Source organism: Candoia aspera, chromosome 4 (assembly GCF_035149785.1).
Source record: "Candoia aspera isolate rCanAsp1 chromosome 4, rCanAsp1.hap2, whole genome shotgun sequence".
NCBI lineage: Eukaryota > Metazoa > Chordata > Lepidosauria > Squamata > Boidae > Candoia > Candoia aspera.
The window spans coordinates 87,704,062-87,848,240 of record NC_086156.1 but is presented as its reverse complement, the minus strand read 5'-3'; the positions used below and the strand labels follow the sequence as shown (position 1 = coordinate 87,848,240).

The 144,179-nt window shown below is 42.1% G+C and overlaps 6 protein-coding genes and 1 long non-coding RNA gene across 8 annotated transcripts; 4 read left to right on the top strand and 3 right to left on the bottom strand.

The window, feature by feature from the left end:
- Positions 1-1,767: 1,767 nt before the first annotated feature.
- Positions 1,768-2,969, top strand: LOC134497278 (natterin-3-like; the record flags this gene model as incomplete). Its single annotated transcript, XM_063302944.1, has 1 exon — positions 1,768-2,969. A coding segment is annotated over one exon (1,053 nt), but the record flags the coding sequence as incomplete, so codon positions are not given.
- A 14,963-nt stretch (positions 2,970-17,932) lies between these two features.
- LOC134497277 (natterin-4-like) lies at positions 17,933-19,376 on the top strand. The gene has a single exon (XM_063302943.1). It carries the CDS (start codon positions 17,976-17,978, stop codon positions 18,945-18,947), a length of 972 nt encoding a protein of 323 aa, XP_063159013.1. The 5' UTR covers positions 17,933-17,975; the 3' UTR covers positions 18,948-19,376.
- An 18,552-nt stretch (positions 19,377-37,928) lies between these two features.
- On the bottom strand, positions 37,929-47,097 carry CHMP2A (charged multivesicular body protein 2A). The gene is made up of 6 exons (XM_063300979.1): positions 47,004-47,097; positions 44,351-44,547; positions 44,080-44,259; positions 42,303-42,433; positions 41,984-42,045; positions 37,929-38,632 (listed from the first exon to the last, which is right to left on the bottom strand). Exons 2-6 carry the CDS (start codon positions 44,516-44,518, stop codon positions 38,511-38,513), a joined length of 663 nt encoding a protein of 220 aa, XP_063157049.1. The 5' UTR covers positions 44,519-44,547; positions 47,004-47,097; the 3' UTR covers positions 37,929-38,510.
- A 4,502-nt stretch (positions 47,098-51,599) lies between these two features.
- UBE2M (ubiquitin conjugating enzyme E2 M) lies at positions 51,600-64,576 on the bottom strand. The gene is made up of 6 exons (XM_063300975.1): positions 63,898-64,576; positions 62,615-62,709; positions 59,046-59,084; positions 56,623-56,726; positions 55,402-55,465; positions 51,600-52,666 (listed from the first exon to the last, which is right to left on the bottom strand). Exons 1-6 carry the CDS (start codon positions 64,004-64,006, stop codon positions 52,526-52,528), a joined length of 552 nt encoding a protein of 183 aa, XP_063157045.1. The 5' UTR covers positions 64,007-64,576; the 3' UTR covers positions 51,600-52,525.
- Positions 64,577-67,572: 2,996 nt separating this feature from the next.
- Positions 67,573-97,706, bottom strand: TRIM28 (tripartite motif containing 28). 2 transcript variants are annotated; one of them, XM_063300973.1, is made up of 18 exons: positions 97,451-97,706; positions 86,148-86,260; positions 85,908-86,040; positions 85,531-85,666; positions 84,728-84,844; positions 83,422-83,536; positions 76,911-77,057; positions 76,583-76,697; positions 76,200-76,327; positions 75,920-76,057; positions 75,628-75,658; positions 75,385-75,421; positions 74,041-74,260; positions 73,077-73,387; positions 71,580-71,700; positions 70,503-70,577; positions 69,834-69,968; positions 67,573-69,051 (listed from the first exon to the last, which is right to left on the bottom strand). In XM_063300973.1, exons 1-18 carry the CDS (start codon positions 97,704-97,706, stop codon positions 68,824-68,826), a joined length of 2,556 nt encoding a protein of 851 aa, XP_063157043.1. In that variant the 3' UTR covers positions 67,573-68,823. The 2 variants fall into 2 exon arrangements, with proteins under 2 accessions (XP_063157043.1, XP_063157044.1); XM_063300974.1 differs by lacking the exon at positions 75,920-76,057.
- Positions 97,707-111,010: 13,304 nt separating this feature from the next.
- Positions 111,011-123,039, top strand: LOC134495480 (uncharacterized). The gene is made up of 2 exons (XR_010067817.1): positions 111,011-111,123; positions 113,183-123,039. It is a non-coding gene; the product is annotated as an uncharacterized LOC134495480 (long non-coding RNA).
- A 2,070-nt stretch (positions 123,040-125,109) lies between these two features.
- On the top strand, positions 125,110-139,319 carry LOC134496087 (zinc finger protein 420-like). The gene is made up of 4 exons (XM_063301844.1): positions 125,110-125,632; positions 126,401-126,528; positions 127,290-128,122; positions 137,444-139,319. The coding sequence occupies exons 2-4, from the start codon at positions 126,429-126,431 to the stop codon at positions 138,278-138,280; spliced, it is 1,770 nt and encodes a 589-aa protein (XP_063157914.1). The 5' UTR covers positions 125,110-125,632; positions 126,401-126,428; the 3' UTR covers positions 138,281-139,319.
- The last annotated feature ends 4,860 nt before the right edge of the window (positions 139,320-144,179 follow it).

Here is a 144,179-nt window from a genome sequence, read left to right as displayed (position 1 = left end):
GCCAAAGTCTCCAAGGCCCAGCTGTGGCCTTCCACGAAGCATCACCTTAGCTACTGGGGGAAGCCAAATTACAGTAACACCTGCGAAATCTGTTCAAATATTTGCTTTAGAAACCGGAAGCAATTACATGATAGCATTGTCATAAATCATTTAAGTGGAGTCATCATATTTTAAGGGGAATATTCTAAACACCTCTGCAACTTCCCACCCCACCTTTAAAAGGTAAACAAGACACCCACTGCTTTAATATACAAATTGCACTCCCTCTCTTCTCCTGTGACAGATATAAACAGAGGGACAGGGTGAAGCAGCAGGTCAGTTCCAGGGCTGCACTGCAAGAAGCTGCAATGGATTCTAAGGTAAGGTGGAAATCACTGCACATGGTTAGGGAAGAATGAAGCAAGGACAAGTGATCTTTTCAGGAGAAAATTCTTGCAAATTTCATGCAAATAGGTGAACTCAGATGAAGCTGATCCATCCCAGAATTCAGATTCTTCCAGTGCAGAGGGGTAATAAGAGGAGAAAATGAATGCATGCTTTACATTAAGAAGGTCTTGGATGCATGAATTAAATATAAAGATATCTTCCTCTTTGTTTCTACTGTATGTCATGCAATTGTTAAAAATCTAAACTCCTGGATAAGATGAATACTGTAATGGGGCATATCATTTCCATTTCACCTTTTGAAAGTATGAAACGCTCTTCTGATCTTTGTTTCAGATGCATCTTCTACTCACTGCTCTCCTCCTCCCCCTGATCATCAACGAGTCACTGGCCAATGATGTGAATATTAGCTTTAAAGTCCTAAAGAGAACAGTGGAGAAAAGCCCTCTACAACCAATACAAGGTACATAAGGAGGGACACATCCATGGAAAGATCCTCCTGTTCACAAGCTTGACATCTGAGCCAGTAATAGGTTAAAAACTCCAGCAAAGGAGTCTATCACCTCCAAAGCCCATCTGTCCCATCACTGAAAAACCGTTACTAGTAGGACTTTTTTTCTCATGTCAAAATGAAGTCTACTTCCATACAATATAAAACCTGTTGTCTCTCTTCAATATGTTCTACATAACAGGCCTTCAGATACTTGAAGATAGCTATTGTGTCCCTGCAGTCATCTTCTCCAGGCTAAACATACCCAATGCTTCCTACCTTTGCTGACAGATTTCTCCTTTCAGGCTGCTTAGCACTTTGGTTACTGTCCTCCAGACACAATCCACCTTCTCAAACATCTTCCTAAACTGTGGTATCCAGGCCTGGGCAAAGGAACTCCATCTACCTATATTTCAGTCTTTAAAACAGGGGCAGGAACACCAACCTCTTTTGTGGCGAGAGAAATGGAGATGGAGCTTTTCACGTGACTTTGGGAAGAGAAATACATGTTGCAGTTATTGGAGGGGACTAATTTAATTTAATTTAATTATTTAATTTATTAGATTTGCAAGGCCTCCCAATTCAAAGCAAATCTAGGCAGCATGCAGTATTGTTACTCCTCATTTTAAAAATATAGGTTGATGGATGAAAAAAGTGCATTTGATACTGACAGATATTAATAAATATTTGCAAATATGTACGGCCTGAGTAGTCCACTATTCCCAGAAAACATAATCAAAAAATAATCTCATTGTAATATTTTCCTGCCACAGTTCAGCAGCATAAACCTGGAAGGTACTAATTTTGAAGGGACTTGTATTGGGAAGAGAAATAGAGAAAATAACCACATTTCTTCATGAAACATCAGCTGATTTCCTTTGTTTTTCTTTCATTTCCTTCTGCCAGGCAATGCAAAAGGCAGCAGTGTAGCAGTGAAGGAGGGAGCAGGTGAACAGCCTTCAAGTAGAAGCCTTGATGTTTTCTATGGAACAACCATGAGCTGGACTTGGTTCCCAGGATATCTCCCCAGCGGAGCTGTGTCTCATTGGAACAGCTATGCTAATCGGTGGGAATATCCTTGCATGGTTTCAGACTGTTCTGCTGGCTTCTACAGCCCCAACCACGGTTCTTACTGCTATTACCCATATGGAAACAAAGAATACTCCACCTCTCAGTTCTGGATTTTGGTGAATGGACATGACTTCGAATCACTGAGCTGGAAGGGGGGTTCATGGGGTAGTGTCCCATCCAACTCCATCAACACCTGCGCAGGTGTGAGATTATATGTGGGTAAAAATAAGTATGGATTGGGGAAGGTGGACAGTAAAAATGAAGCCTTCTTCCTCGGTTACAAAGGCAAGGAGTACTGGTATAAAAACTATGATGTCCTGACCATTAATAAAGACTATCGCTCTCAGAGCATCTCCAATGTCAGGTACATGCTAAACCAGGGATCCTACAGTGAGTCAGGCATGGTATTAGCCTCCAGCAAACTCACCAACAAAGATTGTAGGGCAGTGAAGAAGACCACCACCTTATCGGGAACAGTGACTTCTGAACATAGCTGGAATGTGGGCATGTCCATCTCTCAGAGCATCAGCTTTAGCATGACGGCAGGGATACTTGACATCTTCGGAGGATCATGGGGCATTTCTTCAGAGAAAACCTTCAGCTGGAATAAGGGTTATACGTACAGCGAATCGGTCACATATTCCGAGGGCGTTGAAGTTGAAATCCCCCCCAACCACACCTGTGAGTTGGTAATGAATGGCGTGAGAATGAGGGGACAGGTTCCCTTCACTGCCACAGCCACCCGTTATTACCGCAACGGCAGCAGCCGAAGTGCCACCGTCCAAGGTGTCAGCTACAATGTAATTGGGATAAAGGGAGATTCACAGGTTGAGCGCTGTGTCCCCATCCCAAATGCTCCCCCATGTAATACATAGATTGGGCTCCCTAAAACGATTTTCTAGCTCTATTAGGTTGCAGCAAGAATCCAGAAGAAGTTAATTACTCTTGGGCCATTAGAAGGATACACTGTCGACTGAGTTTTTTGTCAGCCCTACTTGGTAGACCGGACGTGGAAATGAACCCCACAGGAAGGCTAAAATTATGTTGACTGAACTGAGAGGCTGTAATGACAGCATCCTGCAAGTCTGATTGTGTTCTTCCTCCTCCTCCTGATGCTCCAGTGAATTTGTGAGGCATCTGCCCGAGCTGCTTCTGACTGTTATCTTGCTGCTCTGGACTTAAAAAATGTTTTGGCCCCTTTTGCCTAGAATATACTCATCACCTTCTCAGTACAGTTCATGCCATTTTGTGAAACTGACTTTTTCCCTTAAGCTAACTGCACTATCGAATCATTATTGTCCAGGGTTGTATTAGAAAGAAGCTCCACTGGAGTTAATGTTGTCTAATTCCTTAAAACTAAATATGGATCAGACTCCAACAACCCAAGTCCATTTCTATCTTTATTCCCAGTTGGTTTTTCCTCTTAGATTTCTCCTCTCTTCCTAATTCTGCTGTAAATTTTCCTATTCTTAAATTATAATAATATACGAATCTTATACAGAAAAGAGAGAAGCTATTGTATTGTGGTTTGGAAATTAATATTAAAGATGAAACATGCTTTTAAAAAATAAATGGATGCTATTCTTCTATTATTTTTATTGTACACTGATTTTGGTATCTTTAAAAAACCTACCAGAGTTTCTGCCTTAATTCTTGTGGTTCTTTATGATATTTTGAAAAATCTAAATATCAGACTGATTTACTTTACAGCTTTGGCTTTGGCCACATGATAAAAAGGAAAATGAGAAAGCAGAGGCTTCTCGCAAGAGCACTGGGCATCACATTGAAAGCATTTTTTTTCAATAGGAACAGGTAGAACCTTCCAGTATTCTGTGTGGACCATTTTCATGGGTCTTGCCTATTAACGTTATGAGATTTGTAGCCACAGGGAAGAGGGATTACCATTTCCATCAACTGCTTCAATCCATTTTACATCCCTGGTGGTGTTATTTATTTATTTGTTTGTTTGTCATATTTTTATTACCACCTATCTCCCCCACTCAGGGGACCCTGGGCAGTTCATCATAAAACAGTATAAAATACAATAAAATCAGAATAATATCAATAAATATACATATAAAATATAATAAAATCCAAGTGATGGAAGTTCTAATTCCACCCAAAGGGGACCAGAACCAGTTCCACCAGGACTAGGGAAGCAACCAGCCCCAAGAGTGGCTTTTCCTCTCCCTACTCCAGGCATGGTGACAAAACCAGGTCTTCAGCCATTTCCTGAAGTCCAGAAGAGAGGAGGCCAACCTCACTTCCGGGGGAAGGGTGTTCCAAAGGTTGGGAGCTGCTGCAGAGAAGGCCCACCTCCTGGACCCTGCCAGATGGAATTCTCTTGCAGACGGGGTCCGTAGCATGCCCTCTCTGCATGACCAGGTGGGATGGGATGATGTAACGGGGATGAGACGGTCCCTTAGGTAACCGTCTTTATTGATTTCAACCTGCATGCTGGTTATACTGTATGTAAACATCTTCCCACTCATGGTCTTGTTTTATCCATGCTGATTGTTTTAATGGGTTTGCACAATATTTGAATTCTTGGTTTTATTGTACGCCACTCAGAGTCACTTTGGGTGAGATGGATGGCCATATAAATTTGACAGACAGACAGACAAACAAACAAACAAACGATTTCAACCAATGATAAGTTCTCCACGCTTTCTGGATGCTATAGGAAAAGACAATGCTGCAATTCCTATTGCTATGTGGTGGGCATGTCACTGGCTTGGCTATTATGGCAAGTTACCACTTACCATATAATAGTTTTCCTGGGTGGCCTGTATTCCATCCATCTGTCTGACTTTGTTTCTGAAAGAAAGGACAGCTTCTCACATGGTGCTTGAGCTCAGTTGGTGAGCTTGAAGATGAGCCTCTTGCCTGATGAGCCTCTTGCCTGAAGAGATGCATTTTTTTTCGTCTTTAATCCTTTTCTAGTCAAAGGCTGTAATGTTACCAGCAGGCCACATTATGCTAAATCCAAAAGAATCTCTGCGTGCCTGGAACATTCTTATTATGTGCTCTGGTTACTGTATTGCAAGCCCTTGGGTGAAATTGATCTTGGGCAACAAAAGGTGTGAAATTGACTCTTGGCAAGACAACTGATGCCAGCTCATCTATCAGCTCATTCTTGTCCAGAGTTGTTTATTATATTGTTCTACTTTTTAAAGCACCTGTTACGGGGTTTTTTTTTATAATGAATGTATCTGTGTATTTTCTTCTTTTTCTGTTATTATCTGAAAAAAGTACTTAAAATTAATTTTAAAAAATCAACGATGGCAGCTGCCAAAGTATTCTTTTCCAGTTTTATATCCCTTTGGCTTTTTTTCTGGAGGGTTTGCCTTTTTTCTAATTTAGCTTGAGGTTTCTGCCTGTTCTTGATATGGGATTGGTGGAGTTACGTTGTAACAGGGACAGTGACTTTCAGAGAGGAACGCTGCTTGTGAGAAATAAGTGGCTGGTTTCCCTTCATTGTTTTTCTTTGAGACTGCACATCCAGGCAGCAAGACGTTTCCAGGGGGGCGTAGTCACCCAGCATCTATTTTTCTGGTGAATGCAATGCCAACAAGCAGAACCTCTCCTGATTCTGTAGCCAGCCAAATAGCTCTGTCTACAAATACCTGGAGAAACTGACGAAAAGACAGCAGACGGGAAGTAGCATAACCCTTCCCAGTTTCAGGCAATGAGCTCGGGGATGAGTTGTGGAAGCCTGAGTCACCCACTGCTGGATCTGCCTCACTTCCAAATTCCTGTAGACCTGGAGATTCCGGGACGAGTGAATAAATTCCATACTTGAGTCTGTGGGCTCCAGCAACCTCATTACTGCAGCTTTTGCTACCCAGGACAAAATCCCTGTGTGCTGAACTGCAAATCTCATGCTGGTGCAAACCATTGTTGGGTCAGTTGCCAACTAAGTACTCAGCAATCCAAGACATATTTGACAAGAAGGAGGCTGATCACCTTCTCTCTCTTTGCCCCAACAATTGTGCAATCGCTTAGTTCTGGAAGTAGCAATCCCAAGGGGTCACCTATATGCCCTTTCCGAGTTGATGTCAGCCTTCCCAGGTAGACCAGACAGGAAATACAACCAGCTGGGCTAATTCTACTTTATTGTAAGGCTATTATCAGAATCTTGCAAGTCTGAAAGTACAAACCTCCCACTGTCTTGTTTACAGCCTGAAAAGCTAGGGAGGGTCGCTTTTCTATCTTTATTCCCAGTTGGTTTTTCCTCTTAGATTTCTCCTCTCTTCCTAATTCTGCTGTAAATTTTCCTATTCTTAAATTATAATAATATAAGAATCTTATACAGAAAAGTTAGAAGCTATTGTATTGTGGTTTGGAAATTAATATTAAAGATGAACCATGCTTTTAAAAAATAAATGGATGTTGTTCTTCTATTATTTTTATCGTACACTTATTTTGGTATCTTTAAAAAAACTACCAAGGTTTCTATATTAATTCTTGTTGTTCTTTATGACAGTTTGAAAAACTGTTCCTTCATTTAACACCCACCTTGAAGAACCTGCTCTGTTTAATTTTTAAAAAATGAATCAACTCAATTGGAAAAATCTAAACATCAGACTGATTTACTTCACAGCTTTAGGTTCAGCCACATGATAAAAAGGAAAATGGGAAAGCAGAGACTTCTTGCAAGAGCATTGGGCAGCACACTGGAAGCATTTATTTCAATAAGAACAGATAGAAAAGCCTCTAAGCAAGAACCTTCCAGTATTCTGTGTGGACCATTTTCATGGGTCTTGCCTAGTAACTGTAGGAGACATGTAGCCACAGGGGAGAGAGATTATCATTTCCACCAAGTGCTTTGATCCATTTTACATCCCTGGTGGCTAATGATTTCCACCCATGATAAATTGTCCACACTTTCTCACTGCAATAGGAAAAGACAATGCTGCGATTCTTTTTGCTATGTGATGGGTGTGTCACTGGCTTGGGTATTACGGCAAGTTACCACTTAAAGTCAGCATTACAGGCAGTGTTACGCTCTAGTTCTGGTGTTCATAACAAGTTGTGTTCCACTTACCCCCACCCCCAGCAAGGAATTCATGTTATGGTTTAAACTGGGTGCTCATTTACCAGAACCTGCTGAGGAAATAACTGAATTATCTGACATCAATTCATATGTAACTCTTGAACAGTTCTGTTGGGTGGAATCCCTCCTGAAAACAAAAAGTTCTGGCTTCCACAGAAGCATTTGTGTGCATGTACATGAAAATCCTCTGCTGCAGACACCATGTCCCAGCACAGCTCACAGAGGGGAAGGCTACCTGTGGCCCCTCACATATTGAGGAGACAACATTGAAGTAATATCTGAATAGGACTCACTGCTGCCTTGCAAACTATTTAATGCCATTTTAGTCTGGCTTTTCATGAAACCAGTGAGTGCTATAATCCAATGCATTATTTCTGCGGCCAAGTTATCTTGAAGTTAGCTCTGTGAAATCCCAGCTGCTTTTTCAGATCAAGAGATGACTCTCTACTCCTAGGAATTGTACTCCCTTCTCTGGATTCCCAGTTTTTGTGTCCTCTGTGCCCTCTGCTGTAGACTATATTTTTAGTCAAGCATTTCCATAGGAATTTGAAGATGTAGCAATGAAGATGTAGCAACTCCTGCAGTGCAAACTGTAGCACTATGCTAATGAAAAATATCCCACCAACATTTCTTTGATTGTCCTTTGTGAAGTTTGTATTGTAAATGTTAGGCCAGCCCCCGTGGAGTAGGAGCAGAGTCCTCATACTTGAGGTGTCCATGTGGAATTCAACAGCTGCAAAGCCTTGTCGGTTGGCAGCCCCACATTCCATTCCTGCAGTCTCCTGGAGGGCTGAGAAAATCTCCAATTTCAAATTCTGGAAAGCTGAAGCAGCATAGTGCAGCCAACCTTTTGATACAGCTAGACAAATGTGCAAACTTTTTTTTCTCAAGAGATTCTGCATGGAAATCTTGAGCAATCCCATGCAGAGAGGTGGGGAGAGAAGGAGGAAAAGTGTACAAGTGTCACCAGGCCCATTTGGTTAGGAAGCTCTTTGATGCATGCCCATGGCTGATCTTGATCTTTCTGATATGCTGAAGAAGACCCTGGACCTTAACATGTACTGTATGTACAACATGTGGCCATCCAGATGTTTACTAACTTCAGGGCCCAGGATCATTCTCCTTATTGCCCATGCTGTATTGGGCTGTTGCCAATCATATGTAAGCCCAGTTATAACACTGGAGCCAGTCCTGAATTGAAGAGCTGAATCCCACCCTGCCCCCAACTTTCCAGGCAGAATCTCTTCCAGCTCCTGTAGACTGTTCTTATGAAGCCTGCTATTAAACCTTCCAACCACCCTCTTTCTACCCAAGAGCCATTAAGTCCCAAGACATTCCCAGTTATGAACTGACAACACAGCTTTACCTTCTTAGCTGAACTCAGAACAGTTCTATTTACTTCTTTTAACAATAGCGATCTAGCTCTAAATTAGATTTACACAAATACAAGAACATTCAGCTTTTTAACCTAGAAAAAGAATAAGCAAGTGAGACATAATAGAAAAGTACAGTAATAATCAGCATGGTATGGATAAAGTCATTAGAGAGTGAATTCTCTCTCTGAATGATAGAACCTGGGGTCATTCAATAAAGCTAAATTGACATATTTATTAGAGTTATATCCCACCTTTCGTTCAGGAGCTCAAGGCAGCCTATATAATTTTTTCCCCACAACAACCCCTGTGAGGCAGGAGGGGCTAAGAGAGTGACAGGCTGAAAGTCACCCAGTAAGAATCTCTAGCTAAGAGAGTACTAGAGTCTTTCCAGGTAGAAATATTGAGTTTTTTATATAAGGAGTTTTATATTTCTCCTTTAGAATACTTATATATTTCTCTGGATTGTTGTTTATCTTTGCTTTTTCTTTCTCATCTGCATCTTAACTTTTCAAATGGTATAGGTCAGTGTTTTTCAAACTTGGCAACTTTAAGATGTGTGGACCTCTCCTCCCAGAATTCCCTAGCCAGTGTTCCCCAGTCATAAACACTAGTGTAGGTTTTTGTGATGATGGGCGGGTGTATGTATCCTTCCCTCTCCTGTCTCAGTATCTCCCTAAAGAGCCCAGCCAGCTAAGTTCTCAGTCATGGGAGCAACATGGCAGAGTCCTGTATGCAGACTCCGACATGGAGTTGACTGGAGATGACCTAGATCAGGCATGTCCAACCCACAGCCAGCAGACTGCATGTGGCCCTGAACAGCCAGTAATGCGGCCCCCCAAAATTGTAAACTTTTAACATTATTTTGCGATTTTTTTTTGGTGACTCGATCCCACGGTGCTTGAGTGAGGACTGCATAGGTAGAAACAATGGAACGCTGTGTAGGGGAGGGGGCAGTGCAGTGCTAACACCACTGCCACCCGCTACACAAGTCAGCTTGTGGCAACTTGTTGTATATTTCAACCTACCTACACATGTTCTGTGACAACAGGCATTTATTATTATTATTATTATTATTATTATTATTATTATTAAGTAGACATGTAAGTTTTCTTATTTGATTATTAAACTTTGCTTTGTTTATTTGCCTACCTAACAATTTACGATGGGCTTGTTGTGTTATTTCTTAAAAATATATATTTATTCCTAAATAAATTTATCCCAGCATGGCTTCAACATCAACAGAAAACAGAACCCAAAAAAGAATGTAAAAAGAAGAAAAATTGCAGATGAAGGAAGCAATGAAAAATGGACAGATGAGTACTTTTTTGTTGAGACAAATACTAAGGCACTATGCTTAATTTGTAGCAAAAATGTGTCAGTTTTCAAAAACTACAATTTGAAAAGGCATTATACGGAAAAACATGCTGCCAAATTCGAAACGTATCAAGGAATTTGTCGCAAAGACAAATTAGCGGAACTGAAAAAAACCTGTTGTCTCAACTTTTTTTTTAAAAAAGTCACAACTCAAAAGGACCCTATTATAAAAGCTAGTTAATTGGTAGCAAATCTGATTGCAAAAAAATCAAAACCATTTACCGATGGTGAGTTTATTAAGCAATGTATGGAAAGCGTGGCAGATATAATTTGTCCTGATAAAAAAAAGCAATTTTTCTAAACTCAAGTTTGTCTCACCAGACTACAGCCAGGTGAATTGAAGAAATAGGAAAATCTATCATAAGAGGTTTGAAGAGTAAAGCTGCTAATTTCAAATTTTATGCTTTGGCGATGGATGAAAGTACCGATGCTACGGATACGGCTCAACTTGCCATTTTTATCAGAGGTATTGATAACTAATATGATGTCACTGAAGAAATGGCTTCTTTGGTGCCATTAAAAGACGCAACTAAATCTCTTGATTTATATGAAGCAGTAAAAATGACATTACAGCTATTTTCTTTAACCATCGTCAACGTATCTGATGGTGCCCCAGCGACGGTTGGCAAAAGTGAGGAACTTACAAAATTGACAGAAGACGATGCAAGTGCTGCTGGCAGCTCGTTTTTGATGAAGTATCACTGCATTCTACATCAAGAAAATGTATGCGCAAAAGCTTTAAAAATGGATAATGTCATGCAGATTGTCATCAAAGCAGTGGATTTCAAAAGGGCCAAGGGATAGAATCATCGCCAATTCCAGGAGTCCCTTAGAAGTATGGATGCTGATTATGGGGACATCATTTATTTTTCTGAAGTACGGCGGCTAAGTTGGGGTAAAATACTGGAAAGATTTTATGATTTGCAAAATGAAATCAAGTCGTTTATGGAATCAAAAAAAAAAAATTGTGCCAGAACTTGAAGATGAAAAATGGCTCACAGATTTAGCATTTTTGGTGGATTTGACCACTCATTTAAATGAGTTAAACGTGCATCTTCAAGGTGAAAACCAACTTATCACTGCAATGTTTCAAACCATAACAGCGTTTGAAATGAAACTTAAAGTATGGCAAGCTCAAGTTCTGGAAAATAATTTTATACATTTTAATGCGTTGGCTAAACAGAGTTCTGGGAACAGCAAGAAATACACAGCCTTGCTTTTCGGTTTGATACAGGAATCTGAGAACAGGTTTCAAGATTTCCGGAAAAGTCATCAATATTTTGGTATATTTTCAACTCCATTTCAGTCGACATAACTACATTACCTCCGAATTTTCAAATGGAATGCATAGAGTTGCAGTAAGACATTCAACTCAAAGAAAAATTTGATCATGTCTCTAGTGGACTTTTATAAGACCTAGCTTCCCAGAGAAAAATATCCCTCACTTCACAATCACCCCTTATTCATCACATTGCTTTTTGGCAGCACGTACATTTGTGAGCAACTATTTTCAAGGACAAAGCACACGAAGAATAAAATTAGAATTAAAATTTCTGACGAGCACCTTGAGAACTTACTGAGAATTGAAACCACTGTGATCGAACCAGACATTGATGCATTAGTTTCACAAAAACAAGGTCAAATGTCTCACTAATTTTATGTTGCCCTCTTTTTAAAAAATTTATAATAAAAATATTTTAAAAATAAATGAAGTTTTATTTCTTATATACATTAACTATATTATATATTTTAAGTGTGGCCCAAGACAATTCCTCTTCACTCAGTGTAGCCCAGGGAAGCCAAAAGGTTGGACACCCATGACCTAAATGCTAGGGAATTCCTGGAAGCTTGGCATTTAAAGCAGCCATCAATAGATACTTAGTGATAAACCCCATTTAGATACCATTTAAAAGAAAACCGAACAGATCCACAATCCATGTCTTTAAATATTTGGGAGTAGTATTAGTCTATGGGCATCTGGAAAGCCCCAAGTGTGCCTCCCAGATAGCATCAAAATCCTTGGTGGCTATCAGGAGGTTCATTTTCATCAGTAGAAGGAGAATTAAAAACACCAGCTTTAAAACTTTTTAAGGCCAAACCCTTTGGCCCAAATTATGCATAGTGTCCAAGTGGGAACTTATGCAAAGAATACAATGGAGATCATACAAACACAATTCCTGAGGGGTATCCTTGTTGCCCCTTGGTGTGTATATATTGTATCACTCAGACTAGAGACCAGGATGCCTAAAATTGACATGGGAGTATGGAGGCATATGATTGGTTACTGGCCAGAAGACCACCCATCAAGTTGGAAATCAACAGTTGAACATGAATTGATGTTATATGAGCTCTCCATAGTATTTCTTATATCTGCTGGGTATGAACAAGCTAAAAGGTTTTTTCTCTAAAGACTAAATGATGTAAAATATCAGAATGCAAGATTCTGTTAACCTCATTCTGATAATTCTACATCATTTAGGAGAATGTGGGCTGCAAAATTTACCTGAAAACAGTCACCTTTCCCAGACTGAGAAAATAAATTTTGCAGGGGAGTTAAGCCCTTTTAGATGATTTCAAAAAGCCATGTGAATTTGGGGAAACAAAAGCAACCCAGCATATTCTACTACTGTACTTTCTGTAAGGATCTCCATAAGGGTTAGATTTTACCCCTTCGGTGACAATATCCAGGCAGAATGGTTGAGTTCTACGTTAAGCTTCTTTCTTCTAAGATGAAAAATCTTATTATCAATAGTCTCAAAAAGAAGCAGAAAAGAGCAAAAGATCAGGGTGCTGGGGCAGTGTCGCTATAACAAAGGGCTGAAACCTCTGTTTTTAGAGCAATAATGGCAACAAAAGATAATCAATTACGCACAAGATGAAATAACAGGTGAAGCAGAGTTTTCCTAATTCTTTCTGGTAATAGCAGAGGCACGCAATGAAATTGATTCAGGGCAGTCAAAGAGAGTATTTTTTCATGCATACTGTATTTATGGAATTCTCAGCCAGAAGGTGTGATAATAGTCACTAAGAAGATGCCTTTCCAAGGGAATAAAATAAATGAATGCCGTCTTTTCTGTCTGTATTTTAATTATGGTGGTTCTCTGAAACCAGTACATTCAGAACCTGTGGGCCACTGAATGCCATTGGCTGGAAAATAGTAGAAGGGAGGGCTGAAGTCTTCAGGCTCCAGTGGTAGGCTTCTGAAAAGCATATAAATGGCTACAGTGCAAGACAGAATGCCAAAGGAACACCTGCAAATTCTATTCAAATATTTGCTTTAGAAACTGGAAGGTTTATGAGATAGTCTATGGAAAGTCTTTCCATAAATCATCCTCAAGGTGCCACTTTGTGATTACCAGAAAGGGGATATTCTCAGGCACTTATGAAACTCCCACCACTACCCAATTAAGGCTTATCTCTTGGAAAAACAAGGCCCAACCTATACCTTTCTTACTTTTCTCTGGAAATTGCATAAATAGGGCAGGAGGTACCATACCAAAAGCCTTGGACTTCTGAAGTAGATCCCAAGGTAAGCTGCCTCCATTATAAACATACACAGTGATAGGTCAGTATTTTGTGCAAGATACAGCTTAATTAACATTACCTGTGGATAAATAATTGTCTGTTAGGAGAATGGCAGGTACAATATCCTTGTGGCACTTTATTAGCACTTTCCAGCTTAATATCAATATCTCTGTTTTTTGCTCAATAGCCATGTCAGTTATAGAAGACTGAGACAGTGATTTCTCTAAAATCCAGCCAATTGGATTAAAAATTGAGCTAAGATTTGGACATGACAGTCCCAAAAGCAGTCTGAAGTGCTCAATCTTCCCATGCCCAGGAAGGCAAACTTCCCCCTATCTTTTTCTGCTACAGATCAAAAATGGCATTTTTAAAAGTTTTGCTGGCTCTAGCAGCACTGTCTAGTTCACCTGCTTTCTGGTTCATCTCATTGTAGGCAAACCCCTCCACTCTAATGGGCTACAAAGCTTATGGTGGGAATACGCCCTTCCCTCCGCACACTGGAGAAGGAAAAAATTAAACAAATATAAATGTGTCTCCTCCACACTGTAGAATTCAATCACTGAACCAGTTAGTTATTCATAGTAAGTTACTACTTTAGTCTAATCATTCAGTCTATAATTTTATGCATAGTTACTTAAGAGTAAGTTGCATTGGTGGGGTATTTAGTGGGGAGTTGTTTTTTTTCCCCAAAACTAGTCTGTACAATGTGCATTGAATCATTTCTGTTTGATGTTCAAAAGCCTGGCACTTTTTTCTTCATTTCTTACTGCTCAAATTGACATATTTTTCTAGCTGTGTCCATATTTAACTTTAGCTACACATTTAAAAAGAGCCTTGTGAGGCACAGAGGGGTAGCGGCAGTACTGCAACCGAAACTCTCCCCACGACCCGAGTTTGATCCCAACGGAAGCTGGATTCTCGGGTTGACTCAGCCCTCCATCCTTCCGAGGTTGGTAAAATGAGCACCCAGCTTGCTGGGGAAGGTATGACTGGGGAAGGCAACGGCAAACCACCCTGCCATAGTCTGCCAAAAAAACATTGCAAAAGCGGCGTCCCCCCAAAGGGTCGGACATGACTCGGTGCTTGCACAGGGGACCTTTTACCTTTTTCACACATTTAAAAAGTGTCTATATAAAAATTTCCTCTTTGTGTCTTACAAAATATGTAAGACAAGTGTTTAAAATACAAGTGCAGGGGTAGAACAAAATGACAGCTTATTGACAATGTTTCCAAAATGTGAAATGCCCTTCTGATTTATGTTTCAGATGCACCTACTGTTCTGCACTCTTTTCCTTTCCCTAATCACTGATGGGCCCCTGGCCAATGAAGTCAACACTAGTCTTAAAGTCCAGAAGAGAACCATAAAGAAAAGTCCTCCTCAGCTGATCCCAGGTATGTACTGTAAAGTGGGCTGCATCCATGGACAAGTCCCTTTTGTCTACAGTCTCCTTTATCTTGAACCAGTGGTTGTAGATGTAGGCCCTTTGTTTGCAGAAGTGTACCAACTGGATCTCACTGAAATCCATTCTGCAAAGTCTGGTCTACATAGTCAACCAAATGAAATTGCACTGTGAACAGCAGCAAGGCACACTCTGGTGCTCAGAGGTTACAACACCTGAAGATCTCTTAAAAACTGTGACTGAAGTTTTAAAAATTAAATTGGCCAAAATATTTTATCAGCAAATCATTGAATTCTGGCATAAGTATATTATGATATGCCAATTGATTATGTGCCATCAAGTTGGTGTTGATTCTTAGCAGCCACATAAATCAGTGTTTTCAAATGTGGCAACTTTAAGATGTGTGGACCTCAACTCCCAGAATTCTCCAGCCAGCATGCAAGTTTGAAAAACACTGGCATAGATAGATTTTCTCCATGACAATCTGTCCTCAGCTTGGTCCTTCAGGTCTTCCAATGGTGCACCCAAACCAGTGTAACTGACTCTAAATTTGCAGCTGGCTGGCTGGCTGGCTGGCTGGCTGGCAAGATAGATAGAGAGATTCAGTTGATATCTCAATATATTGGCACCCAAAGCCTGAACAGATAGGTAGATCCTAAGGAGAGGAACAACAATATTACCATTAACTATCAATCAGGTAGCATTTTTAATATTTCCCACTTATTTAAAAAAACATTAGAAAGGTCCTAGCTTTATTACTTATATTTATTTTTGGCTATGGAAAAGGCTGCAATTTCTTCAACCATTCAAAAACAGACTGCAAAAAAGCAATTGGAAACCGAGCTTAATTTAAAAGGTTACTCTGCAGAAATGAAAAAGGGCTAAAACATCCATTTCTAAGCTGGTATCTTTTAAACCTTCACCAGAAGAGCAACCACATTCTAGCAGTGGACACATTTCGTCACATCAGACCACTTTTGCTAATGACCAGAGATGTCTCAATTTGAGTAATTGAAGCTAAAACCTCAGCCACTGGGAGAGTTTTCAAGCAAGGGCCCTGCATTGCCCTGAGGTTTCATGACCAGGGCAGGTTGGTTCTTGGTCTGTCAATCCAGCAGAGAGTTTGATCCAAATTGGCACAAAAGCATCTGCCAGGATCTTATACAATTTTGCTCTCTAAAAGTTCCTCCTTATAGCCAAGTGCTATTCACCCATCCTTGAGCCACCAGAAAACCATGCAGACATAAAAATTGCTTTCTCCACTCATGATTCCTATCCTGCCACAGTACAAAGCCAAAAAGTAGTGTTATCCTTCTTTAAGGTGAGGCAGGGCATTTTAAAGACTGGTAGTTCTCCCAGCTTTATTTCCCACCCCTCCACCAAAGAACACCAGCTGGCAGGAAAACATCCATTTATCACTTTTCCTTACCTTGGGGGAGGAAGTAAATTTGGACAGGTGGCTAAACTGACAGATTTGGCCATGTATCAAAACTGCTTTGGTTTTGCACAAGTGTTTGCACAGGTATGTTCAAAAGAGGTCTGAGGCTCAGCTTTTGGAAATGGGTTTAGTGTGATTCCAGACTAGTGCTGCAGCAGAATGGAACTCTAAAGCTGTGTTCAAAAGCAAACTAACTTAATGGCTGACGGGCATGGGGAAAGTTGTACTATAAAGCAGCCAAAGGAGAGCTCTCTGGGTCTCTCTCTCCTGCTTCACTATGTAGGAACCCTGCCACTGGCCAGCTGCTGTTCAGGCTGGTTAAACTCTTGAGCAGGGATTGGCTCAGAGATCTGAAGTTACAGTGGGAGAGCTGTGTTTGAAAGAACTGAACTCTTCCACTGTCCCAAACAGAATATCCTTGGAGGACAATGTCAAGTGACCAGACGAAGGGGAATACACATGCCAGACCAAAGTGGCCAATTGGTGGTGGGTTGACCCCACTCCCTAGGAGTCACATGACTGCACCACCAACAAAATGGTCACCAACAAATGAAGCACATCACATTTTATTCTCAGCAAAACCCATGTTGGAAAAGGGGAGAACACTACTTGAACACCAGTAGAGTAATGGATGACTTGCTGTGGTTGACAGGCTTTAAGTCTAGGGATCAGAGGAAGGTAACATCATGAGGATACAGCAGAAAAAAAGAGGTGTTGGGGCATGTTGGTGCCACAGTTAAATGCCATGGGAAAAGGCTCTGAGAGCAATAGAATTATCTTTTGTGGCACTCTATCCAGGGAATAGAATTTCACCTGTTTGGATAAAGCAGGTCCCATAGAGTGTTTCCTATGAAGAATCTCAAATGTTGAAGCTCTCAAGACTGATTGTAAACCATTGTATCTTCGCAAGTCTGTGCTAAGAGGGAAAGAGAAATTGCAAGGTTAAGTGAAGACACTCCCTGCCATCCCCTCATCCAGGGGTTGGATTATCTATTTAAGCTCTAATACGTACCACTGAATCCAAATGGTATTTGGAGTCCAAATGTGGGGCAGCCAGAACAATAAGCACAACCCAGAACATGACACCAGCAATAGGCTTTCCCACGTGTGTGGAAGGACTATACATTATCACCATAAATACTAGCCCAGAATATAATTTTCATCCATTAAAATGAACAGACACTGAAAAAAAACACTTCCCCAAAATTGCACTAGATCAATGTTTCTAAACCTTTTTGCTTTCAGAACCCCTTCCCACTTTTAAAAATTATGGAGGACCCCAAAAGAGCCTTTGTTTATATGGGTTATATTTATCAATATTTACCATATTAAAAATTAAAATTGAGGCATTTGTAGAATATTTATTTATTGAATCATGTAAAAATAACAATATTAAACCCATTAGATATTAACATAAATAAAATATTTTTCATGAAAAAAACCTATATATTTTAACAAATAAAAAATAATGAGAAGACTGTCATTGTTGAAAATTTTTGCAAATATCTTCAACAGCTGGCAAATTTGATTTCGAGAACACCTGAGAAAGTCTTGGAGGGCCCCCAGGTGCCCTCAAACCACACTTTAAGAAATACTGCACTAGATAATAGTGCAAGAATGCATTAGTATCTGTATCTTATTAATATATATGATTTAGCAGATGTGTTAGAATGATGTTAGAACTCTACAGTAATTGACATTCCTCATATGGCTGAGAAAGCCAGAAAATATTATTATATTTCTTCATAAAATTTAATTAATTGACATATTTTTCTCTTTTTCAGATGAAACCAACAGTGCTAACATGAATGACAATATCCAACATTCTAGTAGAAATGTTAGTGTTTTCTATGGAACAACCATGAGCTGGACTTGGTTCTCAGGATATCTCCCCAGCGGAGCTGTGTCTCATTGGAACAGCTACGCTGGCAGATGGGAATATCCTTGCATTGAACCAGACTGTTCTGCTGGCTTCTACAGCCCCAGCCATGGTCCTTACTGCTATTACCCATATGGAAACAAAGAATACTCCACCTCTCAGTTCTGGATTTTGGTAAACGGACATGATTTTGAATCACTGAGCTGGAAGGGGGGTTCATGGGGTAGTGTCCCATCCAACTCCATCAACACCTGCGCAGATGTAAGATTATATGTTGGTAAAAATAAGTATGGATTAGGGAAAGTGGACAGTAAAAATGAAGCCTTCTTCCTCGGTTACAATGGCAAGGAGTACTGGTATAAAAGCTATGATGTCCTGACCATTATTAAAGACTATCGCTCTCAGAGCATCTCCAATGTCAGGTACATGCTAAACCAGGGATCATACACTGAATCAGGCATGTCCATAGTCTCTAGCAAAGTTACCAACTACGATTGTAGGACAGTGAAGAAGTCCACCACCTTATCAGGAACCGTGACTTCTGAACATACCTGGGATGTGGGCATTTCCTTCTCTCAGGACATAAGCTTTAGCATGACAGCAGGGATACCTGAAGTCCTGGGAATTTCATGGGGCATTTCATCAGAGAAAACTTTCAACTGGACTAAGGGCTACATGCGCAGTGAATCAATCACTTACTCTGATACAGTTGAAGTTGAAGTTCCACCCAACCACAGCTGTGAATTGGAAATGAATGGCATGAAGATGAGAGCTAGTATCCCCTTCAACGCGACTGCTACTCGTTACTATCACAGTGGAGCAAGCCGGAGTGCCTCCATCCAAGGTTTCAGTCATAATGCAGTTGTGGCTCAGGTACGAACAGTGATTAAGAGGTGTGAACCCATCCCAGATGCACCTCCATGTAAAACACCAACCCCAGAAGTGATCTTCTAGCCAGGTTTATAATTGTGTTCTCACAGCATGCTTAACCTAGCTCCTGAATTAATCTATTTCATAGATTCCCTCACTACATTGAATTTACAAAATAAGCAGATTTGTTCAACACATTCGCCATTAAAAATATATATTAATTAAAATTAAATTTAGCATATTATATGAATGCAGCCATTAAGTCTTTATGACTGATGCTGACAGCCTGAATATTCTTCACTGGAAAAGAGTGATAATGAAATCAATAATACCTAATTCCTATGACCAATGTTTGGGATCAAAGTCCCGCTACAAAAAGTTGCTATTCGCTTTTTGTGTTCAATTTGCATTTTCTAGTCTTTATCTTCTCCTCCTGTTCCAATGGTTGATCTTACTTTTGAAGTCTCTTTCATTCCCAGTGAAATACTGTTAGTGCAGAAAGTAACATTAAAGATGTTCAGAAAATGGTTTATAGGTCTGGCGTGTGGCTTCTTAATGGCTTCTTTCAACTCTGTGGTTGGATTCACACAAAATGGTAGACTGAGCTACAGAGAGGCCAGTTAGTTTGTAATTCAGTTTTAGGGGGATCCTATTCATTGCCTCAGCAGGTTGTACAAACCAGGCCATCAACTTAAGCCATAATATGGTTTATAGTCTTTGAGCATAACTTTCGGGCACTCTTTCTCTCTCAGCCTAGAAAATCTCATGAGGGGGGTGTTTGTGGGGGAAACCAGAGAAAGAGAATGCTCTCTCTATGCCTGAACTCTTGAAAGAAGGGCAGAGTTTAAAGGTTAAGATTTATATGGCCAGACAAGTATATGATTCTAGGTGGCTAACAATATTTAAAAAGATTAAAAACACATATATAAAAACATAAAACATACAGCAGCTGGGAAAACATTACAAACCATCAGTCACCTTCAACATAGCCAGGAGAAAGGCTCCATCACATCCTCATTACTGTATTTTGTTAACCTGTGTTTGAGGGGCATTGTGTGAACCCAGCCACTGATTCTATGATTGCTACCACAGCTGGAACTAATATCCCTAGTTTGATATTCCAACAACTGCAGCACACCCCAACACATTTGTATCCCCCCCCCAACTCCACCCCTAATTTTTTTTTTAAGAAGGCAATCATCTTCCACTCAATTTGACTACAAGTCAAGCTTAAGCTTTACTGAATAGACTAAATACGTTTTAGGACAGCTAAAAAATTACATTTTTGTTCTCTGACCACCAGAGGTCAGCACAGACCCATATTTAAAAGCTCGCGCTCTCTCTCTCGCTCTCTCTATGAAGGAGGAATTTCACCCTGGGGGCCAGGGTGTCGAAAGGGCAGAAAAAACATGGCACTTTTATGTAACACATGAGCTAGTGATGAATTACAGTTGTCCACTGATGTTGATCTTACAGATTCGCACTCTCCTGTCTGCTTGTCTTTTCTCTTTCATTTTCTAAACATTTTTATTTATTTATTTTTACGGTGACCAAAAGTAAGCTAGCATTCTTCCAAACAATGCATGTCAGATTGAACACAGTTCAAAAAGTATGTTTCCTAAAGCTTTCCTTTTCTCTTTGCCTTTCGTGTTGATGCTATTTTGATGCCATTGAATGTTTATATTTTGCTTGGCTTTAGGGCAAAGTTGTGCAGAACTTTGGTTCTAATTTAAATATATTTGAATTAAATTGAATATTTACATTAGCAATCTTTGTTCTGTTGCTACACTCACACCATTTAACCTGGGATGACTTGTGAAACCACAGCTTTCTGCACATGTACCTGGAAGTCAGTTTACTGAATTTGGTGAGTCTTAATACTGAGCAGCAGCCACATAGAGTATTGTGCTGTGTTGCCAGATAGCTGGCATAATTTGTTTGCCAAGCTTTTTATTAACCAATTTTAAAAATCCATTACATACCCAAAGTCACCATGGCTAAGCTATGAACACAAACCCATTTATCTCTACCGAGAGACACCATCCCACCCCTATAGGCCCAGAGGAATGCTCTGGCCACAAGCCACATGTACTTAAATGCCAGGGAAAGCAATGGGGCTGAAGGTCACTGGGTGACCTTGGGCTCATTGCGGTCTCTCTGCCCAACCTCCCTCATAGGGTTGTTGTGGAAGGAAAAGGAGAACAGAGTGTTATGTGTGCCATCTGGAGCTCCTGAGTGAAAGGTGGGCTATACAACTAATTAAGCCCACAAAACAAACCTATGCACTTCTTTTCTCATTGACCTTAGAGAAACTTCCAAATAACCATGATAAGAATAGTTCTTGGCTGTTTTGGTCAACCCCACTGGCCATAGTACTATTCCCCATGCACAGTAGGCAAGTGTGAAGCCATCTCTCCATATCAAAGTTAAAAATGCATCACCACCATGCCCCAACATTCCCAGCTTTATATCAACATGCCTCATCCTTCCACATTCTCCTCTCTTTTTTCTATTATCTTAGCAATGCTCACAAAAAAGTAACCAAACTTTCAGGATTCAGGTGGAAATCTGAGGCACATTAAAAGTTTATGGAAAATCCCACTAGCATACTCTCCCTGAGGCAGCCCCTCGTCCTAGTGTCTAATCTAAGCTCCTTGTTTTCAGTGCTGCATATTAAAGCTGTAAGTCTGTTTCTCAAACCGTCTGAGCATGTGCAGAGTGGCACTACTTCACTATGGCGTAATCTCAGCCTGCCAATCTCTGTACGCAGCTGGAATAAGACAGGACGGCACCCCAAACCCCTCTTCCTCTCTAAATTCTCCACCCCAACCTCACCAGATGGAAGAAGAAACAACACAGGCCACAAGGCATCGTGTTATTGCACACAGCCCCCCACATATTCCCAGGATAATGTCTCCACTTACCCAAGAGCCATAAACTCAGTCGCTAACTGAACCCACTGGCTAATATAAGTTCCCTTTGGGGGCATGGCTGGTGAGCCTGGCATTCCTCCATCATTCTCATTCAGCTTCTCCCTTTCTGATTATTCTGAACTTGCACAGAGCATGAGAACTCCAAGGAAGCATCTGCTGGTCACTTTCTTCCCATGCAAGCCCTTGTTCCTGCTGCAGGGGCTGATCTCCTTGGATCCGACCTGAGGCCATTCCCAGGCCAGGGAGACCATCCGCAGCCCCCTGGCTGACCCCAGATCCATCCTCACTCCAGCGGGAAAGGCAGTGCCTCTCCCAACTAAGCCCTGCAAATTAAACCAGGCAGGGCAGGCTGTCGAGGCATATCTCAAATACCCGAGATCCACCCACCCAGCCTATCTGTCTGCCCCTCCCGCCTGACTGGTGGGCAGGGCTGCCTCCAGCCAGAAACCTCCTCGCTCCCCTGGATCAGGGCAGATGCGAGCAGCACGTCCAGGAGCAGCAGCATGTCACAGAGCCCCAGCCAGAGAGGAGTCCCTGCAAAAGGACAAGGCGCCCCTGATGCTGCCCCAGAGGAGCCCCCCTGCGCTGAACTGAAAGCCAACTCTGAAAAATGGTGAGTGGGGCATGGAAGGCATCAGCAGCAAGAGAAGGGTAGATTTAAAATACCTCTTCTCGGACCTCGGGAGGTGCTGGTGAAGGAAAGTGACATGGTTTGGAGAAAGTGACATACAGGTGCCATGAGAGAAGTGGCTGGTGGGAAACTGAAGCCAATTATGGGATGCCCTGATTCCCCTCCCCTTGTTTTGACCACTTCGCCATATTTCTGAGGCCAGCTGCAGTGTTATGCAAGGGTAAACACAACAGGCAGTCGTTTAGTATGCAGGCTTTCGTGCAGCACATAGGAGATGGCTTGGACACCCTGAGCAGAGATGGGGGGTGGGTGGGGGGAGAGAGTATGAAGGAATCCAAGCAATTTCTTGAAGGTAAGGCAAGGGTTAGTCTGCCCTGCCTGGTTTAATCTGTGGAGCAAGACATTGGGCGAACCCAGCAGGAGCCTCAGGGCTGCTTTGGGACACTTGGTCCCTGGTTCAGAAAATATCAAATGCAAGTCCTCATTATTATAAGCCAAGCTACTAAATCAATAAATTTGAATATTGCCTATTGGCACCCGTTGATCAAGACAAGCAGGCTTGGCCACCCAGACAGCCCCAGGACTTTGTCCCCTGGTCAGGACTGCTCTACACCAGCTGATTTCCTGTCTTTTTTTCTGGTGCCAGCGTAACCGGTGATCCCCCGGTCTGCCAAAGTTTCCCCTGCTTTCAGGCAGTTTTAGCATTGCTCTTGCCTATTTCCTGCTTGTTTTGACATTCATACTCCTGACCTTCCTTTGCTTAAGAGTAAACGTGGAAGGTCAGTTTCAGGCGCTGAGCTTCTTTGCTGAGCACATTACAAAACTGCAGCTCTTTAGAGAAAGCACTGGAATCAAGCCATTGCTCAACTTGGGAATTATTGGGAGAAGAAAATACAAGGCCTTATTAGCTTTATGTTAGCCAGCAAGATAAAGCCACTCAGACAGAAGTAGAAACAACACCCCATAAACCTACTGTTCAGCTTGCACCAAGTTGGTGCAAGAATAGCTGCTAAACAGTTTGGAAAGACCAGCGGCTGCTCTGCTCCTGAAGCAAGCAGATGTCAGTCTGATAAGCATTCTGGATGGCAGATTGCTGGAAGCTCCACCTAAGAAAGAATACATGAATTTTAAAAATAATCATAATTTTCAGCAGTGGTTGAGCCTCTCATTTCCATGGGAACTTTCTTTAAACTGATAAAACAACTAACCATTTTTGCCAGAAGCCTACCTTTAATCTGAATTAACTGAATTAAAGGAGGTATTAAATAGATACTCTGGTTTATGTTAAGTAACAGAGAGCACAAGAGATAAGTGGTAAATTACCAAACTGATCTCAGTATATCCTGAATCGGGTTAATGCTCACATCCACAACCTATGAATGACCAGTCCTGTTTATAAATTGTTTATAGCACCATCATTATATATAACATTTTATTAACAGGATAAGTTGCCACCCCAAGAAGCTTATAGTCTAATATTCATGACAAGAGAAATAATAAAGAAAAAAGAAGGAAAATCCATCTTGCACGGACTGATTCAGACTCCATTCCACCAACTGCGTTTCAGTCAATAAAAATGATGAAAAATAAGCAAATTCAGCCACACATAATAGGTGATTTTTTTCCCATAGGATCAGTCAAGGTAGGCTGCATCAAGGATTCTTTCCTTCTTGTTTGCTAAGTGACCTGGATAAATTTGTATGGCACATTTCATTCTCAGCACAACAGCCTGCTCCATTTTATAACTGTTCTCTTCTTCATACATTCCCGCTTCCCACTGGGTCCTGCTTCTCATTCTTGGTGACATCACAATGATTTCATAATCTCCTATTTATTCCCATCTGCCAAACTAATCCTAGTACTCCTATGGAGTGGATTTTGTGCTGAATCTGTTCATTGGATCTGCCAGGCATAAAGTCTTTATCATTTCCTTTTTCCCTTTTCCCCGTGGTAGGCATAAAAAGTACTAAGAAAGATCATAAACTAGGAAAGACAGACACCCAGTGAAAAATGATAGTGATAGTGAAGAGGCTCATTTTACATAGGAACACCACTGAAGCAAGGATTATAAATGAACAAACTTAAAAAAGAATAGAATCATATTGTGGATTTCAACTTGTACATCCATGTACACTCAGACCACTCTTATACTTGAAGCTTGCAATATGTCTTTTGAGTTTGTTTCTACTCCAAAGGAAAAATACAAGCCATTGTTCTGGTGCTGATATAAATAGTTATTGTCATTCAACAACTATTACTTGTTTATTTAAGTGTATTTCCAAGCCACCCCAGTCAGCTAGGACTTGGGCAGCATATAACACAGCCAGTACACACAGCTAAAACCGTAATATAAAGTTCAAACTAATAAAAATAAAAATTAAATATATAAGAGGCACCACGACAAACCAGGGGCTGAACTCCTATTGCACTAAGATAGTTTTAATTTGCCTCCTAAATACAGGAAAGGGGGGAGAACTGCAAAGAATAGGGGCCACCACTGAAAAGGCCCGTCATCTGGCCCTTACACTCCAGAGTTTGTGGACAGGAGTGCCCTGGACAGACTCTCTCTAGGGATTTGTACCAGCTGGGCAGATTCTACCCTGAAAGAGGTTAGCTGCTATAACCCGGTGCAGTGCTATGAAGGGCTTTAAAAGTGTGACTAGGCACTCTGAGTTGGGCCCAGAAGCCAGCCAGCAGCCATCACAGCAACTTCAGTATAGGGGTAATTATACTCGGATGAGGCCATCCCTTCAGGAACTGGGCCACCACATTTTGAAACATCTATAATGGCATTATTCCTCTGTCTCTTTCACCCTGTCACTCTGTGGGAATTTCTGCTCTCTGCATCTTACAAACTCAGACCTAAAATAACTCCAATCACAAATCCTCCTTGGGGAGGCTTCCCTCACTGCCAGTAAAGCTCTGGAGAAAGGAAAAAATAGAGAAGGAGTGCCCTTCTTGTTTAAGGCAGCTACATCTTGCTACTTCAGCCTTCACTTGACACCTTAATCATGGGAAGTTCTAGTATGTCATTTGAATCCAGACCTTGGGACAAAATTGAGTTGACACAAAGCATCTTGACCATCATTTCTACCTGAGATCAGTCATAAGGTACTTTATCCTGGGTTCTCTATTTCATCTGAACTTCACCCAGGGTTACATTGACATCAACTCACTTTTCCTGTCTCCAGCCATGGATGAGAGATCATAGGAGCTGCAAATAGGGCTTCAGCAGCCATCCTCTTTTTCTTTGTGTTTTTCCCCCTTGCTATGCTTTATGGTAGCAGGACAAAAAGGCCATGGATTTTTTTTTTTTAGGTATAAAAATGAAAAACACAAAAAGGGCTGGGTTACTGTCCAAAATGTCCACTCCCTATCAGACTGGATGACTGGTTATGTAACTTACCCATGGTTCACACCATCTGCTTCTGAGCATGTCATGCAAGCACATTCTACCTGTTAGCCTCACCTGGTAGACCAGATCAGGAAATCCACTCCATGTGAAGGCTAAAACTACTTTTACTGAGGTTGGATATAATAGCAGAATCTTGCAAATCTGATTGTGCTGTACTTCCTATTCCTTCTTATAGTCCAGTAAATCAGGGGGGTGTCTGCATGAGCCACTTCTGAATGTTATCTCTGGACATCTTCATCATCATCATCATCATCTAAACTTGTATGCCACCTGGCTCTCAAAAACTCTGAACATTAAAAATGTTTCAGCCCTTTTTACCTAGGTAATGGTTCCTGCTTATTTCTGTCAAGTTCATCTTCCTTGCCCTCTACCTTCTTCCTTACCTCCAACATCCTTAAACTCATACCCTTCAGAGTTGCTGGGAGTGCAAAATTCTAGCCAGCTTCCCAGCTTATCTGGAAAGCATCAAGTCTGAGAAGACCAGTTATTATTTAAATATAGTATAAGCAGACTCCCAGACAACCAGTAGTGCTTGAGGACATGCTCTGTGAGAACAAGCTGAAGGAAACTAAGATGTTCAGCTGGGAAAAAAGATTGAGTGGAGACATGATATCAGCATGCAAGTAAATAAAAAAGTTGGACTAGATCAATGTTTCTCAACCTTGGCAATTTTAAGGAGTGTGAACTTCAACTCCCAGAATTGCCCAGCCAGCATGGGGAAATCCACATATCTTAAAAGTTGCCAAGGTTGAGAAAAACTGGACTAGATGATACTTGTGGTCCCTTCAAACTTCACAATGCTATGATGGTTTTGTGTTTTTGTTTGTTAATATTTACATTTTCATGACTATAGCTATTCCAATGGATCAGTTCCTGGACAAGAAAGACTAAGATATAAATCCCTGTAAATGAATCAGATCAATGAATTAGGTGATGTAATGCCTGTGTAATACCTCCCAACAACTAAGTTGGCCGTTCTGATCTGCATCGCAGGAATAATACAGGTCAACAGGAACACTCTGGGACCTACCATCTGCTAGGTCTGAAAGGGGTAGAGGAGGGAACATGAATTTTTGCTAATGAAGCCACAGGCAGTTTAAGTCAGCAGGGGACAATCAATTACGTAACTGGGGGAGCTAAGGACACTGGGTCAGTGAAGGGTCAGAAGAAGAAACATGAGCTGCAGGGCCCAAGGCAAGCCTAGCAGTGGAATCTGTTGCTTAGAGAAGCTGTGGACTCCGCTGTATCTGAGGCTGTTCCAAGGACCTTTTTAAGATCCTGAGAAGCTAGAGCAGACAGAACATTCATTTGAGGCTTCACACACACACATACATACACACAAACACTTTCTTCTTGCTGCTTCCTATGTCTGGGTAATTTTTGCTTATGATGATGATGATGATGATGTCATATAACCAGAGCATGTAGGAAAACCCAAAATATTGATACATCTCCAACAGAAGAGACTATATGTAGCTCAGGTTGCTGCAAACCCCACACTCACTCGCACTGATGATGTTACCTAGTTGGATAATGAAACATCTGCAAGCAAACAACCAAGCTCAGAGAGCACCAAGGACTCCACACTGATACATCTCTTGGGTTTATATTTTAACTGGTTTGTTTTACTGTCTTGAATGAAAGGTAGGAATACGTTAGATTTTCCTAAATAGTGAAGCATATTTTGAGTGAAGTTAGGTCAGACCTGGAATAATTGCATCACCTATCCTCTCTCCCCAAAAGTTGTGGATTTCCCCAAAGGCAATCTCTTCGGACGATTTAGATACAGGATAGGTAATTTGTGGCCCTGCAGATGTTGCTGAACTACTGTATTACTGCCAGACTTCACCATTAATCACAGTGATCAAGTCTTGGGGGTTGCAATTCAGCAGTATCTGCAGGACCATAGCCTTGTGTGCTACATACCATCTTGGTGATACTGTACTCTGAAAAACATTAATTTGGGGGAAAGAATCTGGAAATCTCTGGACACATAGCATGCATAGTCTGCGTCCAATAGGAAATGAGACCTGGAAGACAATACCCACATATCTAAACCATTTTACTTGCTCTAATTTATGCTTGTCAATCTGCCAGCCACATTTCATTACATGCTTAGAGAAGTCCGTAAGTTTGGTCTTCAAATTACGCATTAACTAGTTTCTCTTCAGAAAAACAGGAAACAATACCCAGAGGGCTCTTTTCAACTCTGCAGCTGAGAATGAAAGAATATTTGCATGATCTGCATATAGCAGGGAAAGGCAGGAACCTGTCTATTAGCCATTGTTGGGGAGTAGAAGCCAGAATCAGAAACCTCTTGGCCCGATGAGGTGATACAGATGTTAAACTAAAGGAGGGCTAATATACAGTCCTGCTTTACCCCTTTGTTTGAAAAAACTGGGCACGTCAGATTGTCCTGAGGAATACAACAAACCCTCGTGTTAAGCTACAATATGTTGATTTTTTTTTAATGGCTTCCATACCGCTTTTGTGTGTCCCCCCCCCCCCGCCGCCCCCAAATCATAGGAAACCACACTGCCATTTTTGGACAAGATCCTTGTTTTTGCAAATATTAGCCAAGGGAGCAAAGTGGTCAGGACTGCAGGGTAAAGGAAAGGGGGCGGGGGATGCACTTCGCAACATCTTCCTGTAGGAAATGTAGATGTTCAGATATGAATGTTTGAACATGATTTCGGTTTGGCGTATTTGCAGGCACAGTTCTGATAGGTCAGCTTGTCACAAGTCTTAAAAGGAAGTGATGGGAAGCGACAGGCAGAGGAAGGCGGCAGCTCCTCCTTCTACATGGCCCCTGTCCAGCCACAGCCTAATCCATTGCCAGCAGCGTGTTCCTGACCCACATTTGGGCTCTCCTGCCGCGTTGCTCTGGCAACAGACCCAACGTAAAGCCACAAGCATGCGCTGATGGCTTGTGAGAACCCTCTGTGGGCTGCCATACGGTTGAACTGATGAAGCTTCCTATCCAACTAATTCGGCACGTTAACATGGCCGCTGTACATTGCACAGAGCATCTGCTTTTGAAAATGTGGAATCCTCATTCATTGTGGCTTTCGGGGTGGGGGGAGAAAGAAGGGGTGTGAATCCCTTTGAATCTTTCAATCCAAATCTTCCTCTCTGTCTCTTTTTTGGCACTTTGGCATTTGCCAAATTAAGGCCTCTCCTGTAATGCTCTCAGAGCAGGGCCCTGTGATTCTGCTGCAGACTGACTCTGAAGGACCATCAGATTTTCAAACCATCCATCTCCCTAGGTTCACAGAATGTATAAGGCAACTTTCGCCAACTTTCTGGACTCTGTGTGGGCTACAACTTTGGGATCTTTGAGCATTAGCCACGCTGGCTGGAGAAATCTGGAGGAGGCCACACATTTAACAAATACCCAGGATGAGAAAGATTTGCTTAGGGGAAACCAGACATTGGATCTACAGTAGCCGGCATGTATCGTACTATAAGACATGCTCATCTTCTTGATTTACCAGGGGAGACTTGCAATAGGAGAGGCAGAAGGCAGAAAGTTACCACCTGAATTGACAATCCTGCAGAAAGGGAACAAGGGAGCTGCTGACTGAGCACCAGCTTTATTAAAATAATGAAAACAGAAAGGACAGCCACCCAGCAATAATTTGGGAGAGCCAGTTTGGAATAGTGGTGAAGGTGCTGGCCTAGAAACCAAGTGACTAAGAGTTCTAGTCCCGCCTTAGGCACAAAAGCCGGCTGGGTGACCTTGGCCCAGTCGCTCTCTCTCAACCCAACCCACCTCACAGGGTTGTTGTTGTGGGGAAAATAGGAGGAGGAAGGAGTATTAGGTATGTTCGCTGCCTTGAGTTATATATAAAAAAGGTGGGATAAAAATATAATACTAACAACAACAACAACAGAACTACTGGTCCTCAGGAGTAACCATTTCTACGCCACAGCCTCCTATAGCATACTTCCACACGCTTTTTAAGAAGATCCTCTAAATATAAAACCCATATCAAGCTGAGCCATGCATGTTTAAATCTGGTAAGCCATACTTCAAAGCTCTTGTATTACCCTGAGCATTGTTTGCAGGATACGTGTTATTTAAAATAGGCGAGACATACACATGCAGGAAAGATGAAGAATGACTATCCTAGTTATTTGTTAATATACGCTAATCTATAATGTGTGCATATGTCAAGCCCCCCTTATTAACACAAAGCGTTTCTGGCTGGCAATCAGAAACAGGCTATGTTCATGCAAACATACTAATTCAGGATCCAAAGCTTTTTCAGTGGCACATTTGGGATTTGGAGAGAATGCAAGTTTGCTTGTTCATTTATTTATTTATTTATTAAATTTGTACACTGCCCAACTCCAATGACTCAGGGAGGGGGATTCATGAAGTAAAAACACATGACAGTAAAACAATAAAGACAAAAGAGCAAAAAGATGGCAAAAACAGGCAACAATGAGAAGCACCCACACAAGACTCAGAAGGGGCTTCAACCACCCAAGCTTTTGGCGAGGTCTTGAGGCCCTTCGATACACCAGAAGGATAGGAGCCATCTGGGTCTCAGGGGGAACCTCATTCCACCCTTCTGGGGTCCCAATAGATGGCATTGTTTAATCCAAGGAATCCTGACTGCAGCAACCCTGTCAGATCGAATCAGCCAGGTAGATACTATGGGAGATAGGCAGCCAGACCTGTGCCATGTAGTTGTTATGGGCATTTGGTGATCATGACTGCCTTGGTAGTTGTGAACTATCACAAAATACCCATATGCTGCAGCAAACCACTATTTTATTTTCTGAGAATGTTTGAGTTCTCTGAGAACTCCACAGTACTGCAATATGTTATAAATATAAAACATGTTTTAGGTTTATGCTTGGCTTTGCAGTGTGCTACCACCCCATTCATTTTCAAAAAGCTGTTTAAAAAAAAATTGAGGAGGGCAAAGAGCATAGCCAGCACCAAGGTTAGCAGCTTAAAAACTACAGATACAGTAGTAACAATTAAGGAGTCCTGACTTAATGCCTAAATCAGTGTTTGTCAACCTTGGCAACTTTAAGATGTGTGGACTTCAACAGCATGGCTCGCTGGGGAATTCTAGGAATTGAAGTCCACACATCTTAAAGTTGCCAGGGTTGACAAACACTGCTCTAGAGGCGTTGGGGCTGGATGGGGAGAGTCAACCCACGCAAGACAGAATGGCTACTCATTCAGAACTCTTCTGATTCTGGGGCTATGTTTTCGGCTCTCCACAGGGTGGTGTTTCCCCATGGAAAGCAGATTTGCAATTTGCGGGTGCTCCTAGACTCATGGCTCTTGCAGGAAAAGCAGGTAGAGGAATAGCCAAGAAGATCTTTGCTCAACTTTGACTGGTGCACCATTGTGACCTTATCTAGGACAGTGACACAAAAGATGTTCACTCACAGCTTTGTCGTCTCTTGTATTGCTTACTATAATTTGCTTTATCTGAGGTTACCTTTGAAGACTCCCCAGAAACATCAACTGGCATAAAATGCAGCATCCAGTGTGATTATGGAATGATCTTGTTACTGCTAAGTAGCAGTTTCACTCCAGGAACTGCATTAGCTACTGGTTTGTTTTCAAACGCAACTCAAGGTACCACCTATAAAGCCCCATATGGCTCAGGACCTGGGTATCTGTGTGATCCTTTATCTCAGACAGATTCTGCCTACCCAACTTGGGTGAACAAGGAATGCCTACGGAAGGTCCCCAGCAAGAAGACTGGCCAGAGAAGGCTCGGAAACAGGCATTTTTGTAGGAGCTCTCCTCCTCATGAATAGCTTGCTTCAGGGCAAGGATGATGCCTTCTTCACAGCCTGTCAATAGCTTGCGAAGACGTGGCTATTCTGGAAGCCATTTGGAGTCAGCAGTGGGGAGCTAACAGTAACAGATGTGCAGAATTAATGATAGCATATTAATGATTTTTTAAGACTGAAGCAGCTTTATACATTTCATAAATAAAAATTAAGAACAAAATTTAATCCCAGGCAACTGGACATCAATACTAACCCCATTGTCTGGGTTCACAGTGATCCACAAACTAGCTTTGCAGTCTATCATGTGGTGTGAACTGGACCATAGTGCTAGTCGCAGGAGACAATTACGTTGTAAACTGGAAATATGCATCAAAGGTTTGGATGAGTAATCCCATTTTCATAACTTGGGTATCTTCCTGGTATTTAATTATTATTCCAACTAACATAGAGGATCTGAGTAGTAGTTTTGTGGTGCAAAACAATTTGATATTTGAGCTAAGTAGATCATTTTGTGGAAGCTGGACTCAATCAGAATGATATTTTCAGTTTGGTGTTACAGTATGTCATACAAATCCAACCACTATGTTTTGTTAAGTGTTGTTTATGCTTGAATCCAGCCAAGTGATTTATTCAAATCAAGATTGACAACACATGAGCCCAGCCCATGCAAAGTTCTTTGGCTTCTGCCTGCTCCTCTTCAGCTACCTGCCCATTTGCCTCCTCACAACAAACACCATAAATTACATACTTTGTTATGCTGGACATGATAGGAATGGAACCCAATACCCTATAGGCATCTGCACCATCTCCACATTGTTTAGAAATGGTTGTGTATGGAGTAACATTCTAGATTCCAACTGCAGCTCTGAGGCTTTTCATTTGAGATGTATTCAACCATAGCTCAGTCAGGAAAATGGCAGGCATTAGGACCACAAAGCCCAGGGAGCGGCAGAGAAATAGCAGGACTCAAATGGACTGGAATCAGACCTGGGGCACTGTTGCAGAGCCAGAAAGGAAGAATGCAGTCAATTCCAAAATCAACACAAGGGTTTTGCTTCCCTGTTGCACAACACTTGGCTCAATGTTCCCATCATCATGAATGACCTCGCGTGCAGACAGAAGATGATTCTTTGTTACAGCCCACCCACCCTCCTGCCCTTACTGTTTTCAGGAAATAGAAGCTCCTCTACCCCAAAAATTTAAACCAGGCTAAGCAAGCTGATATCAGGCAGACGTTCTGAAAACAGAACTTCACAATCCCATGACAGTCAGTCCAAAACATCTAAAAATCACAAAGTTGCCTAATCTTCTTTGAGGTTTTTTTCTCTTCTTTTTCCATTTTTTTTCCTGTCTAGGTAACATGGGATTTCTTTTTCACCATTTAGATCATTATATAACAGATTTTTTCCCTCAAAACTATACCATCGTTTATACAATATATAGTTTAGATATAGTATCACATATAAATGTTTTTAAAATACATTTTAAAAATTAAGTTGTTTGCGCTTGAATTTGGCCACTGCCCATTGGGGTCTGGATATTCTCAGTGGCCACAGAATACTGGCTTCTTGCTGGAAAGTAAAGAATGAAAATCAAAGGGGAAGAGAAATTGAATGCATTATTGCACATAAGGGCATGGCTGGCTAGAACCCTGAACAGGAACGTTCAACACCACAATGCCTCGTTTCAGCTCCCATTTGTATTTTAGTCCCTCTATTCCTCAAAAATTAAAATAGTTCTGGAAAAAGTATGCTGGGTTATGTCTAACATGTAACTCACCTGGTGCTCAGGAAAATAACCAGTTCAGATGAGCGACCAACTTCAAAAGCAGATAAATAAAATGATGCTGTGATGAACTGAGGAGAGAATGTAAAACTAAGAAAATGAGGATGTGTGAAGTTCTACAACTCCTCCAACAAAGGTGGATGGAAGAAAGTGAAATCTCCCCAACTAATCCTGTTAATCATCTACCTCTAAAACTTTCAGGTTGTATTAAGGGCAGGGAGTGAACACTGTAGCCTCCTGCTTCTGCTCTTTTACAAACAGAAACCAATAGTTTTAAGTTTTTCTTGGAGACAATGGCTATGTTCATATTTAACCATAGCTTACTTGATTTACTGAAATTTCTGATCCATGAAACAACCAGCAAACATGCTTTGTCTAAGTTCTCACAGCTGATAGACTTAACTTGAAGTTCACTGCGCTATATGAACTAAGACCATCTAATTACATCAGTAGGTAAAGGGGCACCTTTGCTCTTTACAGTATTGGATGGGAAAACATAGGATCCTCCAGAACAGCCTTTCCACCCCAGGCACCCTCTAAACCAGTGTTTGTCAAACTTGGCAACTTTAAGGCGTGTGGCCTTCAACTCACAGAATTCCCCAGCCACACATCTTAAAGTTGCCAGGTTTGAAAAACACTGATCTAGACATATGGAGTTCACCACTGAGAATTCCCCACCCAGGACAGCCATTGCTGAGAATACTGGCTGGTCCACAGTTCTGGAGAATTCCCAGGTTAGGAGGTCCTGTCCAATGTGTTGAGGTTCTACAGCCCAGCAGCCACCAACAAGTCAGGTGAAGGATGTTAGAAGCTTTAAGCTCAGCAGTGTCTGAAGCAGAACACAGGTCTCTATGCTGCATACCTACACACACACACACACACATGTGATAAAGGGGGGAAGTGATCCATAATTGGAGGATAATCAGATTAACCATGTCATTGAAATAATGAAAATTAGCTTTTGACCTGGCCTCACCTTTTTTTTAAAAAATGGACCTCTCCCTATCTCCAGCTTGCAACACGCACAAAAATTATGCTCCTTGACCTAGAGCCCTATGTGATCTGAGTTCTGGTGTTGCAGAATCAGTTTCAGTCCCATTTCACAGAAGAAATTCCCCAGGTTCTAAAGGCATTCCACTTCTCAACAGATTGGACCTCTGAATCAGTACAAAAGTTTTGTGTTGTAAAGGCATAATGCACACATTCCTCTCTTCTGCAATGGGACATAATCACCAAGCTAAAAACCAAAACATAAATCATTTCTCCCCCATTTGAGTTCAAATGTCATTCTTCTATGTAACTGCTCATCCATATGGGCTATTTGGAGACAGGTGTGAAAACCCTTCTACCTCAAGTGGCTGGAAAAAGGATGAAACCATGTACTGGTGCATTTATTTATTTGTTTATTTAAGGAAAAGTAGGTGGCTCAGGGAAGGGGAAAAAGTAATTTTAAAAAATCTGGTGGGTTTCAAAGTGAGGACATTCTGCATGTCAAGCAAAGATTATAATACTTATGCCACTGTAACAGGAGTACCAAGCATCTTCTTGGGGAAAATCCTGGAAGATGCGATAAAGGATTTCATTATTTTAAAGTTGGTGGTTGTGTCAGCCTTGGGGCAGTGGAAACTACCAAGTCACTGCCCCAAAGCAGAAGGTGTGGTCGGTGTGTGACAACCCAGAGGGTTGTAGGGAGAGTTTTGAGATCTCTGGGTTTCTGTGCTCGGGGTTCAGTTTTAAGGGAAATGAGCAGGATTGTTATAGTTTCTTCATCACTTGTTTACTTTTGCAGTGTTAAAGAAAAGGGAGAAGAGGCATGCAAGGAGCTGCTGGAGGCATACCATTCCTGCCTGCGGGCGCTGGGCATAGCTCACCAGGATCTAAAACACAGTCCCTAGGTAAGTGTCTCTATACTGTTTGGACTTCAGGGATAAGATCAAAGGGTCGGGGGAAATTGCAGTACAGAGAGACTGGGCTATGGGGAATCTACCTGGTCAGAAAGGGAATGTGTGCAGAAATTACACATCCTTGGGTAAAGGACTTCCCTCTTTTCATCTTATGTGAAGGGCAAAAGGCATGTGGAAGGGTAGCAGCTATTGCAACAAAACTTTACCCTTGACTCCATCCTTAAATTCAGGCTTCCATGATATCAAGGTGCTGAAGAGGGAAAACAAGGCATAGAATGGAGAGGAATATCAGGAATGTGGGGCAAATGAGAATCATTTTATCCCCTTTCCGTTAGCAAGGACTTCCTGAAGATAAATAGTATTGTCACCATTGGGGGGCCTTAGCACAGGAGCCTTGCATGACTGCACACACATTTTCTGCACAGGAAGATGAAGGGAGAGGGGAAAGCTTCACCAACTAGATTTTTGCAAGGCATTGTACATTAAAGACATAGGAGTCCTGCAAGAGAAAACATTAGCAGCCCTTAATCCAAGACTAGCACTCTTGCACAGATATTGACACAGGAGCCTTCAAAGATTATAGGAGGAAATATTCTTCCTGAATAATATGGCTGCCAAATACAGTTGCTGTGTTCAAGTAATGTTATGCCTGAACCAATAAACCACATGAGCTATGTGATGGTCCAATCTGGACACTGGAAATCAACAGCTGGGTTCCCACCATATGCTGATCACAAGCCACCCAACCCCATTTTACCCTAGCCTAGTTTGTGGTATGAATCCAACTGGTTACTAGCACCTGCCCTTTTGTTAGGAAAACTATGGCTTAGCCCAAAGGAAGCAGCACTACACGCCAGACCAATGGGAAGACACATCTATATTTCTCTGTGGTTTTCCTTTATTGTTTTTACAGCTGCCAAATCACTGGGACCCCCAACCAGCCACATTTCCTTTCCTGTGGGAACTCCAGAGTGCTCAACCGACAGAAAGCTCAGCACGGATGCACCGTTCTCAGCAGGCGCTACAGCAGGAGTTCTCAACTGCAATAAAGCCCCTGCATTTCATTCTGACTGGGCGAGTTGTTAGTTACTGAGTCACTGCTCTTTACTCAATTGGAGGCCTCCTGATATTCCATAAATGGCATCAAGTTCCCAGATTTTTGGGACCCCCACCTTTGCCGTATCTGCTTTGTGCAGCAGCACGTAAGAAAAAATAAATCTGCAGAAATGCTTTGCGTCAAGCCGCCCACCGGACCCACCCCATGACAGAGCACCCTTCAGTATCACCATCTCCACAGTCCCTGGGACACCCTGGATACTGTGCTTCCAAACAACTTGCTGCATCCAGATGACATTTCCCCTCAGATCCTGGGGACCAGAAGCATCCCTCCTCCTCCCAAAAAAAAAAAAATTAAAAATAAAGACAAGGAAAAAGAAAATCAGCCTCCTTGGATCATTTGCAGAGAGTCAGTAGACACCAGGTGAACAAAAATGGAGGAAAACCCAGAAAAATCATTCCTCCTTCTGGTTTGATCCAAAGCTGGCATATTATATGCTTTCTAAAATGAAGGTAAGTTGGGGTTTTCTTTATACCCCAGGGCATGTCTGCTATGTTCAGCAGGCCTCGCAAACTTCCTTCATCTTCTGGAGCCCTTCAACTCAGCCCCAACTCCATTTGAACAAGCCATTCCCAGGCACAGTCGTATATACCCTCTTCTGGATTCTAGTGACAGAAGAGCATTCCTGCCAGAACAGCCAAACAGCCTCTCATCCAGCATCCTCATTCCCACAGGAGGCACTCAGTTACCCATGGGAGGCCCACTGGCTGGACTCAAGGAAATCGCTACTCTCCTTCAGCCCTTTTCTGTCCCTGATGTCTCCATACAGCTATCAGGATTGCTGGATTTAACAGACAGATTTAGGAAGTACAAGTGAATTCCCCTGCAACTAAGAGCAAAGCTATCACTTTATCCTGCTGAAGGGAATCTCACAGCTTAACTATGCACTGTGTAAGCAAGTATTTCCTCAATGCCCTCCCATTCAAGCACTGGATGTTCCCAAGTTTTAGCAGTTTAAGAGAGAAACAATTTTCCTTACCATGTTCTCTCCATTGACTGTAACTGTGTAACTGTACACACTTTTATCACATTCTCCCCTTACTCAACTTTGTTCGAAACCAAATTTGTAGGAGCCTTCACTTTGCTTTAACCCTCCCTCTCTTGTCTAGCTGCAACTCACTAACTGGGCCCATGTTTTCAAGATGTATACATGCAAAGCCGGGTTTCTTAAACTTAGCAACTTTAAGATATGTCAACTTCAACTCCCAGAATTCTGGGAGTTGAAGTCCACTATCTTAAATTTGCCAAGATTGAGAAACACTGATGTGGAGAGTAAGAAGACAATGGTCTTACAATGGTCTTCAAATGTTCCCAGGCTCAAAAGGAAAATGTCTAGAACTCAGGCAACCCACCCACATTTCTAGCACAGATGTGTCCTGCTCCAAAAGTCACCAACTGCACTAAACAGAGTCACAAAAATACAGTGTTGGGACCCTTAGGACACAGACAGTGGTCCAGGGCCAGCTTCAACATTCCTTCTCAGGGGCAACAGCAGATGCCAGAGGAACTCTCAGTACAAATCTACAACTTTTATTACAAGAGACAAACAGATGCAATGGGGAGGCCTTCCTGCCTGCCTTCAGGGACAGGGCTTTATAGAAAGCTTTACTGGGGAAACAGTCAGAAAGCCTCTTGCCACTTTCAAATGGCAGGGGTATCAGAGGAGGTACCACCTGTTGTTCTACTGCCCACCCTCCTCCACCTTCCCATCACCACCAGAAGAATATGGGGGACTGAGTAGGGAATGTCACCCACTCTGGCCTCCCCATTCAGAAGGAAGCTTCCTTTAGATCCCAAGCTGTCCAGTCTCATGGAAATGGAGGCATTTTCACGGTAGGAGAAAAAAGAAAAGAAAAACATTCTGCCCCCATAATTTTGCCCAGTGATGCTGAAAGTCCTTTCAAATCAGAGTGGAATAAGAGCACCACACGGCTTGGTTTAACCCTTCTTTCCCCCACTCAGGCCACCCACAGTCAACCTCGCGCAAGCTTGCAAAACTAGGACTCCCTGCCACAGCAGAGTTGTAATCCTAACACCAGCAGTGTCTGAAGAGCCACCCATGCTGAGGGAGGGGAAGGGAGCTGGGCACCGCTCTTCTAGTCTCGACGTAGGTTTTTTAACCGCTCCTCCAAATCAGCATCTGCATCAGCGAGAGCTGCTGAGGCTTCCGCTTTCTTTCCTCCTGCCACGCTCAGAGACCCACCAGTGGAAGGCAAATCTGCAAGGAAGAGAGTAAAGTCAGCAACAGCTCAATAACGCCCTTCTCCCTTCTGTTCCCTCTGCCTCAAGACTGTGTGTGGCATCAAGATCTCTCTGCCCCAAGACTGTGTGTGGCATCAAGATGACATGCAGGGTTCATGTATCACACTTACCATAGTTAGGTTAACTATGGTTTGTTGACATCAAAATGGGCAAAGTTTCACATATCACATTAAGCCATTAACTATGGCTTTGATCGGACTTATGGATGATCTCTGGCAGGAGCAGGATGGGGATGGTGCATCCTTGCTCCCCTTGATCTCTCAGTGGCTTTTGAAATCATTGGTTATGGTACCCTTCTGGCACTGAGCGTTGGGAGCAGGGGCACAGTGCTGTGCTGGTTCTCCTCCCTCTGAGGCCAGTTCTAGTGAGTGTTGATGGGTGGGGAGAATTCTAGCTTGACATTCTCCCTACTCCTGTTTTAACATTTATATGAAGTGCTGGGTGAGATAATTCAACAGCATGGGGTGAGGTATCATCCGTATGCTAATGATACCCAGCTTTACCTCTCCACCCCTGGCCACCCAAGTGATGCTGGGGTGGTTCCATCTCAGTGTCTAGATGCTGTGGGGATCTGGATGGGGCAGGATAGGCTTTAGTTCGATCCCAGCAAGACTGAGTGGCTTTGGGTTTTAGGGCTTCCTGGATCCATCTTTGGTTCTGGATGGGGTTGCATTACCCCACACAGAACTGGTGAAAAATCAGGGTGTCCTCTTGGATTCACAGCTCCTGTGCAAGAAGCTGGTGGCAGCAACGGCCAAGAAGGCTTTTGTACAACTTCATTTTATGTGCCAACTGCACTCTTTCCAGAACCAGGAGGTTCTTTCACAATCACACCTGCCTTGGTCACCTCCCAAATGGATTGAAACAATGCAGTCTACATGGGGCTGCTCTTGATGAGCATCCGGAAGCTACAGCTGGTTCAGAAAGTGGCAGTGAAAGCAATTATGAGTGCACCTTGGTGCACTCATGTTGTACCTCTGCTCCATGAGCTGCAAGGGTTTCAGGGATGCTTCCAGATGCAAGTCAAGGTGCTGGTTGTCACCTATAAACCTTTCTTGGCATGGTGCCAGGTTATCTCAGGCCTCTCCCTGATTGTTTCAATCTGTCCCATTAGATATGGCAAAAGAGCCATGTTGCTGGTCCCAAAACTAACGAGAGTCAACCTTGTAGATCCAGGAAGCAGGCCTTTTCTGTCACAGTGCCTGCCCTTTGGAACACCATTCCACCCAAGATAACTTGGCCCCAACCCCACCAGCTTTTTGGAAACCCCTGAAGACGTGGATGCATTCCTGGATGCGGGGCTTGGCTTGTTAGCCAGAGTTAGCCCATGAAGTCTATGATAGATTATTTATTACCTTGGCTATCATTTATGCTTCATGTTATATTATGTTTTTAAATGTTGTTAGCTGCCTAGATTTGCCATGTTTACATTGGCAACCATATAAATCAAATCAACCAACCAATCAGTGTTTTACAAGCCACAACAACTATGATCTGGGCCTACCTAACATATGAAATGAAAATCAAGCACCACACATCGCAGCCTAGTATACAGAGGCAACCTCCACCCTCTGAACCCTTTCTTGCAGTCCTCATAGTCAAAAAGAAAAATCAGCACTTTCCACCTATCTTGAGGCATGAAACATTTGAAAACTGCAATAGGTTTGAAGCAACTTAAAAAAAAAACACCATCCCTTCCTTCAGAAAGACAATCCCACTCACTCACTGTGCCTCATCTTCAACCCACTCTGTTCTATGGTACTTTTGTAAAGTGAACGATGAGCTTGAAAGCCTTACAGCAGAAGCGCTTCCTGTTGTTCTGAACAGATCAGGGGCCAATGCAGTTTACCTGTGACCTTTCTGCACACATTAGAGTTATACAAAAAAAATGCACTTTTCCTGCTCTGCTGTCATGAGTAAGGATGGCGAGCAGGGGGCTCTCACCCAGACTGTCAAGCGCATGCGTAGCACTGAGGAACTGTTCAGCCATTCAAAGAGACACAGATCGGGACCGCCTTAACCTTTGGGGTTTATATGGCTGGGTTTTCCCACGCTTTCTCAGTTTGTTAGGATTCTTGTTAAGTACTACTAATAAATATTAGAGACCAAGTCCTCGCCTCAGTGTGTTTCCTGGTAATCAGGACATCTGCCTGGACAAGCCGGTTAATCCAAGCAGAGCAGGATGGAAAGCCCGGAAGGTGTGTGGCAGGGACTGGACTTTGATGCATGGGCTGAGACAGAACCTTGATAGGGTCATCACTTGATTGGGGAGAGGGTGGGAGGACTGTCAAATTTTTAAGAGGTCTCCTTCTCATACTTTTCACTGTCTACCTTCTACACAAATAACAACCTATTTTATTGTTAAAAAAAAGTAAAGCAGCCAGGACATTTTCTAACCTTTTACAATCAAGAAATGTCATTCATTCCAAAGGGAACCACCGCATTTCTCAAGGGTTTCCATTTAATCTCAGTTAAATTGTATTATTTAGGGTAAATTTCTGAAGTTGCAGTATTATGGTGATTAGGGAGTTACGCTGCACAAAAATTGAGAGCCCCGCTCTTATTTGCATTGTTATGACTCACCATGTATCTTTAACCTTTGTTGAAATTATACTGTTTTTTTAAAAGATGTGTTGGAACACTATTAACTGTTGGATATGTTTTTGTTATTTTTGTTTCTGTCAGTATATAGTGACCAGATCCCATCTTGTTTTAGCTGTATTGGATTTTTATGGTAATGTAATGTGAGCCACCCAGAGTCAGTTGGAGTCCAGCAGTGCCTAAACCGAATTAAATAAACTACAGGTAATCCTCATTTAGCAACCACAATTGGGACTGGCAACTCAGTCATTAAACAAAGTGGTTACTTAGGTGAAACTGCGACTGTGCTTATGATCTTACTTCAGGTTTGCTTTACAGACCTGTAAAGGTGGTAAATGCGAGCACTAGTCACACAGTTACTTTTTCATCACTGTTGTAACTGCGAATGGTTGCTAAATGAGGAGTACCTACTGTGATACACCTCATTTTGAATGGCTATCAAGACAAATTACTGTCAGAACCAGTTACTGCCTAATTTAGATAATATCCCTGAAACAGCCCCAATCTATCTCTGCCAATAGTGGTAACTTTTACCCACCTGGGATTTACAAGAATCATATGAACTGTAGTCTCGTATTTATTTGTTCGTTTGGTTGGTTGGTTGGTTGGTTATTTGATTTCTAAAGTTGCCGAATCACAAAGTGGCTCAGATGTCTCTTCCCTTGCCATACTTCTTTCCTAATTTTCATTTCATGCAAATACTCACTTGACAGCTCATCTGTCAGCGTCAGACCTAGCTCATCCAACACCTGGGAGACAACAGCATCACTGTGAATGGAAAGCAAGAACATGAAATGCACTTTTCTGCATGGCTAATCCACCACTTCCCTTACTTGAATCTCAGTTCCTGTCTAAACTTCAAGATGAATTACATGCTTGGCTTTACTGTGCACAGATCTGGGTTGCAGGGAGGGATTTGAAGGTTGAAAACTTATCACCTCCCACCAGTCAGTCAGATGCCAGCTTTTCCCTCCAAAATACAACCCCTATCCAACATGGTCTTTCTTGTCTCCAATACTAAATACCTTTCCTCCTCATCCTCTTCATCTCCCATTGCATCATCAATAGCATCATTCATCATCTCTTCCTTCATATCCATGATCTCTGACTGCTTTTCAAACTCCATCATGATTTTCTGGATCTGAGGCAACTTGAGCTAAAAGAGGGCAAGAAGGCATGCTGTTACAAAATCTCAGAAAAAGGAAGAGACCACCACTCTTTCGCACTTGTGAAAGCAGTGGACGGGAATACTGTATTTTATTTATTTATTTAGCAAATTTATATAGCCACCCACCTCACAAAAAGTGACTCTGGGTGGCTCACAAGCAGAATAGCAATTAAAACCATATCACAATATAAAAACCATCAGACATAACAAAAATAAACATAAAAACAGCGGGAAGACAACCATCACTTAGCCTCATTCAACCACTTTGCAGGCTCACCATGGGATCCCCTGGGTTGATGGAAGAACCATGTTTTCAAGGGTTTCTGTAAGGCTAACAGAGATGGGGCTAACCGCACCTCAGGGGGAATGATGTTCCAGAGGGCCGGGGCAACAGCAGAAAAGGCAAGTCCCCTGGGTCCTGCCAGATGGAGCTCCTTAGCAGATGGGACCTGGAGCATACCTCTTCTGCTGGACCTGATGGGACAGGTAGATGTAACCAGGAAGTGACAGTCCCTCAAATAACCTGGCCCTATGCCATTTAGGCCTTTAAAGGTCAAAAACAGCACCTTGAATTGCACCTGGAAGCAAACTGGCAACCAATGCAGCTCACGGAGCAGAGGTGTAACATGTGCCATCCTAGAGACACACGTAACTGTCCATGCAGCTGCATTCTGCACCAGCTGAAGCTTCCGGATGCTCTTCAAGGGCAGCCTCATGTAGCGCTCATGACAAGAATCCATTGTGGAGGTGACCAGGGCATGAGCGAAGTGAGTAGATATAATATAACCATATCCCTAGAATAACAGATTATTGTTACCTAAGAGATTGAAAGTTCATTTTTTAAAAAAGTATTAATTGAAGAGGTGATAGTGTAAATAGCTCAGGACAGCTTGCATCCAATCTGGAGAATCCTGTTAGAAAAACAAGTCAGCTGTTGAACTGAAAAAAAAAATGTCTGTAAACTGTTATGGCATCTTCTGTGGCACATACTCTGCACTAGCCAGTTTTAAATGCTTCTGTGCTACATTTTCTGCCTAGCCACTCATAACCTATCACCACTGTTTAGATCTTCCCATTAAGCAACCCCAGAGGGTCAGATATCCTATTTTGAAAAACAAGCAAAACAGGTTTTACTGGTAGTCCTCATTTAGCAAGCACAACTGGGAACAACTGGATCATTAAGCGAAGAAGTTGCTAAGTGAAACCACAACTGTGCTTATGATCTTACTTCAGCTTTCCTTTGCTTTACAGACCTGCAAAGGTCATAAATGTGAGGACTGATTGCAAAGTTACTTTTTCATCACAGTCTTAACTGCAATGGTCACTAAATGAGGCAGTCGTTAAACAAGGACAACCTGTAATATCAGTTCAGCAACCCACATATACTACTACAAGAAAGAGCATTTAGAAAGCTGCCTTTTGTCAAGTCAAATTATTTGGACTCCTAGTTCCATATGACTACTCTAACTGGCATAGGCTCTCCAGGATTTTAGGCAAATCCCTGCTACCAGGGAATGAAAATGGGATCTTCTGAATGCAACCCATTCAGATGCTAGGCCAGTGAGCTCTGGTACAGACTCAAAAGGAGCAGCTTGAAAGACTTCTGTAGCTGAACTAGTGTGGAGCTTACCCACCTGTCTGTTCATGGTAGCCATGGCTTTGGTGACACCTTTCATTGCCTGAGCCATGGAGTTGTTAGACTTGAGTGTCTGTATTTTAAGGGACACTGCCTGGATGTTAGCCCGCATCATGATGAACTTCTTGACATAGCGCCTTGTCCGCACCAGATCTTTAGCCATGATTTTCACAGCATCCTAAGGTGGGAGAACCAGGTTAGAGGCAGATACACAGAATTTCTCCTGGTGGCTTTCAAAAAGCACACTTCTCCTTTCTTCCCAAGCTCACCATCTGCCCTTGCTTGGCCATTTTCTTGATGTCAGCAATGATCTTTTTCTCCTGGGCCTCCAGCTTCTGCCGTTCCCGGTCTAATTCTCGCATGGCACGGTTCAGAGCCCGCTGATTTTGCCGCAGCATCTCCTCTGGGGTCTTCCGGCGCCCAAACAGAAGATCCATCTTGACAGAAAATGAGTCAATCTACAACTCTTGGGAAAAAGGAAGATGTGGAATTATAAAACACACAGGAGCAAAGTATCTTTGGATAAAAATTAAAGGAGCTTCTGACCAAAACCTCAAGAGACTACACATTTATTAAAATATACAGTCATCAACCAAAGAAACCCCCAACTAGATCACTAAAATTACAGAGCTTCATGATGAATACCCTGCACTTCAGAGCAAGAGCAGTCTACAGCAGTGTTTCTCAACCTTGGCAACTTTAAGATATGTGGACTTTAACTCCTATAATTCCCTTGAGAAACACTGGCCTAGAGAGTGATTCACTGTTCTGGGAGACAAAGATGTGTGGGTGTGTATTACTTCTGTCATTTGGTAGCAGGCTTAAGCCAAACTGAGTTTTTTACTGCAGTTTTTGTATCAACTTTTATTATTGCCCTTTCTAACTATATATCAATCTGTCAACAGAACTACAAAAAAAACACCTTGTCCATTTTTCAAAACCTTGCTTTAGATTGTATTACTTGCATTACATTGTATTTTATATTGCATCAATTATGTTATATTGTATTTTATTATATTACTCTACAATAAATGCCTTTCAATGTTTTATTTATTATTCATAACCCATCCCACCTCCTTCCCACTAGTTTGCTGCTCAGTGAAAACACAGAACTTTTATAAACTGAGCAAATAAAAATGACCAAAATTAAGAGAAGTAATTTCCATTTTAAGAAAGTAGGCAGAAGAACAAGAAGGCAATTCCACAATGCTTGAGCTCCCGTTAACTTCAACCAGCCTTATCCAGTTATCAGAGGTTTTAAAATGCACTGTTACCACTCTGAACATTTAGAGAACAACCTACACTTCTGAAGCAAAATCTCTCTATGGAGGCTGTGGACCACTAACTCGTATCAGTGGCAAGTCCAAGACACAGCCTGAATCACAGTACAGTTACTGATATCACAATTCCTGCAAAGAATTGTGTCAAAGAGATACCAACAAGTGGGGAAAGCAAAAACCTACTTGTTTACAAGCAAATATATGGAAATGTAATCCTTCCCCAAGAAACAAAACATTTGCTGTTTCAGAGCACCTTTTCTCAACTCAGACATCTTCCAGAAGTATGAACATGTTAGATGGGGAATTCTTGGCGGTGAAGTCCACACATCTGTATTTAGGTTGGGCGAAGGACCATTTTAGAGCAAACTTCCCATGATCTATCATATTTCTGTATAAGTAATTTTTGGTTAGGCTTTATGAAAGGGATTGAGTTAACATCAAGATGAAGCTTTTAATACAGCACTAAGCTTTATCATTTTGTCACAGCTGGATTTCATACATAAAGCCAGGTCCCTTCGTTCTGTCCCTTTCTGTCACACTTTTGTACAACCTTCCCAAATTAATGCCCTCCACGTGCATTGGACTCAAGCCTAGAACAGGGCCATCCTAATGAAAGGGTAGAACAATACAAGTGGGGTTGTATTTTTAATGACTCCCATTGAGCTCTAAAGACAAGGTGTCACAATCTTGGAAATACTAAGAGAATCTGCCTGTCATAAATTAGATAGTGTAGGGATTAAGGGGCTGGGTCGTTGAGCTCAAATAATGTGAAGATAATGTTAGATAACATAAAATGAAAGAACTTAATTCTTAATTAGAATTTGGTTTAATTGCTATCACCATCATTTACACATCAACAGGATAAACGTCATCAGCTAATCAACCAGAGATAAAGCAAAGATGCAGAGTATTTCTCCTTAGGCCAAAACCAAGATTAACAACAAATAATGATGAAGCTCCCTTGGATAAGAAGCTTTTGACTACAAAAACTCAGCTATGCTACTTTACCTAAACAGACTATGGATTTATTTTCCAGAGTCGCTGGGAGTCAGGCAGCATATAAATTTAATAAAGTGTTGTAATAAATTAGAGCACCGAAAACACCCTAGGTTCTTACCCAAAGGTTAGCATATGCGTGCAATAAATCATTCTGATCAAATACCAGTCACCACATAAACAGACACAAAAACCACCCAATGTAACAAACACATGGAAAGTTTTACAGTAATCTTCCCCAACCAGCCAACACTCCAGGTGTGCTGGACTCCCCCCTCCATCTTTGGGGATGATAGGAGTTGTAGTCCATCACAGCTGAAGGACAACAGACTGGGCGAGCCTGCCTTAGAGCAAGGCAGGAAAGGACAAGCAATAAAAAACAAAGGCTAGTCCACTTGTTCTGTCCAGGGCAAAGTCGCCTAGACGATCACCAGCGCAGGACTGGGGCCTAAATAATGGGGCGCGGGGGGGCAAGGAGTAGCAGCAAAGGGGAGCATAAACACAATTCGAATTATCGGACATAATTCTCCCAGTCCAACGAAGAACAAAGCAGGATTTCGTGGAGCAGAGAGAAGAAGGCAGTATAGCGAAAGCCCCCCAAAAAAGCTTTCCCCGACCTCGCTCTGACCCCCTCCCAACAATTTACCGAGCAGTCGCCCAATTCCGTCCGTTCACCTCCTTGATATTTCCTCTACGCTCTCCTTCCGCCTTAGCCTACCGACGTCACGGGAGTGGCATTTTGGCGTCATGGTCACGCGAGTAGAGAAACCCAAAGGGCCGGCCTGATTTGCGCAGAGCAAAGGAGGCAGGCGGCAACCGGAAATGAATCACAGAGAGAGAGGGGAGGGAAAGGAACGGTAGGAAATGAAAGTCTTCTCTTTACTTCTTGGTACTTCCGGGAAATTTTAGGGCCGGTTATGTCACAGATCTTTCAAAAATGTAGAGAGAACTCATATTTTTTCCTGGTTTCCATTGGTGGGCATTCCAAATGTCCACCAGGGGGCGAAAATGAGCCGTGTCTAGAAAACGCAATGGGGGGGAAAGTGCTACTTTTAACCATCATTTTTCTTGGGCAGCAGCGTCTCCTCCCCGATGGAGGATGCGCCGTCAAAGACAGGCATCCATGCTTTTTCTAAGTTGGGTATCAACCAGTTCGGTGTAGTAGTTAAGGCATCAGGCTAGAAACCGGGAGACCGTCAGTTCTAGTTCCACGTTAGGCACAAAGCCAGCTGGGAAGTCACTCTCTCTCAGCTCTCGGAAGCAGGCAATGGCAATCCACTTCCGAAATCTTGCCAAAAATACTGCAGGGATTAGTCCAGGAAGTCGCCAAGAGTCAAAACTGACTAGAAGGCACCCCCCAAAAAATAATAGTAAGTCTGCAGTGCTATCAACAGACTGCTTTCTGAAAGAGAACGTAGAATTCCTGCTATATCTGTTCCATCGCTATCCCTATACAGCAAACGCTCGGACAGATCTCATGGAAACTGTGAGAGCTACAGAAAAGGCCATAGTTCGCAGTACAAATAGATCTAGATTCAGACGTTTCAGAGGAATAGGATTTGGAAACGCAAGTATAGCAATGAATGCAGATGTAGGAATTTAAATGAAGCTGTCACTCAGAAATAAAAACAGTTTTAAGACCAGCAATAAAAATAAAATTCCAAATCAGCAAGCTTAATTTGATTTTTAAAAAACTGAATCACCTATAGCCTTTTTTTGACAGACTAATATGCAATTCTGTTCATATCTTAGTATGGCTAATTCAGTCAAAATACTGGGCCACAAAAAAAAAGTAATTTCAGTATTATAACCTTCCTTTAAAAGTTGTAAGAATATCCAAAAGTTAAGGCAGTTAGAAGATTGTGTATGTTTATTTAATTCCACCTTTCTCTGGGAGTTCAAAATAGTGTAGGTTACACTCCCCTCTCCCAATTTTTTTCCACAATCACTACCCTGGGAAATAGGTAGGGTAGAGAAAGCGACTGGCCTAAAGTCATCTCTTGAGCATCTATGGTTGAAGGAAAACCAAAACCCGGATCTTCCCCAGAAATTGTTCTGTTTTATAAGAAAATGTGTGCCCTATGTCTATAAAGTAGATGTCACATCTGATGAAGATTTGGTTTTTAAAAAATGGCACCAAATTTTTTGGGAAGGTTTGAAGATGCAGTGGTAGCAGTTCACTCCTAATCTTCATAGCTTCTTGTTATTAATCTTCAACCTTTGTAGAATTTGGAGATTTAGCATCTCCAAATTAAGCAGATAAGGACAGGCAGCCTAGAAAAAAGTACATTAAAATGTTAACACTTTTTCAAATTACAGTCCCGTTGTTTAGCCATAGACCAGACTAGTAGACCAGACTAGATTACTGCTGTTGCAAATGAACACTCCCCTTTTCTGTGTAAATTTTGCAGAGTACAGCCTCCTGTACCACATGTCCTTTTGCCCCGATTACTTACAAAGTTTTTGTCTTTGTCACCTATGCATACCAACTGACATGCGTTGATTTTTCTGACACAAATGCTTTTGCCTTTGTGTCAGCAATACATTTATTGCTGACACAGTAAATGTATTGCAAAGGCAATACATTTATTAGCCTTTAATGCATAAAATTGGCTGGGTCTGCAGAGAGCTTGGCCAGGATTCTTTTGATATTGTTTTGTTCTACAAGCCACAGTGAGCTAATTGACATGTAACCCAGCATGTTAATCCAGCCAGGGTCAGATTTCATTCTACTTGAGGGTAACTATATAAAACCCTAGCTGACCTTGACTGAGTTCAAAAAGGTAAGCAGACTTAGATATAGTTAGTACTTGAAAACCCAAATCTGAAGTAAAAAAAGGGGTAAACCCATGATGCTGCCAATAACATTACATGAATTGTCCATGAAATCACATCCTTTGGGCCCAAATTTCTGCATTAGCTATGTGAAGAGATGAGAATATTGCTTTTCACTCATGCATTGGGGACTGATTCCCTTGAGCTCTGTGTTTTAAGATTACATTTCTTAAGAAATACTTCATTAGAAGTATACTGTGCGATAGTGCATGTGGTTTGAATAGATAACATTTCTTGTTCCATCTTTGCCACTGTCAATTTTTTCTTTAAAAAGGTATGTTGGACTAGAACTCCTTATCATATCCAGTCAGCTTTGGCAGCTGTGCCTAGGCCCGCAACTAGGGTCTTTGTCACTTGGGGCAAACACGCGCTCATTTTGGCATCCACCGGCGCTCACTTTGGTGCCCTACCAGCACAGCGCCCAGGGCACATGCCCCGGTTGCCCTCCCAGTTACGGCCCTGGCTGTGCCAGCTAGAGGTGGTGGGAAATGAAATCTCAACTGCACCATATGGTCAGGCCTGGATTATGCATAAACAAACACATTAAGTGCATAGGCCCAGTATGTTTAGACAACGCTGTTGATCAAGCCAAGGATTCATGATGCACATAGGCACAGTGATCTCATTAGACAGTGTGAACAAGCACAATGGAGTCTTTTGTATGACTGTAGCACAAACACCCTGAATGATGTGAGAGCCAACCAGAAGCTTCTGGGAATCTTGAAGCAAGGTGGTAAAGACAGCTGACCTTCCCCATTGTCCTCTTTATCTCCTAGCATGTGCCATAAAGAAACATGCTTTATACTATCACAAAAGGAGGCAATAAAAATGACAACTGAAAGAGGGAAAGGGTGGGGAAGAGACAGATTAAATAGCACTACCTAAGGAACTGCAACTGCAAAGTAAGTAGGAAAGTTACGTAGCACTTTTGTTTTACCACCAGCACTTAAGCACTGTCTTCATAGCACATTATGGCCATGGCCTATTAGCTACTGAGACATTCCAGGGCTAAGCAGACAAGCCTATTTTCAGTCCCTACATCATATTTATGGGTTTTAGGTTAGAGAAGCCCTTTCTGCAACCAATCCTTTCTGCAACCCTCTGAATCCTTAACTTTATGGTCCCCTAGATTAACAGAATTTGCAGTTCATGCAGGCTAGGTTATAGACTACATTTTCAGATCCACTGCCTGCACCTTTGGAACAGAAGCCTCAAAGCTTCACAAACACAAATACTCAGGATTGTCGACTTCATCTAGCTATCAGTGCAACCCACTGGAAATGGGGGGACATGATACTATCACGCCATTCTTTTTCACCAAAGGCTCATTTAAACACAATTGTTTTAGAAACAACTGGCAGAATAAAAAAAGTCATTTTAAAGGAAGGAAAGGGCAGCACTGAGAAAAGACCCAACACTTTCTAAAGGACGAGGTTCTGAATACGACAATCACTAGCTGGCATGGCATGCAGTTGCAAAATTCACCCCAAACCAGAGTGCTGCAAGGCACCATGTTTTTATTCCATAAATAGTACACTACAAAATTTCATTGATATATTGTTACATTTTTAAAGAACACTTTTAAAAAAATGCAAGTAGCAGGGGATCAGGAAAATGTTAGGAGGGGCAATGCTGCTAACAAAACTATTAGCAGAGCTTCTGACTCACAAGCTTCTTTCTTCCCCCCCTTTGTATATACAGGCACTGAATATGCATTTGTATGGTATGCTGATGACCTTCCTTTCCAAACTTGGGGGTTCAAGGCTATTGTGGGCTTACTTAGTTTTGTGTAAAATCACTATCAGCTTCTCTCCACTTCTAGTAAAACAAGTGTTTACTACTTGCAGTCTATCGCATTGATTGTAGCATAGTCCCAGAACAGGTAGGTTTATAGCACAGCTACACTGTATACATGTGCTTAAAACCAATAGTAGCATCACCATTGGGTAGGAAAGTGCGATTTTCTAAGGATGAAAATTGTGAAAGGGATTTTGTCAGCAAAGCAGGATTAATTATGGTGGAAGATCAGCACCTTGTTAGGTCCCATATCACAGAACAGTCAAAAAGTCAGTTCTGTTTGAATGACTACCATGAGATGCCGAGTATTCTGTATCAGTTGTACTTCTATTAATGGGAGGAATGTATCCAGCCAGTGTGTCAAAAGTCACGAGTTTTCTCAAAATGATGTTTTTTCCATCACCTCGTCAGCACTCACCTCCAGTTCCTTCTTCCATCCACAGACCACCTCCAGTGACTTAAGGAAAGCCGGGATCTTGCTTCTCAGGATGGCAGGGGGCAACTTCACTGGGACAGTTGCCCCAACCAATACACACCACTTTCCCTTGCCCTCTCCACCCCTGCACCAACCAGGGAAGAAGGAAGCAGAAAATGAGAGGCAAGGGGCAAATTGAATGTGCTAACATTCCCCTTTAATAACCCGACACACTAGAATTACAGTGGCTTTATGTTGGCCAGGGACTTGCAGGAGTCACTGGAGAGGCAGAGTAGAGTTCATTGTTGGGCAGGCCCTGGTAGACAACAAGGGGATCAGCAGTGTCCCTGTTACTTTTATTACTACTACTATTAGCATTGGTGGGTGTGGTGGTGGTGGTGGTGGTTTTCTTAGTTTTTCCTTAAAAACCAGACACACAAGTGAGGTGACCCTAAAAGGACCATCCCAGGCCTCACCCAGCCCCTCCCCCTTGAGCCGCAATGCCTGGGCAGAGTGGAGGCAACTGAGCGCCCCACTCCAGCCTTCCATGTTCACCCAGCCCTCAAGAGCCTCCCCCATTTAATAAATAGTTATGGCCAGAAGCCTTGGTGCCCAGCAGGGGAGGAAAGGATAGGCAAGTGGCCTGCAGATCCTGCAGCTGAATAACACTGCACTGCAGGCAGGGAATGCCAGAGCACATGGGGAGCCTTCTGTTCTTAGCAGCAAAACGACAGCTCCCAGAAAGACAGACGGGCACCAGGAATGGGGCACCACACAGTCAGGAACAGGTGGCTACCCCAACACAGTGGGTGGGACAAAGCAGCAGCAGTAACCTCACCCCTCGCCCCACAGCAGCACAGAGGGAGAGCAGTGAGGGAGGTACAAGGATCTGGTGAGGCAGTGGCTGCTGAGGCCCCAGGCTGGCAGGGGGCAGTAGGATGAGCAGATGGGGGAACGTGGGGGGGAGAGAAAGAAGATGGAAGGGGCCCCCTGCCAATTCCTGACTCCTGTGCCCCCTTGATGGCTGAAGGCAGCAGTGTTGGCAGAGTCCCTTAGAAGAGCTAGAAGGGAGATGAGGGGAGGGGGAGGGGGAGCAAGTTTGTGCCCGGAGCCGGTCAGTTCTATTTGAGGCAGCGCTCAAAGTAGGTGGAACCAATGTAGCCGCCCCTCATCGAGCGCTGGACGTTCTGCTCAAACAGGCGTCTGTTGTTCTGGAGGACTTCAGCAGCCTCTTTGTTCAAGGGGTCTTCAGGGTTTGGCTCCTAGAGAGGGAAGAGAACACCATTAAATGCCAGGATCTTGTGGCAGTTGAACGATGAGGACTTTCCTGGACTTCATTTTAATCAGGCTGCAAGAATAAATAACAGCATCTTACCCCTTCTATTTTATTTAGATCTTTTGACTAGCCCTTAAAAAGTCAGTTTTCACCCACTACAATTTTGCCTTGTATATACGCCAATTAGCATAAGCAGTACTCTAGGAATATTCCGCCTATCATAGACAGGAAGCCTCAGTCTAGCACAGAATTTGGAATTCACAAGAGAATTCTACATGTTGACAATCTGTTTCAAAAAAACAGGTTTTGGGCACTTAGACCTTCTGAAGTTTGTTTGGAAGTTAACCGATAATTTCATGTGGTAAAATCTCACAATGTGCAGAAGGAACCCAAATCAGACTCAACGACGGGCAGCAGACCTATCTCCTTGGTCAATAACATAGTTCCCAGAGATGTGAATATGCCCAGGCAACACTTCCCATCAAGCACATCCATCTTTTATTTAGAGTAGATTTAATTAATATACGTAGGAAGCTAGTACAATGCGCAATATGTAGCTTTGGATCATTTTCCTCAATAAATAAATGAACAAGTCTAATGTTTTTGACTCATTTGTTTAAATGGGTTCTCTCTCGCTCGTTTTAGGACTTGTGTGGGGAACAGATCATGTTTTAGGTTATATTTATGCAGAAATATTGAAAATTCAAAAGGGTTCACAAACTTTTGAGAGAGAGAGAGTGTATGTGTGTGTGGAGAGAGAGAGAAAGAGGGGTGGGCCAGCAGGCAAACATGCCAAATCCTACTAGCAAAGGGCAACATCCTTCCCTAATAGTGTCTTTTGCTATTTGGCTTTTTGAGGGACGACACAGTGCCATTACTGAGGGGCTATAAAAAGTCATATCTTCCCCCAGCCTTTGAGGGACAAAAAGTTATTATCTGCCAGCAAATTAATCCCAAACCAAAGCATATAGCCATTTACTTATGAGAACTGTAAGACAGCAAGGGTGGTGTAGTGGTTGGGGTGCTGATTGGGACCAGGAAGCCTGGGTTCGAGTCCAGCCCCAGCCATGAAAGCTCTCTGACTGACTTTAAGTCAGACACTCTCACTCCAACCTACCTCACAGAGTCACTGTGGGGGAAAAGGGGGGAACACATGCTCTCCTGCTCTCACCACGGCCGCTAAGAGTGGCAACCTGTTAGCTAGGTCAATCTTAGCTTCCCTATTTCCTAGTGTACTGTAAACATCTCCCCAGCTGTGCTATCACACCGAAGAGAAAAAGGAGAAAGAAGCATCTTCCTCTCCAATTAAGTCACAACTATAAGATTAACCAGACCCCCCAAAATATGGAAGTCTGGCACTGTGATGGACTGGAACTGCTTTTTGGAAGACGATCTCTCCTTTTCCAACAGAATAGAGAGTTAAGAGCCCAGAGGGATTTTTGTAACACTTGTCATATCATTTGTGCAACTCAGGCTGTACAAAAATCCAATTTTATACATTTAAAAATACAGGTAGTGTTTATATTATTATTTTTTAAATCTATACTACATGCCACTTTATAATAACCTGATTTTAATTATACCTCAATGGTCTATAGGTATAATACCAAAAATACTAAAACCAAATCCATAACTTATTTAAAAAGGTGATTAAAACTTACTTTTGTAGGTGAAAAGGGACATACAATAGGTCATTCAGCATTAACACAACAGGTTATGGAATGCCCTTTTCATACAAACCATGAATATTTAAGCCAAAAGAACATAATCTGTTCTAGGCATTCCAAATTGTATTTCTCAAATTGTAATGACAAAAGTAGAAAAAATACTAAATATTGTATAATATAATTGTATAATAACCTTAATTATATTTAAGCAAAATGTTTATATTTTGCCCTGGCCCCACTAACTTTTTGGAGTGTGGCCCCAGCATGCCACTTCAAGTTCAAGAATATCCCACAATCACTTGGATATTTACTTCTCATATCATAAAGAATTACTGCCTGGGTTAGTAATTAAAAGTAATTAAAAGTGGGACATTCTAATCATCAAATTTATGATGCCACCTTGGGAATACAGGGTACCCAATACTCTTTAATTTCTAATATATTCCAGAAAAATAAATGCAGCAGTGTAACAGTCACTGAATATAGCATTTCTGAGTTAACATGGTTAAGATCATGTTAAGATACTATATTGCAAAAAGGAGGCGGGGGGGGCAAGACAAAAGTATTTTGAGATCACACTCTTGGATAGTATAGAAAAGTTCCACTTTGTTGCAAATAAATGCTTTAATTGTTAGAGCAGCTGAAGAGTAGGTAGCTCTGTTCAGGAAAAGCAGTATTAGAAAGCTAAAAACTTTATTTAAATCACTCTACTTGAGTGCAAAGGCTGTCGCATTAGCCACACCCTATAAAAGTTTTCCAGTAGTTTTCTTCTGCAGATACTATCAAGTACTATCTTGTGTACAGGCAAATTCCCACTCCAACTGGTAGACAGCACATCAGACACATCTTCCCCAAATATAACAATATAAAATTCCTTTTATTTCATTCACCATCCCTTTCTCCCAGAACACCACAGATTCCTCAGGTGCACACTGTACCTTCAGTATCATTTCTCCCCTATTCTTACATTCCTACTTCCTGCTCAGGCTGAGAAGGAAGAGAGTGCTCTAGCCTTAATGTCATGGCTTCACACCTTCTTTCCACCTGTACTTACCAAGAAGAGATACTGCAGGCCATAAATTATAGAGTTTATTGTTAGTACAGGCTTCCAGTCCTCTCTGTGGGCCAGAAAACAATGGGAAAAAAAATGTAAACACAGGGTCAGGAAAGTTTACCCAATTGAAAAATAACATAAACGCCTCGGATTTGGATTCACATTGTTAAAAGAAAGCTTTATGAAGATACAAATATGTTTTAATAACCCAAATCCTTAAAAAAATGAAGACAACAGTTCTTAGAATCAGACCTTTGAAACACAAGAACATATTTTAATTACATTTTCATGGTCTCACTGACAATATCCCAAGACTAAAATTTTTAACAAACCCCTTGCAGGTTTTCTTCTTCTTCTCGCCCTTTTAATTATGAAGGCATAACAGGACTAAAAAAACAAACAGAAGTATGTTCAAAATTCCATATACTTAAAAAAATAAAGTCAGCAGTGTTCAGCAGCACACACACTAGAATGGAAGACTCCTTCCTTAATCCATGCTGCCTGTGGATGAGGGAAGTGGCAGTGGCAGTTCAAGTGACGTCCTGAGGGCACCAGGTTTGGCATGACTGCTACAGACTCTCTTCCACACTCCTTACTGTGGCTAGATTCATAAACACAAAACCATAATGGGGGATATTTGGCTTTGCCTTACTGTGTTACATGAATACGACCATAACATAATTCATGGCTTAGCACACAGCAGTGAACAACTTGTTGAAATCTGGAGGTCACATATAACATTTTGAAGAAAACCAAGGGCCACAATGGATGCAAAGCGAGTGGTGCTAATTTTTTCTCTGGTTTGGGAGGATCGTTTTAGGAGCACTGTTAGTTGATTAAACTGTGTTAAATTGTAGAACTTGCAGTACAGTTTCAGGTGCTTCCTGCCTTAAGATGGTGAGAAACTGTGCCACTAATTTTCAGCAACAGTGGTCAAAGGAGACCCTGGGGGCTGCAAAGAAAGCGTCCATAGGCAAAAGTCTGCCCATGCCTCATTTCCTATGATCTGTGAACCATGCTTTATTCAGTAAATGTAGCTGAGCAGTCAGTGAATACAAACTTGCCTAATAAAGCATTTCACTCACTTCGAAAAGAAAATATTTTATAGGTTGTTTGATATTCCCCCAACATTTGTTCTTAAAACTTCCTCAAAACTTCCTCAAAATAATATATATGAGAATGAAGAGAGAATGTATTAGGACAGCAGAACATGCTTTGTACCTGAGGATATTTAGGCAAACATTGCCTTCTAAATCTATGTTTGGGTGATACACCATGGTCTCACACTTGACTTTGGGGGGGTCGTGCGGGTAACCTTGCCCCACCTGCAAATAAAATACAAGACAGAAAGACACAGTTGTCACTTTTTTCATGCTCATTATGGCCCATTCAATATTCCTGCAATCACAGCAAAAACTCAGAGGTGCTTAGCCGAAAATATGGGTCCACCCACTTAATGATCTGTGCCTTTCCTATTCTTCACTAATTTCCTACCCATAGATTTTGGGTTTTGCCATCTCTCAGTGGTACAGAAGGTAAATTAGGTTTTGAGGTATACAATGCCCCAAACTAGAATGGGGAAACAGAGGAGGAGTTCTGGTTTCTCTATTAATGTGTACAATGCAACGGGTCCAGATAATTGATGTTCGCTGCTCAATCTTGGGGAGATTTCAAAATGTGAAGTATTTGTTTGTATGGCTGTTTTAATTACATTGCTTTCTTTGTTTGAAGAATTTGATTGTAGGGCAATATGAAAACAGTTACAACTGACTGTTATAAATAAGTTGCTGAGATTGTGAGCACCAAATCCTTATGAGTACAAACACTGACAAGCATCCAAATGACAACTATAGAGTAAAATAGTGAGCCATGCACACTACCCTGAACATTTGGAAGGATGCAATAAAAATACAATTGTTACAAAAACACTAACATTTTTGCATCAAGCCTTAGTCCTGAAGGCAGGAATCTTAAATACTTTCACTGAACTGAAAGTACTGAAATATTTTTGAAACCTTTCCAAGATCCTTCCCCTAAGCATTTCCCTCTAATCATTTCATTTAAAACTGTTTTTTATACTTCATTTTTTGTCACTTCTCAGGAAGGAGAGACTGATTCTCCATGTAATTCTCAGCAGAAACCAACTTGAATATTAGACTCGAAAGTCTAATGTTCTGTTCTGACAAACAGCCAGAAAATTTACTAATTTCTACTGATAGTTCTGGCTTGCAGAGCAGATTTTTAGCAAACTTAAGAACTCCCAGAAAGGGCAGACATCGCTATAGCATGAGGTTTTTCAGCTTTCTTAATCTCCAATTAGACACAGTTGTTCTAAAAACCTGCACACCCCAATTTTTTCTGCATTAGCATTATTTTAACCCAATTGCTGCGAGGCTGTCATAGAATTGCTTTTGACACAAAGTGAAGTGTATACATATTTTACCCCAAGCATTTTTATCACAAAGATTGGCAAACGTTCCTTTAATAAATAAAAGGGGGAAAAAAATCTGGCATTGTTGTCAAATCCAAGCAATTTTTGGCTATCCTGCGCTTGAGCAGCCTGTGCATTCAGACATGTATTAATTCTCATTTCTGGATTTTCCTTAAATGAAAACCTAGGCCACTGGAATGTCAGTATGGATCGATGAAGGATATACTGAGGATAAACTAACCTATACTTATACAACCAAATCATTAGGCTGCTATGGGATAACTAGCAAGCAAGCACACCTATATTTCAACCATGCAATACAGCAAGGAAGCAATTTCTTCAGGCATTTTTTTAAGAAACAAAAATTATAGTAGTGGAATCTGGTTTCTAATCTCATATTTGTGCAGAAAGTTATGAAATCACACAGATGGTTGTCACTGACTACCCTGCATCTGCACCTCAGGCCATTTTTTGGACATGTCATTTCAAGCACAATGATATCTTAAGAGTAGCAAACCACTATCAAATAATCCACAAGTCTGGAATATATATAGCTGTATAATATATTCCAATCACATAAGGTCCATTTCACTGATTTCTAATGATCTTACAATTAATTCTCAAACACAGTTCACTTCAAATTTCTGAAGATCCATAAACAGAAGCTCTGATCCAATGAGTCTCAGACAGTAACCATCAAGAGTTGTCTTCTTCCGTAATAGTTCGGTACTATCTCTTGTTACTACTGTTTTCAAAATTTGTCTCGTCCTCAGCAACTGATTTATTCCATTAACAGGCAAAAAATCAAGGGCAAACTTTGTTGACTCCCCTCCACATTTATCATATTTCCAGGTGTGCTTGGGATTCTGCATATTTGCTCATAAAATAATCAATCTACTGCTTGAATCCCCAGAAGCTCAGAGACTTTCCCCACTCCAGGAACAAAACCCAACTCAGCTCTCGATAGAAAACAGTGAAGCACCCAAATACATTTAATTTCTGGCAACCTGTAGTTCCCAATCTCTGCCCTGAATTAAACTGTTCTTATGCTGACACCATCCATCCACATGTCCCTACCCATATTACATAGGGAGGGCTGAAATGCACTGAAAGGTATTATCCATATTAAGTTACTTTGTGCACCAAAAGAAGCCAGACATATAGTATTGCCCCATTAGAAGTCTTAGGTAGAGAACATAGACAGATTGCTTACCTTAAAACTGAAAACAAACTTCCCGCCTTTATAGAATCCCTGTAAAGCAAGCATTAGACAGTCTAAGCAAGGTTGGCTCCAAACAGAAGAAAACAACTTTCATAAATCTCATTTGTGGAAGAATGGGAGGTGGACAGCGTTAAAGTTATAGCAAAGTAATTCACTTTCCAATCCCTCAACACAAACCATCAACTTCCCCAGACGCTTGCCACTTCAGCATAGATCTCTTTTATTTCACACTCCCTAATTCTGGAAATATAATCAGCTCCCCAACCTAGAATTCAGATTTGTGATAACAAGCTGAAAAGACATGGAAAATTGGGAATTCTTGGCTGCTGGGTGCATCCGTGCAAGCAAAGAAGCAAAAAAGGTAGCAGACGGACAGGATGTTGTACTTAGAAAAGGACTTTATTTGCTAAAGAAAAGTCTTTATTTCCTAATGTTCTGACTTCTGAGGATTTGTGATGACTAGATACCTTCTTGTCTAAAAAGGTAAATTTAAAAAAATGGGTATTTGGATCAGGCAAAGCTGGAAACTTTCCATCATGAGTCTTGAATGGGGTTGCACTTCAATATTCTGGACTGGAGAGCAATTGGGGAGGGTTTCCTAGACTCACAGCTCCTGCTCAAGGAGCAAGTGGCAGCTGTGGCCAGGAAGGCTGTCACATAGGTAAAGGTAAAGGTTTCCCTTGACGTAAAGTCCAGTCGTGTCCGACTCTAGGGGGCGGTGCTCATCTCCGTTTCAAAGCCTTGGAGCCGGCGTTGTCCGTAGACATTTTCCGGGTCATGTGGCCAGCATGACTCACGGAACGCCGTTACCTTCCCACCGAAGCGGTACCAATTAATCTACTCACATTTGCATGTTTTCGAACTGCTTGGTGTGCAGGAGCTGGGACGAGCAACGGGAGCTCACCCCGCCGCGCGGTTTCGAACCGCCGACCTTCCGATCGACAGCTCAGCGGTTTAACCCACAGCGCCACCGCATAGATAGATTCATCTTATGTACCTTTTGGATTGGGAGGCCCTCCAGACAGTCACAAATGTTTTGGACATTTCACATGTGGATTGCAATGCACTCTACATGGGGCTGCTCTTGGAAACTACTGTTTTGGACATGCCACAGTGTGCCTATTTAACACCCCAGCTCTGTGAGCTGCACTGGTTACCAGTAGGCTTCCAGATGTAATTCAAGGTGTATCTGAGGGATAACCCTACAGTGTCTACAGTCCTCTCTGAGTTGAGAAAGCTGGCATGCTTCAGGTCCTATCGATTAAACAATGTCATCTGATGGGACCCAGGAAGGGCATCTTCTATGTCGTAGCACCTACCCTCTGGAACAGCATTGTCCCAGAGATTCACGCTGCTCCTACCCCGGCCTCATTCAAATGGGCCATTAAAACCTGGTTCTTCCCCCAGGCCTTGGGTTAGGTTGAGTGGCAGGTCCCTTGTGGATGTGGTATGGTTGAGAAGGTGTTGGTTTTATTTTCTCAGGATATTTACTATTTTTGTCCTATTGTTGTTAATCTGTTTTTAATATTGTACACTTCCCAGAGTCATCATGGAATCAGGCAGCTTTACAAATGTGATACATATTTCGAGTTTCTAAATTTTACACATGCAGCATGATCAGTACCAGTCATTACTAAGTGCTTGCAATAGCAGCTAGGTTCTGTGTCCTACTCTGGGCACTTGCTCCAGATGGTGAAAGGAAACAATGAACTGGTGACTCATCAGCTCAATCTGAATGTAGCGAAGCCACTGCAAGGCAACTTTCCTCCTAGAATGTTCAAATACTATGAATCACAACTGCAATTTGCGGACCTTCTTGGCTCTTCCCTTGAATAAAAATAGCAAACGCCACTTTATAATATGCATATGCTTACAGATGCCAACAGTTTCATGATTCATGTCATCAAGTGGCAATCGCAAACAGCGTTTGATTGACCTAATACAGGTTCCTAGATAATATAGGAACCTAAATTAGAGTCAGACTCAGTGCTCTATGAAAGGGATATATAACTCTTATGGGCTAAAAGCTCACTTAGCTTTCAAGTGGTAAGATGAAAGCTGCTCCCCCCAAAGTAGTAAGCGCAGCCAGGAAAACTACTAAATTTAAATCACCTTTACCTCTCAATTAAATTTAGCTGATAATAATTACTCTCCAGTTTTGTATTTAATGGTTTCTACTTTCTGCCACATTTAAAATTATAAATGGTAATCATTTTTGGAGATCACAAGGTCTGCAGCCAAGGCCTTCAGAATCCACATATAACCTGGTGAATCAGGTTGTGCATCTCTGTTTAGTGGTCCAAAGAGACCTATGCTGATTGACACTCTTTTATTTTTCCCCTAACATCTCAACACCTTTAACCATGACAAGGCAGAATTAGATGCCAATTCACAGCTAAGTAAAAAAACATTGTCTTGAGGTTAGTCATGGCCATAATCAGACTAAACAGTACTTTTAAAAACAGAAACACAACCACTGAGCATGTATGGAGTTAAGAGCTGCAAGAAGCATAGCTAAGAAAGCTATCACTTTGGACATGCTAAGAGTTAGAAGAAGATACAGCTAGGAAGAGGAGTTTGTACACAGTTCAAATTCTATAAAGTTTGGAGGCACAAATATGCATATGTCTGTGTCTGCTTACATATATTCTGTATATATTTGTTTTAAGGTCATCCCGGCAGACTAATTAAAATGGAATATGGTTAAAGTTCTCCTTACCCTCCTCTCATGCCAATCCGCCCTTTTGTGAAGACATTTTCACCTACCTTCAGAGCTAGCCTATGTACAAAATGGATCATATGGCATTCAAAATGTGAAAGATTCAGATTTAAGCAATAATGATGGACATAGAGCAGAAAACTAAAGACCTCTCTCCACAGACATGTACATATATGAATGTTAATATCACAGGATACCTTGGCCTGGTGATTCACCCCACTCAGGAAGTCTCCCCACCAAAAATAACCAGTTATTCATTACTTAAGACCGGTGCTTCTAATGAGGGGAAACATTCATCTGATACGGCCAAAGCCGTTGGTATCAAAAAAAGCCACACTCTGCCTTCTGCACAAGTAAATTCAAAATTCAAACACAGCAAATAGGCAATTTTTGGAAATCTTTTACAATTACCCTAAAAACAAGAAAAGCTCAGCAGATAGGTTAAGTATTTATGGTGCAGTGACAAACTAAGAAGAATACAGATAAGAAGTAAATAAGAAATATGGCAGGATGCTATGAACAACATCAAGAGGGAATATCCCAGGATACTATCATCCCCTTGACATATTGCTGTCTACAATTTCAACTGCTACCAGAGCCCTGATGATTAAAGCTATTTTCAATAAGTAGACAGGTTTTCCCCAAACCAAGTTCTATCAATCATCTCTTATATAGAGAAAAACACAAAAGGGAAGGGGGGAGAAACTCAGCCAGCACTGGGAACAGCCTATTAACTCACCGATTATGGGGCTCAGAGATTCAAATAGCACACGCTACTGAACATCATCTCCTGTCTGCAGTAGCATGTTAAACAGTTCCTTTCTATGCCCACACCACTCACCTCATCAGGGCAGATAACTAGCTTGAAGTTGAGAAGATCATCCTGGTCTGAAAAGTCTATTTCGCATGTTTTCGGCAAATTCAGTTCATTTATATCTGGCAGGAAAAGCAAAAGAAATTATCAGTTTAGAGAAGGCAGCTGGCTAGAGAGATTTGTGACCAAACCAGTAGAAAAGTAAGCCTCTATTCTCAAATCAAAATAAATAATTGCTCTTCATGTTGATGATTAGCTCAAAACTTATACAATTCTCTGAAAACTTTTAGAAAAGGGAAGAAAAGTCAGTCAACAGTTTCCTGACCACAAGACAGAAAAATAAACTGGCAACTTTCATCCAATCTCATGGTGTTCTTCTTGTATCTTCCTAAAATGGCTCCAGAATAGCTTGTTGGAAATTTAGGTTCAAATATATACTACAAAAATGAAACAAAATATGTGCATATGCACAAGAACTGGCAACTATTAAGGGACAATCAAGTTACAGTAATGTAACCATGACATTAAGTTATAGGCATGTATTATTCTGAGAGGGGGAAAAGCAGTTATTTTAGACAGGATACTTGAAATTATACAACACTGCATGTATCCAAGATAGAAAAATTAATAGACAACACCTCATAACCTAATCTAACTCCAATTTTTGTAATAAAGCATACAAAATGAAGTTGTTCAATAGCCAAAACTATTTGTGGAAGGAGGACAAGAAAAAAAAAATCAGCAATATACACTTTGAGAAAGTTTTTAGGTATCCACAAGCCCACGATAGTGTTTGTAACTCATCCTATGAAGAAAATCAGACTACTTAGATTTGTGAGTCTGAAAAGGAGTCTGAAATGCCAGACTCCTAAGATCCAAAAGAGTTCTGGAAGTAAAAGGAATCAGGACCTCCCCAGTTCTATGATTTGCCATGAACTCATCAAGCAGCCAGCAAAAAGGGCTTTCCAGCCACTCTTAACCAAAACTTGGCTACCTTAAAGGACTGCTATGAGGATCACTAGATACATATATGGAGAAAAATCGAAACACTAAGACAAGACCATACGAAAATGAAAACACGTACACGTGATGCTCCTAAGCATGGGCAATTGCGACAGCAAGCCCCTGGTGGGCAAAATCTTGATACAGTCTTCCCTCGTTCATTGACACAGGTACCAACAATAAATCTAGCTGTTCGAAGCAGCAGGGGAGGAGAAACAGTAGCAGCACTGCCCTCACCGGCCTGGCTCTGTTTCTTTCCCCTAGAGAGAAATACCGCTGCCTGTTTGTCTCTCGACCTCCCCCCTAACCTTTCTGGATGCGGAGCTGCGCGGCAGAGGCTTTCTTGCTGGAGCCTTTGGTGCCGCCAGCCGATTCCTCCTCCTTCTTTTGCTGTTTCAGCGAGAATAGCTTGATCATCCTGGCTGGCTCCTGGTGGCTTGGCGGACTGTTCTTTCGCCCTTCCGGCCCCGGCCTCGACCTCTCCCAGTGGCTACCGCAGCCAGGCCCAGCCCAATCCTGCCCAGCTCTTGAGAGAAGAGAGGGAGACAGAGGTGGGGGGACGGCGACTCCCGCGGCCTGGCCTGGCCTGGCCGGCCGAGAGAGACGGGGCGGGGAGGGCGGGCCGGGGGGAAGAGGAAGAGGGAGGGTCGGATGGGAGACGGGGAGGCGAGCGAACCAGGGAAAGGGCCAAGCAACCGGGGCAGCCCCGCCTCAGAACGCCGCCACCGCCGCTTTTCCTATTGCGGGCTCCGTGTGTAAGTCGGACGGCAACGGACAGCCCCCTTCGGCCCTTCCCGGAAGAACGTCGGCAACTTCCGCCTTACACCCTCAAGCTCCGCCGACTTTCCGAAAGCACTCGACTGCCTTCGGTGGAGACGAGTGACGCCTTTCGAAGCTCTCGGCCTTTCCCGCTCAGAGCTCGGCCTCTTTGGCGAGTCAAAGCTCTCGGGGTTTTCCGATTCGGCATTCTGTTTTCGGTCTCCCCGGGCTTCCGGCTGACGAATCTGTGGCAGCGATTTCCGCCCGGCATTCGGCTCTGCACTTAGAATTCTGGGATTCCAAGAGTAACAGGCGTCATAGCGCTTTTCTAAGATGTCCGGTTCACAATTGAATATGGAAATATGCGGGGCAAGCGGTGCAGAGAAAAAGCCAGGCACTGTCGAAGCTTCAGTTCAGTACAGTTGCTTAAAATCTCGTCCCAGTAAATGCCATATGAATGCTGGAGGAGGGGCAAAGATGCTTCTCCCTGCCCCCGATTTTGCACAGGGTGTTTGCCCCCGCATAGGAAGGCATCCACGTGCATAACGGCAATAAGGGTTTGCGAGGAAGTCTCCTGTTTTGTCTCTTTACATTCAATGTGCTCATGCTGCAGTTACCAGAAAATATTGGTGCTTCAACCAGACAAGCATTGGATCTGGTAGACGCAGTGGGAATAGCTTCCACAGAAATCCGTATACAGATTCCGCTTTTATGCAAATCAGCTTCCCCAATTAAACATGAAACATTACGGCGGATAGCTAAGTTATACGGACATCCATGAGCATCTACTAGTCCTTGCGTTTTATCAAACATATTTAACTTGCAGCTGTTTTATTTTCAAGGCTTTTTCTGCCGCTTTCTTGAAAAAAGTCAACAGTTTTAACGAGCCTCCCACTTCATTCTCCTATTAGTGTAAGCATTTCGGAACTACTTTATATATACGTGTTCTCTGCAGTTGCATACTGCACAGCTCAAGCAAGGAGTAAACTTTTGGAAACGACCACATGCAATGCTCTTCTTTTGCAGAAATAGTCGTGGTTCTGAGGTGCTTCAATGCTATGGCTTCAAGAGTTCTCTTTCGTCTATATTCATTCGGTGCCCCAGTTAGATGGCAGTACATAGCCAACCTTGACGGCTCTTGGCGCCATGCAGGATCAGTCTTGAATAGTACTTACATGGAAGACCACCGGGTTTATCCCAGGATCATAGGCTGGATTGTGAAGTGGCAAAAAATATCGCAGAAGGCAATGGGAAACCAATTTTGAATCCTTGCCAGAACTACAAACATCCATGAAGCCACCAATTATTCTGATGACCCACTACAGAAGTCTAATTCCCATTGATAGTACAATCTCCTTCTCATATATAATTACCTTTTTCAAATTTTAATACTACAGCAGTATTATTCTGCCAATATTTATCATTCAGCTTAAAGGTAGTTTTCCCTCCTAGCTTTTTGCATAATGAACCAATTTCTCCATACTTCTTTCCTGCATGTCAAACTTCTTTCAGCTTGTGCTGCCAAATTGTATGGCAAAAAATCTCTACTTAGGAACTTACAAAGGAAACATTCACTCATGGGTTTCTAAATGTATCAGAAACTAGTTTCCATGATAGCTGGAACTGATATGTTCAGTTTTGGAAACCTGCTCTCCACATTTGCAACTGGTCCCTCACAGACCTTTCATAATTCTGGGACTAGTACTTCCCACAGCAATTCATATAGGGTAGTGTATATTCAGGATTGAGCTGCCGATCGGAAGGTCGGCGGTTCGAAACCGCGCGGCGGGGTGAGCTCCCGTTGCTAGTCCCAGCTCCTGCTCACCTAGCAGTTCGAAAACATGCAAATGTGAGTAGATCAATAGGTACCGCTTCGGCGGGAAGGTGACGGCATTCCGTGTCGTCATGCTGGCCACATGACCCGGAAGTGTCTACAGACAATGCCGGCTCTAAGGCTTAGAAACGGAGATGAGCACCGCCCCCTAGAGTCGGACACGACTGGACTTTACATCAAGGGAAACCTTTACCTTTACCTTATGTTCTGTTCTCAGAAAATATTGCTCCATTTCCAACACTACTTCCATATGGCTCTAATAAACCTTCAAACTGTTAGCATTTTTTTTCTTCCTGGCAGTGTCACTGCCACTAGGTCAGTACCCATGAATTTGCACATTTGCCCATGCCCAATGTTTGTGCCCTAACACCAGTGTTACCTTCAGCCTCTCATATTCCCTTATCAACTGTGAGCAATCCTTCTTATACCTTAGTTGTATAAACATTACATTTGTGATTCCACCAATCATCCACATGCTTTTCATCCATCAGTTATGGAGTTTATTTTTTATTTTATTTTATTTTATTTATAAATTTATTCACTGCCCATCTCTCCCTCACGGGGGGGCTCTGGGCGGTTTACAATAAAACAAGGTTAAAATTTAAAACCATTCCAAATACAATAATACAATAAAATAGAAATACAATTAATTGTATTTAACTGTATACAATTAAATACAGTTAACTGAATCTGAAAGGTACCAGGTTGGGAAAGGCCACCTACAAACTGCAACTCCCCCATTCAGGAATGACTGTACTGTTAAATAAACTGTAAGGAATCTTGCTGTAGTCTTGAAAAAGCCACACATTTACTCTGAAGTCAAGGGGAGAAAGCAGAGCTGTTCTTTTGTGTACTGCTTTTAAACAATCCCAGTTCTAGCATATTCGTTGCAGATTTTTTCACCAATATGAATTGAGCTTGGAGGTCTGGGCCAGGAATCTCAAGATAATGAATCTCACCGTCACTTTTTGTTTCAGAAATTAATCTTCTTGTCTTGCTATACTGTATAGTAGTAGGTTGGTATGCTGTTTAAATTTTTTAAGGAACAGGATAGACCAAACCAAGGTAAGGGAAGTAAAGCCTAGCTCATGTCTTTAATCCAAATATGCACAGAAAAGGTCCTAAGTTTAATCTTGTAATTCCACAAAAGACAACGAGAGGCCAGAAACACTGGAGTGCATATCTCAGAGACAGGCCTTAAATTGGGAAAATAATAATTATAAGGTTCAATAACACAAAGGCACAAAGAGTGATCTAATCAAAACATGTGATTTAAGCATGGCATCACATGCAGGCAGGCTTGATTATGCTTGCAAGCCAAACTCTCTCAGATAATAGCAGCCCCCTCCGCATTAATAGTTATGAAATGTTTCCAAACTGACAAGACACAGAAGTTGCAAACATCTTTTATTTTTTGAACATGAAAGAAGCCAAGTCTAAAATATACATAAGCAAAAAAGCACATTTCCATGAGAATGTCTCTTGGGACAGTGAAGGTAAAACTACTGGGCCAGAAAGCTTTTGAAGAAACGCAGAGCCAGAAAGGACGGCTACACAGAAGGAACTGGGTTTAAAAATCTACAACTACTCTGACCTATGGAAACAGTGACTCCTCTTCTCTTGAGCAAACAGAACCAAAAGCAAGAAGTCCCGTTTGGACACAGGAAATTTTTCAGAGAAAGCAACCACCACTTTAGAAGATAGCTGTCATGGAGGCCCAACAGTTGCTTTGTCAGCTGTCCACCTAGGCTGGCACCAGGATAAGGAAGAAATGCACAAATATTATGCCAAAACATGCTGCTCTTTATCTTCTCATGAAACAGATGAAGCAGAGGAAAGACTGACCTTGATTCTCAAAGCAATTCATCATCTAAAAACTCACCAAGAGTAGTCCAGTATATTTGAAGGGGCAGTGATTCCTTACTGGGGGATTCAATAACAGCTTCTTCCTCAGTGGTTTTAAAAAATGAATCTCTATATTGTTCCCACTAGGAGCAAAAAAGGAGTCAAATTGGAGAGCGTGATTAGCTCAATTTTATTAATTCCCATTTCCATACCAAAATAAAAACAAAGTATCATTAAGAACAAGGGCATAAAATCTTGTCAAGCAAAAAAAATGGGGGTGGGGAGACTGTTCAAATCTGTATAACCATTATCTAAGCAGTCATTTCAGGGAGCAGCAATTTATTACACGGATATTCAACAACAGTTTCTTCCTTGGTGAAAATTTGGGAAGGGGATATTAAAAAGGGAACCCCTATACTGTTCCCACTAGGAGTGGGGGAAAAAGTCCAGCTGGAGAGCGTGGTACAGGCTTCTGGATTAGGTCAATTTATTAATTCTCCTTTCGATACAAAAAGAAAAAAGAAAACCACAAAGTATCTGTGATAGAACAAGGGATAAAATTTGTCCAGCAAAAAAGAAAAAAAAAAGGAAAAAAACTGTTCAGACCATTTATAACATTATCTAAGCAGTCAAGTTCTACAATTACTCTCCCAAAAAAGCAGAGAGGTGCAGAAGGGGGCAAAGGGGGGACCAGAAGAGTGGAGGACAGGGATGGGTGAGGGTAGCTTCAAGTTGGTAGCTCCCTCATTTCCTCTCCTCCATGGAATGCTGGTCCATTGAAACAGGTGGTGACCCTTTAGACTGCCATTCCCTCATCCCCACCGCTGCCATCAGGCTTAGAAGACATGGCCTCACCCGGATCAGTGACCGGGGAACCACGGGAAGCAAGAGTGTCTCCTTTTTGCGGTTCATCAATATTGATTGGCTCACGCAGCGCGGAAAATTTCCGGTCACCAAAGGCAGCACTCAGTTTGGCCTCAAAGAAGCGCTGCAGAACGATGATGGACTGGACATCCTCCTTATCCTAAAGAGGAAAAGTAACAGGGGAAAACAGTGAGACATTTGGAACCCTGCCCAACAAATACCACTAGCCAAGCTCAGTGCATGCAGAATACACCACATGTCCTCAGATCTTGTAAATCCTCATAGAAAGTCTGTGACAAAGCCAAGCATTACATTAAGACCAGCAACTGTGGCTGCTGCCAGAAATAAATGATGCAACCCCTTGCAAATAGATGCAGTGATATATTTGATATTTTAATTCTTTCAGATTGTATTCAACGGAATACTCAGGGTGGCCAACTGATAAAAAGATAAATTACAAAACACAAAAATGTAAACATGGATTTAAAAAATGACTGGGAAGGAACTGTTTCTTGTCTCCTTCTCTAAAGCAGAGTATATGGTGTGGGGGGAGTGCAACTCTCAGGAGAGTGCATTACACTATCAAGGAATGACATGGGTAAATGTGTGCCTAATTAATGGGCCAGCAGCCTCTAAAACTTCACACGGGCCTCACCTAACCTCCAGACAAGTTCAAAATAAAACAGTCTGCCCTTCAGATAATCTCAATACACCTTACATTATGTCTGGAAAACAACTGGCAGCTATACAAGCCTTTTAACACAGGCATCATGCAATCCCACTATGATGCACTGGGTGACTGCCTAGCTGCTCTATCTTGCACCATCTGAAGTTTCCAGACTCTTGTCAAGGATGGCTGGCGTACAGCTTGCCAGCCTAACATCTCTAATGTCACAATGTAAGACCTCTGTCCCTGCTCTTCCTAGCAAAAGAAAGCCTCACCTCAGTCAACTTGTTAAACTGCCTGAACATCTTCCAGACATCATCTGCAAATTCATCAGGAGATGCGTAGGGTGGTGACAGCTTCCGCTGTAGCTTGGCTCTAATCAAGGTCAAGTCAATTGTGTTCTGCCCCTCCTGGAAAATAAAGCAGAAAAGAATACTAGTTTATAGTTTTATGCTAAATCTCCTATCAAGAGGTATGCCATCACATGCATTTCAGAAGCCCACAGCTAACTTTTCTCACAAAACTCGTAATGGAATTTGTGAAGGGGGTTGTAAATGGCTCTTAAAAAAAAAAGCATTTTATTAAAAACACTCTCAAAACATTATTTTTTAATAGACATGGTCTCTAAAATGTCCTCATGCTGTTTATATTATTGTAAGCTGCTTTAACATTTATATAAAGCAACACCATATAAATATTTTAATTAATAAGAGCATGCCAAATTGACAGAACTAAGGAATCAAAGCTTAAAGCCCTGAATTAGATTCCCTCATTAAGAACTCTTTGGACACTTTTGGGCTGGGAGGAAGAATGTACACAGGGGAAAAGACTAATACTTGCCAGGCATCAATTAATTTTTTTTCAACTACATAAATTGTGCTAGAATCCAAATTTAAATTTACCCTTCCAGCTCGTCAGATAAAACACAATATGACAAAACTCACTGGAGCATTGGAAAGCCGGTGAAGAGGTCTGCACGGTTCAGAACAAAGTAGCTCAAGGAGAACTCGTTCACATCTCTGTAGGAGACAAGGTGCAAAAGTAGGTTACCAGAGAACATCTGGTCTTACCAATGAATGGAGGTCACACGTTACATTACAAGCAGCTTCCTTAAAATCAGACATAATTTTCAGATGAGTTAAACAGAGCAAAAGGATACGAACAAAAAATCGAAACAAGCCTCAACCCTTGTCTATGTTGAAAGATATGACTTGTTTGATTTTTACCCTTTCCACCTAAGGGACACTATAGTTATGTTAAGACCTACAGATTAGAAATCTCTCTCTTTCCTCCCTCATCTTCATGGCTTTTGTGTGTTAAACATAGGTCACAATTAACATCTTAGTTAACAGATAAATTATAAGCAATATGTTGGCCAGTACTTAATCACAGAGAATTGTACAAGCCTCCCTTCTGTATGATTATATAATGCCTTTGCTCCCTAGTATGTAGAATGATGGGGGGCAGGGGTTGCATCTTCAAGTTATTCTTGACTCCTGGCAACTGCCTGGATAGCCCCTGCAGTTTTCTTGGCAAGATTTTTGGAAAGTTTTCACTGCCTCCTTCCTAGGGCTGAAAGTGACTAGCCCAAGGTCTCCCAGCTGGCTTCGTGCCTACGACTAGAACTCACCGTCTCCTGGTTTCTACCCTCTTTAACTTATTGTTCTTTCCTGCCAATGGTGCACTACCCCATCTGATTATAGGATTCAAAGCAAAATTTTGACCTGGTCCTTCTACAATTAAAATGCACTCTATTGTGAGCAAATTCCACTAAGTCCTGCCTTGTGCTTTGAAATGTGTGGGGGTAAAGAAACTAGCCTGAAATGTTATCCATTCCAAATCCTCAGCTGATCTATCTATCCTACTCCCTTACGTACCCGTTACCTTAGGTAACAGGATTAGGCTTTCAGTAACAAATGTTTTTATTCTCTCAAGCCAATTTTGAAGATTCCATATAGCCCCAGAGCATACTATTTTCCCTGCAACCAGTGTCATCCCATCTCTCAGATAGAAAAACTAACCTTCTGGTCAACATCTGAGAGTATCTTTGGTTCTCCATCTATGAAGATTGGAGTCAAGTCAGCCCCATCTTCTCCAATGGCTGTTACTGGATCATCACACAGTAGACATCTCCAATCCTGGCTGCAAAATGAAAAGCAGATAAAAGTGCATGTTAAGTATGCCAGGTGGTTTACAGCTGCAGGATAGGCAACAGGGCATCTATACACCGGTAGATATAACAATTGTACCCAACAATAACTGATGATTAAAGATTAATCTAGATTAGTCTAGTAACTAGCCTAGTAATCTGGGCCCTCTGTTGGCCCAGATACAAGTTTAGGAAGTGCTTCTATTGGAACAGAAATTGTAGAAATAGTCTTCGGTTTTAAGGCTCAGATTCCACGCTGCCTGCCTTATTTTCGGGTTCCTGAACAAGCAACTTCTTTTAGCCTGGCCAGTTTGACTTTCAATGAAATGAATGTACTCGGACTGTGCGAAATACAGCATCCATTTTGTACTGGCACCACTTATTTTCTCAAAAGGTTCAAATTAGGCCAGTGCTATACTTCTGCCATCACTGTTATATATTTCTTCCCAAAAAGTTACACTGAAAGCCTGTTCTATACATACCATCCTGCCTCCTATACTCACAATGTTCAGAGACACAGTAGTGGAGTTTTAATACTTGGGAGGTATGTATTTGCTTTTAGGGGATATGTTATTTTGCTTTTTATTAATGGTACCCAAAGATTCTGTTTGAATATTGAGTAGTTCTATTATGCTACTCAATCACAACTTGGCTGATGTTAAGGCCTGGAAAAATCTGTTTAAAAAATGCTGTAAAGTGTTTCACATCTCTATTACAGCATGCCCCATAAATATCATGCAAATTGAGTCTGAGGATTTCCCAAAGATGAGAAGATACAATTCAATCAATCAGTATGCCTTCTAACTCTAGGGAGCCTGTCTTTACAGAGGATTTCAATTCCATTTAATCATAATTCATTATTAACATATGTAAGAGGACCACCTTTCCAAGAGCTCTCATATACCTATGCAAGAATAGAACACGGTGAGTGGCTTATAGCAGGGACTAATTTATTTCAACTGAGCCTCCACAATTCATGGCTATCCCTGACTTCACTTCTCCCCCACCACCACCGGTCCACCAAGGCTGCCAGAGGTCACATTAGAACAGTAATTCTTATACTGCATGAAAAGGGTGCACTTGTTCCAAATCTCATCTGGCTCAGGAAAAATGAAACACAGAACTGCAATCCTAGTGCACTGCCATATGTGCTCCTACCATACATGCTCCTTTGGAAGCTTAGCCAAAAGGAGAGAAAAGGCAACAGTTAATACTGAAACAGAGACCGCAGCTCACTTTCTGGGGTTTTGTTTTTGTTTCATTCTGCAGTACTAATAAGGATGAAAACATTGGACTGACTGCTTGGACCACTCCAACTACATTTTCTGCCTTCCTTGAGAAGGAAAATTGCACATATAAAAGCCTATACCCAGGGATTTCCTGAAGGGCAGGAAGGTGACAATCCAGGTGGTAGCACTTTTTGCAGCTATCACACATGACCACAGCACCAGCTTTCAGACAGATCCTGCAGCAAGCACTTTCCTCCCCATTAGCTGCGCCATCATGACTGTGAACAGACTGCATTTCCATTGCGGAGCTGGTGCTGCCACTGGGGGAGATGAGCCGGGGGGCTGCAGAGCCTTCTGGAAGGAGGGCATCCTGGGGCAGGACAACTGGCTTGGTGTCTTTAGTATCTGCAGCAGAAGCAGGATGTTCGATAGCCGCTTCCATCTGCTCCTCCTGGACAACAGGGAGAGAGTGAAAAATAATGCACAAGAAAAACAGGAGGAAAAAGCAGGGCAAAGGAAAAACCAGCAAAAGCAGATGCGTGAGGGCAGATAACTTAAACTGCACAATCCAACTGGCATGAACTTGGTGGTTTTACTACCCTCAAGAAGATCTCTATACTACCTTCATGATTTGTCCTTGTCACCATTCCTTGTGGATAATTGTATTAGAGGCAGAAGAGACCCCAGAGAACCACTGTAAATCCCACTAGTATTGCCTGAATACGTCTAGGAAACACAAAAAAGCCCTTTGATCGGCTGCAGCTCAAAGGAGATTATTCCTTCTAGACAGTGATGACCTCTGTTTCATTTTAATGCAAGCTACCTGATGATCCTAGAACTCAAATCCCAGAACAGCCTTAACACAATTTAAAAGAGGAAAAAAGATATCCCACGTGTCTGCTCCCATTCTCGCCCCTTCCCATTACTGCTTCACCCACTGTGGCCTATCCCTGCTTCCAGCACTGCAAGAGCTGGTGCTGGCCCCTCGTGATATATGCAACAGCTGAATTAGTTTTAAGGCTTCTACCAAGCAACCAGGACTGCTACACGCTGCTTCTGCCATCTCACCCAGAAGTAGATTATTCCAAAAAGGACAGTGCTGACCTTCACTGCAGCACCTCCAGTTGGTAGCCCTGCTTGCTGGGCAGCGGCTTGCTGGCCTCCTTGTTCAATCACAATGAGATTGTAATCTTCACGAGAATTGCCTGGAAAGACTTTGAAGACAGGCGGCTGGTTATCTGATGTCAAGTCCACATCCAGCCGCTCCAGACTAACCCTGGGCACTTTCCGCACAAGACCGGTTTCTCCATCCTGGCCACGGGCCCTAGAAATATGCAGAAATCATGTTCAGTGACAGACCAGAGCTAATTCTAGCACATTAAAATCGTAATTCAGAGGGCTAAATTAAACTTCACACCTAAACATTACCAATTCTTTGACAAGTGCTAAGAGTTCTGTCACTGTAACTGACCCAAAATACAGCTCCAAGGTTGGGTTCCTTTTGCTTAAGACAAGTCCTTTACTCAAAACTATCTTATTAACGTAAGGACTTTCTCCACAGAGAATCCTGCTTCTGATTCTGCATGGAGGATGGCTGTAGATTCTGATTCTCAGCATGGAGTTCAGCAGCACATTTTTTAGTACTGTTACCTTTTGTGGAAGGAGGGTATCTTGTTGATTCAACTTTAGTATAGTCAGATCTTATATCTTACTCTTTCCTGTAGTTTGTGCCAAGCAAGGAAAAAAAGTTTATACAACTTAGGTCCATGGCAATGCACTTTAGTATTCTCAACGGCTGTCCCCCCCAATATACTACTAGAGAAAATGAACTTATTAGTATTTATAAATTATCTTCCCACTTTTCTGTACAAAGTATTCAAAGCAGCTTATAAATCTAAAGGGAATGCTGTCATCAGAAAAAAAAATGCAAAGATGTATTTGCCATCACTCATGATCAAACACATAGGGTCTTCTCTACTCTCCATATGTAGAGTTCATGTTGATGGAGGCAAGCCCTTTCAATACATCCAGAATAAATGCTACAATTAAGTCTTCTCTGCGGATAGTTCAAATTCTTCTTTATTGGCATTTCCTGTATTCTAGTAAATACAGCCACAGGATGTGGAGTAAGACAGGTTCCCCCAGGGTAGAAAAATAATTTCAACAGTTCAAATAACCTTTTTAAGCTCCTATCTGCCCTGAAGATTATTAAATCCTCAATATAAAGCCCTGAATGCCAATACTGCTTATCCATACTCAAGTACACTGTTCTCTGCAGGACAAGACCTTGTTTTCTGTAACATACTAGAAGACACGCTTATGGAGTTTAAAAACAAAACAAAGCCATGGATATTTGAAAGTCCCAGTATTCGAGGCATCTGGAACTACTGAGGATGGGCTCCAGCACCCTAAGAAGATATAGCAACGCAGGAGTAGAATACTACCTACCTCTTCATTCCAGACACTTCACCAGAATATGATCCTTCTGTTGTGGCAAGAAGAAACAAGTGTCAAGAAGCTCTCAAGTCACCCCCCACTCTAGCCCCCCCCCAAAATCCACTGTGATTTGTGGACTAAGTCTTCTACTTCTGTCAAACCACAAGCATAGTGAAATGACAACCCAACAGCAGGCTTTACCTGGCTTCACTCTAGACTCTTGGACACCCCTACTTTCCCCTTCATATTCCTTACCTACACCAAAGCCATCACCAATGTCCATTGGCTGAAAGAAATGTAAGAAAAAATTATATTATGTTAAATACAATACCCCATTTAAGTCCAAAACTGCTTCCTCACCATCTTTTAGCAACGTATATTTATTTGTTCTTGGCCTTGTATAAAACAGGGCCCCCCGACTGCAGGCTTTCAACTTAATATATTGTCTCCTAGGGAGAATCATCACCAGCTTCCATCTCCTTTAATCAGTGCACTACCAAGCATGCTCGTGCATTAAGGAACCTTCCTTGTCCTGAGTTCTGCTCACCTGTCCAGCAGAAGAGGCACTGGCATCATTGATATAGCAGTCGGGGATGGCCTGCCGCTGGCTGTTGGAAGGCAGCACAGGCTGAAGCAAAGCTCCCTTATTCATTATGCTTGTCTGCAGAGACATCTGTTGGACACCCTACATAGAAAAGTGCACCAGGAAGCCTGTAACTGCCCTGTTAGCCCCTCCCAGACTGCAGATGGGTTGACCAGCTGAAACTGCTGGGTCGATTGCACCAGGCTGTCATCGGAGAGAAAACTGCACAAAGAAGAACCAGTACCTGAGAAGGGGGAACAGAACCCTGTCTGACTGCCACTCCTGATGCAGCAGAAGCAGCACTGGCCCGCTGTTGGGGTGCTTGGGCATTGGCAGTCACTGGCAAGCCACTCCGTTCTGAGACAATCTGACCTGAGGAAAAGAAGAAAAATTTGAATCTGGGTGTCAATTTCAGTCCCACAATATCAACCTTCAATTAATGTTTCTGAAAACTCTGAATTCTCTAACATTCTCTAACTTTGCTGGACCTTACAATTTCTATCCTGATAAGCAGCTATACCAACTTGGCATGGGAGTCATTATCCTCACCCTTGAAGTGCAGCTCAAGTCAAAGACTCCAACGTCCTTTTTCCTGAATGGGAAGCATTTCACTTCACCATTACTTACCAAATGTCTCTGCACTCTTGATCCAGGCATTTAAGTCCCACTGGAATTTCATGTCTCCATGGGGTTCCACAGGATCCACAATCATCTTTAGAGCCCTGTGCAACTGAAAATAAATCTAAGACCGGAAAAAAATGGGGGAGGGGGATAAAAGAGAAGGACAAAAGACCAATTACATAAGAGTGAGCAAGAATATTAGCTGGTCAGTCACTTCTATTCTGCATCGCCATTTGGTACATGAAATGGAAATAGAAAACCTGAGGCAAGCCAGACCACCTTAACTCTTCAACTTTTTTTCCCCCAAATCACTCAAAACTCAAGTGGCCTTTACCAGTTTCTTTGACAGCAGCAGTGCAGTGTTGTTGTCACTCTCCAAGGCCCAGTTAGCAAAGCGCAGGATATGTTCTTGGTGGCGTTGCAGCTTCGTCATGGCCCAGTGCTGCCTCTCCAGTTTCTCTTGTTGCCCCTCAGTGACTTTCTGCAAAAGGGAGAAAATAGATGAAGAAGTGGTAGGTACATTCACATAATCAACGCAGATGAGGCAGACAGCCTTTCCTAGGAATTCTACAGCGTGCATGGTGATAGCATGCAGCCACCCATGGATCTCTCCTATCCTGTCCATACAGACCCAAACGCACATGTTGTTCTTTCTAACGGATAGCAGACCCTGAGAGTAGACAGATAGCACAGCTTTTCATAACCATCTCATAAGAAAGGGTGGCTGATGCTGAGTTGGCAAAAGGAGGAAGAGAAAGCTGGAATCTTAAGTATTCTGGGAAGAAAGAAGAGAAGAAATGGCTGGCAGACCAATATGGACCCAAGGTGTTGGTCGGTTGTTTCCAGGAGAGCCCTGGGAAAGATTCTTGATTGTGAGTGGAGAGGGCTTGGAAGACACAGTGAGTGGAGATGACCCAATGAAAGAAAAGGACTGGGGGGGGGGGCGCAAATCTATCCAACACAGGTGGCTTCTGGGATGCCAGAAAGAGGGGGAGACCACATCTTGCCAGCCAGAGAAAGAGATTAGCAACTCCAGAGAATGCCAGCTAATGTAATTACTTTCCTTATTTATCTCTAAAACAAACGTAGAAGTAGCGATGCTCATATTTAGCCAATTCTCAAGACTATATATACAGCAAGGTCGATTCTACCAAAAGAGACAAGTTTTACTTTGCTAGTAGATAAACAATTTAACCTAAGAATGTTGAGCAACTATGTATCAGTCAAGTCCCTGTTTATTGTGTTTTATGGATTTACTACTGCTTCTCAGCTACTTATCTGCAAGCAAGGAAAGAGGGGAGAAAGGAATTTGGGTTGTTTAATTAAGATGTTGTAGTGAAACACTGCCTGAAAACTAAACTTGTTTTGCTTTACTCTGTTAATTTAAAAAGAGAAAGGGGGGGGGGGACACAAGAGGCATCTTGGGTCAAATCCCATAAACCCATAAACGCCTGGTGACAAATCTGATAGTCTGAGATGGCTTGCTGATATCCAGAGGATTTTATAAATTCTGGAGTAGCAGGATCCCAGAAAATCCCACACTCGTGCTTGTACAAGGCAATAAATGGAGATGCTAGCTACGCAAATCAAAGCTAAGGCAACCTTAGCTGGTTGAGGAGGGAAAGGAATTTGAATTTGAGGTGGGAAAGCCCTTTACATGACAATACAGAGGATGAGCAACCCCTGGCAACAGACTCTAGTGTGAAACCCAACGTTGCCAGGCTTCTCTCAACTGGTCCTCAGACTGCCCTCCCCATTGCATTCAGAAAGGATGATGGTTTGGATAAAGCTGTTCCAAGAAATGTTTAGACAGCAGTAAAAGGTTTGAACAAGAAAGGCGGCAAAACTGTGATGGGAAGAGGTGAACAGGTTTTTCCCTCCTCCTCCCCCTCCCTCCCTTTCTTTTTTACAAAATAACTAGACAATCCGTGACCCGTTGGATCATCATCTCAGAGATATTTCCTTACCACATTCCTCAATGCCTTCAACAATGGCAGAGCTTCTAATGTACTACCTTCACTGGAAAAGTTCTTAAAAATTCAGGGAGATATTCAGAGATGTATCTGCCTTGAAAACAGCCCATGTGATTCATCTTGAACTGTACAGCACATCAGGAGTTGACTACAGGAAATGTATTATGTCATAAAATGTTTTATGGTAATTTTTTATGTCATAAAATGTTTTATAAAATTTGCCAAATTTCTATTCCATGGGAGTCATGGATTTTGGACACATTCTGTAAGTTAGCCCATTTGAGGTACCTTGGTTCAAAAATTGTTGCCCTATGATGCACCATTTCTCCCAGTTAAAGGTTATACACAGACACAACAGGAGTTTTAGTAGTTTATAGATTTTATTGAAGATTATATTTATGTACAGCTAAAACTAACAGAAGCTTAAAAAAATTAAAAGGTAAAAAGAAAAAAAGAAAAAAATTAAAAAGTGCAAAGAATTTTTTTTTAAAAAGAAAAAGGAATAACTTCCCTCTTCATCCCCACAGGTATAAGCAGCTTTAACAACTTATCACCACCTCTTAAAATACAACAAGCCATCTCTTCACCCCGTATCTCACCTCATTCTCTATAAACAAATCTTTAAAACCTCATTCATCCATCCTAATCAACCAAAGTCCAATAAAGGTTACCAGAATTAAACACCTACCTATCATAAACTTGATCTAATAAAACCTCTTGAATTCCTTCCTTTTACATCTGTCTCATTTTCTTTCATTAAAGAAATCCCCCAAGCCTCATCATTCAAATCTAGTCAGTAAAAATCTAATAAAAGTTACCAGAGATAACATAACTTACTTTAACCTTAATCAGATAAATTTAAAATACAGCAAATAAACTATTTCCCATAAAACTCTTACCCATAAACAAAACCTTAAAACACATTGTCAAAGAAAACCCACTAAAAATTTCCAGAAATAACAACCCATCTATTTTAACCTTGGTCAAATAAACCATATTCCTTCCCCTTGCTCCCAACAATCTTAATCTTTAATCCTTTCAAATAGTGTCTAAACAAGTGGGTTTTTTTTTATTTTCTCTTCGTCTCTTCTCACAAAATCATGACAACCTTAAATCCCTTTTGTAAATCCAATATTAAAAGGTTGTCCAAAACGCTCTTCTGGTCTTTAACAAGTCCCTTTTGTAAATCCAATATAAAAAGGTTATCCAAGTCATTCTTCTGGTTTATTATTTGTATGTCTTTTTTAGTTATTAGAACATCAGCCGGTTTCATTTCTATATTCAGTATTTCATCTTTTTCCATATCCTTCTTGTAGCTTGCTTTTTAAAGTCCACATTTAAATCAATTTCAGGCTTGTCCAATAAAATGTCTTCCCCTTCCATAGCATGATCTAATCTATCAATAACGGCAGAGATCTTTAAACCTAATTTCTGAGTCCACAAATATCTCTCAATACATCCAAATTTCTTTCTGGTGCCCTCTAGTGTCCAATCTTCAAAGTCTCATCTTATGTTGTTTTTCCTCCGAATGCAAAAAACAGGAAGTTCCCCACAGGAAGGACTCTTATAATCAATTTCCAAATTTTATTAAATCTGGAACCTTATTCCATTTATAACTTTCTAAAATCAACACTCTAATCACCCTTTCGCTGTTAATTCCAAAAAAAAAGTTTTTTTTATAAATCTGTAAGCATGTACTTAAAACTTCTTTCATAGTGGACTGAAGGAAACTCACCCAGTGAACTCCATAAAAATTTGCCATTCCAGAGGTTCTCAAAATTAAAAAGCAGTAAAAAGTTAATTCCAAAGTGATTAAGAAATGAGGATCGGCTGAAGTTTCAGTCCTTAAAGCCTACGTTACAACTATGAGCTTACACGTAATTCCTCAACTCCTAGCTGCTCGACTCACGAGCCGACTGCAAAAAGTTCTGTTCCTGCAGTTTACTCACAAGGAGCAGCTGTTCAGAGCGCATGTGGGCTATCTCACAACCTGTCCTTTTTCCGGAGAGATCTTGCTGGTCCAGATCCTGCATCTGGCCATGGATATCAGCCATAATGTCACCCCCGTTTTTTCAAGGACATCTTCAGTTCGCTATGTCCTCACCAGAAGTCACTCCCGTCCCTCTTTCTGAAGAGATTCCTTGTCAGATTAAGATCCCTAAATTGGATGAGGAAGATGATATAAAAGGCTTTTCATTAAATTTCAGAGATTTGCCACAGCTTGAGGAGTGGGTTGCAAAACAGGCTCCCGGCATCCCTGGTAAAAAGCCTTGAGGGCTTACAATGGTCTTTCAGCTAGATACATGAAGGTTTATGACAATCTGAAGCAAATGATTCTGCACCAATACCATATGATGGTATTTGGGGTTACATCATACTAGTGCAGAATCACTTGCTTCATTAGTCAGGAACTATGCCTATGTCTCACAAGAAGAAGTTACATAGCTCCAGCCTGATTCCAGAACCAGCGTTTAGGTTACATGAAGAGGTCCCTGGAGACTTAAAGCAGCAGTCAACCCAGCCGAATGGCATCTGAGGTTTTCTGAATTGTGGTATCTAGAATAGATCATAGGTCAGCAAAAAGTTAAGCCAGAGGAGAATGTAGTGCAAGCTATTCAAGTGATGCAGTCTCAAACTACAAAAAAGGAAATAAGTTCATTTCTGGGGCTTGTGGGCACTAGGGATGGTTTATACCTCATTTTACCACCAGATCAAAAGCCCTCAAAGACTTAACTAAGAACAGCAAACCTAATACATTTCTGAATGTGGAAAAGACTCAAAAAGTAAAGGGTCTGCTTTGTGTAGTCACCCAGTATTAAGAGGATCAGATTTTAATCTTCCATTTGTTTTGCATGTCAAAGTATCTGATGTGGATTCAGGGCTTGTGCAAGTCCAACAGTTTGAAAAAGGGGAATATCCAATTCTTTATCTTTCAAAAAGCCTCTTATATAGGGAGAGATTATATAGGACCATAGAAAAAGAAGCTTTTGCTGTGAAATTGGCAGTGGAAAATCTAAGGGTCTATCTGTGAGATTGTGTATTCACTGGGATCACAGACCACCAACCATTAATTTGATTAAAGAAAATGAAAGAGACAACAAAAGAAGAAAAGATTCTGAAGGAATGCGTTATAAGACAAAGTTTGTTAAAAATCTGGAATCTTTTAAAAGCAAAGATAAGACTAGCGATTTCACCATTAGCATCACCTGTCAAATGCTTTTTTATCTAAGGATAACTTCAGTAAGGAAGATTTAATCACATATGCCAGTATGATCTCTTCAGATGTAGGAAACAGATTAAAGATGTAACAAGAATTGTTCCATGAGGAAGGAACCTACTACGGTTAACGCAAATAACTGGAAAAATAAAAAGCAACCTTTAAAAAGGAGGGACCTTAAGAAAGACAACAGAATTTAAAACACTTATACAAGCCAAGGTCATTTATTAGGTTGTTTCTATAAACTGTTACTGAAATACAATACGGAGACAACTGCAATCAAAAATTGCATGAGAAATTGGATACAAAATTTCAAAGAAGTAATTACAGTGGATCAATGGGAAGAGTTATGGGGGGAAAAATCAGTAAAATCTACTCCAAGCTGTAATTTAAGAGAAAACTAGTATAAAATGTTTTATAAATGGTATGTAAGTCCATTGATGATTGCCCAAATGGACGAATCATATAACAATAAATACCAGAAATCTCAAAACAAAGAAGGAACATTCTATCATATGTGATAGTCATGCAAAACAATTTAAAAATACTGGAAAGAAATCAAAACGTTCAGGGAATTTTGAAAATAAAATCTCAATTGAAACCATTTACTGAGATATATGCTGATGGCGGTAAGAACCAATTTTCCAATTTGGAAAAGAGAAACTGTCATGAGTAAGGATGGCGAGCAGGGGGCTCCCATCCAGACTGTTAAGCGCATGCATAGCACTGAGGAATTAGGTAGCCATTCAAAGAGACACAGATCAGGACCGCCTTAACCTTTGGGGTTTATATGGCTGGGTTTTTCCCACGCTTCTTCAGTTTGTTAGGATTACTGTTATGTACAAGCAATAAAACATTAGAGACCAGTTCCTTGTCTCAGCGTGTTTCCTGGCAGTTAGGACAGAAACCTTGCCAACAATGCAAGATTGGAAGACCAGAATACATGGCCAAGGAGAAATTGACTGTATATATTCACAACAGAAGTTGACCCAAATTCAAGCAGGAATGGTGCCTTAAATACAACAAATTACACAGCAAGGCAAGCTAAGATATTCAGAATATGGCTTTTGAAGAAAAGTGATTAAAATAATTGAAAAAAAATGACTTAAATAGATATAAACAAGAACTGTAAAAGTTTAACGTAAATATCTAAGTAGTTGTGCTTGTGGTAAAATGAAGGGAAGGGGAAGAGTGCACAACTGAATGCTTCTTTTTACAAAGTATTATTTTAATTATTAGAGCACCAGTTTGGTGTAGTGGTTAAGGCACCAGGCTAGAAACTGGGAGACCCTGAGTTCTAAATCCTGCCTTAGGCACAAAGCCAGCTGGGTGACCTTGGGCCAGTCACTTTCTCTCAGCCCTAGGAAGGAGGCAATGGCAAACCACTTCTGAACAACCTTGCCAACAAATTTGTCCAGGAAGTCTCCAAGAATCAGACACAATTGAACAGATTAAAAAAATTATTATACTATATTTTGATCTACTTTTGTACAATGTTTATGCAATAATAAAACTAATCAAATACTTTAAAAAGAAAGAAAATGAAAGACACTGACAGAAGACTTACAGGATGGTACCTTTACCATGCAATTAGACAAGTTCGTAGCTCAACATCATATACACTTTAGTAGCCAATGTTCCCATTCCTGTCTTACCTGTGCATCGCTAACCAGCACCTTAGCACGCTTATTGAGCTCCTTCATAATTTGCAGTATAGACATCTTCACATCTACCTGCACACGTTTCTGCACATCTGCCACCTGCCGGATCCTGTTGAGGCAGTAGCATAGTTTCCTTAGTCTAGCCACAATTACTTACAATGCGGTATGTACAAAACGAAAAATACATTTTGTTTCCAACCCAAAACAAAGACATTGTTCTTGTTTCAAGTGTGCTACTGTTTGGCAGAACTAGATCCTGGAACATCCTGGTTATTCCAGGTTTCAGCTGAAATAAAAACCAGAGAGGTCTTAGGGAGCAATTAGGGCAAAATTGGTGCACTTCTCCTCTCTTCCTCTACATAGCTTACTCATTTGCCAATCTTCACAGCATTTTCCTTTTGCTATCTCCCTTTAGTTGCTGGACATTGCCACCAATGTCCCTGATGTTTCCCCACTTCCCATCCTGAAAGACTGTCTGGAACACTATTTCTGTGCACCAAATGTGTTGCACAGCCCTACCTCACAAAAGATTCTCTATTCTCTAAAAGATTATTGTTGGGAATATAGGGACTCACAATCCAAAACAGTAGAAGATGCCAAGTTAGAGAAGGCCGACACGAAGGCTAGCAGCAAATACAGAGCAATACACGAAATTCCTCTTTCCGAATAGGAAGGAGCCCTCTTAAATCAGCAAAATATTCTTTTAAAGAATAGGCATGCATCTCTGAAATCTGCTCATGGCTGGATAATACATCACAAGACAAATCTAAACATTGCCGATTATGGTTTACCCACAGAACATACTACCTAATAAACTGTTCTTTACAAACCACAATGACTGAGTTTAGACACTACACTAAGCCAAAGCCAAACAAATGTTACTGCTTTGGAGCATGTTCAGTGAGAATACTGGGTCCTTCTCTAGGGACACAAAACAGAGGCCAGCCTACTACAGAGTAAACTCTACTCTGAGGCTGGTGATTTCCTATATAGGTTCTCGTGTGATTTGCTTGTTTTTTACAACTGTCCTTTCCTAGATAAGGGGCAGACAGTGACATTCAACTTATCCTTCTTCCAAAGAATTCAGATCCATCAACTAATTTCACTGTTTTATTCTCAGACTTCAAGATTGGCAAGGCTTTAAGTTAAGGCTTTTCAGAGGTTATGAGAAGTTTTTCAATTCTATGTCCAAAACTACACTAGAATGCATAGGAATGAGCAAGTCTTCCTCTTCCTCCAAGGTTCAGACATGCCAATGTTAACTCTTAAGGATCAGACGTTCATAGCAAAGGACACTTACGAAGTGCGCACTTCCTTGGTTGACTTCTGGAGATTGGCATTTTTATCCCCCAGGCGCTTGACCAATGAAGCCAGCATCTTGCGTTGGTTCTTGACTGCATCCTCCAAGAACTGGTACCTGCAAAGAGATTGTTCTAAACATTTGTATCGAAAGCTTTTCAGGGGCTCTATGTACATGCTACTAGTTTAACAACTATAGGAGAAAGTCTCCTAACCTGTTTGACATTACTGTATAGACATTCCATTTCAACCTAGGCCAGAGAAAGAAGAGTACTGCTAGACATAAGGCAAGACAATTTGCTAGACAGCAGATATTTAGTATCTTCTAACACAGTACACTGATTTCTTACCTTTTCACAAAGTGAGAGTCTAATTCTTTATGTTTATTTGGAAGTAAATTTCAGCAGCTTTAATGGAAATTGCATATATATACTCCAAAAAAGAGAGAAGCAATGTTAGGATGGTCACTTGAAACACTGTTCCCACAGGCACTGTAGCATCCACAACATCCCCAAACAGTATCTGATATTCAAAATTAAAATTTAAAAAATGGTCAAAATCTCATGAGATACATATTATCCCTTAAAAACACCATATTCTCATGCAGGTATCATTACCATTAAAAGAAAAATGTGTTGGGAGGAGACTCCACCACACTGCACAAAGTAACATGGAAGTATCCAAGATCTGAAAAGGCTGATAATGCCTGGCCCAGGATAATGAACTCTTCGTTTTCAGAAAACTGCAGACAGAATCATCCAAAATTAATAGGTCTATGCTTATACAGTCTACAGGAAAGCTTACTGGTGATCTTTGTGAGCATTCAGCTGACAGTCCCGGCATGTCAGGGTGTCACAGGTGTCACAGAACAGCACCAGAGGTTCATGCTTATGGACAGAGCAGTAGATAGTCTTCTCCCTCTCCTGTGATTTGGAGGAGCCTCAAGAGAAACAGAAACCATTCTGTTACTTATGTGGATAGATTGCCTTGCAGGGATTAAGAGCATATGAGATGCCAATGTCTGTATGAAAATAGCCTTCTTCAGGGAACCAACTGTAATAAGATTCAATTATTTGTCTAGCATGCCTCCAAGTAAAGCTTACATTTTCCTCATACTATTCTTTATCTGTGATTAGGATCATTTACAGTCCATGAGGTCTTCTCTTTGGGTTGCTGCCTACCTGTGGATCGGACAGTATGGTCCTTAGTGTACTTCACTCTCTGATGGGCCTCCACGCATGTCTCACACAGGGGCTCTTGGCACTCCACACAAAAGCTGGTGGCTGGGGCGTTATCTTCACAGCTGGTGCAACACTGATAGGAAAAGGCTACTGATTAATAAATCCAGAAAAAAAAAGGTCTCATCCCCCAGCCCTGGAAATGTAAAAACAGACAAGCCACATTCAGAAAACAAGCATTACCTGATTAGCATCCCTAGCATCCCCAAGAGCTTCTGTGCCACCATCCCTCAAAAAGTAGTTCTCCACAATGTCTTTTAGATAACATTGATGCTTGCATACTGGGCAATCAACCACTGGAGGAAGAAAGACAGATAAATCACTTAAAAACTACAAGTGTACAGAGCAAAAACCAACACTTCTTTTCAAACATCATTCTGGCCATATTTTCAGCAAGTTTACATGCAAATGATGGCTATTAGCTCCAGTGAATGCTTTATAGTTAAAACCAGCACTTTGAATTGTACTTGGAAGCTTACTGGCAGTCGTTACAATACTCAGAAAATTGATATTATATTTATTTAATATGTAAAGATCTATGCAGAATCACCCTCATATGTCAGTTTCCAATTATTTTAGTAACAGGCAAGTACTGTAAAGGAGCTTCACAGCTTGCTTGCTTGCTCTAGATGGACTTTTAAATATAATATAGCATCTCTGTTCATGTAAGGAACAAACACAAATAATTGGAACAGCAATATACTTCAAGCATATCTAGACCAGCCTTTCTCAGCTGGGGTTCTGCAAGAGATTAAAAGAAAGAAAGAAAATAAACTTCTGAAAAAAAACTGTGCATCATGCAATGCTAGCACTCACAGCAATAGGCATTTTTAGGCACTGTGATGCAGCTTATTGATGGCGCTGAAGTACCACGAGCTGTAATTTTTATGCAGGGGTACCCTGAGAACTGAAAATTATTTCAAGGGTTCCTCCAAGGAAAAAAAGGTTGAGAAAAGTTGATCTAAAGTCAGGTCCAAGAACAGAATTACTCCACGAAAGATAATGTTATCAAGAAAAATCTGACAATTAGCTACATGTGTATGTGCAGCAAGCAGCACACAGAGAAACATTAGGTAACATGTTAAAGGAAAATTTCCAAATTACACACATAAAATGCCAAGGACACTTATCTTTCCACCCTAGACATAAACCAGTTTGCTCTGTGCCAGCTTTCCCATCTTAGAACTCACCAAATCCCAGCCAGCATGGTCCAGAATATTTTGTGCAACACCTATTCCGCCCTCCAACTCTAAAAATCTTCCATTATGACCAAATATAAAATGTTGTGAAAAACATTCCACAGCAAGTCCAGAGTTTTTTTTATTCATGGCAATAATTTATATCATAATTTAAATCACTGCTCAGGAAGACATAAATTTCAATCACATTTTATTCATTAGTCATGAAGATTATGATATTATTTCTAGATAACTGCATTCTTGTTATTGGTAAAATCTGAATACATCAGTATTCAGAGAGAAATGCAGACAACATTTTCATTAGGTAAAATTGCACAAAACTATCATATTTTTTCAGATTAAAAATATGGAATGATCTTCATACCAAGCAGATGCATACTTCAAAGTCATTAGCTGAATCATCTTCAGTTGAATTCACTGTTGCAGATATTTAAAATATATTTTTGCCTTATGTACTAGAGGATCCAGCTTGTAACCTGTACTATTAGCCAGCTGGCTCTGTTGTTCTTGACATCCCAAAATTATTTATTTATTTTCTATCCCGACTTTATTATTTTTATAAATAACTCAAGGCGGCGAACATACCTAATACTCCTTCCTCCTCCTCTTTTCCCCACAGCTGATTGAGAGTGACTGGCCCAAGGTCACCAAGCCAGCTTCCGTGCTTAAAGTGGGACTAGAACTCTCAAGTCTCCTGGTTTCTAGCCCGTCGCCTTAACCACTAGACCCATTTAAGTATAAAATTATCTATGTGCCAAATTTTCAGTAATTTCTAGTAATACCTACTGTTCTGAAGTTCCAGCTATATAATGTCTAGTGGTGATCAATAGTTTTTTGAAATATACTGGGGTAGAGAAACCCTCATGTATTCTGTCAAAATATTGCTCAATTTTTTCTCATGCCATTTCCTCTGCTTCCTGTAAAATCTGCTTATAGAAATTCAAAGTGATGTTGTTACTAATAACAACATGATCACTTATATTTAAGTCACACAGAGAAACACTAGCACATCCTTTAACATGCACAAGGCAAGAATTTAGTCCACTGGGTCTCTGCATATTAAATTGACTTATTAAGCAGGGGGCAGCACCAGGCTGACCCTGCCTGGGAGGTAAACAGTCAGACCTAGTTAGCACTTGGAAGTGTGACCTTCAGGGAATACCAAGAATGTAAGTTAAACTGGAAAATCCAATAATAAACAACTTTCACATGAATGACAAGAAAGCTGCATAAATGTGTCCATGTAATCAACAGAAATTGAGTTCAACTTAAAGGAAACTACTTCTTTAAACCCAACATTTATTGTCGTGTTGGGGTGTGCAAAATTAATTTAAGGACAAAGCTATCCAAGGTTAAATCACCACTGAAGGAGACACACAATCTTGATCATCAGAATTATAATGCTTCAGCTTCGTTACACCTATTATGACCTTCAAATATATCAGGGACATATGCACAGAAGAACAGAAAACAAATTCCATGTAAATGAAAAAAGTTTGTCACAAGCCTAAAGATGTAATTCTCTAAAATGAGTAAGATGAGATGTGGCAGATAAAATGAACTACAGTCACATCTTTTCAGGCATGTTTTCAAACCAAACTGCTTCTATGTTGACAATGTTTTTTTAAAAAAACCTTGCAAATGGTTCATCACTGCATTGTCATTTGCTTTATAAACAAGATATAAACAATATGGAGAGAGCACCTTTCGAAAGAGAGAGATATCCTATTTCCCATACTTTTGGCCTTGAACTGGGAGGAACAGAAACAGCTGTCTGAAAAGTTACCATATTAGTCCAAAATCTAGTATTTTAGAAAACCTCAGACATAAAGGCAAGTCTTTAGCAAATGAAACAAACAATATTTTCACTTGCTAAAATTATATAAAAATGTTCTTAAAGCATATTTATAGAAGCCAATATTTCTGCTATCATCTGACTTGCTTATCTGCATAAATCAATTCAACATATTATCAAGTTGCAGGCCCAGTGACAGATTCTTTCCAGTGGCCTTTCATTTACATATCTACTTAATGACTGATCTGACAGTACATGCTCTCAAACAAGGTTTAAAACATTTGTTTCAACAGATCTATTAAAAAAATAAACCTCAGCCATGAATTTCCCTACAAAGAAGCAGATAAAATTCTCTTTTTCCTCCTCCTTCCAGTTATGTCCTCATTAACTACTATTACTTGTATACAAAGAAAGTATCTTCATCATGCCAGAGCCAGGAGGTTGCATCAAGTAATCTTCTTCTTAGCCACTTTACAAAAGAAATTTTTACGACAGGGCTTTGTCACTCAAATTCAGATCCAATCCTCTAAAGATTTTTCAAAGGCCATATCAGGAAATAACTCATTTTCAAATTATTGTATAGGAACATGAGAATATGTGACACACTTGCAATTCCATGCCAGACTGATTTTATGTTTTTAAGTTTTGCTCAGAAAAAACTTGTTAATCTCAATGAAGCTTTGTTCACATCCATGGTGTGATCTGACCCATATTCAATAAAAACTATTTGGAATTTATGTAACATAATAGCAATTGGTTTTAAATTTTGCTTATATAATTTATGTAAGCAAATCTTGTGAGAACTGCACACTAAGTTCGCCTCAAATACTTTCACAGATTCACACAAATAACATTTACATACACATACACATGCACCCATAGTGAAAGGTGATTATTTGCTCAGATCAGACATCCTCCCTATAATTAGGAATGGCCCCACCCTAAATGATGACATCTTGTCCCCCAAAGGGATGATGGGGCAGAATTCAGCAAGGCAGAAAGCAGTATTTCTGATAGGAGGACCAAGAAATCAAACAGGCAAAGTTTAACGGTAGCCACTTGAAAATTTCAAACATACGCAACTTGTAGAGCAGAGGATCACAGCACTGTGAAAAGGCCAGTTCTAAACAGGTTGCTTCAAAGAGCTTTTGGGCTTTAAAACTAAGACAATCATATGTACAATTTCCAGGAAGTACACCACACTGTATCTGGCCAGGCAACTGACATGAGTCAAATCTGATTTGATGGCACTTTAATAACTAACATTAGGTACTGCTGGGTTCATTTTTCATTGAGCATGCTGTACTTGAAAGCTACTATGGCACAGAGGCTATGCAGAAAATTTCCAAGTACTGTATCCAGTGCAAATTCTGCCACTACTGTAAACTCAGTAGTTGTCAGGTTTCAGGCCAGGCACAACTCTAAATCTTTACAAAAACATAACTCCACATTCAGCAACTAGAACTGCAGAAACTTCAAGGACTCAGTATTGTTAGATAAGCTACTTTACAGCACACAAAAAGACATCTATACACAGAAGATCTGCCCACTGCCAGATACTGTACAGAAATCAAGTCCTATGTATATAGGGTAGCCCAAGAGTTTACGTTTTAATTACCACTGCCTCAGAGCATTCATCTGCAATAATGGGGGCAACATTATCTCCTATCATGGTCATGTTTTAAAGACTGAACTACTAGTTAATTCACATGAAATCTTTGAATACTTGAAAGGATTTTAAAAATGTGCTCCTCTATAGAGAAAAGGACTAAGAAACAGAACTTCCATACCAGGAAAACTATCCAGGGTTAAGATCAGCTAGCATTTATCTCTGAAGAAAAGGCTCCACAGAAGATATGTTTTACTTACCTATACACAAAGTGTTAGACTAGACTGGCTAATGGCTTAGTCTGAGGCAGTTTGGTATATTCAATATAACAATACAGCATTTTCCTTAGAAATCAACCAAGATCTGCCATTTAGCATAAAAATACAGGGACAAGTATCACAGAATATAGGTGATCATGCATCGACTTAAAATCATTTCCTAGGTTTGTAAAGATGTTAATGTTGAAGTTGTTCTGCTGCAGAGCAACTTTGCCTTAATGTTTTCTCCTACCTGCCTTATCTAGTTACACCAGGATTTATCAACCAGGGTTCCGTGGAACCCTAGGGTTCTGCAAAAGGTCACTAGGTGTTCCCTGGAACATCACAATATATTTTAAAAATTATTTCAAATTTGGGCAACTTCATATTAAAGAGGTAAATTTCATTCTTTATTTTTAGTTTAAGAACACTGTTAATGCATATACAGGCCTACACATGAAACAAATATAATTTTGTAACTTGTGGCCTATATTTGAGCCTGAATGAGCAGAGGCTCCCCAAGGTCTGAAAAGTATTTCAAGGGTTCCTCCAGGGTCAAAAGGCTGAGTTACATATACATTACCCTTGTCTGAAGCATCTGAGTACAAAAGTTTTGCACAAGGCTGAGTTAACAGTTCTGGGGCACATCTACCTACATCAAATGTATCTGACCAGTCAGTCTGATCTTGAACAAAAGTCTGAATCTTCTAGGGTGAAACAGAAAACAGCTTCAGGTAGTATATTTAAATATGCAAATTATTTTAACTATAGCTTATTTTGCTCTCATTTTCATCTCTTCATCTCTTTACTCTTAAGAGTATATAATTAGCTCTAAATAGAATCTAAGGAGTGAATAACATCATTTCACAGTCTGTTCTCAAGTTTCAGTTGCAGATGAGATAAACCGCACTCTCTTGAATATTGTCAGAAACAATTGTTCACAGAACAAATTGTTGTCAGTCCCAAGTTTCCACCAATTTGAATTCTTTTTCCCAATCAACAGACTGAAGAAAAAGAACATTCAGAGCTAGCACAAGATGAGAGGATAAAATCTCCAGATGTAAGTGCTCACCTGCCATCATTCCTGGGGACAGGAAAAAACAGTTTAGTCTTTTGTGTACTACTTTCATTCCTGTTTACTCACACCAAAAGATGGTCTACTCAATCCTGCAAAATCCCAAGAAAATAGATAGGGCTTCATTTCACTCTTATTATCTCCTCAGTTAAAAGAGCAGCCTGCATACTGCTTTTAACAAAAAGAAAAAAGAGAAAAAGAAATGTTTCTTCTCAATGCAAAGTGTAGCACAGCTGCAGTAGGAAGTGATAGGTAGGATGCCCTTTAAAAAAAATCTATTCAAAGCTATAGCCTAAGCATGCCATTTTGAGAGAGATTCATCAACAGAAGCTGCAACCCTTGGCAGGAGGTAGCTATTGATCTGGAAATGGTGCTAAGAAAACACAGCTCTTGGCTTGCTAGGGCTGCTGTTAGATAATTGAGACTCTCACCAAAACTGTTCTTGGGGAAATTTTAAATCAATTCTTTCCCTTTCCTTGTAATGTAGCTGAGCTACATTTATGGGGAGGCAATTAAAGGGCCCAGACCAGGATCAGACCTGAGATTTTCAGAACTGGAAAAAAACTTAAATTGCATTGCTGTATGTGGATTGGTGCTTTCTTCCATCTCTTGTGCTCTCCCATCTGAACTAATTCCACAACTATCAGAATGCCTGTTCTGCCTAATCAACTTGTCTGCTACAGTGGTGCTCAGGACAAATGAACACACGCTCTCTAAATCTTAGCCCTCTAAACCCTCTCTCACATACATTCACTCATTGGGTTCTTGGGAAATTATCAGTTACTCACTATCCTAAAGTCCTTCTTGTGGTTTCTTGCCTCCTTTTATTTATAATGTAAGCAATGTAAGTGTTTCCTTCAGCAATGCAGATTTCTTTTAAGTCAAGCAGGGTTTAAGCTAAGGCTTTTAAACAACCACCTCATCCAGTTTCTCCCCCACTCTCCTGCTGCCTTTCTACCTCTTTTGTTGTAGGCAGGCTCAAAACAGTGAGTTGATTTATGAATAGTTGTTCAAGTATTTCTAAGTTAACTATTTATTTGCTTGTATTGTAATTAGGTTAAATTTATACAGTTAGTGGCTATTTGTAAACCCCTTCTACTACTCTCTTAAGAGTTAAGCAAGGACATTAATTACACTTGACTGGCACTTTTGCTGGGAAGACATTGTGCTCTTTGATCTTCCTCTGGAAAATGATCCACAAAGGATTGTCTCCCTGTCGCTTCCTTTCTTCAATGGCCTTCAAGCTACTCTGGTATGCTTCAAGAATTTTCCCCTAGCCTACTAGAGAATAAGCTTGCCTTCAGCAGCCAAAGTTACTAATCCATCATGATTTCCCAGCCATCACCTTCTTTCCCCAAAGTCCCAAACTAGTCAGCTCTTCTCTTCCTGCCAGCACATCACTGCCTTTCACTTGGTCCCCAGAAGTTTTTGTTTGGTGAAAAGCTTTTTATCTGTTATTCTCCCAGCCTGTGCTTATCAGAGTTAACAAAACACAATACAATACATGTCTTGGTGAACACATGACAGGATGGCAAACAGTGTTCAGCTACTGCATTCTGTCTTTCTCACGCACAAACACACACACAAAGAATAAATAGGAACTGCCTGGTCAGGTGTGTATAATCTCTGTGGTTGCTCTTATCTGCCTGATGTAACTCCAAAATGTGGGTTCCCCCCCCCAATTCTATTCCTACCCAAAATTATATTAAAGTTACACAAAATATTGGTTGTGGGAGTTACTTTATACTCCCATCTCCTTCTTAAAACCCTTACTCAAATTGCAACAGCCGGGCAATTCAGTGACCCTGACAGAACTGTTTAGCATATCACTCCTCCCAGTACAATTGTGTCACTGCTGACCTAGAGGAGCAGGGAGAGGACTCACTCATAACATGTCATATTTACAATGTGCCTGCAGGAAGCAGCAGTCAGATCTGGAACAAACTTCAAATGGGATGGGAAGCAGAAAACTCTGAATAGATATAGCTTAAAGCTGGCAGCACATTCAAAAGATGGCTATCTAGAGACTCATATGTTGCCTAACTCCTTCTAAAGGCCAAAACAGACTATGCATGAAGTCATAAGAAATACAGCAGCACTTCAGGCTGCTGATTAGAGATAATTCTAAGAAAACCATTCAGAAGTTTTAGCCAGTCCAAAATATAGCAGCTCACATGTTTATTGGGCAGATTCACTACTATCATGTCATATCACCAGAGCTTCATTGGTTACCAGTGTGTTTCCAAATGCAGTTCAGAATATTGGTAAGTTAAGTTATATCCTTCCTTTCCTCCAGGAATTCAAAGAAATAAACCTAACATTCCCTCCTCCAATTTTCCCCACAATAAGCCTGTAAAGTAAGCAGGGTTGAGAAAGCATGATAGATCCAAAGGGTTTCCACATTCCCAGCCTACATTCCTACTAGATTGACTGCCCCCTCCAGATTTTTGAAGCACTTCATTTACCTGGAAAAGAAGCATCCAGTACTATTCTAATTTCTGCAATGTGCCCAGTTTCCCAGGAAAGGAGGGAACACTATAGCACACCTGCTAGATTAGACCCCTGAAAGCTTTCAGGTCCCTCATCTCCATACTGCCACTTCTGAAGTAGCCCACCCACCAATTTTCTCTTTCCATCCAATTAAGGGGTTAAACATTTTATACTTTCACAGCACATAAAGGGGAGGTTGTGTGCCTGAGTTGGCAGGTTTGTGCCCTGAAGATCTGATTTAGCACTATATGCAGCTCTTAGCTTTCAGAGGGTTACGTATCCCATTTTGGTATGTGGGCCAAGTTTTGGGTTGTTTCATTTTATTTTTAATTGCCAAAACAAGAGAAAGTCAGGAGCCAGATTACATTTGGGAGAGAGGAATGAAAATTAGTGTTGTGATGCAAAGGGGGGAAAGGATGTATACTGGTCTTTTCTCTAGCAAGCAACTTCTTGCTTGAATCAGGTTGCACTGAAAATATAATCTGTACAGTTAACAAAGATGTAAACAAGCCTTGAGATAATGAAAACTTGAATGCCTTTTCAGTCACCAATAAACCACTAAGAGGTGGTGCTTTCACTCTTGTTACAGTGCAATCCTCTATGTTTCAAGTAAATCCCAAAAGGTTCAGTCAGGAACTTGCTATTGAATGGTTTTAAGACCACAGCTGAGGCAGCTTTTTTAAAATGGAAATTGGGGTGCTTTTTTTACTCAATTAACATAACTCAGAAATGTCACCACAAAGTAACAGTCACAGTGCCTGAAACTGGTGTTGTTAGGGCTTGATGATGCTGCCCCATGACATAATCCCCATCTTGTCCAAAATCCATGGTATTTTCCCCTTTAGGCCAACATGTAAAATCTATAAAGGACTGTCATCCATTATAATTTAACAAAGATCAGATAACCTGGCATGGGTATGATCAGAGGTTCATTTGGGAGTTTTGGAAAACACAGGCATGTCGAAACTCCTCTGATCATTAACCACTCTCCATCACTAACCCTTCCCTCCCAGCAGTTTGCCCACCCCATTAGCACTTTTATTTTTTGAGTTCCTTTCATATCCATCACTTACCCACTCCTTACTTTTGCCACCAACTTCTCCAAGCTTCCAAAAGAGAACAGATATTTATTTTATTTCTGGAAGAGGAGTCAAATTGGTACTATTCCACTCAAAACAGTATTTTGAAGTATATCTTTACCTTTAAATGCAGTAACCTTGTTTTGCTTGACTGCAGTGTGCAGAACATACTGAGGGATGCTGAGCTGAGCTCCTGTTGCTTATGCCAGATTCAATCACTTCCCTAGAAGAGACCTGTTCACCCAAAAGCTAATCAAGCTTTAGTTCTCAGTTCTACAGAACTAGATAAGGCATGGCAGGATCTGTCTTCCTTCTTTCTGGGAGTTAATTTGGCCCTGAAACCAGTCTCATTTTTTCTTTATTCTGCATCAATTTAACTTGGGAGATGCCCAAATGAGATGTGGGAGGATGGAGAGACAAACCAGCTCAGAGAAGTCAACCAGAATTCTGAAATCAGGCCCATCCCATCCCTGCTCCTATGTTCTGAAAAAATGGTTTTTCCCACTGCCTGGTGATATGCTGAAAAGGGATGTCAGCTAAACCAGAAAAGAAAACCAAAACGAATCATCTTGCATAGAAGGAATCATACAGTAAAAATCAGGACACAATTCAGCAACCATTCAGAAAAAAAGGAAGAATGAGAATAGGACTCATAATCGGAATAGCAAATCTTATGCCACTACTGCTGGATAGCACTTTAACTCAGTAATATGAAACAACCCAAATCTTTTGTCAACCAATTGTGGATTTGGGCATAAATAAGACATGACCTTCCAGACAGAAATACAAGGGATAAAGAAGATCAGGAAGAACAGCAAATAACATCAAATAAATATTACATAATATTAATTAATTCTTTAAAACTCCTATATTTTTTATTAGGCATGCATAAAAAATGCCCAATTCTATTCCATCCTTTTAAAAAAGGTGGTCCATTTTCCTTGTGTTCCTTTCAGAATGGTGATGTAATTCCACCTAAAAGCCACACGCTTCCAAACTGTATTACACACAGAGAAAGGTATGTTCTCTTAACATACTTAGAGATAATTTAGTTGTGATTACTCAAGCAATATAAATGGTGTGCGTGTGTGTTCTGGGCCCCAAAATACCATGAATTAGGTACTAGGCTAAAACGTGTGTTTGCGATTTTATGGCCAGCATGTCGTGGGAATATACCCAAACACACGGGATTAGGGAAGTGACTTCCTTCCTAAAATCAAGAGCTGTGGACCCTTCACACGGATGGGCTCTTCCTTCTGTGTCTGTTGATAAAGGGCAGCCTTACTACTTTAAAAGGGGGGGGGGAGCCGTGGCGTCCCCTTCACCCTTCCCCGCTAGACCCAGTTCTCGCGATAGGCGCTCCCGGGCTATACATACTCGCCTCAACGGAATGCGCATGGCCACGCCCCTCCGGCTGCACCGCCGCCGCCATACATCCGATCCTCCCGAGGAAGCCAAATCATCCCCCTCCTCACGCCCCTTCCCTTATCAAAAGCACTCCAATGCAAACTTCCTCTTGCAACAAGTTCTCCCGCTAAGAAAGGAGCACAGAAATACACAGTAGAGAGAAAGATCCAAGCGGGAATCCATTCATCCCCCGCCTCGTGTGCTTCCCCCCACCATCTCCCGCCTTCATTCACCGCCCCTTCTCCTTTCCTCCATTTTTGCACTCCTAACTACAGGCGTCCTCAGCACAATTGCGCCCCCTCAACACACCCCATCACGTAAGCCGCCTCTTGCGCGCAGCACGAAGCGCCGACAAGCGGGTGAAACCCCATCCAGAGACAACCCTCGCCGGTACTGCAAACAAACAATGCACGGGAGCAGGAGGATAATAATAAAAGCCCTCAGCAAAAGCATGCTCGCCTTTCCGCCCCATTGCAAGCCTATTCTTCAAGGGACGGTTTTCCTCTCCATCATCTAGCCCAGAAAGAGTTCCCGGGGCTCTACCTCCCCGAGTCCGCCACCACCACATCTCTTACCTTGCCCATCCTTGTTGTTGCCGGCCGAGACGGGCTCTACTTTGATGCACTCTTTGCAGACGGTGTGGAGACAAGGCAAGAGCCGCGGATCCCGCTCGGATCGGAGCCGCTCTCGGCACACGCCACATTTCTCCAGCAAGTCGATACCTTCCACGTTGAGAGGGGCGGAGGAGGAGGAGCGTTGCTTGTCCCCGGCGGCGCCGCCTCCGCCAGCTTCCGCCGGAGCAGAGGCCGTCGCCGTCCCAGAGGCCGACATCGCAGTCCCGGAGTTGCTGCTACTGCCGCTGCTGCTACTGCCGCCGCCACCGGCACCAAGCCGAAAAGCCGCGAGAGCGTAGGCGCGTGCGGGAACTGGGCCTCGCGAGTACTGGAACCGTTGCGGCCGCGACGGCACAGGCACGCGAGGTCGCTAGACAACGAAAGCAGCGCGCGCACCTCACCGTCACAGAGGGAGGCCTGTCTCTGTCCCCGCTTACTCGCTTCGGTGCCCCTCCTCCCTAAGCACCGCCCACTTCGCCGATTGAACGACGGGTAATTTGAGGGGGGAGCGGAGGGGAAAGAGTGGCAAGCTGTTTAGAACCTTTTTCTGACTTTTACTTTTCCCCGCCCAGTCAGTCCGTATCTTCAGAGAGGGTGCTGCGTCACTGACAGACAGGCAATCCAACCAATCGTCAAAGTTCCAGGGTTTTGTTTTTTTTAAGGAAAGTTCAGTTAAAAACAGGAGAGAAACAGAAAGAGTTCTATTAGAACTCGGTTAGACTTCATTAGATTTTATCGGAGAACAAATCAGAAACGGAAAAGTTAAAGTTCCGCTCTTTTCCTAAGGGGCGGGACAAACGAAAGAAGATTTAAGACGTTGAAACCATGGCAACCTGGAATTCATCCGGGCTGGAAGGGAGCGGGGCTTGGGATTGGCGGGAAAAGAGCCAGTAACGGCCTTAAACTGAGAAGCTACCTGGATGGTCGAGCCAATCATTTCCGTTCGTCTGTGTCGCTGCCTGAACGAATTCCTTTTAGCCTCCATGTTGGGAACCGAACGGCCCTTCCTTGAGACAGTACAGTAAATGGCTGAAACGGGTCAAGCGTCTGGGTTGTGTACTCTTTCCTAGATGACTGCAGAGATCTCAGGTGACCCTAGTGTATGGAGAGAGAGAGAAATGTAAGCACAGACTAACCAGCTTCTGAAGTTAAATTTCTAAAAAGGTGGCTGAATTCACAATTGCTTCACAAATTACAAATGCCACTAGACAAAACAAGACGGAGTTCTTAAATAGTTACTCTGAATCCACAATTAGCTGGACTCAAACATAAATTTACTACACTGTAGTTTATAAACCAGTGTTGCTGAGTTCACACATGAACACATTACCTGGTGGTTTGCTTGCTATAGTGTATGGATGCAATCCAGGAGGTGGTAAGCTTTATTGGGGGTGCATTTGCTTCATATACCACCGAAGGCTGATTCTGCACACATTTTCTTTTATTATATTTATTATTGCCAATTATTGAGCACTTAGAGAAGTCTAACAGACTGCATGCTTAAAATCCTGCAGTGTTTAGTAACTGAAAGTTACTTTGTACAAGTAGTGAAAAACTTATACTAAAATTATACTATGTTTATATGTTTATGTCGTTTTCCCATGCATTCAAGTTGGTCTACATAGCATTTACCATTTTATCCCTTCAACAATTCTGTGATGGTTTGGGCTGAGAGAGTGATTGGACCAAAGACATCCACAATGCTTTCATGGGTGAGGTAGACTCAGACTTCCATCTCCAGAATCTAAGTTTGAGCAACCTTGTTACTATATTCACACATTGCAGTAAGCATGGTTTGTTAACTAAATCATACTGTAGTGCCTAATGTCATGTGTAATGATAACATAAGCCATGTTTCAGAAATCACAACATGCAAAACTGGCCTAAAAGCTACATTATGGCTATGTCTGTTGTGTGAAACCTGCTAATTACTGTTTTCATACATTTTTGCTGTATGCTGCCCAGAGTCACTTCTTGTGAGATGGGTGGCCATATAAAATTGATAAATAAATTCTGATTTATTCAGTAAACATTGGTTTTATGCAGTGTCTGGACAAATCTTAGGCAATCTACAATTCAGACTTTGTTTTAGTATACGACATTAGACCAAGTTCTGATGTTCATATATCTCATTAAAGAAGATTCTGGCCTGCAAAAGTTTATGTTGCTGTACTTTTTGTCTTTAATGTTACTTTTTATTTCGCTATCTAAGATTAGCACGTAACAGAAAATATAGGAAGCAGTGTTCAGTAAAAGAAAATACAGCCCACATAAAACATTCTGAGACTATGAAATATCTCACTTATTTCCAATAAATGGATGGAAAAACATGTTATAACACCAAATGCACCAAATTTAAAATTAGCCAAGTTTAGCATATGTGAATGCAGCTGCTAAACGTAATGTGATTTCTTTTGGGTTCTTTGAGACATCTTACCTTGTAAACATTTAGTATGTTGTACAAACACAGTAATAGTTTTGAATTATTTATTATATTGAAGTCTCTGCGTTCCAATTTATTAAAAAATTCCATGGTTGGGGGTAGAGGTACATACACAAAAAACACTACAGTTGCATGGATGGCAATTTTAAAAAGCCTACATTGAATTTTTGGGCAGGTCACAATAAATTCCCCTGTTTTCTTATGTGTGAACCACCTGCAGGGTAAAGATAGGGCCATTTAGATGTTAATACAGTATAGTGGAGCAATCAGGATCAGTTTATGCTTTTGCATTGTTAACAGAAATACAACTCTTTATCCTCTTTTCTCTTTACTCAATTGCTACATAACTTTGGAAATATCTTAATGGGGATGGGGATAGAAAATAAAAAGAAAGATGGGCATTCAGTTACATAACCTCCCTGTCCACTGTGCTGTCCATTGTTTTTGAATGAATGAATTCTTAGAGGACTTCCTGGCATTCTCCCATCCTCAGATCTCTATATTCAACTCCTCATAAGATCAAAGATTGCTAAAATTAGAAACAGGAAGCCATAGCTTTTATATTTATCACTATAATAGCTACAGATGCTGGGGATGTGAAAAAGGGCAATGAAATTTCAGAAGACAGAATATTGTATTCAGTGTTACCAACATTATGTACTGAGGGACACTGATGTATTAACAGTCAGTATTGATTCCAGCAGCAATTCCAGTTAGTTTTGTGCATGGTGGAGGACAGAAATTGTCCATTGCTTCAGGGACAACATTTATCAGAGTTTATCTCAACTAGATTAATGTCATGATGTAGGTTGGCATGTAGCTTTCCCCAAGAAGTGGTGCAGTTTAGACTCTGAACTTCATGATGTACAGAGATAATGTTTTTAGAGAATCATATATCTTACTTGGGAATGAAATAAATGAATCCTCAATTTAACAGACTAATGGGGAGAAGAGATGTCTGTTAAATGTCTATTGAATCAGAGTGGGACTTGCCACCTGCATAAAATGGCAAATGAGCTTTTAGATAATGTGTATTTTATACATGTGTAAAATGAGAATGAGATTTTATACATGCGTATTTTATACATATCTAAAATATGGGGTAGGATTTTACACATGCACAGAAGCATACAATGTACTGGTGGAGTTTGTCTATTGCAGCCGAGATTTGTTAAATTTTTACTTCATATTATTATAAAATAGCATTAATAAATAACCAATTGGCTGTCCCTGACTTTAAATGTACTTTTTAAAAAGTAAGACAATATGATGCTATGATAAGCAGTGTCACTCCTGATGGATCTAAATATCCACATCACCCTAGATTCTGGTATAGGATCTGTTTGCTATTGCACACATCACCTGGCTAATAGTTAGGACAGTCTTGGAGTATACAATTCTAGACTTCAGTTGTATGATTCAGCTCTAACTGTACACAGTTCAAAAGCAAGTCGGTAAAGCCTTCAAGTTAAGTCCTCTGTGCTGACTGCTGATTCTTAGTTTGTTTTTTGCCAGACCATCTTCTACAGTAAATCTTAATTTCTTTGTCAGATTGTCTGGTTCAGTCCTCTAGCTTTGACATGTTGCTGAATCACAGTTCCCAGAAGCCCAAGCCGGTATTGCCAATGATGAGGAATGCTAAGAATTGCAATGACCCCAAGATCATAGGTTATTCTTACCTATCAGAGATCTTATTCCCGAATCCTATTCAATGGCTACCTCAGGTCCAGTCAGAAAAATCACTTTTATTTTTAGTTATTTCCTTTTCTTTAGTTAAAACTCATACAAGAAGACTTGCAAGTTGTATCCAAAATAAAAACATTCTGAATGGGACAAAAACAGTTGGATGATCTATGGAGATAAGCAGATTGGATAGTAGTTGTGAATAAAGTTAATCCCTAAAACATAATGATAATGCTAGATAAGCTTGAAAGATACCATTTCTAGCATTCTTTTCTTACAGAGGTCAAAAAGTTGCCTAATACAAACACCCTATGGGGATGGGCCATTTTGGAAAGCGGTTTGCTGTTGGAGAGAGAAGAGCCAGCTCTCCCTAATGCTATGAATTCACTCCACCCCTGCAAAATATTTCTAGGCAGCAAAGATACTGACATCAAGGTTGTTTTGGAGGCTCATGTTCTGCAGGAGAGTGTATTTTCAAAGGAAGTCATTGCTGAGAAGGGAAGAGCTACTGTATTTGTTCCTTTGGGGATATTTTTACCACCCCCCCCGAAGAATCACATAACAATCAGGATTTAAAGCAGTTTTCATTGTCATTTTACATTGTCTTTCCATGTGGTTTTGTTGGTAAAATATAGGAATGGTTTCTACGCTAAGAAATGATGATGTGATCATCTGCCTCCAGAATCTTCCTATATCGTGGCTGCTTGATATAGCTGCCTTCTTGCTTTAGCTGGGCAACTGGAATGACCTTCACACTTCGGGGGACCATGCTGGAAATAAATATTCTTCACTCATCCCTTCCAGGAAAATACCCATCCACCCTCATGCTACAATGAGGCAACATAACAGGAGTTGAGGGAGAGAGTAACTGAACCAAAATCACCCAGCTGGTTTCCATGCCTTAGAAAGACTAGAACTCTTGGTTTTTCAGTTTCTAGTCCAGTAGCTGAACCACTACAACAAACTGGCTCTCAGATGGATCATATAATTCTGACTCAAGGCACAAGTGTCCAGACTCAAATTACTGTATTTTAGATACATTAGGCAAATACTTAGCTCTCTTGAGAAGCCTATAATGCTGGGGGGAAAAGGAAGAAAAGAGAAGAAGAGGATGACCAGCAGCAGGGTGGGATGGACTTAATTACTGTGCTGATAGGTGCACCATTTGAAGACCAGATTAGGGACAGATCATCCTAGAGATGGTCTATCTGTGTGGTCTCTTAAGAGTCAACACTGACTTGATGATACATAATCACTTATTAAAAACAGTGTTAGAGTTTAATCACAATGGATGTTTACCCTGTACCCTTAATCAAGTCAAAGACTTAACAGCTGCAGTTGTTCAACATGCTAAGCTTTTTTTAGTTTTAACCTCAGTTTTTTGTGGCTTAGCAGGTGGTACAAATCCTGCTCATTTTGGTTAGTTTATGATTGCATGGATTAATTCATTAACCAGGTTAAGCATCTTGTGCAAATATAATCAATGTGTGGGAGGGAATGAAGGGAGTATATGTGAATGAAATATATGGATGTGACTGAATGAACTATAGGCCTTGGCGTTGTAGGCCCGAGGACATGGAGGGAGCTGGGCAAGGAGATCTGGGCCATCCCCTCCCTACCTGCCGGAAGCGGTGGAGAGCAGTTGGGGCCCCTCCAGTGTGAATGAGGACACCCTCCTGGGGTGAGAGACAAGGGGGGGGGGGTCAGGAAGTGTCTGATGGTGTGGGAGAGCACTCACCTCCTGAGTGAGAGGCAGGAGGTGAGGGGGAGTGAATGAGATGCCCCTGGCCGAGAGGGCGAACAGGGAGCATTGTGATTGAATAATGAATGGGGGGGGCGGTGATGGCTGGGCCCAGATGGCGCCGAGAGCGCGAGCTGGTGCGCCAGAGGGCTTGCCATTGCCCTGTGGGTAATTGTGTATGTGTGAGGGTGTGTGAGTGGATGGAGGGACCTCTACTCCAAGCGGGAGACTCCGGAAGTGCTGGAATGGGGCTAGGTGGGTTTGGAGTCTCTGGGGGCTGCAGGGTGGGCCATACTATTGAGGTGGTGATGGGTAGGGGACGTTATGGCGGGAGCCGGAGGGCAGGCCATCTTCGGGGAAGACACCCCCGGTGTTTGTTACCAGTGGCGTGTTCCGGCCCTCTGCGCTCAGACCCAGGTCCTGGTCAGCAGACCCACAGGGGCCCTGGTCTTCGGCTGTTGCTACTTAACGCCAGGTCTGTTAACAACAAAGCCCCCCTCGTAAGTGACTTGATCACTGAGGAGGGGGCAGACCTGGCATGTATTACCGAGACCTGGCTGGGCCCCGAAGGGGGGGGTGCCCCTTTCAGAAATGTGCCCGGCCAGGTTTACAGTATGGCACCAGCTGAGACTCCAGGGCAGGGGGGGAGGGGTGGCAGTTGTCATCTGGGAGTGTCTGGTGGCCTTCAGGGGCCCTGCCCCACAAGTGGCCGGTTGTGAGACCCTGTTTTTCAAGTTGGGTGCGCAAGAGCAGTTGGGAGTGTTGCTGCTGTACCAGCCTCCCTGCTGCATGGCAACCTCCCTGCCTGAGCTGCTGGAGGCCATCTCAGGGTTGGCAGTGGAGTTCCCCAGGCTTATGATTCTGGGGGACTTCAATCTGCCTTCCCTGGGGCGGGCCTCTGAGGCAGCTCGGGAATTCATGGCTACCATGGCAGCCATGGACCTGACTCAGATTATTCGCGACCCAACTCGAGACAGTGGCCTCACCCCAGATTGTTTTCTTATCGGAGCAGTGGCAATGTGACCTGAGGGGAGAGTTACAGCTATCCCCATTGTCATGGTCAGATCACACCCTGGTGGCCTTGAGATTTTCTTATGCCACCCCCTCCGCAGGGAGGCAGGACCCATTCGATTGGTCCGCCCCCGGCAACTGATGGACCCAGTAGGGTTTCAGAGGGAGCTGGCGGTTATACCCGGGGATCTGCTGCACGGTCCAGTGGAGGCCCTGGCCACCACCTGGAATAGGGAGGTGGCTGGGGCCTTGGAAGGGATCGCACCTGTGCGACCTCTCTTGCCTCATCACACTCGATGCTCCCCGTGGTTTACAGAGGAGCTGAGGGTTTTGAAGAGGACTAAGAGACGTCTAGAGCGCCGCTGGAGGAAGACAAAGACCAAATCCGACCGAACACTGGTTAGAGCCGCTATTAAGGCCTACCTAGTGGCGATTAAAGCGGCGAAGCGTCAATACTTCTCCGCTCTTAGTGCGTCTGCGGAATGCCACCCAACGGCCCTATTTAAAATCACTCAATCCCTTTTGGGGAAGGTGGGTGCAGTGACCCACCTACAGGGCTGTGCAGAGGAGTTCTCGGAGCATCTGCAAGACAAAATCGCTCGGATCCGCTCTACGCTAGACTCCAAGCGTGAGGCAGGGTCTGTGGAGATACCAAGGGATTGTACTTACCATGTTATCTGGGAACAGTTTGATCCTGTTGGACCCGAGGAAGTGGACAGGATCCTCCAGACGGTAAATGCCACCACTTGCCAATTAGATCCATGTCCCTCCTGGCTGGTGAAAGCAGCTCGGGAGGTGACATGTGGTTGGGTCCAGGCGATGGTTAATACGTCCTTAAGGGAGGGGGTATTTCCAGCTGCCTTTAAGGAGGCACTGGTGCAACCCCTCCTCAAGAAACCATCGTTGGACCCTACTGTACTTGATAATTTTCGTCCAGTCTCCCACCTCCCCTTTTTGGGGAAAGTGGTTGAGAAAGTGGTGGCATTACAACTCCAGAGGATTCTGGAGGAAACGGATTATCTAGACCCCTTTCAGTCTCAGGTTTCAGGCCAGGATATGGGACAGAAACGGCATTGGTCGCACTTATGGATGATCTCTGGCAGGAGCGGGATAGGGGTAGTGCATCCATCCTGGCTCTTCTTGACCTCTCAGCGGCTTTCGATACCATCGACCATGGTATCCTTTTGGGTCAGCTCAGGGAGTTGGGGGTGGGTGGCATAGTTTTGCGCTGGTTCACCTCCTTCCTCCAGGGCCGGTCCCAGTCAGTGGTGATGGGGGGGGAGAGATCCGACCCTCGACCTCTCCTTTGTGGGGTGCCGCAGGGCTCCGTCCTCTCTCCTCTCCTATTTAACATCTACATGAAACCGCTGGGCGAGATCATCCGTCACCACGGGATGAGGTATCATCAGTATGCTGATGATACTCAGTTGTATATCTCCATCCTGGGTGAGGTAAGTGATGCTGTGACTGCCCTCTCTCGGTGCCTGGGGGCTGTAGGGGTCTGGATGGGGAACAACAGGCTTCAGCTGAACCCTGGTAAGACGGAGTTGCTGTGGGTTAAGGGTTCCTCCATATCCGGGACTTTGTCATCTTTAGTTCTGGATGAGGTTGCACTGCCCCAGACAGACCCGGTGCATAACCTGGGGGTCCTCATGGACTCACAGCTCCTGCTCAAAGAGCAGGTGGCAGCTGTGGCCAGAAGGGCCTTTGCACAGCTTTGTGTTGTGCACCAGTTGTGCCCTCTCCTGGATTGGGAAGCCCTTTGGACAGTCACTCATGCCCTTGTTATCTCCCATATAGACTACTGCAATGCGCTCTACATGGGGCTACCCTTGAAGAGTATCCGGAAGCTTTAGCTGGTCCAGAATGCGGCCGCACGGGCTATTTTTGGTGCCCCTAGAAGGGCACACATAACACCTTTGCTATGTGAGCTGCATTGGATACCAGTTTGCTTCCCGGTCGAATTCAAGGTGTTGGTTATCACCTTTAAAGCCCTACATGGCATGGGACCGGGTTACCTGAGGGACTGCCTCTTCCCCGTATCATCAGCCAGTCCCACCCGGTCATGCAGAGAGGGCATGCTGCGGACCCCGTCAATAAGAGAATTCCATCTGGTGGGGTCCAGGAGGAGGGCCTTGGCAGTAGCACCCGCCCTTTGGAACATCTTGCCCCCTGAGGTAAGATTAGCCCCATCGCTTTTAGCCTTCCGGAGGAAGTTGAAGACCTGGCTCTGCCACCGGGCTTGGGGCAGGGAGGAGAATGGACATACTTGGGGTTGGCTGGTGCCTTGAAGTGCCCCTCCTATATGATGGTTGAAGAGATTATAGCCATCTGGCTTTTATGAGCTGGGGTAGTTAAGAAATTGTTTTGGTTTTAATGGGATTTTATTGGAATTTTACTGTGTTTTTATCTGAGTTTTTATTGTATATTTATTTTGTGTTGTAAACCGCCCAGAGTCCCTCCAGTCAGAGGAGATGGGCGGTGACAAATTTGATAAATAAATAAATAAATAAAACTATGTGGACTTGTGTGAGTGGCATATGTGTGAGACAGAGGAAAGTGAGGGTGAATGTGTTCACATTTTGCAGTAAGCCATGGCTTGCTTAGCAACAGTTTTTGAATAAATCACAACTGTCTAGCTTCACACAGAGCGTTAAGCCATAAATTGTAAATTGCAAGCCACAATGATTAAGTTCATAAATATGCTCAACTAAAAGTAAAATCACACTATGTTGTAGCATGGTTAGTGAAATTAAGTACTGTGTATATATCTGGAAGGCCATAGGGTCTGCATATGTTGGAATGTAGTCCCTGTTATCATGAGCTTCCTCTTCCCATGTTTTTCCACAATTAATTTGGCCCTTGATGTCAGTGGAGACTATATTAAAGCCAGATGTTCCAATTAACAAATTGGACTGCATATAATGGTTTATGTGTTTTAATGTCCCATTTTCCTTATTGTTAAATAACTGAGTTAAATGCTATTAATTTAATTGTTTGACATGACATAAATTTATATGTTTTAATATATTATTATGCTTGATTAGTATTTGAAATATGTAGATTTGTGGGTAATTCTTTTTTCCTTTTTCCTTTTTTCCTTATTTATTTATCAAATTTGTCACCGCCCATATACTATAAAATTCATTTTTAAAAAAAATGAAAGCATAATTGCAGCATGTGGCAGGAAAGTCAGGACAATGGTAAATTCAAGTAATATATATTTATTTACATTATATGTACTTTGTCTCACTTAGAATAAAACTACCTTTCCCAGTTTATGGATCTTCCAAATTGTTAAATCACAACTCCTGGGCATGCTAGTGGTAGATGATGAGAATTGTACAGAACCCAGATGAGGAAGACTGGGATCTTCTTAAAAAAAACCCGGAATAAATCAGTCTCACCATTGAGCAACAGTGACAGAGTTCACATAGTACATTAACCTTTTGCTTAATCATGGTTTGTTAAATAACTATGATTATCTGGGCTCACAGCACATGCTAAGCCAAAGCAAAAAAGCTATGTTAATCCTATTCATGACAAACACTGGCAGTACTTACCAAATTTAGCCTTTTGATAAGCTGTCCGCTGCTAACATTGCTCAAATGATAAACATCCACATGTTCGGCAAGGACATCTACTGGGAGAACACCTTCACATCTACAGTCATGGGTGGTTTGGCTTCTGTGCAAGTCATGACTCTTGCATTATCAGCCTCCTGGCTCATGTGGGAGCAGGTGCACATATGGTTGCATGCAAAGTCTTTCCTTTTGCAGAGACATACTGCAAAAAGTATGGATATCTCTAGGAGATTGATACCATTTGAATTATGTTATCAGGGTGGCTTCTTCTTCTTTTGTATCCAGATCAAACCTTAAGCTGCCAATATGATGCCACCTTCTTAGCTTTGTCATTCGCCAAAAGCAAGTCATTTTCAGTGCATACTATTGGTAATAATCAGCAGGTCACCAGGTGGGCCATATTCTGTATCTCTCCACATCCACACAGCATGTTGTTATCCGTCCGTCAGCAACCCCCACTTGAGCATATTAGTGCCCCACTTAGGCACTCCAACCCTCAACCTATTCAGAGTCCTCCAAATAACATAAGGGAGGTTGAATCCCTTGGCCATCATTTCCTCTGGGACTCTTCCTTGGTCAGTGATTTCTCTCCTCCATATTCCAGTTCGGTTCTGCTCTTGCCTGCCCTCAAGAGTGTTTGTTCCTGCCATGAAACTCTTCCTAGATTTTAGTCAATGAGTCTGAGCCTCGTACCCATCCAGAGGGTGCTGGGGATCATTCTCTTGTTTTGTTCTCAGCATTTGCTGCTACTTCTCTCCTGGTCTTTGGTGGTGCAATACCAACAAGGGGGTACATTTTCTCAATTGGTGCAGGTTTAAGACATCCTGTCACTATTTTAGCCACCTATCAGGGTGGCTAAACACAGTCCTTAATAAGCATTATACATTTCTGTGTCAGTTGATGCTTCCAATAGAAAAGTTAACAGTAAATTAGTACCTGTACTGATTTGTTAAATATTGTGAGGGAATGAAGGTAAAAATCTTGAAGTTTATCTCTGTGTTAGGTAAAATTTCTACTATATTTTGTGTAGAAATATGTAAGACCTTTGGGAAAAAACACTTTATAAGATAGCAATTGGATTTAGGTGCTGATAATGCTGATATTAACTTTGGTGGTAAACCAAGAGCGGGGGGGGGGGAACAGTATTTTCTGCAGACTGAAAGAACCAATCCCTAAAATAATTTGATTTGGAGAGGGGTGCACATCCCATGTTGTCCACAGTTCAGTGCAAAATGCTGCTGACAAAGCAACCCTTTGAAAGTGAATTCTTTGTCACCAAGGTTTATGGGTACTTCCATATGTGTAGCATAAGAACTACAGTATTAAACATTTTATGACTTTGTTGATTTGCATAGCAGCAGCGGGAGCTTCTCAACACAAGCAGAACTCATAGGCTTTTCCAATGCCTGCAGTAGACATGATGTTAAAGCTTTTCAAGCTTTCAAATCTTCTGACAAGAACTAGTCCAAACAGCAATTCTTATATTCTTTTATTATCCTTTTGATGAAATCTAGATCTGGTTTCTGCACAATCATTTCTCTCTATTCAAGAATGCAATCAAAGCTGGGAAAAAAGAAAACATAAATGTGATAGACACTTACGAAATTGAGAAACTTGAAAGATGGGTTGGCCAAAAGAGGGAGGCTTGTTTCACAGGGCTGCAAGTCCAGACTTTTATTAAAGAGCAAGGAACACTATAAGCATCTCAGTTCCAGAAAGTTGCCCATGATAGGTGATTGATGCTGTAGAGAAGTTTCCCAAACTGTGAGGTGTCCCTCCCTTGGGGAGGTACAAACAGAGTCCAGGGGAGGTGTGAAGATCCTTTTAGTTACATTGTTACAATAAATCTAGCTTTCCCAAACTTTCATTGTATTGTTTTCATTGCTCATTTGTGTTCATTTTGGTGTTTGGATTTGTAGGGGAGGTGTGTACATTCAGATTACACTAAAGGAAGGTGTGATGGCAAAAAGTTTAGGAACTCCTGCTCTAGAGAAATAGGGGTTGGGGGCACATTTAATGAACTGCACATATTCTCATGGACCTGCTAAACAAGACCTCTGGAGAAGTAAAGCACTCTGTACAGCTTGTTATTGCAAAATCAGTTAACAGTTATTTGATGAAGTGACATGTGAAATGAGCAGTGTGTATCACCTTTCACCCATTTTGGAAATATGAGCATTACTTTAAAAAATACTGGCTTCTAGTATAATTTGCCAAGTGTCTATCTGACTTTACCTGTACCATAAATTATCTCCATTATAAATAATACTTAGTCAGATGAGAGAAACTAAACAAAATTGGCTACTCTATCATTGCTTATGTTGAAGGTCAGCTGTCATAGCACCTATACAGAATTCCTCAATATGTTCCTTTAATTCTACAGAAAACTACTTGTAAGTAGAATAGTCTAGAAAGCAATGGTTCCCGGACTGTATATGATTTGGAGGTGGGTAAGGAATATTTTTTGCCTGAGACTCGAGTTGTACATTAATATTATAAAATATGTAAATTTATACAAATTAATTTGTCCCAGTTTTTACTCTTGGAAATCTGGTTCATCTAGGTATCCAGCAAGTCTGAAAGAGCATATTCTGTTCTGTTTCTGGATAGCAGCCTAACTTTTCCAAGCAGGAAAAAAAATGTTTGAAATTTATATTACTTGTTACCCCAGAATATCTCTTATGCATGAGACTGTATTACCCGGGAGCAAGATAAAACATTTACATATACATAAATAATTTCAATGGCTTGCACAACAATTCTTTAAGACACGAGGTCGGTTCTAATCCTGAGAGCTTGATGCTATCTCAAAATTAGAATGAGGTTTTAAAAAAGTCTGGTGGAGGAAAGTGCAAAGAGCTGCTAGCCTCCCTTCTTTCTCGCGGCTGCATTTCCTAAGTCTCTTCGCGTGTGGCTTCTTCGCCTTTTAGCTCAACGACTTCTATGGGAAGCTGGCGCGCCTTTGTGGTTGGGAGGAGGAGGGTTAAAACCATCGAGCTGGAGCTGCCAAGCAAAGCGGAGGCGGGGGACAGGATAGACTCGGGGGGTGCTTTCCTGTGCTTGAACCCGCCACTGCCCACACACGGGCACGGGAGTGGCTCTTTCGTTCCCAGGCCTGGGGTTGCCAAAGGCGTGCAAACCCCGCTTGGATTCCTGCAGCGGGGATGAATCGGTGAGAACTCCGCAGACAGATCCAAGGTGGAGTCCAGTCTATGGGACAGGGACGGGCAGCGCGTACGCATGAAAACATCCATTTTTGGGGGGGATGCCTGTGTGAAGGGCAGCTCCATCCACCCCACCCACCGCCTCCATTCACTCTTCGTCTCCCAGACCAGTTCGCGGCAGGGAGGATCTGCCTTGGAAAGTCCTGTATATATTTCTCTTGCAGCTTTTTTTTTTCCTCCTTGATTTTTCTGTTTCTGCGACGGGAGCACGATTGATGTTGAGCACCGTCCATTATTATACTTGCGTAGTATAATGGACAGCATTGGTGTTGTCCTACCTGTTTCCTCTGAGGTTGTAGCTATAAGCGTCCCTGGAAAATACAAGTACCGGTTTGTCTGACGGTATCAGTGCTGTTCATAGAAATGCTTGATTTTATTCTTCCAAGCTCTTTCCCCATTTGCCATTTAAAATTAATTTATGGTGTAAGGTTATTGGGACAGAGCCCTACTGGTTTATGTAACGCTTTATATACAGTACAGAAGGAAAGTACTGAAGTCAGGTCAGGACTGTTTGTCTGTCTAGACCAGTATTATTGAATGCCCCTGGAGCAGAAGGATGGAATATAAGTTATATAAATAACAATAATTATTAGTCTGATGGTGAACAATATTCTAAACTCTCAGATACAAGACTTTCTCAGGACCTATCTGAAAACTTTGAAATTAAAAGGAAAGAAGAAGAAGAAGAAGAAAACCTGTTTGTTGAGATTCTGATATCTCTAACAATTCTTTGTCATGTCAAAATAAAATTTCAGTAGATATAATATATAGCTACCAAAGCAAAGTGATGGCAAGTTGTTGGTAATAATGCAGTATTCCAGACATTAGTGCTGCAGATGTTTTACGGCAATATATTCTCAGAAGAAATCCAAAACACCTTTCTAAAAAAATTATACATTTGCTCCAATATGTAGTAAAAAAATAATTTTTTTTAGCTCTGCTAAAATTTTGATTGACTTATCTGGCAGCATGTCATACTGTATAGGCAATATCAAAACTTATTTGCAAGTAATTTCCTGATTTCCTCCACTTAAGCAGTATTTTAATGATTTTAACAAATTCATTTAGAGCTAATTTGGTCTCAGAAGACATATTTATGCAAACGCTGCTGCTATGGATTACATTTTTACCAGTCAACAAAGCTCATAAGGACTTTTTTTCTTTTCCCTCCTTCCAGGGAAAACAGCATAGCACCCCTCATCTATAGGTTTACCTAAAAATAAGACCCATCCCACTGTTCAGAGGGTCTTATTTTCAGTTGGAGTAGAGAACTATTTGGCGTATCAGTTTGGCTGAATTACAACTCCCAACATCCATCACCGCTGGTCATGCTGTTGGGAGCAGCTTTTTGGCAAAGTTAGAAGACAGGTACTTTATTCTGCCAGGAAAGTGTGTCAAGGATAGTAGCCTGTAGAATGGTCAGGATCCAGAAGAGGCTGGCATATGTTTGCATGCACCCATATCCTTGTTTATTTTGTGTGTATTTGAATAATAAACTGATTTAGGAGCCTGTCATGTTTGAAAAGAGAAGAATGAGTTGAATGAAAGATATACCACTTAAATAAATATTAATGCATCTAAATTTCACTGGCTTGACTCCAGACTTAGTCATGCTTAGAATAAACTCATTAAAATCAACAGGACACATCAGTCATGGATTCCACTGATTTCAGCGAGCCTACTGTAGGCATGGCTAAGTCTGGATCCAACCAGTAAAAGCAGGGGACTAATGGGGACGATTTATATTGATAGTAATCATTGATTAGAATCTTTAAAGAAGTTCCATCCTCAAAGAGAATATTCTGAATAAATAGCACCATTACGATATATTTAAAAAAAACAACTGGATTGTGCATTTGTGAACAACTGAGAAGATACCAATAGAACATATTCTTAAGTTCCGTTCATTCATATTACATCGTTTTGTTTCCACCCTAATTACTCAGCTTTTGGCAGGAGCTTGTGTCTTCTCTCTCTTTTTTAAAAATTCTTTTTTCCCCCCAGCAGGTTCTAAGGGCAAAGTGATATCCCAAGATCTCAGAGACGTTTATCAAGACTTAGAAGAAAGCAAAAAGCCAGAAAATCGTAACTGCTAACTCAGTTCAGGGGGTTGAAGGAGTATTTTGTGGAGGAGCCATTGTGGTGGAGTGCTGCCACAAGAACCTCCTTAAACCCTGCCTGGCCTGAGGAGTGTCAAGTCAGGGCCTTACTTTTCCTACCACCACCACCTCTGAAGACTGGCAGCCATGGGGGAAAAGTCCCACACTTGCCCTTACTGTGGGAAAGGTTTCCGGCGCAACTCACACCTTACACGGCATTTAGCTATCCACTCTGGGCTGCAGCGCCCTTTAGGTGGGAAGCGCCTAGGACAGCAGATGCCGGAGGAAGACCGCCCCTTCAGCTGCAGCTACTGCGGGAAGACTTTTGCCCGCAGTGCCCACCTGGCTCGGCATCAGGAGACCCATTCGGGGGAGCGACCCTACAAGTGCACCTACTGTGGTAAAGCCTTTGGGCGCAATTCGCACCTGACCCGTCACCACAGCACCCACACTGGAGAGCGCCCCTATGAATGCGGGGTCTGCGGCAAAGCTTTCACCCGCAGTGCTCATGTCACTCGCCACCAAGGAACTCACACCGGGGAGCGGCCTTTCCGCTGCACACGCTGCGGCAAGTGCTTCACCCGCAGTGCACATCTCCAGCGCCACCAGGGCATCCACAGTGGGGACAAGCCCTTCTCATGCAGAGACTGTGGAAAGGGGTTCACCCGTTACGCGCACCTTGAGCGTCACCGTGCTACACATTCGGGGGAGAAACCCTTCAAATGTGCCAGCTGTGGGAAAGGGTTTGGGGCTGCCTCTCACCTTGTAAGACACCAGAAAACCCATAAAGTTTAACAGGCTGGGATTGAGCCTGCTACCATCCAAACAAATATGAGAAACTGCCAGTATGGAGTACCTGGACTTATCCTTTGTCTTTATATCTCTTTTCTCCATTCTAAAATGCCATTCTAAAATCTAATTTTAGAGGGTACTGAGTATAACCCCTTCAACAATATTTATACCTGGTCTGCAGAGAGTTGAGGTGATGTGACCTGCTGCTTCAGTTCAGCAGCAGATACAGCAAAGACAATTTTAGATGGCAAAACAGCAAACTATTCTAATTTTTTTCCTAGATGGGAAAAGGAAATCTCAGAGCTGCCCGTCACTCATGGTTTTGTGTGTGCTTTTACCCAGTATCATAAATAAAGGCTACATTTTAACTCCACCTTTTGTGGTAAGAAAGATGCCAGGCTTATCAATAGAAATGTGTAAGAAATGCACTTATGACTCTGTGGGAGATCTTTCAAAATCCCTTGCTTGTCCTCCAGCATCATCTGCATTGTGAAGTTATGATGTCAACATAACAAGCTGCACCAACAGAAGCATCTTTTTGGCAATTCCCTTGGGATCTACTTGGAGAAATTCTTTCATCAGCTTTAGATTTTGAACCCTGTGGCCTAATCATATTGCAGTTATAACTACGTGCTGTGCCCACCCAAGAGAATAGCACTGGAATATGGGGTTATTGTGCCTGGGTCTTCCGCTCCTCAGTAGCCTGTAGCAGCAGCAGCAGATCTTGTTGTGTCTGAAGTCAGCTCTTGGGACTTGTCTGTCTCTTCCATGCTCCTCAAGACTTTGAGGCTTGCTTTACAATTATCTAACTATAAGTGGAGCCTGCAACACCACGTTGCAGTGTAGAGTATACCCAGACCATCCAGCCATACCGTCTTTCGGAGATACCCCATTTCCCCTTCCTTAATTTGAGCTGTTCCCTTTAATAGCATTTTGGGGCTCCTTTGCATGCTCTGCCATTGATCTTTTTAATTTTATTTTTTGGAGGGGAGGAAGTTACTCCCTTTGGATTTTATTTCTAATTACTTTTCTCTGTTTTTTGCAAATTTTGGTATTTCCACAGCATGCTGATAATCTTCCGCTGATGTCTCAGTAGTCCCATTTGGGTTGCGTAGCCGTCACGAATGTGCATGAGTTTGCTGGCAATATTGATAGTTATTTCTCTTCCTTATTGTGCGGTAGAATTTTTATGGAAGAACTAAGGAACAGATCAAGACTTTATCCAAGTCACTTGCAATGTGAAACTGTGCAGATATTTCAAGCCATTTCCTCTGGAGTATATGAGTTCTTATATCTTACCTGCTGTCCTGCATCTCCCAATCCTCCAGCTTTAGTGAATCTGAGCTTTTTTATATATATAAATAATAATAGCTAGCACAGTTACACTGGTAAATTTCACTGCCTAACAGTAGTGTGTTCTAAATATAGGTAAACAAATTAGATGCAAATTCAACAAATCAAATTGTTGAAAAAGCTATTTTAATTTTTTTTTTTATGTGAACTTGTTCACATTTTTTTAAATGGAGAAGGGGAGATTTTAAGTGATACTGTCTGCTGTCTCAGCAAAAAAGGAACTGTCAAAGAAATGTATGGGGACAGCTGGAAACTTTTTAGCAGAAATTTAGAGTATAACTTTGGATATCCGGCTGTCCTGAAATGCATCAGAAGAGTAGCAGAAGCTTTTTGGCTGGAATTCCAGGTAGACTATCTTTGCCCAGACTTTTCCTGCTTTGCCTCCTTCTGGGGGAACTTGCTGAGATAACTTATCACAGCAGCTTATTGTCTGTTGCTCTTGTGATTCTCATCTGCCTCCTGATCTGCGGTTATTTGAGGGTCTGGGACTCCCAGACTGTTTAAAAGCTCTGATCATGCAAGAACATGATGGTTTTCTCGCATCAAGGACAGCTACAGGGTACTCGCCATGCCAGTGATTGAGTTAGATACGGCATTTGGACTTGGAAACAGCAATAGGCAGCTTGGCTCCGTTGTATGGACTGGTTTTAACTTGGGCTATTTGGAACCAGAGAAACTCAGCAGTAAGACTGCAGTTGTGCAGCAAAGCTGTCATACAAGATTTTCAAAAAGACATCTTAAAAAAAAAGAAACCAACAAGTAATAGATGGGAATAACCAGAACTAAGGACTAACTGCATCTTGCAATACACAAATGATTTTACTTGATTGCCCAATAAGCAGGTTTTTTTAGCCTAAGTAAATTCTATCTGAAGGAGCCTCATATGAAGGCACTTCATATGGCCAGCTACTCTTTCTGAATTCATTCTAGTTACCAGATGGAGGTACCATTTCCTGTATATTCCAGTACTACTTTGATGATCATCTTGGTCCAGCATTAAACAAAAAAATCACATGTCTTTGAAAAGAATATCAAGAATTATCTCTCTGAATGCCATTCCTCTATGCTCTTGAATAATCTCATATTTTCAACTTCAATTTTTTGTGTACACTGCCTGAAATACACCAGATCTTTATACCAGAATATAAAGAGCAAGTGGCAATAAGAGTTTTCTTTGCTTTCTATGAATTGAAAGCTGCATTAAGCTGGACGTGTGTTTTTCCTTTCTCTCAAGTTGATAGAATGCTGTAGAAATGCTGAACCCACAAACTCCATTTGCACAGTATTCTGTGCTGTAAAAATGTGTGATTGTTGGCTGATTTTTAGCATTCCCAGGAGAATGCAAGTTGCCGAACTGTTCTTGAGATATCCTCCCTTAGCCTAAATGGCCATGGCAGCCTCAGGGAGTTCATTCTCTGGGTTCAGATTTTGTCTTTTTGAGTGGGAATACCAACTTTAGTCTAAGACATGGAAGGATTTTCTCTTGCATTTGGGGGATCAGTTTCTTCTGCTAAAGTTGAGGCTGGTCAGTTTGAAGAGTACAAGTCAAGAATTTCCAGTCTTGCTCCAGTAAATGTCAACCATAAATTTTTCCAACTGGGATTGAAATTATTTTTTGTTTGTTATAGCTCCTAGTTAAGCTACTGTAATATGCCTGGATTCACATATTGCAGTAAGTCATTATAGCTCTTCTGTTTATTCGGGGGGGATAAACATGTTGCATGAACCCAACCATTGTGATTTGTAAAGTATGTGCAAATCTGTTCAGGTATTGTTCAGTAAACCATGGTTAAACAAACCATGGCTTAGTGCAGTCTGTGAGGCCAGCCATTGTCTCCTGCAGAACATTGGGGAGCTTTTGAGTGGAGTTTAAAGTTACTACACATATTCAACCTCTGATCATAGAGAGATGACCCAGACTTTTTATCCTCTCGTTCCCTCTATTCTAGATAAGCATAGAAGGGTCCAAACCCAAGATCCAACTGTGTCCACTTTATGCTTTAGGACCATGAATCAGTAGGGCAACTTTGTGACAACTGTCTCAAATCCTGTGGCTTTCAGTGGGGCTAAAATCCTCTTCCCAAAGCAGATACTCTTCAGACATGTTGGATTGCACTCCTGTAATCCTCCAGCCTGCAAAGACTGTATAGGCTAGAGGTTCCAACACATCTGGAGGGATAGCTGAACCAGAAAAACTTTTAATAGTTTGGTTACTACTACTATTCCATTAAATCCTTTTCCTGATAACTCCTAGAGAGATGTCCCCCAAATTATGGATGTCTATATATGTACCATTTTAAATGGCAGCTTTAGCAGTAAAAGATGTCTGCTAAAAACAGTTGTTAATACTGTAGTCAGCACATTGATGGCACAGAAGAAAAACACAGGTAGTCCTCACTTAACGACTGCAGTTGGGACTGGCAACTCCATTGCAAACGCCCACCAGTTGTGAAGCGCCTGAATCTCGATCACCTGACCGTGGGGGCACTGCAGCAGTTTTAAGTGCGAGAACTGGTCAAAAAGTTACTTTTTCAGTGCCATCGTAACTTTGAACAGTAGCTAAATAGGGCAGTTGTTAAGCGAGGACTACTTGTACTGTGATCCTGTTCCTGACCATAAGTGAAAATGCACCTATAAAGAAGGAAATCAATGCTGTGCTCATCTCTTTGAAGGCAGAAAGCAGCCACGTCAGAGAGTGAAAGCGCCCCATGGCATAAATGATTTTCTAAAAAGAAGCAGCCTGTTCATTCCCTAGTTTGATCTAAAAGGTACATTATCAGTTTCAGGAAGGATCTGATGAATCTTTCTTACTGTACAATTCAGTTGTGTAATCCCAAAGGGAGAAAGAAATGGGAGTGTTCGGATTTGGCTGGCATTGTGGAAATGTTCAAAAGAAAGAAAGAAGACATTATTGATCTGGTGCTTTATTAATCTGTCTCTTTTAAACATTTTTCATGTATATACTGTGTTTTTGCTGTTCACAATAGTACAAATGCCAGATCTTGGAGAAACAGAAAATAGTATTACTCCAGATAATAGGGGTACAATCCAGAGAAAACAATCAGCCAAGGGCCAGCTGATACCAATGGCAATTAAAAATACAGATTAGGGGGCTGGAGGGGAGAAACCACAGAAAGGAATGGGTTGAGTTGGTCATTTGATTATTTTTTCCCCCAAGATAAAAATAGAAAATGATTGAGGAATTTGGGTGGGAAAACAGGGTTATAAAATATTTTCTCTTTTGAAATGAGTGAAATAGAGAATTTATTCAGAGTGTGTAGTATGAATATTTTTATGTAAAAAATGCACAAAATTGGAGGGTGATCATTGCTATGTATATAATAGACCAGGATAGGCAAACCAATACCAGTGCCAGGTTGGCAGGGGCTGATGGGAATTGGTAGCCAAAACATCTGGAGAACTGTTGTTATCCAAAGGCATTTCTGTACTTCGAGTGCTGCCATCTTTTTGGTTGAATTCAAGCTATGAATTGTGGTGAATTGTTTGGTGGTATGCAGTGGTTTTGATTTGGAAATAATCAGAAACAAGTATTCTGCATACTGAATTATAACCCCATTTCCTGGATGTGTATGATATGTTGAACCATAAAATAACCCAATAGGCTGGGTTCACACAACACATTTTTTTAAAAAATAATCCAATTGACCTGGTTTAGCATGTTGCATTAATGCAGCTCTCAGGCTTATCTAGTCAGTGACTTTGTTCATATAAAATACATAGAAGTTAAATTGCAAATCAAAAGTGACATTTTAAAAAAGGCTCTATATAGATTTTTTTTTCATAATGTGTGACAGTGTTGTAAGATTTTCATTTTTAGGGATATTCTATAGGTCAAGCTCCTGGCCTCCTGCAGTGCAGAACTGCCCCATGGCTCCTTTTTAATTTGGTTGTCCTTTATAAAGTAACCCGGAGCAGAGTGATAGATGGCAGCATTGCAACCGAAACTCTCCCCATGACCCGGGTACGATCCCAGCGGAAGCTGGATTCTTGGGTAGCCAGCTCAGGTCGACTCAGCCCTCTATCCTTCCGAGGTCGGTAAAATGAGTACCCAGCTTGCTGGGGAAGGTATGACTGGGGAAGGCAATGGCAAACCACCCCGCTACAGTCTGCCAAGAAAACGTTGTGAAAGAGGCGTACCCCCAAAGGGTCAGACATGACTTGGTGCTTGCACAGGGGACCCTTCACCTTTTTTTTCCGGCCATCCTCAAATTTGGGACAGGTTTTTTTCCCCTCAGTTTTTGTTACATTTTAGTATTTAGTGTACTAACAAGTTTCTTTAAAAGAAATATGTATGTATCTGGCGATAGTAATGCTAGTCCCTTCCCCATGTTCTTCTTTTCTTTTTAAATTGTTAAAGGATGTACACAATCTTCCTAGAAAACACATATTTATTATAGACTTTTTAAAAAGGAGAAAACGGTGCAAGGCAATATGTACCTGTGCAGCTCCCTCCCAGGTCTGTTAAGCATTTTATTCCATGTGTGTCTCATAGAAGCAGGCAAAGTCATGTGAGGAATCCTGGCATCATAGAGAAAGCCTCTGCAGGCATTGGGACAAACTTGTTCTGAAGAAGGCCATTTGGGACACACCTCGTCCTTATGAATCACTGTTTCTTATTTTGTGGATATTATTGCCTATAAGCAACATCGCAGTCCTTCATCTCCCCATTTCAGAGTGTTTCTTATGATAAATCTTTTTAGCTCTGCATCTCATTTTAAAAAATGCAGCATTTTGGGGGGCAAATTCAAGGCTGTTTTTTCTTAAGACATGAACGTTCATAGACTTGATCTATTGTCTCATTAAAGCTTCTGCCATAATATTGCATAAAGGTTTAAAATGCCACAAGTCTTTTGGTGGTTTTGGTTCTAATGCTAATTTGGCTATCCCTTTGGAAGTTATCCTTCTGTAGTCCTTTATACACAGGACCTCAACTAATTGGTCCCATGCCTGCCTGCTTTTTCTTAGACCTTTCCACTGAAATATGGTAACTTCCATGTGAACATTCTATAGGTTCTTGAGAACTTCAGTTATACCATAACTCTGATATTTAAGGTGCAAGTAGTTCCAAATGCGGGACGTGACATCTAAAAAAGTTCTCTGATAACAGATGATGGGCAGGAATCTCTGCTTACATTATTGGAAACCCAGTGTGATTGGGGACCTCAAGTTATTTGAGACCCAATGAATGAATGGTCTGATTAACAAACTGCATTTCATTAATGCTTTCCAAATACTTGGAATTTGATTTGTTTTTGGCTTAATGTATTTTGGCTTAATTAACTGTGCTTTGCAACTTGTGGTTTATTGCTGAGTGTTATATATGTACCCAGCCATTTTGGCTTATTCAGCTTACCATGATTAAAAGAAACCATAGACTTGCATGACTGTACCTACCACTCCAGTCAAGTCACTTTACTGTTGGAGCTTTAAAGTATTACATATACCATATTCAGCTTTCTCCATCCTGGTGCCTTCTTGGTATATTGGAATATAATTCCCACTATCCCGAACCAGCATAGTTATCAGCCATTTTGCTTGAAGGGGGTGAAAACAATTTAGAGCAGGGTTTCTCAAACACCATTCTGGGAGAGGTCACTAGGGGTTTCCTGGGAGATCACAATGTATTTAAAAAATTATTTCAAATTCGGGCAACTTCACATTAAAGAGGCAAATATCATTCTTTATTTTTAGTTCAAGAACACTGTTAATGCATATATACAGGCCTACACATGAAACAAATATAATAATTTTGTAACTTCTGGCCTATATTTGAGCCTGAATGTGCAGGGCTTCCCCGAGTCCTGAAAAATATTTCAAGGGTTCCTCCAGGGTCAAAAAGTTGAGAAAGGCTGGTTTAGACACCGAGAGTTTTGATCCTTGGCAACTTTAAGGTGTGTGGCCTTCAACTCCCAGAATTCCCCAGCCAGCCATGCTGGCCATGTAACTGCTTATTTGCTAGTTACTGGGCATCTTTGCTGCAGTGAACAGTTTTATTCTGTGGGAAAACATAAGCCCTTGCACTGCAGGAGAAGCAGTCACAAGACAAACACTAAAAGAGAGACACAGCTAATCCCTTCTGCAGCTTGTGAAAATCTGCACAGAGCTGCATTTAAGGCTTGCTCTATGGATGCAATAGAGTATGGTCATGGAATGGACTATGGTGATTCAGACTCTGGGTAGTACAATCCAGTTGTCAATATTCCATATTAAAAAAGTTCACGCACATATGCAAACCTTTATGCATTTTAAAAAAGCCCAGCAGGAAAGAACTGTTATCCCACCTCTTCCAGATATTTTTTCTATTTGTATGTACTTTTGAAATGGCAAATACCCATCTGCATTTTCTGTCCATTCTGCCCTCTCCCCAACCAAGCCAGCTGGGTGACCTTGGGCAGTCACTCTCTCTTAGCCCAACTCACCTCACAGGGTGGTGGTTGTGGGGAAAATAGGAGGAGGAGGAAGGAGTATTAGGTATGTTCCCCGCCTTGAGTTATATATAAAAATAATAAAGGTGGGATAAAAATTAAAAAATAAAATAAATAAAATTTCCATATTCTGCTTTAGGTATAAACCAGATTTCATTCTGCAGGTATTTAACAGATACTCTGTTGTCTTTAGCCGACATTTATCAATTCTTTCACTTTACTGATTCATTTCCCATAGTAGTTATTCTCTTGAACTCATATTATTCCGTGAGGACTATATTACAGGAAAAAGTGAAGTCATGGGGCAAAAACCATTTTGGCACATTTTAGGCTTGGGAGAGCATCTTGGGCTGGGAAGAGAAGTTTTGTTCATAACATATGGTTTGACTGCTGTGAACGCACCCAATTATGGTACGAGTAATCCGTTGTTAATAAACAGTGTTTCTCATGATTGATCCCATCCTAAATATAATTTCTCTCAAACCTGATTAAATTTTGATGGTATTGGTTTTCAAGAAAGCATGTTTTAAGACTCTGGCTTTCTTTCAGCTGCCAGTTTATAATTTCATTATAGCTTTTGGTGTTGTCTGGCAAATGGGGGTTGGTTGGGTTTTTTTTCTAAGGAAGAGTCATGGAAAATGTGTTTCATTTCACATAAGGTTTCAGCAATGGGGACAGATCATTTTTGGGGGACAGTTTTTCCCCCTCTTCAAGATGGAGCCAACTTGGGACTAAGTTCACTAGGCCAGACTTCCCCAAGCTGGTACCAGTTCAGTTAGAGGCTTGCCAGCACCAAGCTGGGAAAGGCCACATGAAGGCACTCTCTCTGGCTCTCTTCAACACCATAAATTCATTTTTGGCTTTCTAGGGTTTGAGGGGGAGGCTGGAGGGTAACTGATTTGTTTTTGCTTGTATATTGCTTTGAGGTGGAATTAGGCTGGGATTTATTTGGCAGATTGTTTGGACTGTTCGTATTTTCTCTTATTTGTAATAATGCCAATGGATATGATTTAACAACAATTGTAAATGGTGTTACAATATAGCAAAACTTATGTCCGGGTTCCCCAACACCTTAGTTTTCCTGGTATTACTCTTGGTATCTTTCTCTGTTTTCCTATTATACTAACAGTGTCTGTCTTTTCTCTGTATGAAATAAACACTTTTTGAGAGAGGTTCCGAAATGCCTTTTTTAAAAACCTAATCCATCTGTGAAGGCTGTGACTCTATTTTCACAGGAATTGGGGACACTTCTGACATATTTTAATGAAGTAGGAAACACAGCATCCCTTCTCCATAGGTGGGTAAATAAGAAAGTCAAACATTTATATTCTAGAGCCTGTACAGAATTTCTTCATGTTTTGAGTCTGATATGCGGAGCTGGCACTGGACAGATCCTGACATGGATGAACTTGGGTCCTAAAAAACTCAATTTGTATTTTTAACGTTATAACATTTATTCAAAATTCCTCACAGCCAAAGTTCTCCGGGCAATAAGCAATTTAAACAATTTTAAATTGCAAGTCCAATAAAACTGCTGAGAACAGTGCAACTAAAAAAAAGACCCAAACAAAGAGCTATAATTAAAATCAGTAGAGTCACAGATTTATCTCATAGTAATAAAATATATCAGAGTATCACAAATACAATGGATAAGATGTTCATGAGATGTTGCAATAGCAAGGCTTCCCCACTAATATTCCATCAAGAATATAGAGGAGATTCTGTAATGGAATATGTCATTACAGGGCAGGATGTTGGAAAGCAAGAGAAAACAGAGTGTGAGAAATGGGGAAAATGTATCAAAATGGGTGTCCTCATCTACTTTTGGCTCTGTTCCTTCCCATGCCATCTTAGGACCTTCCCACCACATTGCCCCAATGGATTCCCAGAGAAACCATTGAAAACAAAGTTGCCCCCCATTCTAAAGTATTTGCTGTCTTCCAGAAGCCAGGCTGAGAACACGGTTTTCTCTCCCCCTGCTTCCATTTTTGTACACACAGTGACCATGTAAGGTAGGGTAAAATGCATAATTTAAGGCACAAGATCATGTGCTGAACAAAGATGAGTAAAATTTGAATCTACGTCCCCTGGATTCCAGTCCAGTGCTTCACCATGTGCATGTCAGCAGTCCTCTCTGCATCAGCTGTTCTGACAACAACCAAGTGGACAATTGCCTTCATAACATGCATGTCAGGACATCTAGGAAGGTCACTGTTAGGAAGAGGAAAATAACCTTTTTTGTAAGTGACTGCATCTAAAGAACAAAACCAGCCAACTCTTGTCCCAACCAATTCCCTCACCTCCATGTGGAAGCAACATGATCTAGGACAGTGTTTCTCAATCTTAGCAACTTTAAGATATATGGACTTCAACTCCCAGAATTCCCCAATCAACTATTGGGGAATTCTGGGAGTTGAAGTCCATACATCTTAAAGTTGCTGAGATTGAGAAACACTGATCTAGGATGACCTCCCAGGATTTAGACAGGAGACTGGAATACTATCACGGCATTTTTAATTCCTGCCAGCAAAATACTACTTTAAAAATCCACAGCAGTGTAAGAATTACTGACACCATGAATGCTGGAGGAAATCTCTTCACCCCCAGCTGCTCCTTCTTCATCCCATGTTATCTTCCTGAATAGATTTTCTCTGGGGAAAAAATGAAATAAATAATTGGAAGTGGAAATGGAAGGTGATGTTGCATGAATGTAATGAATAAAAGAGGGTGATGGTGCAGTTATGGCCTTTTCTGGAAGTGCCCTAGCAACTGGACCACTGGACAATTTACCAAAGAACTAAGCTAATAAATGCAAGCATATTGCCATCTTACTCCTATCACGCCTGCATTTTGACCAAGCTCTGTTGCTGTAGCATCCAAATACAAAATGGCTCCTGGAACCCCAAGAGGTGAATGGTTTGGGCTGGACTGACACTACAGCCCTCAAAACTTGGTTAAAGTATAGGGGGTGAATATGCAGCCCAGCCCTGTTGGTTAACCACGCGTGTTAGCTGACCATGTTCTACCGATGCAACCAGTAGCTGGGTTCACTCGTAAGGCCCCCACATAACGCGACTGCTTTGCATCTCGCTTCATTCAATGTATGAACCCTGGCACCGCGCTGTACAAACCAAGGTTTATATTCCAGCGTACCGTCGCCACCAAATGGGGCTTATGGAGCGAACGACGATACACACGCACACACTCAGTGGGCAAACCCAGCGACAGCAACCGCAAAGAGCTTACTCCAAGCCCTCCCATGGGATTTCACCCACCACCTTCCTGAGATACGAACCAGCGTTACAGTCCACTTTTCTCCCTCGGGCCCCCGAGCCTGGGCGGAAGGCTTCCGGCCGGTTCCGCCAGCCCCCTCTGGGCTTGTTCCGCTTGCAAGGCAGAGTCGATGCCACTAGGGGGCTCTGGCCATTGTCAAAAAAGAGAGCAAGTGAACGAAGAGGCTGTTCTCCTTTTCTTTGGCTGCCGCCGCCGCCGCCGCCGCTGCTGCTTGTGCTCCCGTTGCCGCTGACGATTTTGGGGGCTGAACTTCCCAGGTCAGAACCAGAGACAGCACAGCGAGTCCTGTTGCTGTTTCTTCTGCTGCTCTCGTAGCAGCCGCCCGGAGTCGACCCAGCCCGAGCGCCAGCCGAGCCGCTTGGCGGCAGCCAAATCGGGAAGCGCGGAGTCTCGGCTTTATTTATCCTTCTTTTGATAGGCGAGATTGTCAAGTTTGCAGCTCGAGGACCGGACCTAAAGCCAGAGGCTTCCAGGTAACTCGAGCTGATTGGGAGTGGGCACTGGCCAAAGTCCAGCCTGGTAACTTCCTCGGTGAGGGAGGGAGGGAGGGAGGGAGGAGGGGGAAAAACCCTGTCCCAAACGGGAGGAGGCAACGCGTGGCACTTTCTTCAGCGCCTCTTTCAAACAACAGTCGAGTCCCCACTTCCTTGCTGGTGTGAAACCCCGGGGGCTCCTTAGACTCATAAACAAGAGACCTTGGATAGGAGGGAGAAGCAGCAACAACGCTTCCAGGACGTGAGGATGGCGAAGGGTGGATGGCTGAATAGGGGAAGGTTGCCACCCCCATCTACACCCTCCTTCTCCCTGAAAAGACTTGGGTGTTACTACAGCTCATACCCCCTGCAGAAATTCAGCTAGTGAACCTTTCCCCCCACCCCAGGCAGCTCTTCCAGGGCCAGGAAAAGCTTCACTTGTTGAATTTCCAGACATCCTGAAGGACGCACAAGCCTTAACAGGGAGATAGGAGGTGCAGCAAGACAGGTGCAGTAGGGCTGTTGTAGGATTGGCACAGACTACAATTCCCAGCATCCCTGACCATCAGCAACGCTGACTGGGGCTGGTTGGAGTTGGAGTCCCAACAACTAGCGGAAGGCCACACGCTCTTCGCTTCATTGGGCAGCGAAACAAAAGGCCAACTTGCGTGAAATCAGGTTTCTTAGTACTGTTGCCTAAAGCCCAGTCACGTTACAGGCCAGCAGGCTTGGTTCTGGATTCTGAGCAGGGGAAACTTATTCTTTCAGAGGCCAGAGCCTTCTGCAGAAGTGACTGATGTATTTTGCTGAGATACAGTGGGCCCTTCTGGACCCATGCCAGAGACCTGTCTACAGGGACATTGTGCAGGACAATTTTGGGACTCTACTCTCGCTAGGTAAGGACTTTTCTTTTTCTTTCTTTTCTTTCTTTTTACATTTTTTAAAAACATTAAGGAGTAATGTTGGCTATTGTGAACTCAGAATCCCAAAAATGAATGGGCATAATTGTGTTAGTTTTTGTTCCTTTCAGAAAGTGTTAAGCCTTTGAATTACACAGCATTCTACATCAGGAAGGAGAGTCTCTGTGTAATCTGGAAGGTTGCATTTCACTATGTTGACAAAAGCCTCTCCAGTAAAATCATCTTGGCATGCCTGTTTATTACAGGCTGTTTGAAGAGGCTAAGCTCAGATCATTGCATGTGGTGATGGGTGAAAAGATAAACAGAAGGTTTTGAGCCTATTCTCTGTCCCTGTGTATTCAGCAGTTGTATATCCATATTCATATCATTTCGTAGCTCTGAACAATTTCAATCATTCTGGTGGAATTTAATAGAATTCTGCTGGCTAGTTACAGAATGTCAGGAATTGGCAAATAGAGTTAGCATCAGCTGCCAGTATCCTTTTCTGTGTCACAGATTTGATCTTTTCAAAGGGGAGCCTAGAACAAAGTGTTTAAATGGTAACATTAGCAAGGGAGGGAGGTTATTTTTTAGTATGATTCCTGATCCAGTCATTCCATAGAGCTTGGGACGGGCAACCCAACTAAAAAACAAATGAGCAGTCTGGTAAAGTATCCATTGCATTTCTTAGAGTAACAGAATGAGTGGATATAACTTCCCCATCACCACTGCTGGCTTCACTCTCTTTCCTTTGGCAGATGGCGGAACCATGAATCCAAATTCCCAGCCTGGGGGTCCTGAGGGTGTGCAGAAGCAAGTCCAAGGGCGGTCAGAAGGCTCTGCTTATGTGGGGCAGCCTCCAGCCGGACAGCTGAGTGAAGAGGCAGGAAAAGGATGGATCAAGCCCCCGCTACTTCCTCCAGTGACAAAAGACAACCCCACCATCCCACCCCGTGGAATTTATATGGGGCCCGGACCCAGTCTGTGTGTCCAATGTGGAGAGAGCCTTGCCCAGACGCATCACACCCTTGCGCAGCCTAAGAGGCCTTCCCCCTCTGCCGATAAGCAATACCCCTGCTCTGATTGTGGGAAAAGCTTTGGCGTCAGTTCCCACCTCACAATTCACCGGAGAACCCACACTGGTGAGAAGCCCTATGAGTGTGCCGACTGTGGGAAAAGGTTCAGCCAGAGCTCCACACTTGTCCTCCACCGCCGCATCCATACGGGGGAGAAGCCGTACAAATGCACAGATTGCGGGAAGAGCTTTTCCGTCAGCTCCCATCTGACCAAACACCAACGAATCCACACAGGAGAGAAACCGTATGAATGCCAGGTGTGTGGGAAAAGGTTCAGCCAGAGCTCCACCCTCATTCTTCACCAGAGGATCCACACAGGGGAGAGGCCTTATAAGTGTGATGAATGCGGCAAGACCTTCAGTGTCAACTCACACCTTACCATCCACCAGAGGATTCACACAGGAGAGAAACCATTCCGCTGCATGGAATGTGGGAAGAGTTTCCGACAGAGGTCTGGCCTTAGCACGCATCAGAAAACTCACATGATGCTTGTGAGACCTTATAAATGTCCACCTTAGAAAGTTGGGTCCCAAACCCATCTGCCAAGTACCACCAATATTCTTCATCTCACCAAAAAGAAAAGTAAGAAAACCAGTATGGAGAAGCAAGTTGACCACATGAAGAATTTTGCACTGGGAAGGAGGACTTCAGGAACTCAATTCAGATTTTTGTAATTACAGCCAGAAGAGGTCTTATACAAGTGTGCATATTTTGCCTTAATTTGCATGCTTTATGATAGATATACTGCTGGATAGTGTGGAATTTTGATATGACACTTGAACAAGTAAGAAGTAGGACTCCCAACTGAGTAAGGATCCAGAGTTGCAGAGGAGCTGATGTCTACATGCAAGGACAGGGATGAATCAGGCCTACTTGGAAGTTATATTCTCTGGATTAAACCTTTGCTCTCTGATATGCCTCCATGAGTCCAGCTTCCCAGCACAGTTGGCCAGCTTTTTCCCTGACACCTTCTGCTCCATGAAGAGTCTGTGATTGAAAAGAGAATCTGACTGAAACTTATGGGAGGCTTAGGGTACGATTAACTGAATTGGGAGGATGGTGCCCACCAGCCCACAGTAGAGTTACAGAGTTATGTACCCTCAAAAAAGCAGTTCAGTTTCCACAGTATTGAATAATGAATTTGCCATGTAGTCCAACCACAGCTTATCACTTCTGGGATCATGCCATTCTTGCCCATGCTAGTCATTTGGAGAATGTCTGAAACATGATTGCATATCATAATGTACCAACTAGACAGTGCTGGTGGCTTTGTGGAAGTCATCCTCTCTTATCATTTAATCTCCTTTTCTGGACAATGGCCAAGTAGTTCATAAAGATCCACAAAACATTTTGAAAATAAAAGAACACAATAAAAGAAAAATACTGTGAATACCAGCAACCCTTCACTTCTTCACAGCAGTGCTCTGCCATTTTGTAAACAGTTCCTTCAACCCAGTTGCTTCCCATTTCTACTACTGTTTTTAATTGGTTCTTACAGTAATTGCTGGGTTATTTTCTCTGTTCTATGACTGTGAGCCTCATCTGGGGCTATAGTGTTGGGTAGGAAGTGGGATAGTAATTTAATCAGTCATAATTAATTAACTTCTTTCTGAATTGTTTGAAGGAGATATCCTCCCCATTTACCCCCCAGAGGGATACATTTCCTCTGTATTTTAATTTAAAAGAGAGGAGGAGAGAGAACGGGCTGAAACCTACAAAACAAGACATTCCGAGATCTGGTCTGTCCTTTTGAAAAACCAGAACTGCAGGATATCAAATTAGTGTCTCCAGTGCTAATTCTCATATTGGTCATCTTCCTGACTTATGTTCAGTTTCTTGCTTTTGCTCACATGTTGCACTAGCTAAGTGCAGCCTTCTGGATAGAATGAATGTTGGACACCCCTACATTTTTATAGGGTTAACAGGTTCTCTGAATCAGTCTGGAAACCCTGTCCGTTACCTATGTGTGAGCAGCACGTAAGTCATATTTTGCAAACCCAGTGCTCACCAAAGTACTTCTTCCATATGTCTCTAAAACAACGATAGCTGGAAATTATAAGAATCAAAATTCAGCATATTTGGAGACCATCAGGTTGAGGAAAACTAACGTAAGTGCTACTATCAGAGCTGGCAAAGCTAAAGAATTAGGGAAGGTCCATTCCTGCTTTGCTTTCTGTGATGCCGATGGTTAGAGAACCGATGGTTACATTTTTGTAGTTTTAGGACCTTTTCCCAATTATCAGCAGCCATTTATATTTCTTCATCAACAAGTCTCTCACTGCAGTCTTTCCCTGTAATCTATGACTTCATTAAAAAAGAATTAAATTTCAAAGAATTGCATGAAAGCATTTTTTGTGGTTATTTTTTAAGTGACAGCTGGCGGAAGTATTTTTTTACAAGATTTGTATCTGGATTTTCTCCCCAAAGCAGCTAACAATGGAATAAAACAAATAATAGACCCAGCTGAAAAAAGCAATTAAAAATAGAATATGATTGCAAGGTAAAGGTAAAGGTTTCCCTTGACGTAAAGTCCAGTCGAGTCCGACTCTAGGGGGCGGTGCTCATCTCCGTTTCTAAGCCTTGGAGCCGGCGTTGTCATAGACACTTCCGGGTCATGTGGCCAGCATGACGACTCGGAACGCCGTTACCTTCCCGCCGAAGCGGTACCTATTGATCTACTCACATTTGCATGTTTTCGAACTGCTAGGTGAGCAGGAGCTGGGATTAACAACGGGAGCTCACCCCGCCACGCGGTTTCGAACCGCCGACCTTCCGATCGACAGCTCAGCGGTTTAACTCGCAGCGCCACCGCGTATGATTGCAAACATACATTTAAATTACCCATGTAATTATTACATTTAATTTCCTTCCTCAACTGAAACAAAATATTTAGAACAAATGATAAAAATACCACCCAGAGTCCCTCTTTTGGGGGAGATGGGCGGTAATTAAATTTGAAAAATAAATAAATAAAAAGAAATGCCTTGGCAAGGAGTTCTCTTTAACAGCCAAAACAAAAGGACTTTGCAATGATTATTTATTCTGTGAGGGATATTTCACAATTCAGCTCATAACTTAGAGCTACTCCTACTTTGTAGCCATCTAGTAAGTCTGGATTTTTGCAGCTCAGATATGACAGTCCTATAATTGCTGTTTTTCATTAGTTAAAAGTAATAGCCTTTTCCTCCTTGTGGTAAGGGAGGTAACAAGTTTCTTTCTAGAATATATTAAATACTGTATTTTTTTATTATTATTTCTCTTCCTAGAATAAAACCAACTAAATGATGTGGGGTGTAGTTTTAATAATTCCTGAGTGTGGGACAGCTCCTTTTTCTAATAAGTATATGGCGGGACGATGGGGGATAAGAACATGTGATTATGAATCTTTAAACTTCCAAAAAGATAAAAATGCATGCCTTCCACATGTTTTGGTTTGTAACATCATCACCCTCAGCCATTAAATTAATGGTAAGAGATAGTGGGAATTTTAGTCCAAAGCTTTGGGAAGGCACAGGGTAACCTCTTCCTATAAAAGTAGACAGACAGAAACTTTATTTTGGTCTTTGACTAATAAAAATACATTCGATAAAACAAACAAAGCAAAATTTTCTAAATTTCTCTTTTTCTAAGAAATTTCTGATTTTTACTTCTTGGAGCTGCCATAGTCCCAGATGGGACTCTATAGAAATTAATGGAAATCACTTACATTTCATCGTAACTACTAAAAACCTCTGTGGGTTGGCCGCTACACCCACGTGCTTGTATAACTAGGCTAGTATTTTGGAATGCTTTTGAAATGCACATATACAGTAAAAAACAGATTTGAAGTTCAAATGTTTTTGCCTGCTTTGCCATTTCCTTAAACAACATCTTGATCTTGTACTGTAGTTGAATGATCTAAGAGGTAAGACTGAGTAAGATTTCTTCATGGGTAAGCATGTATAGAAGATCATCCTAAGTTATCTTCAGCACAGGTGATGACTAGGGTCATACAAATATGCCTAATCATTAGGGGCTGGTAAGTTCGTTTAGAATTTCAGATCATCTCATGGGCACACCTTTGTCTTTTAAAAGTGTAGCTGAGGATATTTGTGATTCAGCCATGGGAAATTCCCAAGTACGTTTAATCTAGTGAAGACAACATTTGAGGGGAGGTGTATTAGCCACCATAAATTATCTAAAAGATCAGTATTCTAAAGATGGAGTGGCTGTGTCCATATGGACCACCGAACTACAGGTTGGCCAACCACATTTTCACTATGCAAACCCAGCCAGTATAGTTAGTTTATGGTTTGGTGTGTCATGTAAGCTGGATTGGATTTATTGAGAAACCATATGTGAGGTTCACAGAACAAATCAGAGTTTTTACTTGAGATGCAAATGACCAGGCTCAAATTATCATATTTTGGACACATTACGTAAAGACCCCACTCCCTTAAGAAAGCCATAATGCTGGGACAGGTAGAAGGAAAGAGAAGAAGAGGATGACCAGCAGCAAGATGGATGGATTTGATTACAGAGGTGATTGGTGAAACACTGGAAGACATCATCCTGGAGATCGATGTGGTTGCTAAGAGTCAACACTATGACATAATCAATCAAGATAGCTAGTATGTTATATTAACACACACACACACACACATTTTGGTGGTTAAGGGGAAGTCAGCAGATGATACCCATCCACCTGCTATGGAGCTGCTGAACATGCAGTGCCTCCATTATGGATCTTCACAGTAAACTTCCTAACTGACTATAATCATTTGTTTAGCAGGCAGAGATGAAGCTGGGAAGGTTTTGGTTCTCAGGACAGAAGTCCGAGGTCCTACAACCAAAAAACCTTCCATAGGGTTTGGACTGTTGTAATATACACTGAATCACAAAATAGCTAATTGTATTCTAGCCTAGGTTTTCTATTCTAGTTTTGCAGGTCCATGCTCCATAGCTAGTTGATGACTCAGTATAGTGTGAAAACTCAAACGTTGGGGTAATGTAATAAATCGTGGTTCAGTTAACCACGGGCTAAAGTGTTGTGAAAACTCATATGTGATGGTTTGTGGTAAACTGGGAACTAGCCAAGCATTAGCTTTCTACGACCGCTAGGACATCACTGTTATAGCACCATTTCTTATGTATATTAAGGGTGGTTACTTGGCCATGTATATAGTTAAAAGTGAATTGTATTACTTTTCTTTTTCAAATGCACCACATAACTTTTTTCTACACAAAACAATTACCTGGAGAAGCAAAAACAAACTTTATTGCATTCACGGAGATACTATAAACCGCATGGGTCAAGAAAATAAACCTGCATTTGTTCAGAAGGTTTCTTTTTTAAAATCCGAGTTAGCAAGCAATACCCCCTTTTGCTCTAATGCTTCAGGAATGGACACACGGGTCAGTTAAATGACTTACAACGGAAACACGACTGTCTAAACAGGAGGTAAATAAATCGTATCCATTCACGCGAACTACAGTTCCCAAATCTGGAGGACACGAGATTGGGGAAGGCGGCTTGCAGACTCCTGGTCGCATCTCTAGTTCTCCTTGAAATGTATTTATGGAGTGTGAAAGGTCCCCTGTGCAAGCACCGACTCATGTCTGACCCTTTGGGGGGACGCCGCTTTCGCGTCGTTTTCTTGGCAGACGATATTGGGGTGGTTTGCCATTGCATTCCCCGTCGTAGCAGGGGTTAAAACCATGGAGCAATCCAGGTCCCGCACTCGCCTCTGGCCAGAGCGGTTGGTTATGCTGGAAATGGTCCAATTCCTTCGCCTCTTCTCTCAGCCCCGCCCTAAATCATTTGCAGTGCTGCCTCCACCTCCTTTCCAGCCGCCGTGAGATCCGGCTTCTCCCTGCGGCTGGAGTTAGGAGGTGTCAAAATCAAGCCAGCCTTGAGCAGAGAATGAGGTCAGAAGTGGGGCGTCTGGAGGGAGGTGTGGCCAGGTATAAAATGGCAAAGGGGACAGGAAAGCTTTCCCATCTTGTGCATGCAGGTGTGGAGGTGCTGTAACAGTGCCTGCGTGGTGTTTGAGCCTACACTCTGTACACTCAAGGATGGAGCGAAGTATTGTGTGTATATGGGAATACGTATGTAAGAGCAGAGTATGCAGGGCTTTCAGATCTATAACATCAAAGAAAATCACGTTGCGTTGAGGACACTTTAATGCAAGAAAGTCTCCATCCCTATTGTATGGAGCTTCACATAAAACACCAGATCTATTTCTAGTGCCTCCAAGCTGTGGCCATGAAATCAAGCTTTAAAAATTTGCTGTTGAGTGAGTGCAGAGTGTATTTTACCTCATCACTGCATATTGAAAGTGCCTAGCTTTCCCTTATCTTAAAGGAAATTAAGGCAGAGATGAGGCTCCAGGGCAGGTTTATCCAAAGGTCCTTTGTTTATCTACTAAATGCCACAGTTGTTTCCCCTGTACCCTCATCTTTCTAACCATGATCATGCCAGATTAGGACCAGAGAGGTTTCTAGTTGCAAAAATGTGCTGTGTGCAACCTCCCTAAGGAGGTGGTAGCTTGCCATCATTGAGCAGCCTGGAGTCTGGTTTGTTTTGGGGAAAAGAGTGTGGAATTAAGTAAAGCTTTACTTCTCCAGCATGCTGGCTGGAGAATTATGGGACTTGAAGTCCACACATCTTAAAATTGTCAAGGTTGAGAAACACTGCACTGTTGGCATGTCCAGGGGAATATATTCAGGCAGTGATCCAGAAGTACATGCGCCAGCCATGTTTGCACCTGGTGTCCTGGTGCTGAGCCTGGTGCTGAGCCTGGTCCAGGCAGTCTGGGGGCTGCACCTCTTCTACTTCTTGCAGGAAGATGGCACCTCTCAGTGGGAGGCCATCATGCTCAGGCTGTCTGGAACAGGTGCACAGGCTCAGTGCTAGGGCCCAGCATGCCCCCCCCCCTGAAGAAACCCTGGAAGTGGGGGAAGGTGAAACTAGGCACCACAGTCCTTGCTAGGCCAACTTGGAGAGTACTCAGGAGGGAGTTGGGGCTGCTCCAGGATCCACTGCTACAAGTGCAAAGCCCACTGAAGAAGAGGCCTGGTGCCTGGATCTCACACAGAGCCCAATCCAGCACCAGCAGCGTGGCAAAGCCTGTTGGTGTCCTGGTGGAGCAAGTGCAACCCTCCTCAAAATCGGAGGTGCGCCCCCTGTGGAATGTACAGTTTGAGAACCCCTGCAATAAAGGATGATTTTTAAAAAAAAAAATGGGAAGAGATGATTGGGCTAGAATTATGGGGGCGGGGGCAGCGGCAGCATTTTGGCCTCCATATGTGGCTGATTCAGGCTTAAACCATATAGTAAGCCACTGGCAATGCATTTTAGCGTACTTCCAACTTCCATTTCAAATCATGATTGATGGGCTTCCCATTTAATCCTATGCCAAGCTTCCAGTTTGGATGGTATGGAGAACTAAACCAAACCACTAGTTGCCTTAACACAGGGTTTCCTGACTTTTTTGAGCTGATGTGGATGTTTGAATTTTTGGGAGTGTGTCATGATACTCTCAGAAATTGCTGCCATGGCAGATGTGATCACATTACCCATTTACTGGAAGACAAAATGGTAACATTATTTTCTGCCGCTTGCCTTTAGCCTCCCAGGATATTTTCAACCACGCGGCCAACTAAAACTCTTGTTTATAGCCTCATAGCATTTTTTCCCCTAAAAATATCATTTAGGTCTCTGTGGGACCCTGAGACATTATTGGACATAGAACTGGCATGCACTTTGCTTTGTCCTACTTAATTTAATTAAATGTATCTTTAAAAAAAGAAATAAAAATAGTTGGGGACAGTCAGCTTGGAATGGGAGATGTCACCAGGCACATTGCTGTCCAGAGCAATTACATTGTGGGGTCAGTGCACAAACTGATGACATTTTTCTTTTCAAGTCTAAAATACTTTACCACTTGTTAGTGAACCAGGCTATTTTGGTGCCAGCTAAACATGCACTGCAAACACGCCACTCACTATATGCCATCAGTCCTGCCTGGTTGTCAGTGTCTGAAGTTTTACCATCTTTTGGGTCACAAGCCTTACATTTCTCTCGAAGGTCAAATTATTAACCATGAATACAACTGTGACACTGTGAATCTGAATTTCAGATGAGACTTCCAAGTAAGGCCAGCTATACTGTAGCTATTGGTTTGATCTTGGTTGGTTTTAATTCACTGCTTGGGATTAAGTCACTAAAATGCAATACCGTAGCATCTTATTCATGAGTAATGGAAGTTGCATTGATTCTGCTCAAAGCATGACCCAATCCACTGGCTCAGAATATATTTTATAAAGTTATTTTGACAGTGCATAACTCCTTGACTGCATTCATACTTTGTCTTTAACCATAGTATGTTAAATAAATCACTATTGTTGAATTCACACACATGGCTAAACCAAAATTAGATTATGGCTTGATATGATCTGTGAGACCCTACCATTGGTCATTTGTGGCTCACGCATGAAGAGAGTATCTTCTGTTCTTCAACTCCTCCTGTACTGGCTGAGAGAATCTGGAAGTTGGTTCAATATCTGACAGATACCCAGGTTGGGAAAAGTATCATTATCTCAGTGGTTGGATTAGGAAAAGCTTAACTTGGTGAGTGATTTAACTCATTTTCTTGGTTTGCACAATATGGAGAGTCATAAACTAGCCAATAGACTCTGTCTCCTAGGCCACGTATGCATCAGGAAACCCATCCTGTTCAAGTTTAGCTTGAACAGGATGCCCAAAGTTACAGCCGTTGCAGTACCCCTGTGGTTAGGTGATCAAAATTCGGGAACTTGGCAGCCCGCTCACACTTACGACTGTAGGGGCACTTCAACTCCTTGCCTGCCTATCTCCCCCCCATTTCTGCACTTTTGGTCGCATTGTACAGTGGCACTCCTCAGTGGTGGTGGCAGCACAGTAGAGGCCTGGGGGCAGCGCAGCTGCTAAGGCTGCTGAAGGCCCCAGGCCTCTACTTCAGCCCCAGTGCTGGTGCCATCACTGCCACTGAGGAGTGCCACTGTGCAGGGCAGCCAAAAGGGCAGAGAAGTCGGGGGAGATAGGCAGATGGGGGGAGTTGAAGAGGAGGCAGTTCCTTATCTTACTGAGGCTCTGGGCTAGGAGGAACCATGCTGTGAATGGCTTGGATTGGGGTGGGTCCTTGCCTAACAACTGGTGGAATTTGGTTAACAGTGGCAATGGGGACTGCCAGGATTTCTGTTGCTAAGTGATGCAGTCACGTGGCATCACACTTTACGACTGCATCGCTTAGTGGTGGAAACTCTCGTCCCAATTACCGTCGTTAACCGAGGACTCCCTGTATTATGTAAATGCTGCTGTTAAGTGTTTAAGTGACCCAATTAAGCATGTTTCTACAAATTCAGGTGGTAAGTCGTTATTTCCAAGCCAGGTTTTCATGTAACATTATCAGTAAGTGAACTCATCTGCCTTTGCTTTCATATGATGCCTTTGACTTGCTGTTACTTCTGGAACTTGAGATATCTCAGCATTCACTAGGTTGACACACCATTCTAAGCCATGTGTGGTTTTTTGGGGGGCTTAGTGCAATCTGTAAATCTGGCCATAGTTTAGTAACCATGGTTTTTTGATTAAGGCCACTTATGATCTGTGCAGTAAATTATAGTTTAAGCTAAGGGTGTGCAAAACTTTTCAAGTTTGAACCATTCCAGATTTGAAAACCCCACTTTCAATTGTAAAATGGGACGTTTCTATCATTTTGGAAATGTTTCAGCATCTATGGAATTATCAACTCAGCTGCTTCCTACTCAAAATAGAATATTTTGAATTCAGATTTGGAATGTTTGCACCTCTCTAGTTAAAATGTTTAGTGCAATGCCTGAACCACTCTGTTGTCTTAACAGATGCCAGGAGAAAATGTGAGTTGCAGGCCTTCCTTGTCAGAAAGATGTTGTCAAGAGAAGAGCCCAAGCAGGTGGTGCCCAAGGGACCTCCACTGGAACTGGAACCCAGCAGAGTGGGAGTTGGCAATTTCACACTGGTACTCCCTGCCAAGCCCAGCCCCATCTCCTCTAGCAAAGGCCAGAAACCATACAAGTGCGTGGAGTGTGGGAAGGGCTTTGGCCAGAGCTCACACTTGATGCGCCACCTGGGGACACACTCAGGAGAGAAACCTTACCGGTGTACAGACTGCCCCAAGGCCTTCACACAGTTGTCGAATCTGCGGCAGCACCAGCGCATGCACACCGGGGAGCGCCCGTACGCCTGCGATTTCTGCGGCAAATGCTTCTCCTGGAGTTCCAACCTATCTCAGCACCGGCGCCTCCATACTGGCCAGAAGCCTTATGCTTGCACGCAGTGCGGCAAATGTTTTTGCGAGAGTGCTCGGCTCCTGGAGCACCAGCGCACCCACACGGGCGAGCGGCCATACGCTTGCTCTCAGTGTCGCAAACGCTTCAGCCGCAGCTCTCACCTGGCCCGCCACCAGCGCCTCCACAATGACCAGAAGCCTTACGCCTGCATCCAGTGCAGCAAGCGTTTCTGTGACAGTGCTCGGCTCCTGGAGCACCAGCGCACCCACACCGGCGAGCGGCCCTACGCCTGCCCACAGTGTCAGAAACGCTTCAGCCGCAACTCTCACCTGGCCCGCCACCAGCGCCTCCACACTGCCATTATGGAAACAGAGGAGGAATGAAAGGCACTGCCTTCCACTTGAGCCGCTGTACCCCCTGCAAGGAGGCTTTGCACAACTGGTAGAACAGCCTGGTCAAACTGGGGAAGAGGCTTTGTAGGCCTTTGCCTTTTATTCCTTAATCCCTGGAACTGTGGACCATGCTGGCAATTTCTGGTTAACCATAAGCTTTACAAAGCACCCGGCTTGTTGGGGCAACAAGCCATCCTCAGTAAGATTAAATTCAGTTCATTTTCCCTTTCCAAGGCCTGTTTCCATATGCAAACCACTGCCTGCGAGTAATAGCCCAGGGAAGAACTAAAACTTCCCAGAGGTGTCTGACCAGCCAGATTACTTGAGTGCTTGCACAGGCTTCCAGCAGTTTGCAGCTGGCAGGATTGGAGCACTGGGTGCAGGTCCTGGGTTAGTGACACAACCCATGCGTGTTAAGGCTCAGGCTGAAAAGAGACGGATTATGATCCTGAAGTGCTTCAGAGAATCTAAAGCAAGGAGGCACCACGGGCCTACTCTGTTGGCAAGCTCAGCCTGGTCATTGTGTCATTGCACAAGGTATACAAATGCACAGAAGGTGCTGAACTACGACGGTTACTAAACTCTGAAAAAGCTGCAGGAGGCGGAATGCCTCTGTTGTTGCAAATCTTACAGTGTGTTCTCTGGGCAGGGTCACTCTTATATTGTATGTGGGCAGTCTAGAGAGTTGGCAGGAATGCTGGGTTCCAGAGCTGTGGTTTAAGGCTCTAGGGAAGAAGTGACCACCTGTATACTTGCAGGAGATACCCAAACATGCATAGGTCTTCTCTGCAAGGCTGATATTCCCTGTTGTCATGACTTGGGAGCTTTTGAACATCAGCCAGCCAGAATACTGTTTTAAAGAGAAAGTAAAATGAAAACAACATGCCACCCCCCTTGATTCTTGGTCAAATGTCCTGTGTATTATTGTGAAGAGACATGGGTAAGGGAGAGAACCCTAAAAGCCAGTTTGGTCTAGCGGTTAAGGTGCTGGGCTAGAAACCAGGCAACTGAGAGTTCTAGTCCCGCCTTAGGCATGTCAAGGTTGAGAAACACTGCACTGTTGGTGTGGCCTTTTGTTGTTCAGGTGGATGCCTCTGATTATTCCATTGGAGCCCTGTTGTTGCAAGCACCAGAGGGAAACAAAGCCCTAGAGGAGGTGGTGGGGGTAGCGGCAGCTGTGACTCCACAGTACCCAACCCCTCCTCTTGAGGGTCTACCGGAGGAATACCAGTCATTTGCCTGATACGTGTTTGCTCTCGGGAGAGGGGAAGATTCCTTGTCAGGGAGTTGTTATCTGTTGGCCGCTGGATTGGAATGTGCTGGGTGACCTTGGGCCGGTCGCTCTCTCAGCCCAACTCACCTCACAGGGTTGCTGTTGTGGGGAAAATAGGAGGAGGAAGGAGTATTAGGTATGTTTGCTGCCTTGAGTTATTTATCAAAATAATAAAGGCGGGATAGAAAATAAATAAAATAAAATAATAAAATAAAATAAAACAAAGCAGCCAAAAACATCTTCAGATTGATTGATTGAGTGCCATCAAGTCATTGATGACTCCTAGCAACACATAGATAGATTTTCTCCATGATGATCTATCCAAAACCTGGTCTTTCATGTCTCCCAACAGTGCACTCATCGCCACTGTAACTGAGTCCATCCCCCTTGCTGCTGGTCATCCTCTTCTTCTCTTTTCTTCCACCTTTCCCAGCATCAGAGCCTTTTCCAGAGAGCTGGATCTTCGCATAATGTGTCCAAAGCAGGATAATTTGACCCTGGTCCTTTGTGCCTTTGTCATTTGAGTAGCACAGAAATGCTAAGCAGCAGTGTGTTTATGACTCATTAGGACTTTGGGTTATGAGAAAACTTGTCAGACAAGACAAACTATGGTTTGAAAAAACCCTGGCTTGGTGTTATATGTGAATGCAGCTACCATCACTTGTCAGTGTCTGGAAGCATTGATATGGGAGTGCCACAGGTGCTGTTCCTTGGGCTTTAGGAAGATTAAGTTCTTGGATGCTCCCAGATGGACAGCTGCTAGTGTTTCCAATCAAAAGGTATTTTGCAGCTATTGCTAATTTTTCTTCCTGGCAGCTACTTTTCTGAAAAGGAAGGAAGCTGAAAAGTAGACGGGCATGGGAGGCTGTGGCAGCGATGGTGGTGGAGTCCAGGCCCCATAAGATGAGAGAAGCCAATGAGAGAAGTAAAGACTAGATTTGTGGGCATACTGAGGCATCTTCCAGAATGGGATCAGTTTTGTACAAGGAAAAAAATCTTAATACCCCTCCATCTATTCAGTTAGTGGCTCAATCATTTAATGGGCTCCATTAAAACAACCACTATAAGTGTGCTGTGCAGATTTTAAAATCTTTTTTTGTGTACTTTGCACTTGTTCAACTCAGAGTCTCAAAGCTGGGGAAGGGAGGGGCTGGCCTGTCAGGATGATCACAGCTCTTCCCTAAATGTAATTGTGCATATCCACATACCCAGCAAGGGAGGAGTGGAGAATCACTAGAAGGAAAATACTGAGTCCATCAGAAGTACCCTGCTGTGCACAGACCCAGCCAGGTTATTCCTAAAATGAGACTGAGAACCCTCCCTCCCTCCCCGCACTGCAGTGACATTATCCATTTATACCCTATTTGTATTTTTTCAGGACTACTCCCATCCTCTTCTTCCCCCTTGCAGTACAAAATCTGATTTTTTGAGTAAGCACCATCTCTGCCCAGTGTGACTGGAAATGTAGGTTAGAACACAAGGCCAGTGAGCCACAGCAGGTGTTCAGTGTACGTGGGAGCAAGGCACATTTTATCATCTGTTTATTGCTCTAATTGGTCTTTAAAGTAGCCCTAAAATGGGTTTTTGGCATTTAAAAAAAAAATAGCATTATCACAGTAAAGAGTGTTGAGTAACTTCCTGGCCTGGGTGTTGGGGGGGTGGGCAGACAAATAATAACACATGCACCATGCTCTCAACTTAACTTATTCAACTTAAGTACTTGCATCAAAGGTCACACAATTACAGGTAGACCTCATTTAGTGACTGCCTCATTTAGTGACTGTTCACAGTTCAACAGTGATGAAAAATAATTTTGTGACCAATCCTTGCATTTACAACCTTTGCAGGTCTGTAAAGCAAAGGAAAGCTGAAGTAAGATCATAAGCACAGTTGCAGTTTCACTTAGTGACAGCTTTGCTTAATGATGGAATTGCTGGTCCCAACTGTGCTTGCTAAATGAGGACAATCTGTATATAATTGTGTATTTTTGCAATAACATTATGATGCATGTGTTATCATTTTGACATCGTCATGACTTGTTACAGGCAGCACTGCTTCCTGCTACAATTTTATACATGCAGAATGATGGATTAAACATTTTCCAAGCTCTACCATTTTAGCAAGATGGATTGGTGACATTGGCTGCACAGATCTATTTCTTCCATATTTTTAAAACAGCATTGTAAAGATACTGTGATACACTTCAGTTACAGGTAGTCTTCAGTTAACAATGGTAATTAAGCCTAGAATTTCTGTCACTAAGCCATGTGGTTGTAAAGCGAGATGGCATTGCTTAGCGATGGCAATCCTAGCAATTCCCCTTGCCGTCATTAAGTGAATTTTACCCACTGTTAGCCTGAGCACCCACCCCAATCCAAGCCATTCCGGGCTTGGTTCCTCCCAGCCCCAAACATTGCCTTCAACTCCCCCTGCCTATCTCCCCCCATCTCTGACCCTTTGGAAGCCCTGCAACCTGTCCTTGGTGGCTGAGTGAAAAAGGCAAAGGTAGGTGTGGGGAACTGGGAGAGGAGGCGGCTGGGTGAAGAAATGCAGGCTGGGAAGGGTGGAACCTTGGCAGCCTCGTGCTGCGCAGGTGGGCTTCCCACCCCCAAGGCAGGTGCAGGACTTCTAAAAGGGCAGAGATTGCGGGGAGATAGGTGGGTGGGGGGAGTTGAAACACCCCCCACAGCCGTAAATGTGAGTGGGCTGCCAAGTGCCCAAATTTTGATCATGTGACTGCAGGGGTGCTGCAACAGTCGTAATTTTAGGACTGGTCATAAGGCCATTTTTTCAGCACGGCTGTAATTTCGAAGAGTCACTGAACAAATGGTCATTAAGTGAAGACTACCTGTATGCCATTTAAAAAACAACAACATGAATCACTTTGATAAAATTGCAGTGACAGAAAAGGTTTTGGCTTTTTTATTGAACTGCATACTGTATGTCTGCATAAGTGTATAGTGTCAGCTGTTATAACCTGCAACTGGTATTTCTACAAGTTTAATAACTATTTTTGCATTCTGGGAGGGGCTCTATATATTCGTTTTAAAAAATGGCTTCTAAGGGTTTACAATCTGTTCTCCCTTTACTATCTTCCCATAAATGAACTGTTGAAATCTTGTATAGTTGAGCCCAAAGGCTAGAGAATAATTCTGCTGTACAGCCATTATAGCTTTAGAACCATATGCTACTGGTAAAATTATGTTGAATCAATACTGGGACCAAGCCTAGCATTAACAGAACCAGTCACCATTTTGTCATCCTAATACCTTAGAACTGATGGTTTGATTTAACCAAAATTTTCATCCTTGACATTTCAATTTCCAGCCATCAGTTTTAATCTTGCTTTGCAGAAGCAACCAAGAATCAGTTGCTTCATTGACAATGCTTCCAATAGGTGGGGACAATTTATTTTCAGAAGCATGCAACCCAAGGACCACATACACCCTACTTGTCTGTTGGATACAAACACTAGAGCCCCTTCTAAATCGGCAGTTTTCAATCCAAGAGAAAAGCAAAATAATAATAATAATAATAATACCCAGTGATCCTGTTCCTACAATACGCTTAATTGGATCGGTGGCAGGGAGTGGGGGTGGTTAATATGTTGTGGGAAAATTAAGACATTTTTTTAATAATAACCACTACAAATCACAATGTCCCATATTTATGCCTTTTAATGGATTTCTATTTCAGTATAAAATAGAGCAAAATGGTTGCTTTGATAGGCAGAAAGAAAATGAGACTACTGTGATTAAAAGATTTGGAAATTGGGAAGAAAGTTTTCAGAAATTAGCTCTGACTGTTGGGGCCAAAGAACCGCATCAGAATTACATCTTATCCCCCTATAGTCCAGGCCAAACCATCTCAGCATGGTAGTCACATTCCATGGGGCTAAATGAGTGGCAAAGGCCATCTGTGATCCTAGCCACACCGTTCCCCCTCAGCAGAACTAAAAGCAGGGCCTCCACCTGCAGCATACTAGCTTACTATATTTGTAAATAGAGTAACGCTATGCATCTAAACATAGGGTGGGGAGTGTATTTGAGACTGGATTTGCAAATTATGTACTTTAACCACTAGAGGGCATTGTGAGCTGGAGTTTGTATATACTCCATTTGAAAGAAGAAATTGACAGCGAAGTCCAGTGTTTTTCAAGCTTGGCAACTTTAAGATGAGTGAACTCCCAGAATTCCTCATCCAGCATGACTAAAGATTAAAACTAGATGGTCCTTCAGTGAGAAATTAATTTACTGTTAATCAAGAAATACTCAAGTACTGATGAGCCCACAGTGGAATAGAACCATGTTTAGCTGTTCTGTTCCCAGAACTATTCTCCTATTCTCTCCCTGTCCTTCTACATGGGATCCTGCTTGCCATGGGGTCTCATATGTTATCCCGTATCAGAAGTCACACCAAGCCAGCTCTGATATGTGGAAAGATGACCTACAGGTGCTAGATTTGGCTTATCATTCAGGGCAAAAATGGGCAAACTCTGGCCCCAGGACCATTAGTGATCTCCAAATCCCACTATTATTGTTGTGGCAATTCCTGGCATCCCCCCAGTTGTTCCAGTAAAAATCAGTGTTGTAATTCCCTCCATTCTGAGATGAGAAT

What these genes read in the sequence shown, in the direction of transcription:
- LOC134497277 (XM_063302943.1), top strand. Translation starts at nt 17,976, where the DNA reads ATGAGCTGGACTTGGTTCTCAGGATATCTCCCCAGCGGAGCTGTGTCT.
- CHMP2A (XM_063300979.1), bottom strand. Translation starts at nt 44,518, where the DNA reads ATGGATCTTCTGTTTGGGCGCCGGAAGACCCCAGAGGAGATGCTGCGG. An exon ending in TGGCTACCATGAACAGACAG is followed by an intron (nt 42,434 to 44,079) that starts GTGGGTAAGCTC and finishes GCCCTCTTTTAG; the next exon opens with CTCAAGTTGCCTCAGATCCA. An exon ending in GCTGACAGATGAGCTGTCAA is followed by an intron (nt 38,633 to 41,983) that starts GTGAGTATTTGC and finishes TCTTCCTTGCAG; the next exon opens with ATTTGCCTTCCACTGGTGGG.
- TRIM28 (XM_063300973.1), bottom strand. Translation starts at nt 97,706, where the DNA reads ATGTCGGCCTCTGGGACGGCGACGGCCTCTGCTCCGGCGGAAGCTGGC. An exon ending in ATGCTAGGGATGCTAATCAG is followed by an intron (nt 86,041 to 86,147) that starts GTAATGCTTGTT and finishes TTTTCCTATCAG; the next exon opens with TGTTGCACCAGCTGTGAAGA. An exon ending in AGTTTAACAAGTTGACTGAG is followed by an intron (nt 69,052 to 69,833) that starts GTGAGGCTTTCT and finishes TTTCCTCTTTAG; the next exon opens with GATAAGGAGGATGTCCAGTC.
- UBE2M (XM_063300975.1), bottom strand. Translation starts at nt 64,006, where the DNA reads ATGATCAAGCTATTCTCGCTGAAACAGCAAAAGAAGGAGGAGGAATCG. An exon ending in TAGTTATCTGCCCTGATGAG is followed by an intron (nt 59,085 to 62,614) that starts GTGAGTGGTGTG and finishes CTTGCTTTACAG; the next exon opens with GGATTCTATAAAGGCGGGAA. An exon ending in GTTTGCCTAAATATCCTCAG is followed by an intron (nt 55,466 to 56,622) that starts GTACAAAGCATG and finishes TCTGGCCCACAG; the next exon opens with AGAGGACTGGAAGCCTGTAC.
- LOC134496087 (XM_063301844.1), top strand. Translation starts at nt 126,429, where the DNA reads ATGTATTTTGCTGAGATACAGTGGGCCCTTCTGGACCCATGCCAGAGA. An exon ending in TGGGACTCTACTCTCGCTAG is followed by an intron (nt 126,529 to 127,289) that starts GTAAGGACTTTT and finishes TTCCTTTGGCAG; the next exon opens with ATGGCGGAACCATGAATCCA. An exon ending in GACCTTATAAATGTCCACCT is followed by an intron (nt 128,123 to 137,443) that starts TAGAAAGTTGGG and finishes GCACCTCTCTAG; the next exon opens with TTAAAATGTTTAGTGCAATG.